Genomic DNA, 144179 nt, shown 5'->3' with positions numbered 1-144179 from the left:
ATGATTAAATAATTATAATAACTAATTTATTAGTGCAATGTATTAATAAATTTATGAAGGTTAATTGATTCATTGAAAACAGACTTTGACTTGGTAAAAGTCTGAAATAGACACGTTTATGAGTGTTTTTCGGGGTTTTACCAATTCGCCTTGGTAAACTTAGAGCCGGGGCGGGGGAGGGGGCTTAAATAAGGCCTGTATCATGACGCACCGGAGTTGGTACCAGCTGACGTCATCGCCCTGACAGATCCGATTAGTTGCCATTGGCTACTCTAATAAGTCAAGGTTACGGTTTAGTTAAAAAGTATCAGAGCAGTGACGTCATGACGTCATGCTTCTGATCTGAGACCACGCCCACTGAGTCATGGTGGCAAGAGCAACTTGAAAGGGATGAGACATCCCTTACTGTAAAGCCCTGGATAAAACCTAGACCGGGCTCTTACCGTAACATACACACCCAAGAACCACAGAGTTAGAAGATAGACAACGTTATGCAAACCTCGCAGTCCTACTAAGATTCATTTGCGCATGTCTTTCCGGCTAAAGAATGATTGTAGCGAAAAAATAGCCAAAAAATATCCACGAAAAATGAAATTTATAATAATTTTTATTTTCATTATTATTATTATCATCATCATTACAATACATACAAATACAAAAGACACCAATTTCAATCAATCACCGATGAAGTAGTGAAAAAAAATTATACACTGAAATGAAATCCGCGATAGAAGTATGTACACATGTACATGAATAATGTAAGTATACATAATGCATAAGCGATTGACACATAATAATGAAGAAAACTAATGACTTCGATGAGTTCTAGAAATCCTAAAACAACAAAAAAAATGTATCACAGAGATTTTTTGAAGCCATTTCTTAACGGTAAGTATCACATTTCGTTAATCTTCAGGCGGAAGAATAGTGGAAGTATTCTGCAATTACTCAAGATGGTATAAGATAGGATATTGAGTTTATAATTAAAACTTGCAATGTTGTGGTTCTGTTTCCGTATTCTGAAGACGAAGAGTAAGAGTCCAAGATTTTAAGCCTCTTTGAGTTGCAATTAAGACGGCTTAATTTCACTGGTTATCTGGTGATGTGCTGTAAACGTCAGCGTTTAGGACATACTGTTCCTTCTTCATCAGTGTTATAAGAAACCGACATACTTCCTTCTTGTCTGGTGCCAACTGAGCGTCATTTTCCTGGGTGGAGATTACGGCTCTTGGAGCTTCTTTCTTGAGAAGACATCCTTTCCTCCCAATGGAAAAAGTGCCACGAGGAAGACCACGAGATCTTTGAGTTGCCAGTCTACTTCCGCCATGTTTGGGATCAATGGTTTTCCGTGAGGTTTAGAAGTGGAATCCTCCTCCGAGTCCGTGATGGTGTCCGAAAGAAATGTGGTGCTCGTGCTTGTGTCCGTGCTCGTGACCATGTTTGTGTCCGTGCTCGTGACCGTGCTTGTGACCGTGTTGATGTCCGTGTTTGTGCCCGTGGCTGTGTCCGTGTTGATGTCCGTGCTTATGGCCGTGGCTGTGTCCGTGCTTGTGGCCGTGGCTGTGTCCGTGCTTGTGTCCGTGGCTATGGTGGTGTCCGTGCTCGTGCTTATGTCCGTGGTGGTGTCCGTGTTGGTGTCCGTGATGGTGGCCGTGTTGGTGTCCGTGCTTGTGGGCGTGGTGGTGTCCGTGCTTGTGTCCGTGCTCGTGTTTGTGACCGTGTTCGTGTCCATGCTTGTGGGCGTGGTGGTGTCCGTGCTTGTGTCCGTGCTCGTGTTTGTGACCGTGTTCGTGTCCGTGCTTGTGGGCGTGGTGGTGGCCGTGCTTGTGTCCGTGCTCGTGTTTGTGACCGTGTTCATGTCCGTGCTTATGGGCGTGGTGATGGCCGTGGTGGTGTCCGTGTTTGTGTCCATGCTCGTGTTTGTGACCGTGTTCGTGTCCGTGCTTGTGGGCGTGGTGGTGGCCATGCTTGTGTCCGTGTTTGTGCTCATGTCCGTGCTTGTGGTGGTGTCCGTGCTTATGCTCGTGGCCGTGGTGGTGTTGGTGGCCGTGCTTGTGATCGTGTCCGTGCTTGTGCTCGTGACCATGGTGATGGTTATGGCCGTGCTTGTGCACGTGTCCGTGCTTGTGTCCATGCTTGTGTTCGTGATCGTGCTTATGTTCGTGGCCATGCTTGTGGCCGTGCTTATGCTCGTGACCGTGCTTGTGTTCGTGACCATGTTTATGATTATGGTGATGGTGATGGTGGTGGTGGTGATGGTGCTCCGACTTGTCCTTAATCACAATCACCTGCTTCTTGTCATGTCTAAAAACGAAAAACAAAACAAGAGTAAAATGTGCACCCCAGACACATATCGACATTTAGACATATAAACATACACAGAGCTGAGAAATCCTTAGATCCGATTGATTCCAAACGCCTCATATTCATTCCTGTCGATGGAGAGATTACAAATAAATGCTTTGGCAGAAATCAAACAGCAGTCCCGGGATCCCGATAATGTATTCACAAGAAGTCCTCAGGGATTCTCACAACTGATGCGTGAAATCCATGCGCGTACGGACATGGATCGCTCTTATGAGGAGAAAAACTGTTTATTACCCTTAATCTGATTAAGTCATTAATGATTTCCCTAAAACATTTTGATTATGCTTCAACAGTTTATGCGCTTCCGTTTCCTCGTATAGTTTAAAATGTTTAGAAAAAGTAATCAATTTTGAGTGTGTAATACTATTATAATCGGAGAAATTGAGTCGATTTTTTTTCAGGTATTTATATCTTTTCCACGGGAAGTTCATTGGCCATGAGCTCATCTAATTGGAAAATTTTAATGTTCAATATCCATACCCACTATTTGGGTTTTTATTTAACAAAATTAGTTACTCATGATCAGTTTTACTTATAAACATTTTACTCACATTATATTTAAAAATTTAATTGATTAATAAAAACATTCGCATATTCATCGAATCGTCTACTTTTTTTTCAATGTAATTCTAATCGATTATTTTTGGATCAAAATTTTATATATATAATAGGTTTTTTTTCTCTTATGTAACTATTATTATTTTATTTTATCCGATTGCTTTGAATTTGATCTAAAATCAATTAATTTTGCTCCTTGATCTGAAATCGATTGATTTTGCGCTTTGCTCCAAAATCGATTGGTTTTGTTTTTGATCCGAATTGCTTATTTTAATGGGTTATTTTCATTTTACATTCTAACCGATTATTTATAAATTACAAAATTTTATTCTTTTTTCTTTTTTCATTTGCAAATTTAAATCATTTTTGATTTGCAAATACCAACCATTCTTTAATTGCGCACAATTAATCGATTTCTTAATCACGTATTAATCGATCATTTTTAAATACTCAAAAAAAATTCCAAAAAATTGAATTTTCAAAACAGTTATTTGAAAACTGCAAATTCATTCAAATAAGTTAATCTTAATCTGCATGCTTTTATTAATATTTTAAATAAGATATTTTTATATGAAATTTAATTGCATACATTAATTGATTCTTTTAAAATTTCATTTCAAGTTTTGCAAAAATCAATCTATTATTTTTGATTCAATATTTTAATCGATTATTTCAATTATTTTAATCGATTATTTCTATTATTTTAATCGATTATTTCTATTATTTTAATTGATCATTTTAAATTAAATACTTTGAACAATTTTTCTTCAAGTTTCAAATAACAATAGATATTTTAATTGCGTATTTCAATCGGTTAATTTTGAACTTAAATCCGCTTTTACATTGCATATTTTAATCGATTATTTTCATTCAATAGATTTCTTTTTTCTTCGAAATTATGTAAACAATTTTTTATTTTAATTTTGGATCATTTCTGATCCTTTGAATTTACTACTAACAATTTTCATTAAATTGATTTTTTAATTACATTTAACTGACATTATAATTACAACAAATAATTTTCTCTGATTACTTTATTACTTTCTGATTAAAGATGATAACTTCCATTTCGTTGACTATTTGGTTATATACAACTCATTATTCATGGCTGATAATTTTTATATTTGATTATTCGAATACATCTGAATGATTATGTATAACTGTAAGTTTTTAATTCGAATGGTGTCAATTATTTTCATATACACCATTGATCATTTCTTGGTGATTCGATCACAATTAACTGACTGTTTACAGCTGATTATACTAATTTGAAAATGACTGATTACCTATCATTGTTTTTCGTAATTTATTTATTATTATATTAAATTATATACTATAATTTAAACTAAAAATTTAGCTCTCACATTGAATTCTTAATAAAATAAAAATGGGGATTTACCCTGGAGTGCAATATTAAATACATATGCATATATATTATAAATCATTTAAATGTTTAATTTAATTTCAAAAATTCCAATTAAATTTAAAATTTAAATCTATTTCCTTTCTATTATCTATTCCTTTCTATATAATAAATCTATTCCTTTTTAGAAAGTAGAAAAGCATCGTAATTTGTCTACGTACGTAAATTATTTTCTTAATTTATATAAAATATTTTTACACTGATTCATACTGAAAAGTATAATCAGTATTAATCATTCATATAAAAAAGTATAAAAATATCCTGATTTGCGTAAATATACAAATTACAACGAATATACCTAGATTTATATGAATATATTTTTACGCTGAAATAACTGCAGCATAAAATATATAAATTATTTAAGGTTTCAAGTTTCAATTTAGTTTAAAAAATTCCAAATAAATGTATATTAATTTATGAAAATAATATAATAGAAATAATATAAAAATATCAAATAAATTTAATCCAAATAAAGCATCTGTTTGATACATCTGTGTGTCTGTTCATTTCAAACAGATAATTTGAATTACTCTGTTTAATATAAAAACATGGTGTAATTTGCATAAATATAAATATATATATATCACTTCCCCAAATTCATTTGAATATATTTTTTCTTGTTTTTTTTTGTATCGATATAAGGTACCGATTTACTCTCATTGCAAGCAATCAGAATCCTGAACAACTTCCTGATAAATTATATCAATCATGCCGTGAAAAATTCCAAAACATCCAAGTAAATTATGGATCAATACGAGAATAAATAAGTATAATTGCGTCTTATAAGATATTTTGATTTCCTGTTGAATCAATCAATCAATCGATACTTATACGGTAAGTCATTGTCCTTATTTTGTATTATTTCTTCTGGACACTATTTTAGGATCATCTAGAGCGTATCGGATCAATATGTATGAATTAACATCCGCGATGATTTCGGAAAATACGTGCTGATTATCGAAAAAGAAAACTCGAAAATTACGAAATTTATCGATAAAGTATTTCAGCTCGGTTTATTGAACATGAGGAAGTGTCAACATGGATCGTATGCGGAGGGTTATGAATAAATTCCTAATAATTGACAGTAGATGACAATTTTGGAGGATGTTGTTTTGATGGTAGTTTGTTTTTGTTTTTTTCCGGTGATGTAATTTTAACGTAAATATAATCAGGAATCAACTTTGACTTACGGGAAAAGAAGGCATTAACCCTCTCGAGTGCACGGTTTTGGGTCTGTGGGAACCATGCACATGTATTTCTCTCATTTACCAACAAGTGGTAGGAACTATTTCCTTGAATTTCTCGCTAACAATGGTTAATTACATTCATTTTATGTTCATAATGCAGTCAAAATGTTCACGGAACATTTTCTCACCCATGCACTGGAAGATAAAAGAGTATTCATAGCAATAATCAGAAATTTTCCGGATGCATGTTGCTTTAAATTTGGAGTGAACCTGAACGAATGCTCGATTTGCGCATGCGGAAATGAGATCCGAGATATATCACCAACAGCAAGCCCATGATGCAAATTTTTGTGTGTGTGTGTAACCTTATCTTATCTTGATAAAACCCCAACCACATTGAATTACATTCATGATAATTTACCTATCAATTTCGACCGCAGACTTTCTAGTTATATTCATTGATAGCAGAAACAATTTATTTTCTCAAAATACAACCTTCAGGGGGGGAGGGGGTTTGTTCACGATTTTGGCTTTTCATAAGTGTCCTATGGGAAAATTTTTCTGTGTTTATAAGGAACATTTAAAAACTTTCTATTCATTTTAGGCCTGCATTCTCCCCCCCTAAACTTCTGTGGATATTTTTACACAATTTAATGAAATATTTTAAGATTTTAGTCGCTGGGGTTTAATAAAATGCCTAATTTCTGTAGGACTGCCTCTTAGCGGTAAAGCACTGAACTAAATTGCCAATCACTCATAAAGAGTATGTTGAAGCAAGAAATATGCGAAATTAATAAGAATTTTTGAATAAATAAATGAAGTTATTAATGATTTTCAGGCTATTTTTCTAACTCAGGGGTCCCCGTATCAATACACAATTGATAATACAAAGGTTTTTTCAGAAAACCGGTTCTTCGGAGAGGTGGTCTCTTGACGGAGGTGAACTTTCATGCGAGAATCAATTTCCTCACCTAAAAAAATTAGTCCTAATAATAGTTTGGCTTTTCACAGAGTTGACCCTTTATGAGAGGTTCTAGGATAGGTATGAGAGAAATAATACAGTTTTAATCTACTTACGGTTCAGGTTCGGGTTCTGGCTCAGCCGAAACATAGTAGGCCGAGACCATCAAGACCACGAGGAAAGCCTTGATACTGAACTTCATCTGGAATTTATAATCAATAAATCAAACTGATCAAAAACAATAATATTCATAATAAATATTTTATCCTTTCCTTAAATAGTCTTTTTCTATACTTTTAAGTCAATTTTTCATTGAAACGCATTCTTGAATAAATATTTGAAAACAATCTGCAATTTATCGAATCCATCTTTGAATAAATTCATGAAACTGTAGTTATTTGCCTTTTTATGAATAAGTAATGAATATTTCAATTAAATACAACTGGTCCGTGTGTTTTCTCTAGAATCGTTAGCACATTCACTTCCATCGTATATTTCACAAGTAACACTTTCGAGTGTTAGAAATGGTTATTCTTTGAACGATCCTAATCAAAAATGAATTCGAAATTGAAAAAGGCTTCGAAATTGAAAAGAGTAGAATACGCAATTAAGTGGAAAATGCATTTTTTTAAATTTAACCCAGGGTTAGATAAATCTATTGCCCAACATGCAAAGGCATGTATTTTTTTACATGCCCGACGTGGGCATATATATATATATATATATATAAGAAAAATTTAAATCCCTTGATTTTTTTTTTAATTTTTTCTCAATAATGATACAATTGTTACGCACATGCGTGAAATTCCACAGAAATGGTTTGTTTTGCAGCCATGATGCAAATGTGTAGTCAACCTTATTTTGATCTATTTTGACGGTTCTAATATTTAGCAGCCCGGTGCGGTCAAGGGCCCTCATTTACTGCAACTGAGCTGATAGGCTGGAATTTTGGTGGGTCCCCTAGGCCATTATTTTCCATGGGCCTTTCTCTAAAATGTCTTGGTTAATTTTAACTCTATAGTAAATTTAAATCTTCTTTTTAGTTTCGAATCGAGAGTACTGTTATCAACATGGCTCTAAATTCGGACAGAATATGTAATTTGGACATCACAGTACCGAAACGAATAACCCACATTTTGCTAAAGATTCGTCTTAAGCATTTGTGTGTGTCAGAAAGATAAAATATTGTGTTGCCTTGAACATTCATGAAAGAGTTCGAATTCTATCAGCTTTACCATAGCAATAACTTTTGTGTAGAAGATAAAATGCGTATGAATATTACTTGAAATCAAAAAAGTTTTGCGTTAGGCCTTCTCCTGCCATCTATCGAATAAAAGAAAAACTAACTGCTATAATTCTTAAAATAAAATGGTTGTTAGTTGGTTGTTATATATCACATCGTTCATTTTTATGCTACATTTGGTTCAAAAACCGACAACAATTTTATTTCAAGGATGACAACAGATAATTTCGATTTTATTAAATAGGTGACGGCAGGATCCCTAGTTCCCCGTTTATGCCGGTTCTCGAAAATTTTGACTTAATTCCTGCGGTCTACAATAAGAAAAAGGGTGAAGAGTGCACTGAATTAAACCGTACAAAGCCCAGGCTTTTAGTGCCAATAGGCATATCCATTGCTTTACAATATTCGACAATATAATGCTGTCTGAAAGTTTTTGTACAAGATGGCACGGTTTTTATCACGATTTGTCCAGGTTTCTCAGTCGCATTATCTAGCCATCCTATCCTAGACCAGTTTTTGCCAAGTCTATTCCAGTACCACAAATCGGCTTATATAAGGTTAATTATAACTTGGTGACTTTTATTTTCTGACGCGAACTGCGGGAAATTATAATCAGCGGTTTTTGACTAATTTTATATTTTTAAATGGTGACCATTCCTTTTGAATTTTCATATTTCTTTCAAAATTTTGATTAAAATAAAAATTCGTACCACTTTCAATATTTTTATGCAGATAAATGGACTCGTTTTTTTAGATGTTTTAATGTAAGTAAATCCAGTGGAAATATTCTCCGTGTATGTAAAGTATTGATTCGGGAATCTGTTATTTTAAGTTGTATCTGTGAAATCGGTGTATGGGTGTTTTCTGTGCAAATTGTTATGCGTATGCTAATTCTTTGCAAATCATAAGACTAAAATATTTTAGCTTAATATCAAGGATATCTGAACATATGCCTAGCATAATCATTTCGCTTCTCATTTCTTCACCGAAGAGTTGAGTTTAGAAGAACATGCTTTGCTGGTGAAACTCTCTTACGAACACGATGATTCCGCACCAAAAGCTATGGGCAGATTTTTTTTGTCTTCTATAAGGGTGCTTCGAAAATTCTATTCAAAATTAATTTTTCAAAATTATCAAGTCCATGAGGACTACCTATACATCTATACATCGTTGATATTTCCAACCCTATGCTGACTTATACACTGGGTTGAAAAACTTGTAACAAGAGTTGTAGTGCAATGATAAACACCTTTTAAGAGCCATGAATATAATTCCATCATTGGAAATCCTCAGCACTGTGAGATATGAGGCGTGCTTTTCCGGAAATACATAAGAAATTTACAAAATTTTGAATTTTCTCAGCAGTAATTTCTTTAGGACTATCTCTATAAGGCATGTGGAAGGAGTCTACAGGTTTTTCAAAGCTTGGTTAGAGCTATCGAAACGAAAATTTTCAAAACTAATATTCTTAGGGTATGAATATGGTGCACTCTGGTTTCTGATTCTACAAGAGTCGTCGCCATTGCGGATTGATTAAAAACCCGAATTTCAGGTTTTTTAACCAATCCGTAATAATGCCGACACACAGAATCGGAAACTAGCGTGAACTATGTTCGTACCCTTGGTATGAATCTCTGCGACGCTTTAAAAACATATACGTTTATGAGTACTGCTATTACTATACATCACTGATTGCTGATTCATTACGAGTTAAGCAACTTACAGTATAAGAAAACCTACAGCGTGGGTGAAAAACACTTTTAAGAGCCATGAACATGATTCTATCAGTGAAAAACTTCCCACATCATATTCATATTATGATTCTTAACAAGATATTTCTTTAGAAGTATGGAAAACTAGCAGTTACTGCGCATTTCTTATCTGCGCTATTCCAGCGATGACGTAGAAACTTTAAACATTGTTCCATGTCACCGGCGTTGACGAGATATCTCGCCTTCTTTATATACAAATACAAGGCTACAACAGGCAAAATGCCCAACGAGGTGGCTGAAGAAAACGAGGTATCTTAACAGTAAAAAGCTCAAATATTTTTTAGAGTTGATTTCTCTTTGGAATATATTTTCCTATTGCTTCTTACTTTGCAGTTGCATTGTTACAGAAGAGAGCCATCTTCATTAAGAGAAAATGTGGCGTTTTACATGGGATTTAATGATTTCTGCTATGCCGGTTGAAGGACTGAATCAACTCTGCAATCTCTTATTTTCAAGTACATACTATTCATTTGGAAAAGACTGTAGATAATGGAAGTTCGGGAGAGCCATTACACAAAAAATCTTAAAGATAGAGACTTAATGTGAATTTGAGACATTGTGTATTACAGAATGCCAAAATATCTCATGAAATTCAATATCACGAAATCTTTGATCAGGAAAATCACGAATTCACTTATAAATTTCAATTCATTTTCCCAATGTCTCGTGAAGCCTATGGGTGTCGAGATAAAATTATGCTTTTTGTCAGCAATCATATTTAAGCGTATGCATAATTACCATTAATGAGACAAAAAAATACATATGTTCCATCAATGTCCTATTAAGACACTTGATAAATGTCTCGCATTAGTTTTTTGATATTAGAGTTATATGAGATATTGAAATATACTCACTGTACCTTTGGTTATCCAAGTCTTACTATTTCTCCGAAAAAACTTAATATGTTTTTTAAAACTCTTGTATGAGGTTTGGAGGTGTATGTTACTTTGTGTTTGTTCGACGATCACCACACTGACGATTTCCAGAGAACGGTATAGCAATTTATATAACTTGGAACTGATTTTTTTTCACGCTGAGTTAACTTTTGGTGCACACACAGACGCCTTACGTACGTGCATAACTTCCTCAAGATTACGATTTAGTTAGTATCTTGACACCGGTAGTGCAGTCTTTCCTCCAGCCATGCGTGTCCCGGTTATTCGGAAAGAACTGTTTTAGTGGACTAAATAAATCAACGAGACGAGCCAAATTCTTCAAGGAATGGTACCGAGTCCCTCTGGCCCCCCTTTTCACCAAACAAGACGTATGGGTGTTAAGTTAAATTCGAAACGCGAAAGTGTTCGCTTTGGAATCGGGGGCGAGCCCCAAATACACATTCATTTTCTATGAAAGTGCTGCTATTTAGAAGAGAATTATTTTTTAGTTGTTCTTTTTTCGAATCGAAATTTTGTTTATAATAATTTTTTTTTCTATTCTATTATGTACGAACGCCCTGATTGTCGATGTTGTGTGAAGTTTAAGGACTTGGAGGAAGTGAAGTCGAGCGTTAACTGGTGTCGGTCACTTGAAGGACGCTTCATTGCATTGTTTTTTTCTGTTATTGTTTTTTTTACATTACTTACATATATAATACATGTTCAAACAGCATTGTGTTTCAGAAAGTAATTCGAAGGGAATCTGGACTAATTCTTTCTAATTCCCTGAGCGGTTTTTTTGGTCAATCCTTGTTTGAAGGTGAAAGTCATTTTATCCTAAGAATGGACTGGGATATATTTTTTAGCCTATTCGCTGGAATACTTAGCCACGGGGACCTGAATTAACCTATGGATCGCTGGTGCTTCTAAGATGGTTCGTGTAAATCCATATACGATCCATTTATAAATCTATTTGATGCGCCGCTGGTTTCAGTAGCATTTCAACGATTCCGGCGGCCTGGGCTTGGACAAAGACATTTTCTAGGATTCTCTTGAGCCATTTTATAAATTTATGTTGCGGGAATTGGCATAAAAATGACATACCAGTATTACAGAATGTACAGCATAGTTTACCAACGTTTTTGTTCCATCGCTCCCCTTTCTTCGGAAATTTTTTCTCCCATCGCCATCCCCCAACGCAATCTAACCCATAGAGTTATATGTTATACTCGTAGCTTCTACCGCCCCCCTGGCACATTTCATTGATCCTCAGAGAGCGTTAACATCCACGTTAGGAATCACTGATGTAGAGGAATGCTGAAAAATTATCTACACAAAAACATGAACACGCAAATAAAAATTGATGAATATTTCATAACCGACGAGAATTTGAAATTAATGAAGTACAGAATTCCAATATGAATGGAGAAAAACATTTCCAGAATTGATGAAAGAAATAATTGAAAATGAACGAGAAATATAATTTCGGAATTAAAGAAAATTTAAAATTTATGAAAGAACAAATCAGTGAAAGCTTTTTATATTTTGAAGAACTTGTTGGATTCTTAATTTTACATATTTTTTTCTATATTTCTATACTTCTATTTTTTTCCTAGAAATTTCTTGAATTTTTTTCTAAAAAATTCTTAATATTTTATATACAGTCTAATCCCGTTATAACAAACTCCAGGAGACCGGAAAAATCATTTCTTTATAACGAAATTTCGTTGTAAAGGAATTCCAGGTCTTTGCATTTTTCCTATGTGAACTCATCTGGAGGATTAGAAAAGTGTTCTTTAAAACAAGATTTTCGCTACAACGGTATTCGTTAAAAAGGGATTTGACTATAATATATTTATATATTTTATAGAAAATTACTGGTTTTGCGTTTTTCCCATATTGCTTAAATTCTGTTTCTTCCCAGAAAATTTTTGAAATTTTTTTCATAGAAATTCCTAATTTTACATTCTTATTTTTTCCAGAAAATTCTTTATTTTTGATTTTTCTATACTTCTGTAATTCTATTTTTCTTCAAAATGTCTTGTTTTTTGGTACAAAGTTTTTAATTTCCTATTTTTTATCTACATTTCCATTTTTTTTTAGAAAATTTTCCAAAGAAAAATTCTTAACTTTCGATTTCTTTCCCACACACATATTTCTATAATTCTATTTTTACCTAGAAAATTTCTAATTTTCTATTTTTTCTTTTCATACTTTAATTTTCTCCTAGAAAATTCGTGGGGGTTTATTCCACCAAGCAAATGAATGAAAAATTCTTTCGAAAGAAATATTATTCAATCAAATTATACGGGAAAAAATTAATGAGATCGATAAGAAAAGAAATTATCGAAATTTCTTTCTTCTCAGGAAAACCATTCTTTCGAATTTTCGTGCAAAATCATTAATGTAAGATTATAGAGTAAAACCTGTCTTCAACGGAATCGCTAGGGACCGAGATTATTTTCCGTTGAACATAGGTTTCCGCTTAATACAGGTTCAATTCGCATAATGTATAAAATTACGTAACGATCTCGAGTGTGATTGAATGAAATAAAATGAAAATGAATTAACTCAAATTAAAGTTAATTATTTAAAAATAAAGTAAATGAATAAGTAATTAATCTATAATTACTAAATTCTGTATTCAGGTTTTGGCAACATCTGTATAAAAAATTTCGACCTATACTGTTTTTCTTCTAAAATAACGACACTCTTTTTTACTTCTTCAAGCATTTCCAATTAGGGTGTCAGTATCTATCGTGTCAGATTCAGTTTGTATATCATCGTCCATGTTTATGTGATCCTGATCATCAGGGCCGTTACCAGGAATTTTGTGAGGGAAAGAGGGAAGCGGCAACATGATTTTGCCGCCAGTACCACTGTAAAATTTGATAATTTTTGAGCAGTGTTTTTGTCCCCACCTAAAATTTGCCGCCAGGGCAGTTGCCCCTTTTACCTCCCTCTCTAATTAATTCCTGCCCTGATCAGCCTTGCGATCACGGAATGCAAACAGCTTGCATACAATTTTGTAAATCTTGCATATATACCATTTGGAAATTATACAAATACAAATACAACGCCACAACAGGCAAATTGCCCAACGAGGTGGCTGACTTAAGAACATCATGGATCCCCGAGCCCCTACCTACTACCGCTACACCACACATGCAACCCCCCCCCCGCGGAACCCCCCAACGAATCGGTAAATGCGGGAATGTGCGTGTACGTGTAGTGCAACCTGACGTATAGTTTGTTTCTGTGTAATGCTTGTTATGTGTAGTGCTGTCATCTGCCCCCAGTTTTACTAACTATGAGTGAAGTGTTATGGTTGAATGATTTACTGTTGTAGGACTGTTGCTCTCTGTGGCGAGACTTTTTAACGGGGAGATCGGCTCGCATTTGCGCCTTGAAGTTGGGAACCACAGAAAACCAACTTCAGCCGACCACCACTGTGGGGTTCGAACCCGGATCCTCGCATCACGAGTCCGGCACTATAACCACTCGACCACCACAGCGGCAATAAATAACACTTCTCATTTATGGAAACTAAAAAAAATCTCATCAATTTAGAATAGTATAGAACAGCGATTCTCAACCTTTTTTGAGAAACCTTACGCTGATTTTTCCTGTAGAAAAGCCTACTTTTCCGAAAAAATTTTGCTACAATTTCAGAAAACAGCTACTTTTACTACATAATGGCTTATCAAAACCCACATCATCAAGAACAGAATCAGATTTTCATAATCTGAAGCCGGGTCTTCCTAGGAGTAGAATTTCCTACGCTTCGCGCGCTGTAGAAACCTGCTTCTAGGAAAACCTGGCTTTAAGCCAGGTTTTCCTAGGGGGTTGAGGGCGCGGTAGCCCAGGTCGATAAGATATTCGCCTCAAGTACAAAAGCATGTTTAGAGGTGTCGCGAGCTTCATACCCTGTTCATCCTTATCAGAAAACCTTCCGGACGCAGGGGTACAACAGAAACGGTGACATATCACCACAGAAAAGATTACTACCGCAGGGAGTGCTACATTGAGGGGTTAGCACACCAACCTCTGGATGAGTATAAAAGCAAGCCTGCCGTTCGGAATCGGCAATAAATTGTAGGTCCCGGTCAAATTAGCCCTCGTGTGCAGAAAATACGCTTCAAACTCAAGTAAAATGCCAAAAATAGCATTCTTCGTAAAGAACACGGTTAAAGATTACTTGTATGTAAAAACGCAACATCAAAGTGGACGTAACTTCGGTTCTGAGCGTCATATAAGCAAAATAAGGCTCTTGTTTTGGTATCACAAAGAATAGGGCTTTCATAAAAAATACAGAAATCGATATTTTGAAATTTAAATCGGTATGCGGCACAAAAGTAAAATATATATATATATATATATCGATCTACACATGTTATTTACTTTCATTCCGCGCATCGATTCAAAATCAACAACCATCTTATTTTGAGAATCATGACAGATCATTTTAATTTTGTTCAATAGGTAGCAGTAGAAGTCCTGTGCATCGTATATGCATGCATATATATTTGTGCATGTGTATTTTTTTTTTCCTTTAAATTCTACGTGCGTTTTATGTACACAACACACGTGAGTACTCATATTGTCGTATAATGCTCACCGAATTAAGGTGATAAGTGAAATGGCACGGGTGGTCCCTAATTGTATGTATCTTCCACCCCCCTTTAACACACACAATATTTATATTTTCTATATTTTCATCTGATCCACCAGAGCGAGTAAACTCAACCCGAGGAAACAGTTGCTGACTTCTAGTCCAGAAATTACAACACCAACCAATCTCATTCGCTCACCTACAAGGTGTTAAGCGAGACGACTCGCTCCGGTGAATATTTTATATTAGACAATGAGAATTCCTATGTATTTCATGTATATACAGCGTGTAGACAACAGATGACATGGGGGCGCCTCTAATTACTTGTAATAAAATATTATACTCTCATTCTTTTAACGAAACCCTGGAACATTCTCCAACAACTTCCGACTCCATCTCATAGAGCTCGTTATATCGACCATTCCATTACAACGACCGGTTGGATAGGTCCCAAATGTTTTCGTAGAACGACTATCATATATGTTTTACTTTCGATATAACGACCGTCCTAATGTAACGTCCTGTTTCTATGGAACGAGGGGGGGGGAGTGTCGTTATATCGAGCGTTGACTTGTACACAGTTATAATTTTGTATGTTTGTATGTTTTTGTATATAAATGTGTTCCTATTTTTTTAAATTAATTAATTATTTCTTTTCAAACGTAATCGTTATTCATTATTATTATTCTTTTGGCTTAAAAATAAACTATTCCAGACTCTTCCACACGAAGCTGGACTGAAACTGAAAGAGACCTCGGCAACAGGATAAGTCCGATGGCGGAGTTCTGTCGTCCATTCATTCATTTATTCAGGGGTCCTAGATTACAACGGAGTCTCGTATTTGTAAGTGTGTGTTGTTAGAGCCGCATTTACATTTCACCAATTGGACGTTTTAGCATACAAGGCCTTCATAAATAGCCAATTTTCTATTTTTTTTATGCATAACCCCTTGAGATATTTAAGCCATTTTGAGTAACCTCACATCATTTCAAAACTTTTTGTAACAGTGTTTCTTAGGAGGGTCTCATACCGTCTAACATGATGAAAAGCTATTCTCTAATAATATTGCAAATACTATTTAACCATCGATTTATTCAAAATAGTTTATACATGTTCTTGATTGTATGTGCTATTTTATGCCAATATAAAGTTTTAATCTCTGATACTTAATTTTTTGCAAATTTAAAAAAAATAATGCATTAATAATAGCCTGCGTACGTACACGATGAAATACCATGACATCAACGTAGTTGAATAGAAATTACAAATACAAATACAAATACAACGACACAACAGGCAAAATGCCCAACGAGGTGGCTGATAAAAAGATGCCCATAAAAATATGGTTGTCATATGTTTCAAAAATACAGCAACCCCATTAAAAATGCAATTAACACAAATTATAAACAATATATACACATGATAAAATATTATACAATGCCCATAAAGAATACTTATGGTTGTCTTATTCTAAGAATGGATAGCTTCTCGATTTACCCCAACATGTTTATCGTATTTCTTTTTAAACGTGTCAATTGTGTTACAATTTACTACCTCCGGGGGTAAGCTATTCCATTTATTAACAACCCTATTAGAGAAAAATTCCCTGCGACACCATAACCTTGCATTGTCCCTCACCAATCGATACTGGTGTCCCCTTGTAAAAGCAGTCGATTGGCGGTATACTAAAAGTTCATGGTCCATCCTATCCATCCCATTGAAAATTTTGAACACTTCGATCATATCTCCTCGACACCTGCGTTCCTCCAATGTAAACATATTCAAAAAATGAAGTCTCTCTTCATAACTCAAGCCCTGTGTGCCAATAAGGACACGCGTAGCTCTTCTCTGCACCCCTTCAATCAAGTCTATGTCCCTCTGTAGGTATGGTCTCCAAAACCTTACAGCATACTCCAGTCCAGGACGAACTAAGCCTCGAAAAAGCGGAAGAATGACTTTAGGAGAACGCGAAGAGACCTTTTTGAAAATGAGACCAAGCATTCTATTCGCTTTTTTGACAACCGCTGAACAATGTTCAGAAAACCTAAGTCGCTCGTCAATGCGAATTCCCAAATCGGTGACTCTAGTTGCATCCGGGATAGTGACACCATTCAACTCGTAAGAGAACCGTGGGTTGTTCGAACCAAAATGAGCGACCATGCACTTATCTACGCTAAACGTCATGCTCCATTCATTTGCCCATGCTGCAATCTTGTTTAAGTTGGTCTGGAGCAACTCCCTATCGCTTTCATTCCCGATTACCCCCATTAGCTTCACATCATCTGCGAATTTGCTAGTAATTCCATCGATACCCTGATCGAGTTTGTCGATAAAAAGTGAAAAAAGTATGGGGCCAAGGACACTTCCCTGAGGAACTCCACTTGTGACGTCTGTCCAACCAGAGAATTCCCCGTTCACCATAACTCGTTGCGACCTATCTCTTAACCACGATTCTATCCAATTCAGCAAGTTGCCCCCTATTCCAATCTCGTGTAAACGCTTCAAGAGTTTGCCATGTTGGACCCGATCGAATGCCTTCTGGAAATCAAGGTAAACAACGTCGACATTTTTGCTCTTACCCAAAGCCTTAGTCACGTAATCATAGAAGCAAAGGAGGTTAGTTACACATGACTTCCCCTTCCTGAACCCATGCTGATTATCCGACAATACATTATTCTCGTCTATCCACTTCACAAACTGCCTTTTGATGATAATTTCCAAAATTTTCGAGAGGGAGCTCGTCAAGCTCACTGGACGATAATTAGACACTACCTCTCTACTACCCTTCTTAAATATCGGAACAACGTTAGCCAGTTTCCAATCCGTCGGGACGATACCCTCAGCAACACTACTCCTGAATATCTGTGTGACTGGCCCCAACAATTCATTAGCACCTTCCCTCAGAACCCTGGGATAGATATCATCTGGTCCTGGTCCTTTGCTTGCACATTTCTTAGAAGATTTAGGACCTCCACGTCTTCTACTTGAATATCGTTGAGGGTTTTATTACCCCATGCAACACCCGTATATCGAATATCATTATCTCCATTAAAAACCGACGCGAAAAAGTCATTGAAAGCACTACACATGCCTACATTGCTCTCTACCTTAGAGCCTCCTATCGAGAGGGGGCCAACTGTCCCCTTACATCCATTATTGACGTATCGAAAAAATGATTTTGGGTCAGAGCCAATGTTATCTGCCAACCTAGATTCAACTTGCTTTTTACTATCCCTTATCGCTTTCTTCAACAGTCTTCTTTTATCAGTAAACAATGATAGGTCACCTCGTCCACTTTTATACTCTCTGAATGCTCTTTTCTTTTCAAGATAAAGGTTCCGCACGCTATCCGTGAACCATAGAGGGTGTGATGTACAAACACGCTTTTTTCGAACAAAGGGTATGACGTCGTGCAAAACAGAGGACAGCTTCGTACTAAATTCTTCCCATTGACTTACCACCCCTACTGATTCCAACCGGTCTTTGAAAACTTCCGCTAACCTTCTTCGCAAAACATCAAAGTTAGTTCTCCGAAAACAAGGAACCAGTCTTTTGTTATCAACCTTACCCGAGGAAAAGTTACAGTGAAATCTGACGATACGATGATCACTGGAAGAAAACTCTTCCCCCACCGAAACATGTTCAACTAGATCCTCAGAACTAGTAAGAACTAAATCCAAAATAGCAGTACCCCTAGTGGCTTCTGATACATGCTGATACAAAAAATTTTCGAGCACCAACTTAAGAAAGTCTCTTTCATACTGATTTCCAGATGAAAGGTTCTCCCAATCAATACCCGGGTAATTGAAATCCCCTAGTATGAGAACCCTCTTTCGCTTACACATGTAGGAAATTTCATCATGCATTTTGGCGATATAGTTTTGATCCCTATTCGGTGGATTGTAACAAACCCCAACAATAAGCTTATGACGTCTTTTGTTCTCAAGTTCAACCCATATGGTTTCAATATCACTTCTCTGCACGTTACACTCTCTAGCCTTCAAACATGATTTCACGTATATCAACACTCCACCCCCTTTCCTATCAGATCTATTTCTCAAAAAAGTATCGTATCCGGAGATGTGTAAGAAAGATTCATCCCCATCGTTTGCCCAAGATTCTGTAATGGCTATAAGATCCAAGTCCTCCACAACTATCATAGCTTCTAAAAAATCTTTCTTATTACCCAAGCTCCTGGCATTTATTAACACACATTTTAATTTGCCCGGTGGTTTGTTGTCAATCGAGAAGCCATCCAAGTCAGAGGTGGGTAATTCCCCGTCAGTACTGTTGTGATTATCCTTAACTAACCCGCATTCCCGACTACGTGGTCTGGGAGCAAAAAACCTGACCTAAGACTATCGTAAACCTCCCAGACCCCTCTCTTATTTAGATGGATCCCATCCGAACGAAGCCACTTATCGGTAAATGCGGGAAGCTCCAAGAACGTGACCCCAAGTGAGGAGCAAATGTCCTTCAGGCCTATATTGAATTGGTGGATCCTACTCCTATATCCCCTACTACCCCTTGGCAGCACTGGAATCACTGCCACATCTGAACCCCCCTCCCTAGCGGATAATAGTAAATCCCGGTATTCTGACAGAGACTCACTAATATTCGCTCCTACCTGATTTGTTCCCACCCACAGAATCACCCGCAAGGGTAACTTTCGGCGATGAAAAACGTCTCGAACGTTGCCAATCTTCCCCCCAGGAAGACAACAGCGCTCGAAACCCCGAAAATCCCTACACACTCGGTTCCCAAGTTCCCTAACCATAGAATCGCCGATGATCAAACCCCTATCACTATCCCCCTCTACCTCATCTACGACCACCCATTCGCCCTCTAAAATGTCGTTGTTCGTGGAGATTGCTTCTTCATCAACAGGTGGCTCGACGACCAGAGGCTCCGTTATAACCGGGCCCTCTAGCACCCTAACTTTTTCCCGTAAAGCTTCGACCTCGAGTTCCAGCCTTTTCCTAACCAAGCACCCTTTACAATTGAAACTATCAGCTACTATACCCCTAGACCAGGGAAACCTCCCGTCGCAAGCTCTACACAACACTAGTCGAGGTCGAGGCATACTAACACTATTGCTAAAGCTAGATAATAATAATAATACTTAAAAATAGGAAAATGAGAAACGTTAACTGGAAATTAAAATAATGTAAAATACATTACTATGCAAATTATACGTAAGAGATTATACGAAAAAATTACGTAAAGTAGAATGCTCAGCACTAAATCACGAAGAATAAAATAAATATGTATATAAAGAATACAACACCCTCTAGAAAAAGTATTAAGCTACTAAGTACAATATATACTTATTGGAATTAGCTAACTGTCTCAAATCACTAACACTACAACAATAGGCCCAAATGGAAGGAAAACAAAGTTATTGAGAGTACCCGGGAAAAAGTATACACTGTTTGCTAACACTAACGTCCAAAAACCTACGAACTTATATCAAAGAAGCGAGCGAACCTGGCGAAAAAACAACGAAAATGAAATGCGAACGAGAAAAATAAATTTAAGTCGATCGAATATACACAACGAAAATTAAAAAAAATGAGAGCAATATAATAAAAAAAAAACACTTATCTCACAATCCAACGTGCGCTGAAAAAAAGAAAATCACCGCAGAAAATGACCCAAAAATAAACAACACTCTAAGTAAAACTCACGAGAACGAAGAAAAACACAAAGAAAGACACAAAAACACAAAGAAAGACACAAAAACACAAAGAAAGACACAAAATGGCGCACTGGCGTGACGGTAATCCTTCGGTAATCCCCCGGCAACGGTTTCGGATAAAACTTCTTCTATTCGTCGGTGAGCGGAGCGCGATAATAGCACGTCCGTTCCCAACGACGGCGAAGACCATAATGAAATTGATTCAAAATAAATGAAACTGTTCAGTTCTCATGAAATGAAGCAAAAGTTTGAAATTTCATTAAATTTCAAAAATTTGTAAATTTTGAATGAGATATAATCAATTTATACTTCATTTCATGAACTAAACAGTTTTTTTTTAAAGAATTTTATTCAAAAAATTAACATTGATACCATGATATTTCATCATGTTCGCAAGCCGTTTTTATGTATTTTTTGGAAAATTCATAAAAAATAATTAGGTATCAGAGATATGTGAAATTTTATACTGACATATATAGGGTTGCACATACAATCAAGAACATGCATAAAGTATTTCAAATAAGTCATTGATTAAAGAATATTTTTAATGATATTCGTATCAGAGCATAGTTTCTCACCATGTTAAAAGGTATGAGACACCTTAAGTGTACGGTCGTAGAGATATCCACTGAACAAACAATTTGGGACAGCCTGTATCGACATACTGCAGAAATTTTCATTTCCGCGATTCTCTACGACCAAGCCAACGATGACCAAGTGCAAGTTCTTCGAGACACTGACTGAATTTGCTTTTGTGACAGATGTTCCCAAAAGCATGAAGTGAATACAAGCGACGGAATAAATTAATCACACACTCCTAAACATCACGCAATTGCAGATTCATATTCTTCACGCAGAATATAAAGGTGAACTCTTCATCTACCGAATATACGCGTGAGCTTCCGATGCTTCGTAAGTTTTCCCTTGTATAACTAACTGACTGTCCGTTGCTTGATGCTGCTGCATACATGAATTTCATAATACCTTTCAGAGAACCAAATACACAGCTTTACAACTGAATAAAAGCTGACTTTTGCGGCAACGGAATGGAATGGCAATTCGAGTGATACAAGGTTGTATACATGTATCAGAAGGGAGATCGTATATTTGCATATTGCATATCATATGAATCAGAAACAATTGATAATAGCAATTCATGTATCTCTTCGGGTAAAGATTGGTATTCTTTTCTAGTCAAAGGATATCAATCTTTAGTGTCTATCAAATAGTCGGATCTTAGAGTCTATCAAATTTTATAAAATAAACTAGCTGAAATTGCCGGTCCTGCCCGGGTTTTCTTCATATACTGGGAGCAATGAAGAAGTTATAAATCATTGTAAAGGAATAAACATGTTTGAAACGCGCGCGCGTTGTATGGGAAACCAAGATAACACGAAAGTAAATATTCCAAAATTCATTTGTTGAGGGTTATGAATAGGGATACGTAAATTTCGTGTTCACGAAATAACCGCGATAAATGCGAAATTCACGAAATAAATGCGATAAAAGCAAAATTTGCCAATTTTAAGGAATAAATGCAAAAATTTGAATTTTCACTACTTTTTTGCGAAATCTCGATAATTTAAATTTTATCGTTAATTCTTCCGTGTGTTTCCAAGCTATAATTGACACCTTAAAAGAATACGAAACTAAATACGAAAATAAAGGATCTAGTATCAGACCATTGTAATTCGACAGCTTTTTGCCTATTTCTAGTATTTGCCTAGCTATGACGAAGAAAAGCCTATCGTTCATGTTGGATCCCGTTTGGTATACAGTCGGCCTTTAACAATTAGTGTAAAACTCGGCCTCTTTTCCAGAAATTAAGAATTCCAGTCGCGGGGTTGAGTGGGTGCTTGCTCCCTGAAGGAATTCTCACTTTTGATTCAGTTTTGATGCAAGTAACATTAAATTTTAGGTTTTGCCACGAATTGTGCCCAAGCACCATTCATTAAATTATGCCGTATATCCTTCGTGATAGGTCTGCAACTTTAAAGCATCGATTTAGGTGGAGGGGGGGGGGGATGTCGCCGCTTAATCGGATAACGTATAAACGGGCACATCGCTTATTCGAATAAAATTTTTCAGAACCGAAATTTATCCCATAGAGACAATATTACCTTTTCCAGCTTAATCGAATAAATTCAGAAACTCTTTCCCCCACTCGATGCGGCCAGCAGTGCCTATATACCACTAAACCACACATGCACCTCGTCCATATTCCTCTGTGAAATTTCTAAGCACATGTTGGAATTGCATGTGTGTGTTGTGAGCCTGACGGGAAGTTTTGTTTCTGTGTAACGCTTGTTATGTGTAGTGCTGCCATCTGCCGTCTACCTTCTCACTATGACTGAAGTGTAATGACTGAATAATTTTATCGTTGTCGGGCTGTTGCTCTGTGGTGAGACTTTTTAACGGAGAGATCGGCTCGGATTCGCACCTTGAAGTTGGGAACCACAGAAAACCAACTACAGCTAATCACCATTGTGGCGACGGTATGGTTCGAAACCGGATCCTCACGATGTGAGTCCGCGGCCTCAGTGCCTATATAAAGAAAAACAGGTAGCTAGGGAAGCTGTTAGATCGGTTTCTCCTGTTAAAATGGCGAGTTACCACAATTTAGACAATTTCGAAAGTAGCTTAGTGATCGGCACTCATGAGGTTTCCGGAATAGGAGCGACATTCGGATTTTTGCCCACAACCACCGCAAAAGCGCACCGTGATTATAAAGAATCCAGGAAAACATCAAATCTCCGACAGAGGCGCTAACGGAAAAATGGCCTGAAGAGGAACAAGACCACCGACGGCTGACAAGAATCATTTCACCAGATAGACGTGCATCACTGCCTCAAACCCATACAGATTTCGATGTTAGGGCATCCTCAAGTGTCAGCATGTGAACTGCACACACACACACACACTCGGAGCCGAAATCCCACTCGAGCCTCACCTGTTCCGGTCAGCACCGTAATTGGACTGTTGACGACTGGAAATGCGTTGTCTGGTCTAACGTGTTTTGTTTTGAGTGGAATCGGGTTGATGGACGTGTTCGGGCATGAAGAAAACCCCCTTAAAGTCATGTACCCCGGATATCAACAGGAAACTATTCAAGCTGGTAGAGGCTCTGTCATGGGTATGGGACGTGTGTTGCTGTCATAATATGAGACCTCTTATAGGGCTTCGGACGACTATGAATGTCGACTAGTACGTAAACACCCTTCCTGATCACTTACACTCATTCATGTCCCGTGTGTGCATTCCGACGGGATTGGACAATTCCAACAGGACAATGCGACAGCACACACGTCGTAAGTTGCTACCGAGTGGCTCCAGGAACACCTGTGATTTCAGCATCCCCTGTGGGCCACCTAAATCCCCAAACATGATCATTATTGAGCACATATGGGATATCTTGCAACGTGCAATACAAAATCACCTCGCACCGTTTTTGAACTTTGGACTGCCCTGAGAGAATCATGGTGTGAATTGCCTTCAGGATACCTTCACACATTAGTGGTGTCCATGCCGCGTCGTGTTGCCGCAGTTCTGAGTGCTTGAGAGGGACCTACACGATATTCGATGGGTGTACCAGTTTTTCTAGCACTTCAGGGTATTTTTATTGGATAAAATATTTGGAGTTGATGACAAATATGTTGCCAAGTTAATACTTGGGAAATCCTAGACTTAAGATTGGGTACTGGGTTTGAAATATCTAAGTTGCCTTCAGTTTGTATATTTGATAACTTTATTTTCGTTCTCTGTTGAGCCCATAGAGAGCGCTAACTTTCGTAATGAAAAGTAAACATTTTAGTTATCACGATATCGTTGTGATTCATTATAATTTTCATTCCATTTCAATGCCTGATTTATTTCAGAAGATTCATCTATATCACTTTCCAATATATACAAACTATACTGACGGTGTTAAACAGCAAGTGAATTGTTCTCCGCATAATCGAATACCGCGCTTAATCGCATATTGTGGGCTAGAACCATTCACATCTTTTTTAAGCGGGTAAGGCCGGGATTACACTATAAAAGTTTTGTAAAAATGCTTGTATAAAACTTGAAAAATACAACGAATAAGCTGATCGGTTACATTCGAGCAAATGCAACCGATCAGTTTATTGGTTGTTTTTTTCAAGTTTTATAAAAACACTTTTACAAAACTTTTACAGTGTAATCCTGGCCTAAGACTGCATATTAAAAATTTAACTAAGATCGGTCAAAAATTGTAGATTTTATAGGTAACACACACACATACAGAAGATGTATGTATGTTTCATAACAAGGTTGGTTCAATTTATATATAAGTTCATGCAAAAATTCATAACGAAACCCAAAACCGTACTTATGGCTGACAACAATGTAGAAATTTTCATCGTAGTTTTGAAACCAGGATAGTGCTGTACTTCAAGTCCCATACTTTGATTGCAAAGTATAGACTCAAAAATGTCTTTTAAAAGCTAACAAAAATAACCCTTGATAATATTTCAAAACTCTCCTTTTGTCTATTTTCAAAAAGCAAAACCCATACAAAGTCTATCTATTCTGGAAAAAAAAAAGTAAACTTTTTGGAAATACTTCTTGTGTTGTCTTTCGTAACTTTATATTCTCCGACAGGCATTTTACGAAAACTTTTGAGTTTCCGAAGAATAAAACCCCCCTCTAAAAAAACCATATATGTTTTTCTCGAAAAGAGACAGAAAAGAATACACATGTTATGAAAGATATATTTATTTTATATTTGAAGTTTTCTGAATGGGAAGCCATCTTGAAACACAGTTTATAAGCTTCATCACAAAAATCTTTTTTTTGTTGTTCGCTCTGTTGCAAAATATGTAATTTTAAAAATGACAAAATAACTTTTCTTTCATGTCTGTAAAATGTTTGATACAGGGTGAATCAAAATTTTTGATACGAACTGTCAGGGATGATACAAGATACCTAAGCAAACATTTTTTTGTCTTAAAATGTGTTTGAATCACGATGTTGATAGAATGTATTATACGTAGAATATTAGAAATAAATTTCACTGGGAAACTATAGTCTCTCAGGATTTAAAAACAAAAAAAAAATTTAAATATTTTTTGCGCAGGATGGTTATAATTAAACTGACACTACTCAGACGTATGCAGCATTCATTCTGATGAAGGTAGTTTGATTAAACTTGATATATAGACCGTGGGGGTAAAGAAAGGTTCGATTAAAAAAGTGCAAGTTTCGACCGCCAGGTGAAAAAGTGGCGCTTTTTACCGCAGTTATATTTTTCCCATAGTCCAAATAATGTATATACCAAGTTTCAATGAAATACGTCCACATTAAAGGGCATTACATGGGTCGGAGTAACTGACACTACTCAACTTAATCATATTGACACTACTCCGACGTCCGACCTACGTGGTGGACGTATTTCATTGAAACTTTCTATACAGGGTGCCCTGTAAGTGCTAATACGGCCAATATCTCATCAACCACCCGTCGCAGAGGTATGATCCCAATTTAAAAAATGTTCAAAATTCGTTCAAAAATCACCCTGCACCAGTTTTGAGAGTGAAAATTCAGTGAGTAACAAAATAAATAAAAAAATCTAAATTTCCATACGTCCACCCTATTCTCAAAAACCCGATTATTAAAGTTGCTGCCCGATCTCTCTTGGGTCAAAAAAATCTATATATATATATATATATATATTCCAAGTTTCCAATTGCAATATTCGCTGAGATATTCGAATTAAAATATGCGAGGAAAGTTAGGAAAGGACAGCATAAATGAAAAAAAGAAGCGTTGTCCTTTAGTTTTTGCTGTTCTTTCATAACTTTTCTCCGATTTTTGAAGTCAAATACGTATCTTGTCGAATATTGCACTTAGAAACATGGAATTTTTTCTGTAGGCTTCAGGAGATACAGAACCACAACTTTCTAACTGGAAGTTAGAGGGGAAAAGGGGGACCTTATAAAAATTAGGTTTTTTATTTTGTGACTACTGTATATTTTCACTCTCAAAACTAGTACAGATTAATTTTTGAATGCCTTTTTGAGCATTTTTTAAATTGGAATTGCATATCTACGACGGACGGTTGATGAGATAAAGGCTGGACTAGCATTTACAGGACACTCTTTATCCGTTATTTGGACCGTGAGAAAAATATAATTGAGATAAAAAGCTCCACTTTTACACCTGGTGGTCAAAAGTTAAACTATTTTTTATTAAATCTTTCTTTCCCCCCCCCCCGGTCCATATATCCTATGTACCAAGTTTCATCAAAATACCTCCATCAGAATGGGCGCTACATGTCTGAGTAACGTCAGTCTATCTATAACCACCCTGTATATTTTAACTAATTTTTAATACATGTTGAGAAAAAAGACCATGAGTTTTAAAATTTTTCTTATGAGCACCAGTTTATCTGAAATTATTTCTTTAAAATAAATGAGGAAACAAAAATTAGTTGAAATTTCTGAGAATCTTCATCAGTAACTCCTTATAATTTGCTTCTTCCTTTTGAAACGTTCAGAAAATCCATCACCAAAGTTAACGCTTGTATTGATAAATAAAAGTGACGTCCTCACAAAAAAAAAAAAATTTATGCTTTAGACTTCATTCTACGCTGCAATATTAGTGGAAAAAAAATTTTAATGGGGCTAATCAACCTCCCCGAATCAATATTTTGCATTTCCCATAAAAATATTATCGCTGGATTTACTTGAGTGCCGTAAACGTGGGCAACTTTGGTCCCTTTTTTTAAACTTTCAAATTCATTTTCCAATAAACCGAATATTATTACGGTTATTTAAGTTATGTTAACCTTTTTTTATATTGATAGGATATCTAAAATTATGTATATGTAAACGAAAAAAGGACTTATTTAACTTGAGCCAATTAAATAAAAAAATTTTGGGCCAATGTTAGTTACCCTTGCATGTTCCTAACTTTAGCCCACTTGACTTTTTTTCGTATCTTAACGCATTAAATGGAGAACTAGGGCATTTCTTGAACCTGGCCTCATAATGAAACTTTAAAATTCGAATTGTATTGATCACATATAAAAATAGCAATATTTACATTTTTCTTTTAACTTTCACTTAACAATCTTATGTCTTACAAATTGTTGATTAAAAAACCTCTTTTAACAGGCTTTGGGGTGGGGGCTTAATTACTTCTTTTATGCATTCCAGTTATGAAACAAAATGTCTTTGTCGTGGGGGCCATTCCCAAAACTTTTGGGTATGTGCTCCACATACAGTCCACCATAGCTCCTTTCTCTTCCACAGCAAACGCCAATCCTGGAAACTATTGTTATCTGTTTTCTCGTTTCGAGATTGTACTTCTTCTTTTGGCTTTGTATATATATATATTAGCAAGAATTACAAAAGAGCAACTGACAGAAACCAGATTTATTTCAAAAATTTCAAAAGTCAGAGTACAGTGCCAAAAAGATAGCTTTATACACATAACTCGAAATTATAAGATTAGAGCTAAAATGAGGAGACGTAAAATAAAAATAAATTAGAAGAGATTGAAAAATTGGAAAAAATTATGGATCAATGAGGAGGTCGTTCTCAAGGGGGAACCTCCCACATTGCTCCAAACTGCAAAAAGTTTTCTAATGATGGTAGGCCTAATAGGCAAAAATTTACCATCAGTTTCCCCGACATTTTTGCGATAAACAAGCTTTAGAAGTCAATAAGCAAATATGAGAAAATACAAAATTTACAAAAAAGATATGAAAAGTCACATGAGTATATATATATATATATAGTATTTGCTTCTTCTACTTTTTCTAAAACTTCGGTACTGAAAACCTTGGGATGACCCGGTGTGCCAGAAAACGCATTCTTAAGTCTGTCTTTGATGGTGCTTCGGAGTATTTCAAAATGCTCTGCAGCTTGCAGTTTGCCATCTCACCAGATCTAACAGCATCTAAGCAGTTTCGACGATGGTCATTGCTGTAGTCTTCATATATCTTCGTTTTACAGGCTGCCGCTTCAATTTATACACCATCTTTCCAGTCTGAAACGATAACTTCAAATAGGAAAGACATGAAAAAAAACATAATTATAACATGGCAGGACCGTTGCCAGAAATGTATTTCGGAGGAAGACAACTAGCATTTCGGGGGGGGGGGGGACCAAACTGGTAGAACACTAGACTTAAGCATTGTTATTATCTACATATCAGCCATTTTACAACAGTTCGGGTGTTAAGTAACAGACTACCCTGGTCCGCCCTCTCGCTACGGCCTTGACACAATGTAAAATTATGTAACAAACAAATTACCAAGGGTTGCAAAAATACGACCTACTTTGGCCCAACATTTTGATGAGCCAAAGTAAGGTGCACATTTTCCAGGTTTCCAGAGCTTAAATTTCCAATTAATGTTTTCGAAAAACAGGAAAGATTGAACGGAATTTAAATCATACTGCAGTTGGAAGTATTAAATTGTGTTTCTAATTATAAGCGCTTACCTTATCTTGAAAAAAGGGGGATTATAATCTTCACAGTTGAAAATTTGAGTCGCTGTGGAAGTCGAGTGGTCATAGTGACGGACTCGCATCACGAGGATCCGGGTTCGAACCCCACTGGCACCACAGTGGTGGTCGGCTGAAGTTGGTTTTCTGTGGTTTCCAACTTCAAGGCGCGAATGCGAGCCGATCTCCCCGTTAAAAAGTCTCTCCACAGACAGCAACAGGCCTACAACGTTACAAATATTCAATCACTTCACTCACCATTTGAAGTACAGATGGCAGCACTGAAATACCCGACACAACACTAGCTACACACTCAGACCGTTAGGTGCACTCTCTTTGTTCCAGACTCTGTCACGAAGCCGGGCTGGAAGAGATCTCGGCCACGGGATAAGTCCGGGTTGCAGAGCTCCTGGCGTTCATTCATTCAGTTGAAAATTTGAGAAGGCGGGGGGGGGGTTGAAACCACGTGTAATCAAAGTATAAATATATATACACCCCTACTGCTGCCTAAGGGGTCATTAAAGTATTACGTCAGCATCGATTAGGGGTTGGGTTTGCTGACTTTTGATGACAGGGGGGGGGGTGATGTTACGTCATCAACTACCCTTCATGAAAATATGAAATATTCTTAATGGTATCTTACTCGGGGTGCCAAAAAACTAGGAAAACTTTTCCCTAATTTTCGGGCACATAAACTAACATTCTCTCTTTTGATAAGTCCTCTACAGCTACACAACACAGCCACTTAAGTGATCTCTAAATGTTCCGCGGATCCTTGAACTGATCTGGAAATGTGTCAGAACAGCTGAAGTGTTTAGAAATGTGTTGCGGGCCACTCAAGTGCTCTAGAAATGTGTCGCAGGCCGTTCAAGTGCTGTGGAACTGAGCCGCGCGTCACTCAGTTGATCCGTAGTTATGCCGCGCATCAGTTAAGTAATCTGTGAACGGGCCGCGGATCACTTAAATAATCAAGGAATGTGCTGCGGGGTAACTTGAGAGTAGTGTAGAACTGCACTACCGACACTTGAGTGCTCTGAAACTGTGTCGCATGCGACTTAAGGGTTTTCTAAGTGTGCCACGGACCACTTAAGTGTTCTGGAACTGTGCCGCGGGTCACTCAAGTGATACGTGAATATGCCACGTGCCTACACGAGTGATCCGAAAATGTGCCACGGGTCGCTTAAATGATATGTAAGCGTCCCGCTTAGTTCATTTTTACAAAATTAGGTTTTATCGGCTGTGAGACTACATTTCGTACGCAGGCCATGGGTTTAGCATATATGACTTAAAGCATGGGTCTTCAACCTTTCTCGATGGGCGATCGCTGCGTATGCCCATCATCAAACGAAGAGCACTACCAGGCAATTTTGACATGGGTATGCGTGAAATCTGCAAAATTGTAATCTTTGAATGAAATTTTTGCAGGCTGTTTAATCGAAGTGTTGATCAAGTGCCCGCGAACGCGCGAAATCTGACACGAGCGCTGAACATTCTTGGTGCTTCGAGGAGCACCATCGAGGAATAGGTTGAAGATGGCTGGCTTAGAGGGTGGGACGTAATGAATTTCTTAAAAAGAAATTTTGAGTTCTTAGCCCTCAAATAGCATTGAGATTAACAGAAATTAATTAGAACAGCATATGAAGGTATTTTCTTCTGAAATTTTAATTTTTAAAAAATAATTTTTGCATTTAAAAATATTTATTATATTATTATTATATTCCGCATTTATTTATTTACAATAACCCCAGAAGGCATGAAATGCACATACTGGAAGAAAAGAAAAAAAAATAATAATAATAGTCAGTACGGGAAGCACTTCGCTTACGGAGCCAGGTCGAAATCCCCAATATTGGAAGCAAATTTTGCGTAGGAGGCACATACAAGTTCTGATGGAAGACTGTTCCATATTCTTGCCACACGGCATCTATATCCGTGGAAAAAACAATCCCTTCTAGCCATTGGTACTCTTATTTGGAAGCGATGCCTACGTAGGTTAACTCGCCTGTCTATGATCTCAAAGAAAGGCTCTCTCGATGGTAGATAAACAATTTGGTGGACTAGTTTGTAGCACATCTTCAGATCTGCAGCGATTCTACGCCATTCCAGTGAGTGTAAACCCAGAAATTGAAGTCTCTGGCAATAATATAGACCGCTCGTGCCTGCTATTCGTTTAGTAAACGACCTCTGTGGCTTTTCGAGGAGCTGTATGTCCTTGATTTTGTAAGGGCTCCATACTTGCGAACAGAACTCCAGGGTCGGGCGAACGTACACACAGAAAGCATATGACAACGTATGCGCATCACACTTACGGTATGCCGTACGTAACATATATGAAATTCTATTAGCTTTGCAGACTATGCCATGATAATGATCAGTGAAATCCAGAATGCGGCTCATTGCAATACCTAAATCCACGCATGTATCCAATTGCTGTAACGTTTCATTACCTAGTTGGTAATATTCAGGATCGGTGCGTCTACCTAAATGCATTGATCCACTTTTTGATGATGAAATAGGTAGCTTATACTGACAACTCCACTGGAAAAGTTGTTGGCATGCAATTCTTAAGCCCCTAGTGTTTTCCACTGGAGAGAATAACTTCACGTCATCAGCGAATTGCAATAGAGAGATGGGTGACACAGCCTGAGTAATATCGTAAGTGTACAAAGTAAATAAGATCGGGCCTAACACCGATCCCTGGACAACTCCGCTTGGCACCTGACATTCTCTAGACATGACGCTGGCTACGCGAACCTGATGAACTCTGTCTGACAGCAGTTCCTGAATTATCCTCACAACTTTATCCGGAACCCCCATGCAAGCTAGCTTCCTCAGTAGTAGCAATCTGTCTACTTTATCAAATGCCTTTTGGAAATCGACGTAAATTACATCAATCTCTTGTCCAGAGTCTATAGCACTCTCCCATATATCATGACAAATCAACTGCTGCACTGGTAAGGAGCGGCCAGGAATGAAGCCAAACTGAACTGAGGGGATTAAGCCCATATCGTCGGCAAACGGAAGTAACTGATTGACGATGCATCTCTCGAAAATTTTGCAGGATATATCGGTTAACGATATCGGGCGATAATTATTCGGATCTGCCCTGGAGCCTTTATTCTTATAAATTGGACTAATAACTGCAGATTTCCAAGAGCATGGGATAGACCCGTAGTCATAGAAGGATGTGAAGATGGAGCTAAGCAGAGAAGATATCGGGTCTGAAAGACGTTTGTAGAAACAACTGGGTATTCCGTCAGGACCCGGAGATGATCGACCAGGAAGGGAAGCAATAATGGCTTTTATCGTCTGAGTGCTGAACATGTCACGAAAGAAGGGATGATCATTCATAAGGCCTTGATAACGATAGTCGTAACCGGAACAACTGAAATTATATGAACCAGAAAATATGTCCGCAAAAACGTTTGCTTTCTCATAATCTTCCGTTATCGTGGTGCCATTCACAGTTAGCGTTGGTATGTCCCGGGATACACGAAGTCTACTGCGGACATCTCGGTGGAAAAAGTTCCGATCACGATTTTTACAGAGGTTGAGGAGATGTAAACTCTCTTTCTCTTGGACGTAATTTGCATAGTTCCTAGCCATGACCTTGTATTGTTCTTTAGTGGTTTGACTAGGTATTGATCTATATTGACGCCAAGCATGCAATTTCCTATTGTTTAGCATTCGTAAAACCTTATCTTTTTTTCTAAATCTCATTTGACGGGGAACATGTTCACGAGACCGCAGAAATAGAGCTGGCAAAGCATCCGCAGCTGAGATAGTTCCAGCCAGTACTTGGTTCTGCAGATCTTTTACAATAGCTGATAATCTTGGATAATCTGCATTGTGATAGTTTAGTGTTGATCGGCAATCTAATCCTGTTGTAATATGCAATGAGAAGTGTATCGGCAAGTGCGGTGGATTATCGCTGTTGCAGAAGGGTGGAAGTGCATATACGTCGTAGACCACCGAAGGATGGGTAGCAAACAGAAGATCTAAGAAGTTTTCCCCTTTCGTGGGAAAATCGACCAACTGAACAAGGCCTAGTTCTGCTGATATTGACATGAACTGTGACTCCAGTTCAGACGAGAATCTCCCGTTTATCCAATCGATTCCCCGCATGTTGAAGTCCCCGACCAAAATCACCGGAAAGCGCGCAGAGCAGTAATGCCTTAGTTCTCTACAAAACTCACACCAATGATCTAAATTACATGCTTTATTTGGTGGAACGTACGCCGTAATAAGCCTGCACTTCCTATTTCCGCTTTTTATATCCACCGATATTATCTCAACATCTTGATTTCCATTATGCACGTTCACCAGCTTAGGTTTCAGGCTGCTTCGAATAATAATGCATACACCTCCTCCCGCAGTAGTTTCTCTGTCGTATCGAAAAATATCGTATCCTGGTAGACATATCAAGGAAGACGAAACTGATTGATGTAACCAAGTCTCTGCTATACACAGAATGTCGACCTCATTTGACTGAATGCAGCAACGCAAATCGTCAATTTTATTCACAATACTTCTGGGGTTCATGAATATACCTGTAACTCTTGATTCAGAATCGGATGCGTGTTCATTTGTTGAAGTAATTGACGATGACTCTTCTCCGTACAGTCATTGTTGATTAGAGGTGTCCCTCTGACCGGGCAATGCTTCCGTCATAGTACAATCTCCAGCCGGATCCTCCAGAAGATATCTGGGAATACCAAAAAACTCTCTGATGTGTATACCAGATGGCCAGTGGAATGGATCACTCAATGAATCCCAATTACTATCGACAGTGGTAAGTACAAAAGATGCATACTTGTTTGAGTTCCTTGTATTCAGCTTAACGCAGTCGTACTCGAGTTGCGTGTCTTGCAGTATGCGACGTACGTCCGAGATAGATGTCTCTGGAGCAAATCTGGGATAGGGCACGAGTCTCCCCCTCCCTCCCCCGCGTACATCTCTGATCCTAATATGTGTTAGGGGTAGAGAACAGAGCTGACAAAATTTTGCTCACAAGGGAGGGATGGGGTCAGCGTTTTGCTGACTTTTGCTGAAAAGGAGGGGGTGGGGGGGGGGGGTCAAAAATGCCTAAAAATCTGCTGACGTAATACTTGAACGGTCTCTAGTTGGCATTTGTTGAACTAACCAATGTACTCAGTTACCTAGCTTAGAGCAGCTACCTAACAGAAACTAGTTCCAAAGATGATTATATTTGCAGTAATTACAATACGTTTTATTATTTTATCGTTTTGGGCCAACGATAGGTAACAGAGCCAAAGTAGCCCGCGTTTACGGTAGATATTTCATATATATACTTTGCTATTCTAAATACTAAAAACTGCGTTAAGCTGAGACTCCTGCTGTCACCTATTGAATAAAATCAAAACTATCTGTCATATGTCTGAAAATAAAATGTTTGTTGATTTCAAACCTGTGTAAAATGAAAATGAACTGTATGTAGCATAAAACTAGAATTTTTTTTTCACTGCTATTCAGCATACCAATGTAAATCTTGTACTTCAAAACTAAAAAGCTTATTAACCAGTATTTTAGCGCTTGAAATTTACACCTGTAAGAAGCATAAAGAAGATATATAGCATCATAACATATTTTGTTCGTTTTCATGCTGCATACCGGTTTAAAACTAACCACTAACTTTACTTTAAAAAATATATAACAGATAGTTTACTTTTTATTTGATAGGTGGTAGCAGGTGCCCCCACATTTTCTTGATGGATATTTTTTTGTAAGCATATAATAAAACTTTTAACGGCTTTAGAGTCAATCGTAGAATTTTTATCCCTTTCAGGCACTTTATATGCAGTATAATAGGCCCACATAATATGTACTTTTTTTGAAAATACGTATATATATTTTTACTTGTTTTTATACAAACTACGAAGTGTTTTTCCCATTTTTACGTGAATACCATCAGGATATACAAATCCACTAGAAGTGAGGTTTTCGAGAAAAGCCCAGTTGCAGTATGTGATTCCATTTTGAGCCTGATTGTAGTTGACTGCTAATTGTTGGGACCGTGAAAATATATCGAAATGCGCTGAATACACACATTTGCATCATGGCTTCCAAAGGAATTTCTGAAGAAGACGATTTCTGGAGAATTTCACGTATGTGTGTGTAAGAACACTTGCGTCATCGTCAATGAGAAGAAAATTAAAAAAAAACGAAAATGTTTGAATTTTTTTGTTATCTTTTTTGTATGCCCGCGTCGGGAATGTGGTCTGTATGCGCGGTCGAAATTTCTACATGCCCCCAGGCATGTCGGCCAATAGATTTGTTGAACCCTGATTCATCATGGTGAACATTGAAATGTGTTGCGTGAAATTCGAATAGGAGGCAACTAATTAATTAGGCAATGTTAAATCCGAAGTTTAAAGTTGTGATACGTTGCAGCATATTATGGAGAGTTCTTGAGAGTTCTTGGACGGATGTCTGAGGTGGAGTCTTATTTAGGAAATGTTTTTTGGCCACAATCTGCGAATTCCGATTCACCCATGTCGATAGGTGTGATCAATGTGTGGAGGAAAGGGTGTACAAGTAAAGTTTTTGGAACCTCAGCGTTATATAAAACACGTTTAACTTTTATCTCAGTACGGGAAACATCGATCCTCATTAAAGGATATTTACAGGGTGATTAGATGATTTTTCCCCTTGACGCATTTCACTGGTGAACCGTTGATCATAAAGGTGTACTTCCAGTTAGAAAAATCATCCAAATTACGTGTAGAACTCAGTTACGTTATTCATGTTGCAAGGGGTCGCATAGTTATTAAAATATAAAACTAACTTTTTATACGGACACCCTGTCCTCGAAACCCCTCTCCATTATTTCCTATGGGGAAGTTTGATTCGAATAACGAGCACGTTGGCGGAACGAATTAAGCTCGTTAACCGAAGTTCCACTGTATAACAACGTAGGTTTTTTTGTTCGCTTTCAATTATCTCTCCTCTGGAGAAGAAAATTTAGAAATAATTAGTAGGCAACACAAAAAACCATCCCCGCAACAGATGCAGACAAATTCCAACATGTTGAAAGAGGGGAAAAACAGTTAAGATCACATAATAACATAAGTAACCAACACTTTTAATCAATCTTCACTTTCTGTTCCATTGAACCAAATTGATTTGTCTCAAAGCATAAATTAAACCGAAAAGAAAGAAAAAACAAAAATCCCTATTTTTTTAAGCCTCCTTCTTAGTTGTATTCGCGTGACGACAAACCAGGAAGGACATTGTAGAATAACTAACAACAGCAACAAAAAAAACCAATCGACGAAACATAATCAATGAGTCTTGATGTGGAAAAGTCTTAAAAAGACACGTTATTAAGTGAAAACTAGCCAACCGAAGAAGTCTCAGTCCTTGTAATGTTCTTGAAGGGCTTTTCGGACTCACGTGCACGGGGGCCCCCGGGGGCGGCTGTAGTTGGAGAAGCAAGCTATTCCCCTCCTCATCAATGTTTTCTAGAACTTTCTTTTGCCGAATTTCGCGATGCCCGAATGATTCTGTTCTAAATACACGGGCGCAAACGTAATAAGAGAGAGAGAGAGACTCTCACCATCGCCGTGTCTAAAATTCAATCAGATAATATTCTTGTTTTCTTCTCTGGCACAGAGTTTTTCCGGTGAATACTGGTATGTCTGATAGTTTGGAGATATATAATGTCCCTCCCATCGGACAATATCAACAATGACTTCCTTCATCGATACATGATCGATACGTAACACTATCTCTTTGGAATTCGAGTGGGGACGCGTAAAGAAAATTGGAATCGTGTTGGTTCGATTATACGGAAATTCGCCGTGGAAATTACACTTGATTTTTCACAATTGGGGAATTTTGTTGTTTTGACGTTTATCTTAAAATGTAATTTCGATATATATATATATATATAGGTTTGTCATGCATAAATATGATGGATATGTCCAGATGGAAATATCCTTATAAGGCTTCAGAAGCCATATTTAGATAGAAAATTACGCATAAAATAAGACGTATTTTTAGAAAGACGTAATAGTTTAGAAATATTGTGAGGAATTCATTTTTTTTTATTTGTAGGTAATTACAATTGATACGCACGTACAGAATTTTTTTTAAAGGAATTTTTTTTTATTAAATATTTAAAAATTTAATGCAGTGATAATTATTGCTTTATAGGTTAATATAATAAAATATTTACAATATTTAATTGAATAAATAGTAATTTTTGTTAATAAACGTTGCTATAAATATTGGTATTTAACTCTTTAATGAATAGCTTAGCACACGCGCAGAACATTTGTTAAAAAGTCGTATTATGCTGCTATTACCCAAGTATATTCATAATTATACTGTACTACTTATATTAATTTATAATTTTACGTATATTTTTGGAGAAATAAATAGTAAAAAGGAATTATAGCTCACCATTTACACACATTTATGTATTTTAATATTACAGAAACGTTATTATAAGTTCCTCTTTTTTACCCTTAAAATTTAAAAATCTACATAAAATGAATATTTGAACATGTGCAAGGGTTAACAATGTCAATAATAGTTTTGATATTTATAATTTGATATTTGAGGACGTGTTTATTAGCTTAAAATAAGAGTTTCCTGTATAGTATTATGTGATAATAAATTCACGTATGTCTCAAAAATTTCATTGAGTTTTTAGATAATATTATCAGTTCAGGTATAGTAGATATTTAAAAAAAAATAGAGAAATAATTGTATATCAGAGAGAATGATAAATTGTTTTAAAAATATTTATAGTAACATTAGAGGAGGGTCTCTATAGCATGACCCAACCCAACAGGGTAAAGGGATTACGTCCCTTAAGGGACAGAGTCCGGGTCTTGTCTGGTTTTTCAGAAGAGGGTAAAGGACTTTTACTGTTCCTCATATTGTCACCATTAAACGCATCCTACAGCATCGACCATTAAATAATGCATTAATTAATTTTCAAAATCAATAACCATCTTAATGTATTAAAATCTACTTTAAAAAATTTTCCAAATCATTTTCGTTTCGAATCACCATAATGACCGATCACTTGAGTTATTTATGATACACATATTCTGCTCATTTTTACCCCCGATGTCTACTATTTGGCATTTTTAAAAAAAACACCTGACATGACTTCGAGCTAATTACGATGAAATCATCGAAACATAATTTCAATAATTAAAGGAAATTAAAACTCTGCAAAACTTTTGTAAGTACAAAAAAAAACACCCTTAATTGAAAAGACGGAGTTTCGAGTAACTTAATATTAGCTCTCATTTAATTCTTCGCAAATTCTAAATTACGTCCTCGAAGTAATTATATACACGTATATATGGACGTTTCAAACTTCAATTCAATTAACTGAAAAGTTTGATGAGAGAAAAAAAAAATGTCTTCAAGTGACGAAACACACACGTTTGTTCGAAATGCTTAAATTATAAATTTCAAAAAGAAAGTAAAATCTCTTCTAAATTGGAAACATATATATTTCAAATATCTCCCCTTTGAGAATGAAAGCAAAAATATATATTTCGTGGAAGCAAAGCTTCTCTCCTTACAAATTAATTACGCGCAGCAATTTCAACAAGAGGGGGGAAATGCCTTTGATCTTAAGGGTGGAAGTTTTCTCCGGCATGTGGATTAAAAGATGAGAAGCAGTCAAGTCTCTCACTTGTATACGAATTTCAATCTTTTTAAAGCCCCGGTATTCAATTTTAAATTCATTATGATACTAAAAGTGGGAGTTTAAAAGAAAAAAAAAATAGTTTTCACATTTCTCCAACAGAATTAAGTTTTTCCTCCAGTAGCCATGGTGCGTATTGAAACATGTGGAATTCATGGCAAAGAAGAAGAGATTGCGTGTGTGTGGATTTCTACATTGAAGAAAAGAATTCTGGAATCCTTTCTAAAGTTTCTCCTCCTCCTCCTAATCTCGCGCTAATGAGTTCGTAGGAAATTTCCAGGAAAGAGTTTATGGAAATGGGAGTATATATCCACTATCGTCCTTTATCTCCGACGGGAAAAAAAACCTGATCGAGGTGGGATTTTGAACCTAGTTTCCACGGAAACATCTCTAATACTGTTCTGTTTATTTTTTCAACATCTTTACTCCTCTAAACAAACTTATTTTATGTAAATAAGATATTTATTTTTTAATATCATAGCTAATCAATTACGTATGTAGGTACGTATAAGTAAGGGGAACGCTACTACATCATAGTTTTTCTATATTAATGAATAGTAACGATAACTTTGAATTTATTAACACCGATGAAAAATCATAGTTTGGAAGCGATTGTAATTAAATTGTAATGCTGCTGGAATGATCTGATTGGCAATCATGTGCAAAAAAAAATTATTGCATTCTTTTCGAATTCATTCAGCTGGACTCCGTGATCTAAAAAAATAGATACGTAGCTCTCACATGCACTACCAGGGTGGGTTGAGTAAAGTCTCGTATAAGAAATTATCCAACAAAAATGTCTATACGTCGTGTATAGATTAATTCCGGTCGAAAGTTACTCCCTATTGGGAATCAGCATATATAAAAATCAATTTTTGAGAGTATAAAAATTCTACAAGAGTTTTACTATCACCCCCCTTCGTTCCACATAGCGTTGGTACACAACTTCTGGCCCGTGGGCCAAAAATAGTCTGAAAAGTGGGTTTCATCCAGGTCTGGACAAAGTTATTTTCCAACATGCCCGAGTAATGTGAAAATTTTGACCACGCATGTATTTTTTTTTTCGGCCACACACACACACATACCGTAAAAAAATTGGAAAAGTTTTGTTTATTTTTTTTCATTGACAATGTTCCTACACACATGCGTGAAATTTCATGGAAATGCTTTCTTTAGCAGGCATGATGCAAATGTGTAGGCAACGTATTTGGATGCGTTTTCACGGTTCTAATATTTAGCAGCCTTACGAGATCAGGGCTCTCATATACTACAACTTGGCTGTTCTGGAAACCTCCTTTCCAACGGAATAGTATATTCTGATGGTATTCATTGGGAAATGGGAAAAATACTTCTTAGTTTGCATAAAAACGTAGAAATTTATTTTCCAAAAAAAAAAAATTGCATTTTATATGGCTCTATTATACAGTATAGTGTCCGAAAGGGATAAAAATTCTGTCACTGATTCTCTAAAATTGTAGGAAATATTTTTTGCCGCCTTTCCCTTGTACACAATATTTTCGGGAAAAATATCCATCCCAAAAATTATAGTACTTTTGTTGCCACCTGTTAAAAAAAACAAACTAAACTATATGCTATAATTTTTTCCACTCCTGGTTTCATCCATCTACGAAAATTTTAACTGCTATTCAAGGTCATCTGAGGCTCCCTCATGTAACCTGAAGGCCCCTTATGTACCAGTAAGTGCCTTAAAGGCATGCTGAGGGGACATAAAAATATAAAAAAATTTATTTAAATTTATATTTTTAAAAATATAAAAAAATTTAAATATTAAAAAACCCCTTTATATGCTGTTGTAATCAATTTCCGTAAATTTAAAATTAGTTTTGAAGGTTAGTCCCCCTCGAAACTTCTATGGAAGATACTCTCTGTGCTTCTCTCCAAAACCTCAAACCCACAAATGTACCTCCCCCTAAAAAAGGTAGATCGGCCTACATGTGCCCCTGAATGAAACACGATGATCGGCCTCATGTGGATAAAATGCCTATTATGCAATCTTCTCAAACCAATCTCCAATTTCGATCTAAATCTCAAAGATCCACATCGAAGTCGAAATAACCGTCACGATTAAAAATTATATGCAGTATTACGAATGAAAAAGAAGCAGAAAGAGGCTTCATGATCCTTTATTATGCTTGATCGATTTTTCGACTGATAATCATGCGAAATCCATGTTCAATTTAAAAAAAAAAAACTGATGGATAATTTCGCGGAAACTTAACACGTTAGTAAAATAATAGTAATACATAAAATTCTCCAGACGTATTATAACAAGGTGTTGCTCTAGTTACATTATAGATCAATCTCTTGTTATTTAGAAAAATAAATAAATAAATGGGGAAAAAAGAACAGGCGATATCGTGTAATTTAAAGATTTCTTTTCTCTCTGATAGAACAAGAAAAAGCCACAGGTAATTGTAAGAAATTGCTAAGTGATACATGAGAGAGAAAATCAATTACCGTTCGCCTCTTTTACGGATCGATGGCCAACCATCTCATCAATCGCGCGATCCGAAAAGACCTAGACCAGAAAGCTCAAAAATTGTACATACACAACATAATAGTTCTTATCATTCATTTCCGTTAAGGAGCTGGTTAGTTGTGGTGATATTAAAGATAATGACATCTTTTTTGGTTGATTGACTGCATCCCGAACGAAAGAGACGATTTTTTTCCATTAATTATTGCAGTCACGTGGCTGAAAGTTTCTGCACGAATGTTAGGTAAAGCGTGTTAATGTGTCATCCATTATGTGACCCGTGACTGGAGAAAGTTCATCGTCAGTAATAATTCCTAACAGAAATTATAAATGACTCTGCATTGGAAAGTAAAATTGAAATCTGTTGGTGTTTGGTCAGAACATGATATCTCCAAAAAATGGCTTTTTGATCTGAAAGTAAGTCTCGCTAATTATAACTAATTAGAAGTGAGGTAAATTCAAAAATACGTGCGTACGGCTAAACAACATGCTGATGTATGATATTTTCATTTGTATTTGTGTGTACGCTTCATTTTTGATTTTTGAATGACAATGAGAAAATGCTTATATCTCAAAAAATGTGATTTTGGAGTTGTCATGTTCTGACCAAACACGACAGAAATTTGAAACAACAGAGAACTAATGCGAATAACACAGGCCACAATAGACAAAATGTCCAACGAGGTGGCTGAAAAAAAAAGATGTCCATAAAATATGGATGTCAAATATATGTAAAATACAGCAACCTGAAATAAAAGCAATTATTACTGTACCACGAGAAAGAAACTGATAATTATGATCAAATATAAATACACTGCCCATAAAAAATTATGGTTGCATTATCTAAGTATGGAGAGCTTTTCAATTTATCCCAATGTTAATATACTATCTTTTTTTGAACGAGTACACTGGAGAAACTGGAGAAATCTCGAGACTCTGTCGCAAGAAGCAACGGAAGCACTTCGGCCCCCATGGTGGCCCGAGCATCTCCGGCAAAACCAGAATTTATTGATGTACCAAAGACTACATATAGTGCATCGTAATGAAAATTATGTAAATCGAAGAATCAAATCAATCAATTGAAAGTCAAAATGCAACGGGCACCAATAATAATTAATTATAGAGAGAGTTGTGGGAAATCATATCGCAAAAGGCGCAATCGTAGAATGTGTTCACTGTTCTTCAACCTTTTTCTACTTGCGACCCATTAAATTCAAGTGAACAGTTTCGTGGACAGACACAAATGAGAGAAGTAGTTTGCGAACCGGCGAAAAAAAATAAATAATAGGAAAGCAATTAGCATCTGTAAATTCATATTTTGCAAATTTGTCTTTTTACGCTCTATTACAAGGGTGGCCAACAGCTCGCGCATGGGCCGCATATGGCCCACGAGGTGATTTTGCGCGCCCCTCGTTCAGTTAAAAAATACTATGTTAAATAGGTCATCATTTGTGCTATTGTTTTCAACAGCAGACTTCCTGATCGCTCATTTTTAAGTTTGCAGACGTACAAGAGACTGTTTGCATTCATTATTTCTAGTGATTTAATTCTAGTGAAGTAATTTACTATGTTCTTATCATACTGCCTTTTAATGCAAATTGTTCTTAAAGTTTATTGCCATTTTTCCTCCATATCTTTCTGCCATCTCGTTGAACGAATTACTTTTATGGTGACCTCTCTATTTTTGTAGCTGAATGCATATTTAGTGTTCAGCTCACTGTGGCGAAGCTTTTTTCAAAGTAGATTCCAATTCACTTGAAAGGTCAACCAACTATATAAGTTACGCATTCCCTAATAGTTCCAAAGAGCAAAAATGTGTCATAATTGATGGTCGGGTTCATATTATGCAGGTGAACAAGGGAGTTCCACTCCCGGACACGATGATTATTTGTGTCGAAAACAAAGAAGCATCCAACTCTAGATTTCGACATGGCAGGTTGGTGGCATTCCAAGCAGACTAACACTTTCCCAAACAAAAACACCGATATTCTGTTTGAAGACGGCAACTCACGTAGTACGAATATGTATATCGCAAATCTGGTTCCGTGTAATCTTATGGATGAACAGGAACATCAGGACCAGGTAATGGTGCGTATCCCTTCACATTTACAGGTAGCCTGTCGGATCCATGCGACGTTAGTCCATCTTATTTTGGTACCATCACGTATTCACCCACACTGGATGACCAATACCACCCACGTGACCTGTTTTTGGCATGCTTTTCACCCTAATAATAAAACTCCTCCTTAAGTCTACTGGTGCGTGAATCGATTCCTTGAGCGTCTATTCGACCCGTGATCAGGAGTAAGAGATAAAAAATAATTGCAGAAAGATGTAGAAAAAACGGTTTTGCTGTAAAATTCAAACTATGGATGTAAATGAATGAATAATTTGCAGAAGAAAATGGAATTTTCGATCCATTTCATCCATCTGGTAACACAGAGAAACAATGCATACGTATCAGTTTAATGAAGAAGTATGTTCCAGGATAAAATTTTAACGATTAAATTGCCCGTATCACCATATTTTCTATGGCGGAAATAAATCGGTGAGTTTTTTGGGTTATTTTACTAGTGCGGCTTATAATCGGAGTGCCCCCCCCCCCCACAATGCTGCAACTGACCATTATATTGACCTTCGAAGAGTGAGAAGTTGGCGTTGAGCTGGGAATGGAATGCCTCCAAATCGTTTATTGCAGCAGTATGACCACCACCACCACAGGGGATAATACACTGCAGGCGAGTCAGAAATCCAGCAACGGCAGAGTGCAGCAGGTCCACATACACGGTTTACAACGGTGAACTGATTGTGGATTAGGAGCGCTAGTTCTTATAACTGTCTCATTTGCGTATTTCCATCAAAGTTGGTTGTACTTGCGCCACCTATCGGCTGTTTTTTTAGTCCCCCTTCCCGTCAAAAAAGTTTCCGTGACCTAGCGATGCTAATCCTGCAAATCTTTTTTTTATTTCGGTTATTTTTCCGGTTTTTATTCATTTTTAAAGTTTCTACCGACTTTTTGCCCACCCTGTATTGCTCCATAATACCGGTTACTATGTTTTTATGTTTGCCGCGGAATTTCATTACGAATCACTTTTTGGTGTGCCGAACGTGAATATGCTTTAACGTGTAACTTATGACAATCGGATATTTTGCGGCAGACAACCAACCCACCGTGATATGCATTTTTATTTTTGGTTGGTAGCAGCAGGAGTTTCAGTAAATTCATAAAATGCTCTGTTATTGTACACGGGATGCGCTGGATACCTGTCACCTACGAAATAAAAACAGAACTGTTGGTCATGACTCTTCCATTAAACCGGTCTGCAGCATGAAAATGAACAATATATGGTATGAAACCACATATTGTTCATTTTCATTGTGCTTATGTTCGACACAGAATTTCAGCGATTTCTCTTTTAGTGTGTAGAACCGCAATGCGATTGAAACTAACGAGCAACAGGACACTTGGTGATGTGAGTTTCCCTTCAATTTCTTAGTAATTGTAGATGGCAGCAGTGGTTCCAGTGTATTATATAAAAAACTGCATATGTTACGATAAAAATGTGGTAAATCCTATGCATAATCACCTACCATTTTCATAAATTTTGTTCTTACCCTACATTGAAAACTCACCATGCTGCTTGTATTGGCAAATATAACAAATCACAATGAATTATTTTAAATCTACCTAGGGTGACCATACGTCCCGTATTTCCCGGGACAGTCCCGGTATTTTCTGTTTTTTTGGCCGTCCCGACTTTTCGGCAAAAGTGTAGCGGTTTTTCCCGTATTTTACACGAAGCCTAGTTGAATTATTATTCTTTATTGAAGTCAAAGATTGACATTATTTTTCAACTCATAAATTATTTTATGATAATTACATCTATATATGAGAATACTAATCTCCGACATTTGCCTTGGTGAACGTTTTTTTTTTTTCGTGGAATACATTTTAATCCACTGCAATTTGCAGTAATGCATCATTTCCCGCCATTGTGATGTATTCGTAATTTGAACAATATTTGGCAACTTTGTCTGGTTTTGGCGTCGTTTTTAGCGATAATTGGCGATGTCCCGTATTTTCCCGTATTTGGAATCCCAATGTCCCGTATTTCTCTCGAGGAAATATGGTCAGCCTAAATCTACCAGACATTTTACTCAAACCTTAGGCTGAGAGGATGAATTATCGATGGGTAATTTTCGTTGTGTATGTTTGTACATGATTATAAATATATTATAATGAAAAATTCAACCTTAAAAAGGCTGATTAATTTTTTTTATGTTTCTATTTGCTTCACACTTATTGTAATTTAACTTTTAATGGCAAAATAAGTGTAGTGCCCTCATCACGTACGTGTGAAGGCGATGTTCAATATCTACTACTTTACCGCACACCAACTCCGGTCATATATCGCCACACGGCAATTTCCAACCAATGAAACTGTGTGGGAAATGAAAGCACCATCTATCGGTGATCGCCCCAGGCTCGGTAGGTAAAGAATTTATTTCTGATGCTCTTTTTGGCTGGGATTTCATCCCATGGACCTTGACGGCAACCTTCATCGCGGAAGATGAGCATCTTGCCACTGTGCCACTCGGGCCAGAAAAAGTGATGCCAACAGCGCGCGGTGTTCCCAAGTGGTCACCCTCCCAAGTACTAACCACGACCGATGCTGCTTAACTTCTGGTTAAACATGAGAGAAAAATCGATGATATGGAACCCCTGCTCCTACCTATGAAATATATGTATATAAACTTTTTTTTTTTTCTTTTGGAGTAAAATTGGCTGTGTTGGTTTCAATCCGCTGTGCGGGATGAAAATGGGGAAAAAAATATTACAGCACTATCAATACGTTAACCAGCGGTTGAAAAACACTAAATTGGTAGATTTAATAAACGCTATTTCTTGAAGCAGCTTACCCCTTTTTTCGGGGATGAAAGAGTAATGTATCATCTCTCATAGCTTCTTTTACTCTTACCGAATGAAAAACACAGAAAACCAATTCGGTCTAGAGAAAAAAAAAATCTTAACTTAGGAAAAAAAATTTTCCTATGTGGTTGAGAATTATAACAACAACTACTCTCTCTCTCTCTCTCTTTCTCTCTCTCTCTCTCTCTCTCTCTCTTTCTCTCTCTCTCACAGCACAGTAAGAAATTCACAGAAATATAACTTTTTCGTAGCAAGTATATCTAGAGATCCCGAATCCCATAAACAAACCGAAAAATTTCGAAAATCTCTCAACATTAAACTTTACGACATTCTTCGCCTTTCCGTATATGTTAAAAGAAACTTTTCCTAAAAATCCAGGTATAGAGATATTTTTTACCTCTTTGAGAAGGTCTTAAAACCATCGGACAACGGATACTTCCCTGTAGATCTAAGGAATACCCATCCTTCTTTTGTTTTTACACAGTTATATCATTGGGTATGGCGAGAACGTCTCGAGTTAAAGCCCCGGAATTGATTCCCTGGACATCCAGGAGGTATGTGAGAAGAATCGCATATGTTTTTCCTGTAACAGAAACTCTCCTCGTTCGAACTTTTTGTTGTAGATATGATGTGGTTTATATTGTGAAGCGGGAGGATTTTTCGATACTTTTTTTTTTCCTTTTTATTGTTCCGTTTCTTAACGGTATAAGGAAGGAAGTGGACAATTGAACGAAAAACCGGACTTTGATCATGTATCAGCTGCAAAGTTTGATTTCGTTAGAACATTTGGAGTATCAACACCTTTCCCCTACCAGACTTACTCAATAATCGTGCAAGAAATGTCATAATCGTAGTCATAGGAAGTGATATAGGATGACCTCTGATTATCGATTTAATAATATTCAACATTTTTATAGATTTTTCTCAATTGCCTTATAATTGGAAAATTGAAGGAATCATACACATTTATAAATTGGATCAGAAAGAACTAACTTGAACCGAATATTCTTTTATGAGCCACTCATTGTCACTCATTCCTCTTTTATTATAGTACAAGATTGAGAACAAATAGTATTCGCAACGCGTAATACACTGAACACCTGCAAACAAAATTCTTTCCTTTATCTAATCTTTACTGGACTACTAGAGCCGTCTATTAGAAACACTAAAAACTAAAAAAGTGAAAAAGCCGAGCAAAGCAGTGGATTGTCGTAGAAAAATATGCTGCCCGAGAAGTGTACGGGCAAAATCAGGGAAGTCCCCCTTTCGCCGCACAAAAAACGGTGTTCGGATACAGCTTTTGAGTGGTTAATAGAGAAGTGTCATTCGATAACAAAATAACAATCAAATTGATATATTAATCCCTTTCGCCCCCCCCCCCACCTTCTTTTAAATGTAAATAAAAATTCCATTTTTATAGACTTCTCATTTGGACCTAAACTATACACGTCCAATTGCAAAAATCAGTAGGGGGGGGGGGGGGTTAAATTGCATTATCAAATTAAACCATGGTTCTCAAGAGTTTCCCGAAAAGTTGACAGAGAATCTTCTCGAAGAAGCGGCATATTCTTCGAGAAACACTGGAAAAAACTACCATATTTAATATAATAACACGAGATATTTAGTGTCTTTTTGACTTGAGCAGGCGTTGACCTCAGGCAAATTTGCCGAGCAAACACGAGCAAAAACAACAATGAACTCCCATCATATTTTCCGAATCGCTCCGGAACATTGCTCATGGCCACTCGTAGCATCCCTCGTGTCCCGTATACATTCGTTTCTAATATTTTCCCCTGATATATCCTCCATCCGTCCTCCATCAGGACAAAGTGGAAACGCAAAACAAAACATTGTCCATCACGAGGAATAATTCAGTGTTAGGCCATAACAGCGTCATCATCCCTCCCCCCCCCCCCTGAATAATGGAATTCATTTGATGCACATAATTCCCATGACCAACGACCAGGCTATCCGTTAAATAATGGAATGAATGCAATGCAACTGGAAAGAAAAAAAAACGTTATGGAGACGTTTTTATTAGTTCGGTCGGTAAGAGAATGCATATGTTTTAATGTAATAGAAGTTGCCTTTGGTCATGCAGAGCCTGTAAGAGCGTGAAATACGTATCTTATGCATTTATATACGCCAGGGCTGGACAAATCGCAAGTCTAGGCGATAAAAAAAATGGATTACCTGAAGGAAAAAGTTCCAAAATAATGCTTCTTTTGAATTTTTCAGGGCATAAGTGACCCTCTTTCATGTTAGCAGATATTGTCAAACACAGTGCCGTAACTAGCCATTCCTGTGCCCTGTGCAAGAATTTGCATTTCGGCCCTTCTGTCCCATTCTTGGGCCCAAAATGACTTATTTAGGGGAATTTTCGTCCCCCCCCCAAGTGGGCCCTGTGCGGGTACACCTGTTGCACCTGCCTAGTTACGGCGCTGGTCAAACATATACTTTTTTTGGGGAATTTTTTACGCATTGCGACTTACAGTAGCCTTCTATTCCCCGCCATTGGAGATTTCTCAACTATATCAGCGTTAGGCTGTGCGCACACCGGTTAGGAACGACTAGAGAAGACAGCGTTTAGACAAAGTTGGCCACTTTTGTTCACACTGATTTTTGTGACGCAACATTTCAATTTGTCTGACTAACCGGTGTGCGTTGCGACATACAAATCAACGCGAACAACAATGACTAAGCTTGTCTAATCCTATGTTGTCTAGTCGTGTCTGATCGGTGTGCGTCCAGCCTTGAGTGGCAACTTGCCTTTGATCTTTATCTTTGGCTGTAATTGGCAATTTTTCACGCCTTTGACAATAATTTTGGCTGTAATTGGTAACTTCGCTTGTGTTTGACAATTTTTTTGTTTTAATTAGGAACTTTACTTGTACATGTTTGCGATAATTGGTTATATCTCATATTTTTATGAAGGAAATGTAGTCAGCCTAGATATTTGTCATGTTGTATGTATTGATAGTTTTCTACCGGAAAACCTTTCGCTGGCCGAATGAAACCCCCTCGACCGGGCCGGAGGTTGAGCACCCCCCCGGTACATGTCGTCACACGAATGATAATAAGGAATTGAAATGGCGTTTCAATCGGAAATCCTTGGGGATAATAAAACATTTTTTTAGCGATCTCAAGTTCCACATCAATAATTTTTTCCCCATAATTCCATAAATGGGATAAATGGAAAAAGTTCCATCTCAGTTATAAGTCCAATCTGGTATGAATCTCCTACTCTATTGCCTGTTACGTCTTGACAATGCTTCTGGAATTGATCTCGATGCGATGATTGGATCGGAGAGATTCGCTTCATAATATCTTTTCTTAATAAGTACGTAGAATGGGATTATCGCTCTCTTAAAAGGGGTAAGGGAGAAAGACTTGGAAAGAAGACTATTAAACTTATATTTGCTACATGCATAGGTGCTTCTTGTGTGGTAATGTAGAGAGAACGAGATGTTGAGATTTGTGTGGCTCTTATTATTAACACAATTTATTACCACTATCAATTTCGTTACCAATCAAAAAACTAAGTTCGACGCTAACCCGATATGTTTAAACGGTGTAAAATGCCTTAACTTAATCACATAACACACGCACAGGCGCATTTATGGTGTTGTCGACTGTGGGTTACGCGAATTTTGCCCCCTTCTCTCGTTCTAGTTTATCTTTCTTGACCCCACTCATTCTTCGAATTGGTCGCCCTGTGCCCCCACGTCGCCCTGTAAATATGCGTTTGCCCTCAGTTTTTCTTTTTTGGTCACTCACGTGCTTGCGTACTCTTTCGGTTACTTACGTGCTTGCGTACTCTTTTGGTCACTCACGTGCTTGCGTACTCTTTTTGGTCACTCATATGCGTGCTTACTCTTTTGGTCACTCTTGTGCTCACACTCTCTCTAGGTCACCCTTTTGGCCATTCACTTGCTTTCACTGTTTTAGTCACCCACATGCTTGCACACTGTTTCAGTCACCCACATGCTTGCAAACTGTTTTAGTCATTCACATGCTTGCTCACTGTTTTGGTCATTCACATGCTTGCACACTGTTTTGGTCATTCACATGCTTGCGCACGCTCTAGGTCACTCTTTAGCTCACTCACCCGCTTGCACACTCTTGTTTACTCACATGCTTGCAAACTCTCCGGGTCACTCACTCGCTCTCTGGGCAGAGGCGATTCGTTGTTACAAAATTTTTGCCACCTTTCTCCCATTATGTACTAATTTTCTTGGCCACTCGTTCCTAAAATTTGCCGTCCTGGGCCCGCTAAGCCCTCCCCGTAAATACGCCATTGTCCTCTTCTCCCATTCTCTAGTCTAATTTTCTTGACTACTCTTTCCTCGAATTCACCAAACGGTGCAATAACCCTCATTTGGTCTCGGTATAATCGGTAAAAATCAACGTGAGCATAAAAAACAATGAAACATGGCAGCAACAAATATTTTTTTAAGCAATAATATACACTGCTCAAAACAAGTAGGGGAGCAAGCAAAAAAGTTAAGAAAACCGTGCGAGAAAGCCACGTATTGGCATACAATGGATAGTACACGCGTATCAATGCGCAATACAGAAAAAAAAGACGTAAAAAAATTTGGAATTAAGCTTTAATTCTTTGAAAATATGGAAAAAACATGAAAAGATGATTTAGGGCAACAATTTGGTTACATGTAAACGATAAAAAAAAGTACTGTTTAGACATGATGCATGAGTTTTAATAGGGCGTGTGGTCTCCTCGAACAGCTAAGACTGCTGCACACCTGTTTGCCATGTATGCGATGAGGTTATCGATCAGACTTTGGGGAATACTGTTCCACTCCTCAAGAAGTGCAATCTGCAAACCTCGGACAGTAACAGGCGGCCTTGGTCGCGCAGCAATGCGTCGTCCGAGCATGTCCCAAACATGCTCGATTGGATTCAGGTCAGGAGAGCACGCTGGCCATTCCATACGCTGTATTGTTTCAGCTTCAAGCATGTTCTCCACCAGACGAGCTCTATGCGGTCGGGCATTATCATCCTGGAAAACAAAGGAATCTCCAATGGCTCCAGCGTAAGGGATGGCATGAGGTCGCAGTATCTCGTCTGCATAACTTCGGGCCGTCAAAGTGCCATTCCGAATGATATGCAGGTCCGTACGTCCGCCTATGCTGATTCCACCCCATACCATCCAACCAGCTCGTCTGTATTGTGACCTTTCACGAACGAATGCGGGGTTATTTCGAGTGCCCCTGCCGTCTTTGCAGCTGCGTAGCATTCTCTGTTCTGTTTCGACGGGCTGTTAACCGTATATACCGGTCATCAGTTGCTGTAGTGGCGCGTGGTTGACGTCTAACATTTCCTGTTTCTTGGAATCGATTCCACAGCCTTGCAACAACAGTTCTGGCGACTCCAGCAGCGTCCGCGACACTACGTTGTGTTTGCCCGGATTCCAGTCTGCCTATAACACGCCATGCCATGGATTCCGGTAAATCACGTTGTTGAGACATCCTCAAGTCACCTTGTCTCAAAGAAAAAAAAAACTGCGCAATCGAATTTCACAGTTACGGCAGTAAAACAGACGTTTCTGCAACATCCCGATTTCTGCCCTTATCTCCTTTTTCTGGTTTTTGACGTCATGAACTTTGATTTGCATGTGAAGTTTTCTTCTTCCGTTTCCTGCTAGGCTTTAAATTATGGATGATTCATTTTATGTTACTTATCGGTATACATCTTTGCGTAATTTTGTTAAAACCATGTGCTCCCCTAATTGTTTTGAGCAGTGTATATTAAATTAACAAGTTTGCTGCAAAATTTTAACAGTTGATGTTTAAAAAAAGTAAAATAACGTTAGTAATACACAAAAATTATCTTAGCTTCCTGTGATTGTAATAGAAAATCACACAAACTGAAAAATAGTACGATTCTTGTATTACATGCTCTTCGCAAAGTCAATAAGAGCCATATTTAGCGAGTGTGTTATTGATGTTATTCTGCTGAACACAAATATAAACTGTTAAAATTATGAAGCAAATTTAACAATTTAAATAATATTATTGCTTATTAAATATTTACTAATATCACACTATGCTGCTTTTTTTCATGCAGTACGTTAATCAAAAACCGGTCACCGATTAAAGAATCATTTAACAGTTGTGTGTTTTATTTGATAGGTGGCAGAAGTGGTTCCAGTTTAATGATTTTTCTCAATGTAATTATTACATCCTGTACTGTATACATTTATTTTCTAAAAGACATATTTTGGCTGATGATTTTTTTTTATTCCTTTTGTTGGTTATGAACAAAAGTAACCAAGAAAGGCACTATGAGAAAATGGTGCCTTTCTTAAGGTTTAATAAGGGTTTATGGTTAATGAGTTCATGGTTAATAAGTTTATAAAATATTGACGTTTAAAGTCTGAGAATGACTAAGGATGAGTGTACTTCCGTGTACACGGGGTTCCTTTGCGCAGAAAAAAAAAATCCCTGTATTCTATTAGGTAACATGATGTTTTTTCATTCCGCACGGGTATCGAAATTCTGTGGGCAGAGAAAGAACCAGTCTGTGTAGGTGAGTAGGGTTACCAGAAGTTCCAAAATTTGGACATGAGGACGCATGAGCGCGCATCTTTGGCTATGTTCCTTACATAAATGTTTACAAGACATAAACAACAATTGCTTTACAACCAAAACAGAACCCACATCTCTGGGGTGCTTTCGGATGAAGGGTACGGCATTTATTAATTTAGCAAGCATTGAGTGCTATTTCACTCATTTTGTTTGCGTCTGAATTCAAGAAGGAATAAGACATTGCAACTACTCCAATTGATAACTACTACCCCCCTATAAATTACTAGTCCAGGGATGTTTTAACGCATAGGTCCACCAAGCGCGGCCCAGAGGGCCTTCTCTGGTGCATAGGGGCACCCCACGATAACGGGATCAGGTGCTATGATAAATAGCAGGTGCCGCTTGTTTTCCCCATGGAAATTCGAGCAGTTCGCAAGGACCACATAATTTTAGTGCTCTCCGATGAGGACTTCACATGAGGCCAACCTCTTGAGGGGGATATATAGTTTTTTGGTCTGTGGGCTATGCGAATTTTGACAAATTTTGCCGAAATTCACCCATTCTACTCTAGTTTTCTTGACAACTCATTCTTCCAAATGAATAACCCCTAATATGCCTGCTTAGACCACCACCCCTCCCTCACACCGTAAATATGTTTCTGTGTTACACTATCTTCCGGTCGTAGAAATGCTTTCATTCACACCCTCTAGGTCACTGGGTTCGTCTCTTGCTAACCAGGTCATTCTTTTGGTTACTCAGATGCTTGCACAATCTCTAGGTTAGGCCTCAAAGTGGTGTGAATTTTTTTTTAAAAGACCCTACCTCGTTAAAATTCAAAACATAGAACAGCTTTGCGAATATCAGTAACAAGAAAGTTTTCTTCTTTGATAGCTCTCCGGGACTTTTAAGGGTTCCATGGTGTTTGATCATGCGGAATCTCAAAAGAACTGTCTCGGAACCCCGGTTGGGAACTCTTTTGCTCACTCACGTGCTTGCAAAATCTCCAGGTCACTCACTAACCTAGTCCTTCTGTCTGGGCAGAGGTGGATTTATTCAGGGTTATACAAATTTTGCCACCCTTCTCCCATTCTACTAATTTTCTGCCCCTCTCAACTTCCCTCCCACTAAGAATCCCGTAAATACGCCACTGAACATACGGGGACGCTAACAACCTGCCAAGTTGTTGTTTTTTGTTTTTTTCATATTCGTGACGTTGCCTGCTCACTCATTTCTTAACAATGGTTCATACATAAAAGAAAGAAACTTTCTGGATATGATATTAATGCTGAGACGAACTTCGGAGGGAAAAAAAAATCTTCCGCTGGGAATCGAACTCTGGTCCGCTCTCAATCCGAACAAGTGCCGTAATCAGTATCCCTGCTATTTAGCCGTACATGCACTTCGTACACATCTCTCTGCGGAATTTCTAATAAATCGGTACACGCTGGAATGTGTTTTCTGAGTGTATGTGTAGCCTCCAACGTATTTATGTTGTCAGGGTCTTGTGCTTGTTTCATATTCTGCTGGTGCTGCTACCTGTCTTCTATATTTGTAAAGTAAAGATGGTAAACGCTTGAATATTTCCTGTATCATCTCGAAATTGGAAAACCTCCAATTATTACTAAGTTATCTCTTAATCAATTTCCTGCAGAGACACAACTAGTCCTTTACTTATTATAACACGCACAGTTGTTTGATGCACTGAGTAGAGAGAGAAAGAGTAACATCTCTCTCTACTGTAGCCACCTGGGTGCTCATCGCTGAGTTGAGGCAGGTTACTGGGTCTCTGCTCAGTCAACACCTTCTATAGCAAAAAGCCTCCGCTCGAATCTTTGACGTCACTGAAGTCATCAATTTCCCCTGTAGTCATTGGATATAGCAGGCTAACGTATATGCGAAATCTTCTTTTTATGCAATATATGCAATGACTATAGGTGAAATGGACGACTTCAGTGTCGTCATAAGTTTCGCGCGGAAGCTTTCTGCTATAGACGGTGTTGGCTCAGTTCATCACTGCGCGTGTATGTGTGTAAGGAGAGAAATTGTTGTGTATGTAATTTTGGTTGCCTGCATTTGAACGAATTGCAAGAGACACCGGGGGGATGGATTCCCAGCTTAGACTCAAACTTTACTTTCCAAAGTTCGTCTCAACAATAATAGCTAGAAAGTCTCTTTCCTTGACGTGTCATGGGCTGAGAAAAATGACATCTCTATTGTTTAATTTTATTTCGAGAGCAGAATTTTGTCTTTTCTTTCAAATGCTATTAGATTATACTATTTTTCGTTTAGGAGCTGCAACGATAAAATGGGTTTGAATTTTTTGTTGCGACATTTGAATTTTCAAGTTCATTTCCCATAATACCTGGCGGGAACAGAACATTTCGTATCAGGAATGAAAAAGGCCATTTCAGTCTAGTAAGATTCACGAAATGCGATGAATTTTCTGACGCAATCTCAGCAGCGCTGGACAAATGTCCGACATGCCCGAGACAAGTAAAAATTTTGACCGGGCATGCATTTTTTTTTCGAGCACAAGCCCGACGCGGGCGTATAAAAATAACAAAAAAAATTAGTTTTTAAGAGAGAGAAGAGAAAGTTTCCAATTTTTCCAACGACGATGATGCAAGTGTTCCTACACGAATGCGTGAAATTTCAAAGAACTGTTTTCTTTGGCAGCCGTGATGCAAATGTGTTGTCATCGTTATTTTGAGCTGTTTTCACGGTCTTTTTAGCAGCCCAGTGTGCTCTCATATACTGAAACTGGGCTATTCTGCAAAACGGGGGTGGGGGAACCCTCATTTCCAGCGAAATAGTACCTCGTAATGGTATTCAAGGAAGAAGAGTTTATGATCTTAGTTTGCATAAAAACGTAAAAATATAATTTTCTAAAAACATTATATGGCCATATAATATATATAAAGTGTAGCAACAGGCCTACAACGGTGCAATTGTTCAATCATTGCACTTCACTCATAGATAGTTAGAAAAATTAATGGCAAATGGCAGAACTGCACATAACAAGCATTAAACAGAAACAAACTTCACGTTAGGTTTACAACACAGTGCCGTAACTAGCCATTACTGTGGCGTGTGCAAGAATTTGCATTTAGGCCCCCTTCTGGTCCTTCTTAGGCCCAGAATGGGCGTAAATGTGCCATTCTGGGGGCTCTCCTTTCAAGTGGGCCCTCTGTGGTTGTACCTTTTGCACCAGCACTGGCAGCACATACACGCACATTACCAATTCGTTAGAAATTCCGCACAGGAATATGTACGAGGTGCATGTACGGTTGAGTAGTAGTAATATATAAAGGGTCCGAAAAGTTTAAGAATTCTGAGATTGATTCTAAAGTTGTAGAAAATATTTATGCAGCTTTTGTCTTCTATATATATATATATACACCAAAATATCGGAAAAAATATCCAAACATCACAAAAATATGGGACTTTTGCTGCCACCTATCAAATAAAATCTAAACTCTCTATACTAATTTCTGGATTAGAATAAGTTGGTTTTGAACTGGTACGCAAGCGAAACGCTCGAGTGGCGTGGTGGTAAGATGCTCGTCTACCGCTGTGAAGGCTGCCGTTACGGTCCCGGGTTCGAACCCAAGGGAGGGTATAGATAAGATATTTTCCCTAACGAACTTGAGGTGAGATCACAGCGCCTTCATTTCCAACCCATCTCATTAATGGCAGTAAATAGCGATATGCCGGAGTTGAAGTAGTAGCATGAAAACGAAGAAACAAATGCGTGAACTATTATGATTGCATTTTTTTAACTGCATACCGATGTAAATTTTATGCTCCAAAATTTCGGTTTATATGTCTTAATGTTTGCTATATTAAATTATTTTTTTTCAAACACCAAAAAACATAGCAACTGGTATTTTGGCGCATAAAGTTTACGCCAATATGCAGTATGAAAATTTAAAAAATTCATTTTTGTACCACATTTTTGTTGTTCATTTTCATTCTGCACATAGGTTCAAAACCAATAACCATTTTATTTCAAGAATTTAAACATATAGTCATAATTTTATTCAATAAGTGACAGGGTGGGTCCTAGCATAAAGCGGTTTCCCGTATTTACAGTAGCATAGTACATTATAAATGTCACAAGGTTAAGCAATTTTCTTCCAATTTTTTTTTTTTCGTCGTTTGGCAAATTATTTCTCCCATTTCAACGGTCTACTATGAGGGAAAAAAGTTTGAAGAACGAGGAACACTGAACCCCAAGCCATACAAGGCTTTTTTAGTGCCAATAAGTAATTTTATTCATTGCCTTACAATTCGACACTATAATGTATTCTGAATTTTTTTTTCCTGATGTCCCGGTTTTTATCACGATTTCTCCCGTCGCATAATCTACTCACCCTATCTGACGTCAGTGCCTTTCAAAGTCCGGTCCCGTGCTGTAAATCAATTACGAATCGATAAGCGAGGCGAATTGGTGACTTCTTTTCAGTGCCAATAGCGCTGAAAATTATAATTAGTGTATTACAATTATAATGGCTAATTTTAAATTTTTAAATAGTGTGACCACATTCCTTTTAAATTTTTATATTTCTTTAAAAATTTCGATTTAAAAAAAAAATTGCATATCACTGTCGGTATTTTTTAGAAAAACAAATCAGTTTGCTTTCAAAATTTTGCAAGTCCAGTGATACTATTTAACGGGCACGTGAAATATTGATTGAGGTATCTATTATTGTAGTAGTGACATGCCTGACCGGGCATATAAATTTTTTGGAGATTTGTCTAGCCCTGATTCCGAATGTGTTTTGCGTTCGCTACTGATATGTGATAAGCAATAGAAATTATTGGAAGGAAGAAAAATAAATGGAAATTCTTGGTGTGTACCTTGTCTCGTAAAGAAAATTAATCAGTTTTTCCTCCGTGATGAGACAGGAATGAGGGGAAAAAAATGGCGAATTCTTTCCACTCTTGCACGCATACTCCTAAGAAAAAGAAGGTTGAAGGTGTAGACGTACATCCAATACTGTGTACGGTACTGTACCTACGTGTAACAACAAAAACATGCAAGAAGAGGAACATAACCAATTAACGACATAATAGCCATCAATCAACCTGAAAAGCGCAAATACACTGACAGATTCCTCCGGGAAATAAATAAATAAGGAATTTTTCCCTCTTTGAAAAAATAATAATCATAATATATTAGCCCGTGTGAGGGAAGAGAGAGAAAAAAATTGACGCTTATTATTTGTATTCATGTGCAACGTAACGTTTCTCGAATGCATTCATGTGGACGAACATGAAAACGAATCGGAGAAGAAATGCCCTTGAACAAAAGAGAAGTTATTCGAATAACAGAGACGAATATCTCTAAGGGAAGAGAGCTTTATTCACGCTGTTACAACACATTCAAAGAAAATTCGCAAAATAAATCATTTCAAATGATGATGCGAACCTATGGGATTATTTACAGTAGTTGTAGCTGCTACTGCCCCCCCCCCCTCCCTTTTCCACCTGATGGAATGTAACCAAACTTTGAGAAATACTAGTGAATGTGGTACAGGAAACACACACTATGTTGTGGGATAGAAGATCAGATGACTCTGATTCCGTTCGGCATGATGAACGGGGCAAGCTCACAATCCAATTTTTTATAACCTTATCATCTTTGAGCACTCTCCTGTCCCGGTAAAGACTGCACAGGTAGTTTCCGATTAATGGAATTTGAATTGTCATCGGAGCCGTGAATGCTTTGGGTGCTCACTTACCAACACCCGTTTTTTTTTGTCAACCTAACGTGAAGTTTGTTTCGTTGCAGGAAAAAAAGCCAAAGGTGTCATCCAGAAAAAATTACGAAAAAATTAAAGTACATTCATCTCACCCAGAAACACATAAAAACAAAAAATTAGCAGTGGAATGTAATTATTAAAGCCGCAAGAAATTAATAAAAAATGACAACGGTTGGCTACTCATCACCTTTTGCACTTCTTGTCGATATCTATCAAAAAAAGTCTTTCCTCCAGCTTTTGCCCTCCTAGAAAGAAACGCTCTCTATAGTTATTTCTTTTTTTTTCTTTCATTGTATGTGCTGTACCAACACGTTCTATCGCCACAATCCCCGGAGGTGGATTTAGGGGTTTTCTACCTATAGGCTGTAATTTGCGTCCTTCACCCATTCTACTTTACCGTGCACCAACTTCGGTCATATCACCATTCGGCAACTTCCAACAGTGGAGTTTGGTGGGAAATGAAGGTGCCATCTATCGGTGGCTCCCAACGCTCTGAAGAACTTTCTTTCGGTGTTCTTCCCTCGGATTCAAACCCGTGGACCTTGACGGCAACTTTCATGGTGGAAGACGAGTATCTTACCATTGCAGCACTCTGGCGCAATTTATTTCTCCCCTTACGGCATTATTTCCGGCATTTCATTATTTATGGCATTATTTCTCCTCTACTGGAAATCGAACCCCAGTCATCCGCGTGAGAGGTGGGTATACTTCCCACAACACTGCCGAAAAGATAGGTATCTTCAGCCATTCTAATCTACTTTCTTTGAACACTCATTCCACCCTCACAAAACCTGCTTAGCCCTCCTCCTCACCATAAACATGCTTCTTTGTCCAAGTCACGCTTTTGGTGTGTTCACGTGCTTTCACACCCTCCAGGTCAGTGTTTCTCAACCCCCGGGTCACAGCCCGTTATCGGGCCCAGACATCAGTCAAACCGGGCCATGACTGGTTTACTGTTTCATTTTTACCCATTCATTTTTCATTAGTCGTGTATGTAATCTGGCCTTCCACAGGAGTGCTTATATCCCGCAAGGGACAGAGCGGGGGCCATGCTTGGTGTTGGTGGCCTTCCACTCGCAGAAAAGAAATCAACCGGTTTGAGAACCGCTGTTCTAGGTGACTGTCTTCGTCCTACTGTCACCATGTGGGTCACCTTTTCGTTACTCACATACTTGCACACTCTCTAGGTCAGGGGTTTCCTTCATGAAATTTCTCGCGAAAACCTTGATGATGGCTGTTCCACGGAACTCAAACAAATTTTTAATATTTATCAAAAAAAAAAAGTGTCTCCTACCACGACCGGCTCAATACAAGGTCAAGGAAATTAGAGATCACGTGCCTTTACTCGCCAATCCTTGGGCATGGCTGACTCGATATGTTTGGTCACGTGACACATTCCCTTTGACGTGCTATGGATGAGCGTAGGAAATATATTTATATTCACAGAGAATATATTCCCTAGATTGGATGGATGAAGTCACGTGATCTCTAGCTTCGCTGGCCTTACGTTGAGTCGGCCGTGATTTTACTGCCGTCTCAACAGCATCGTGTAAGAAAGAAGTAAACTTATGACCTTCGCATTCATCTACGACATTGAAATTTTTAGGTAATAGTAATATATTAGAGTAAATAGTTACTCTTTTTTTCCGACTAACGTCAGTTGGACAAAATCACCAAATGTTTCACGTCAAATATCACGTCAGGCTACTATTTGGGTGCGTCCCCTCAAAATCAAAGATCAAATTTTATATGATGGGGTGGGGGGGGGGGGGAGGTCGTACACAAAGCAGGAATTCAGGGGTTCGTTCACCAGCGTTCAATGTTGCCGCTGTGGTGGTCGAGTGGTCATAATGACGGACTCGCATCGCGGGGATCCGGGTTCGAACCCCACCGTCACCGCAGTGGTGGTCGGCTGAAGTTGGTTTCCTGTGGTTCCCAACTTCGAGGCGCAAATGCGAGCCGATCTCCCCATTAAAAAGTCTCGCCACAGCGAGCAACACGCCTACAACGATAAATTATTCAATCATTACACTTCACTCACAGTTAGAAAAACTGGTGGCAGATGACAGCACGACACATAACAAGCATTACACAGAAACAAACTTCACGTCAGGTTTCACTACACATACACACACATTCCCGCATGTACCAATTCGTTAGAGGTTCCGCAGAGGAATATGGACGAGGTGCATGCGTGGTTTAGTAGTAGTAGTAGCGTTCAATGTTTGATTAATCTTTCTCTCGGACCGAGCACAACTCAGGTCTATCGCCATGGGCAATTTACCACCCAGTGAGGTGTGCCGGAAGTGTGTGTACCTAACAGCCTGGATGCTTATCTAGTGTTGTGTCTGATTTTTCAGTGCTGCCATCAATATTTAAGAAGTGAAGTGTAATGATTGAATGTTTGTACTGTTTGTAGGCCTGTTGCTCTCTGCGGCAATACTTTTTAACGGGGACATCGGCTCCCATTCGCGCATCGAAGTTGGGAACCACAGAAAACTAACTTCTGCCGACCACCACTGTGTCGCCAGTGGGGTTCGAACCCGGTACACTTCGCGATGCGAGTCCGTCACTATGACCATTCTACGACCACAGCGGCTGTTTGGTTAGTCAGGGAATATATGTTGTTGTTTCCTTTAATTTTCCTCAAAATCATTGAGTCCTGGGCGAACACTTCCATTCGCCCATGTAAAAGCCGGGCCCTGTATAAAATCTATTATTACATTCGCTTTAAAAATTTAAGCACACGACAGTTTATATAACATTACGACACCACTTTAATCTTGCTCCTCTAGATTACACGGTTAGTGGAATACAAATGCGTGTACTCGGGCGCATAGTCCCTTCATGTGGAGCTTTAGGCACACAGTACTGGCAAATATTGTCTTACCAAGTGATGCTGCAACAATAGATGTAACAGTGGTGAAAGTCACTCGTGGATCGTGGATTCCGCTTGATTACTAAAGCAATATACCCATAGGCTGAGATAGACTTGGAAGTCCGGGGGTGAGGCACGATGATGATGATGTCAATTCATATATACATATATACATTAGATCAGTCGACTCCACCTTTGACGCTGGGGGGGGGGGCAATGCCCCTCCTCCCCCGTATCTCCGTCCATGAATATACCGATCATCAGATGGGGTGGTAACCTTAGAGGAGAAATACCTTATTTCTCCTCTTATATTTCTTCTCAATGGTGGTAACCCTGGTTGACTGGACCCATGTCTCCGATCAGCTGTTTCACTTGCTTGGGAATTGTTTTCGTTATCGGTATATTGCCATAGTACCTAAGCGGACGTGCGACCTCCACAACTGTTACTTCCAAGGTTGTGATATTACTAGTTAAGGTACTATCTGCTGGTGCTGAATGCCGACGGTTCCACGTGAAAGGACTCAGAAAGCCGGGTTTTCCTAGGAATGAGTTTGTTGCGCTGCGTGAACCGAATTAGACTATTTCGCGCCGACAAAAACGAGTTATATAATCACGCTACGTCTACGTGTTTGTGTTTTCCTAGCGAGGCGCATCAGATCAGGGCGGCTATATAAAGTATATTACTTTGGCATCAGCTACTCTGTCGTCTGCATGCTCCGGTTTGAAGGGAAGGAAAAGAAAACACACAAGAGTGAAGAGCATATCGGCAAAACCGCGGCGCACGACGCATTTGACTCCTCCAGAAGGAGCACGACCACCTAGATAACTAATCTGATAACCTATAGATAAACCTGTGTAATTTAGGTGGTCGTGGAAGGAGTCAGCCAATAACGCCCAACGTAAAGCGCTGTCGTGAGCCGTATTGCGCTCTGTAGGAAAAGTCATGTTGCTTTTCTTACTGGTGAGTGGACGGCGTGTCGCGCTGGACGAATCACGTTGCACGCGACACAGGAAACCCGGCTTAAGCGCGAGTACCACGTGTTTGTGTTCCACTAACTAGAGGGGCAAGAATAAAGTGGTGTCGTAATGTTATATAAACCGTCACGCGCTTAACTTTTGGAAGGGAAACTTGTGAATCAATAACCGTGTACAACAGCACAAAATCAGGTACTTGTACATCACGTTTAAACACGCCATGTTTCTATTATAGAGTCTGAAGTCGAATGTTACTAGCGACTTCTATAGTGGCTTTAACATAAGCTTTTTCAATTTCAGGATATTTTAATGTGAAGTCAAGGTCGTTTAGTACTATTCGTTCGAAGTTCGGGTCGTCCCATACAGGCTCTAGTAAACAAAACAAAACCGCGGCGTGATGAATCAAGATTTTCATTATCGGGTACATTTGTTAGCTTATATTCCAACAAATAATAGTGAGGTAATGATTTGATACTTTAAATAATTCATTTCATATTTAATGATGAATCTATTTATTTTTTTCGGTAGACGTTTTGTTTCGGGTCGAGCGATGAAAAACATTTTGCCTCCTTTAGGGTATAGAAGCAATCATCGCCAAGCAGTTGTCGCCAACAACAACATTGGCGGGAGATACTTCATAGAGCAAGAGAATTCAAATTCTCACCGAATACTCGAAACCTCCGCTGGATATGAGAAAACCGTTGTCAAGGATCCATCAGCGTGTATCGTTCACTTGAACGAGCTGACCACTCAGAATAGCGTTTTCAAATATTTTTCCCTCGTCACATCGAAAAACCAAGAGCGTTTACTGCTAGATGATCGCCAATTCGATGTCTTGGCGGATGAATTGGCTTCTTTTATCTCCAAAGCAAGCTACCATGACATAACGTGCACGTTGTGCAATCTCGCTTTGTGGCCGCCAAGTCCAAAAACATACGCCAGAAACTTCAAGACCATCTGGAACGCTACAGATAAAGAGTGCACAGAGAGACTCCAAGTCTGGTCTGCGGACCAGAAGCTCCTCGTGGCCGATTACTGGTATCACCTGGGTCTAAGCCGCATCACGAACTACAATATCCACATGATAAAGAACCTAATCTCCCAACATGATTTGTTGACATCCAACCAGATCGTGCATTTGATGTTTTTCGTTAACTTGCAGAGGAGTATTCCGCAGAACCTGTTGAATCCAGTCGAGAAGCATATAGGAGCCATAATCAAGGACATTAGCCTTCCCGAAATAAGCGTGATATGTTTGGGTTTCTTTAAGACAGAGACTCAGTTGAATAATTTGAACACAATAAAGATCATCATCAGTCGCTTGGTCGAGGATGCAGATAACATTTCAAACTCTGCAGTGATCGGTATTTTGAAGTGCTTGAGGAAGAGTTTTCATTACCACATCACAGAGTTCTATGTCCCTCTCTTGCGGAAGCTTGCCGTTAACATCCATAGGTGGGATGTTCCTGCTGCCATACATTCTGCATTGCTGTGCTCGAAGGCTAACATTTATGAACCGCTTCTTCTAGATACCGTCAGTGACAAAGTAAGGATGTGTCTACCTGACACACGCATAAAAGACATTTATAAAGTGTTGCAGTGCCTGTCAGCATTTAATCATGTCCCTTCAGAAGACTTCAACGAAACCATGTGCAAGGAATTGTTGAAGAAGAGTAGGGAGATGGAATTCTGGAATTACCCTCGCGACTTGGTGTTCATAACATTGTTCTTCGCTTATCTCGGTTACTATGATGCCGATCTTCTTCGGACCGTCTTCGATCCAGCATTCGTGACTCATTGTCAAAAGAATTATCACGATGTGATGAACGTGTTTGCCGTCATTGACTACTGCGTGCAGATCGAGTTCAGCTCCTACACTGGTCCGCGGTTAAATGTGAATATTCTCAGACAGTTGGAAATGCAGAGAGGTAATCTCGGCAGTGTTACCTCCTCTGCATCCCAACAGAAGAGTATACAATCCAACTTGACCGTCAAAGTGCTTGAGACATTCAAAGAGTTGTGCGGGGAAGAAAACGTTTGTATGAGGCACATTCTACCGCACATATTCAGCCCGGACATTTTAGTCAGATTGCAAGGTAGCAAGCAGTCAAAGAATCCGAAAGCAAAGCATTTGTCCGACATCCTCAAATCTTACCCATTGGATATGGTGGTTAAACCTCCCCCTGATGAATCCTGGACTTGCATCGTAATATGTGGTGCTTTTTCATACGCATTCAAGTCAAATAATTTATCTGCGATAATGAATATGAAACACAGGCAATTAAAACTCTTAGGTTATAAAGTTCATATGATGTCCTATAAGGACATTCCCTCGAACAGCAATCAACGCAGAAATCTACTGGCAAAGAAATTGAAAACTTTGAATCAGGAAGTTTTGCCGAAGGCCAAATGATTATTTTTTAATAAATTTGCTGTATCATCTCCGGCATTTGTTATGATTGGCTCGCTATTTTATACCAATTAACCAATCTGGAAACAGTAGAAAACTGCATAGGGTACTTTTCCGTTATAACCATCCCCTTGGCACCTTCTTTGTCTTGGCGAATTTGCACTGCCATTTTTTCTCAGGGTCAGTTTTGGTATCAAAAATGCATGGATTTTCGACGCCAAACATCCATGGATTTGAATGATGAAAACGCATGGATTTTTGGGTGCTTTTACATTACATGTAAAAGCACCCAAGATATATTTTGACTCTGTAGTGTTCAAACAAACAACTTTGTATAAAATTTAACTCTATACTGCCGAAGATGGTCGTACATGCAAACGGCCATAGACGGCCCAAATAGGGGGGTATGGGTATGTTTTTGAGACTTTTGTCGACAACGGGAGAAGAAGAAAGCTCTTGTCTGAGACAGGAACCGAAGAGACAATTAGAACGCCCTATCAATGGGATTTTAAATGCTGGAGTATTACAGAAAGATTAGGGCACTTGATGTGCATTTTGCAAGGAGATAATACTCTGGAGAGGGAGGGGGTGATTTCAGTAGACAAATTAGTTCTCAAAAATCTATTGGAATGAAATGATAAACGTCAATGCAAAGGATAGCATGAATAGAAACTCATGGAGAAAGGTGAGGAAAGGGAAAGTGATCAACATTTGGACGAGTGCACTTCGAACACAAAAAATCTCAGGATTTCTTGGAACCTCCCAGGTGTTCTCTCTGGGCATTAAAGAGTTAAACAAAACTGGGAGCGATTTCAGTATCATAGTGTGCAATCTGTTTGTCTCGAACAAAATTACTTTTATACTTCTAATTAATTTTATCACCATTTTATAAATGGGTATTAATATGGCGATGTGTAACAGGTTGAAATGATCTCCATTGTTTTGAATGTAAATTCTTTGTGAGAGATATGAGTAACTGACAGCGAAAAACTTTAGCTTATAACCTAAGATATAATGAGGCGATAAAAAAAACTTAATGAACAGGATTTATTCATACACTAATGGGCAACAGTATTTTTATCAATCAAACCAACTAATTACTTCTCAAATGCCTGTTCATGAGCAAAAATTCACACATTTTTTCCAGAGAAATCAAAATTTTCTTAATTTAATTTTCATGCAAATCGTGCAGCAAAATATAATTAAAATGTAATCTCAGAATGAAGTGTCTTGCATGCAATGGAAGGATTGCAAAATCCCATAAAGTCGCAAAGTGTGCGCTTATTTTTATTTTATTTTCATTCCTTTTCGTCTGCATTGTATTTTTTTCTGACATTCACTGTGTTTTTTGTACTTTTGTCTGATTGTGTGTGTGTGATTGAAGGCGAAGGTTACTAGATGTCCAGGCTGATTTTCGAGTTTTCTCTAGACAGTGGCGTCTGAAGTTTTTTTCTACATCGTTCGAAAAGTTTCAGAACTTATTTTATTGTGGGAAGAATCAGTACAGATAGAACCTGTTTATTTGGTATATATATTTCTCCTTCAACACAACTACCCTGTGCAATTATGCACTTTTGCCATTTTTCATACAAAGATGTAAATACGGATTACCAGCCTTTTTTTTTGCCACATCCTCCAGTACCTTCTTCAGGATGTGACGAAAAGTGGAGAAGTGCAGTGAGCAGTCCCTTCGTTGCTGCACTTCTTCTGAACATGAAAATCGTTGCTCCCTTAAGCAAATTCTTTACCCGAGGAAAAAAACAAATCAAAGGAATAAGATGGTTGTGGAAGTATCGGAATGTGATGTTTTGACAGATAAATCTGACACCAGGGGGGAACCTGTGAGTCCTTGATGGTTCAGTGAGACACAAGTGACCAGATCTTTGGAAGGCCAAGTTATGGGTGCTCCATCATGATAATGCACCAGCTCAGAGGTCTCTCTTGGTGTCAGATAACCTGTCAAGCCGCTGTGGTGGTTGAATGGTCATAGTGATGGACTCACATCGGGAAGTTTCTGGTTCGAACCCCACTGTTGCCACAGTGGTGGTCGGCTGAAGTTGGTTTTCTGAGGTTCTCAACTTTGAGGCGTGAATGCAAGCTGATCTCCTCTTTAAAAAGTCTCGCCACAGAGAGCGATAGACCTACAAATAGTAGGAATGTAATTACACTTCACTCACTTCCCTTAAATATAGATGGCAGCACTGAAAAATCAGACAGATAAGCACTCAGACTGTTAGGTACACACACTTGCGGCACAACTCATGCCCATAGAGGGTGATAGACCTGAGTTGCGCTCAGTTCGAAAGAAAGAAAAGATAACCTGTCAAAGCATCACATTCCGATGCTTTGACATACCTTCATACATACTTCCTACAACCAGCTTTTTCCCCCCAATCTTGCTCCATGCCATTTTTTTTTCTTTTTCCTCGTATAAATAATTTGCTTAAGGGGGCGGCAACGATACTCAGGTTCTGAAGAAGTGTGGCAATGAAGGCATTGGAGGGTGTGACAAAACAAAAGCTTGCAATCAGTTCGGAAGAAAAACCCAGCCCACTGGGTTGTTTTTTTCAGATTTATGATGCTAAAGCGTGAGAAATAGAAGTTATACATGCTGTAGCCTATATAAATATAGTAGACCTATCAATATATAGCAATTATTTACGCAGTGCTGTAACCAGGATTTTTTCCGCCTGGAGCAAACATTATTTTGCCGCTCCGACAAGTTTAAAATTCAATAATTTTTAACTGTTTTCTTTGTTCCCACCTAAAATTACTGCCCTTAAATTTTTCCGTCTGGGGCAATTTCCCCTCACCCTGCCGCCCACTCTGGTTCCGGCCCTGATTTTTATGTAATTATTATATCGGTGCCGGCACATTACAGAAAATTCTGGGGGGGGGGGTAAAAATCGTCATGGGTTTTTCCCCACCAAACACCTATAATATGAATAGCATTGAACAGATATTTCTCTTTAGTTATGCAATTGACGCTTGTTATAACAACCTCATGTTATAGTGACCATTACATTACAATGACTGGAAGGATAAGTCCCAAATTTTTTATAGAATGACTATCACATATGTCATACTTTCGATATAACGACCCTCTCAATATAAGGTCTGTTTTTGACCGGATGAAGGATGTCATTATATCCAGCATCGACTGTAGTATGGCAATGAAATAACCCATTAGAATGTGTACTGTTTGTGAGTAAGTGAAGTTTTTAGATGTAATTTTTAATGGGTTTTTTTTGCCACTGTGGTTATCGAGTAGTCATAGTTACGGACTCAAATCATGAGAACCCAGGTTTGAACCAACGTATGTGGTGGTTGGCTAAGCTTGGTTTTCTGTGGTTCCCAACTTCAACGTGCGAATGCAAGCCGATCGTCCCTGTTGAAAAGTCTCACCACAGAGAGCAACAAGCCTACAACAATACAATTATTCAATCATTACACTTCACTCATAGTTAGAAAAATTGATGGCATATGGCAGCACTACCCATAAAAAGCATTACACAGAAACAGACTTTGCATTAGGTTCGCAACACGTGCAGGCACAACTTCCAGCGTGGCAGAGGTCGTCTTCGACCACCTGCTAAAATCTCTTCATTGAGAGAGAGCGACAGGCCATAATCTGGTGAGGAGAAGGAGGAAGAAGTAGGTTTTTCACCTAAGTTTTTTTATACAAAATCAGACCAACCCTGCTTGCAATATGCATTTACATCTTCGTATGAAAAACGGCGAAAATGCATAACTGCACAGGGTAGTTACTTCGAAGAAAACACCAAATAAATGGTTTCTATCTTCACTCCCTCTTCCTTAATAAAATAAGTTTCTGAACTTTTTGACTCGAATAGTATAACAATGGGAGCTTGGCTTGAAGCTCCCATTAGGGGGTTCTAATCCCTGAATTAATTCTAGAGGAAAGGGGGTATGCTCGACCATGAGCTGAAAAATCCTTTGGGTGCTCAAGCGCCCTCTGCTTCTGTGCCACTAATCCAGACAAGCCATAGTGTTTCATGATTTGGGTTCGTTTACATGCAATAGTTGGTCATATGTCGTGATGTATATTGCATGGAAATCTCATCACTTTACTTACACACATTCTCCCTTGAATAGGCAAATATAACAATCGGTGAATATTACTGTATAGAAGTTGGGAAACCACAGATTATTCTGCCCATTTAATCAATAGTTCTCTCATATTTTAATTCGCTGCAGTTACTAGCATCTCCAGGTGCAATCTGTAACTGGTTAGTCACTTCAGTGGTGATCAGAATCTCAGGGGCAAGGTGATTTTCATTACTCAAGCACCAGTTCAGACATAAAGAAAGGCAACTATCATGTTACACACAAGCAATAGAAATATATTTTTACAGTGTTGTTACAAATAACGTCCACAAAAGCATTACATTTCAGAAGCAGAAGTATTTACAAATGCATCATTCATTGCAACCAGTCTTCATTTTTCAACTGGTAAAGCATATAACAAGTTATTTTGGCACCAATATAATTACTTAAAACTATATCTCTCTATACAGTGTGTTCTGTTGAAGCAATGGCTAACTCAGGGGTGATATTAGGCATGGAGAAGAATAAACACCATGATGGGAACAGACAGTGACGTCACAGCCAGGAGTACTTGAATGCCCATCATAATTTAGCATGGGTCCAAGGACCCTTCATAATCAATTCAAAAATCGAAACCTTCTCTGTAAAGCTCAAGATGGGCACCCAATCCACAAGTTCAGAACAATTCTGATGCCCCTGGCAACGTACTATGGTAAACCATGTTTCAGTACGTGAAAGTAGGAAAAAAATATTTATTTGGGTAGGGGGATTCTCAGCCTTCAATACATCAAAGAAATAGAATTTCTGGATAATCACTGCAAAGATAAACTTAAGAAGTCTACTGGTCTCTTTCAGGAATCTAACACCAAACTCCATGCAATCTGGGCAAGTTGTGCTAACCAATACACCATGGGAGACCAAACTTTTCTTCTAGCAAGTACAGTAATGTGGCGCACAGCCTCCCTCAACTTTAGCACATGGTTTCCAGTGGACAAGGAAAATTAGTTGGGTGTATTGTGTCTCCCATGGTGGTTGGTGCTTTCATCTGTACTGAAAGAGGGCTGGGGTTCGATTATATACGGCCTAGATTAGTAGCCTTTTTTTTTTAACTTCATCTCGGTATATAAAAGCAAAAATTATCCAGAAAGTCCTTGATACATTTATCCAGGTTGTGCCGTGCACAGTAAAGCTAGACTGTAATTCAGTGACTCATACTTGATGCCCTAGTACATTTTTCCAGTATAGTTGGCAGGGCCGGCATAAGGCGACGAGGCAGCCACCTAGAGTATTTTTTTCTGGTGAAGATTTGTTGTGACTGTTTTCACTCACAGAATTTCACACATCAAAATTATTTTGACAGAAAATTCGAGTGTAAATAAGCGCAAGCAGTAGTTTCACATTGGAGTATAGACATTTTCAAACAATACTTGAAAAATCATCATTGTGAATAGAGGGATTTGTATATATATCATTATATCATGTATCTTTCTACTGAGGTGTCAGTGTAAAATGGTTTTAAAATACTATTTAATTCTTCGCTATTCAGTGCAGTGGCACCAAAATGAAGAAAACATTGAGAGAGCTGGACGTTGCCAGTTATCCAGTACAAATGGTACTCAAGCCTTCATGCAGGGGGGAGTGGTGCTTTGTGAAATATATATTCCTTACTTATTGGGGGAGCTCCCTCCCGCACCCACCGTAAAATTTATTAGGGGGCTCAAACAACCCCAGACGCCTAATCTGTTGCTTGGCTTCTATGCTTGTCCAACCTTAATTTGCTTGGAATTCATCTAGGAACGCTTTAAATCCTTCATTTGCGAGAAAGCATTGGACAGACTCGTAGTAAAGATCATGATTGCTGTAACAGACATCAGTTGCACTGGAACTAGAGGGGGCAACTGTCGGTGGAAAAATTCATGGGACAGCAAATTTTAGGTGGACATATAGAATACTGTTATCAAATTATAAAATTTTCAGTTAGTGGGGGAGGGGGAAGGCAAAATAATACAAAAAACCCTAGTTACACACATGGTGTTTTCATGAGCATCAGACAGTAATTTCTCCATTGCAGTCTTCCTCATGTGGGTGAACCCAAATCAATCTCAAATAACTCAGAGACTGGTCTAATGAATGACTCACGTTGCTTGTTCTCCTTCACACTGCACTATTAAAAACACTTTGAAACATGGGAGACTAGAGACACTATTGCCCAAGGCAGCAAGTTGGTTGGTCAAGAAAATTCTACTATTCTCTGGGAGGAGTTGGTGACCGTGTGTATTTATAACAGGTGATCACCTAAACAAGCTATTGTGAGCATGAGGTGTGTGAGCACCATCTATATGTGAAAGGGCACATTATATACAAATACAAATAAATATTTCATTAAAAGTGATACCAGAGTAGCGAGGGCACTAGCAAAATCATCAGTCAACCAGTTGCATAGGTATTCTAGTCCTTAATACTCTAATTCAGGGGTTTTCAAACTGTGTGCCACCAACCTTTGTCTCAATAAAGATTTTTGGAAAAAATCCTTTGTTAAACTGCTCTGGAGAGCTGTGGATAAGTATTGATTAGGGTAAGGGACGCTGCGAGTAGAAAAAATTTGAGAACTCCCTGCTCTAACTTAATCTTCATTGGAGTGGCATCATGCTGTGTTACCTGGATACAGAATTTTCCAATATTTAGGCAGCATAAGTATCTCTGTGTGAGGAGGGTAATGTAAGCTGTGCAATGACATTGGAGGTAACACTTTATTTCCCCCTCCCAAAATGTACAAATATAGTCAAGAAAACATTTTTTGCACGTCTTCACATTCCCTAATTGATGCCAGACCCTGCATGTGTTTTTGGGATTTTCACAGGTTTGTGGTTTTCTGATAGCATGTTGCCACAATGATTTTGTTTCCTTTGATAAGTATCATGACCCACTATCAGCTTGTCGCCACTCCAACAGAACACCATGTAAAGCCATCACTAAAAATAAAATTTACAAATAATTAACAAAATCTACAAATAATTAACAAAATCTATATAAAATCTATGTTGACAGTCTATGTCTACAGTCTGAATATAAACATATGTAACATCATTAAAACCGCTTCAATAGCTCTCGCTTTTTTTCTTCTTCTGTAGATAAAATCTTTCAGGTTCAAGCTTTGGCGCAACCAAAGCAGTCGAATAACCATCAGCTCCCAAACAGCTCCCTGTCATATTCCTCCAAAGCCCTGATGAACCCGTCATTAGGCCGTATGCAAGGGCGAACATTTTTCACGAGGCCATAAGCGTCTTTGAATCTCATATTATTACGAGTCATCAAGTAAGCTATGACGATAGTGGGAGCTCGAGACACACCAGCATTACAATGGACGAGAACGCAGCCTTCTTGCCTGCCATCGTCTATGAACTCGAAACAGCCATCAAAAAACAGCCTTATATTGGTGGATGGCAAATCCAAAATATTCACATTCTTATAAACAAACGTTGACTCAAAATAATTTGGTATGTTGTAGCCGACGTTCAAAACGTGAGTGATGTTGCAGTCACGAAGAATATCTAGTTCCATCGCTACATCTTGGGATCCTGAAACATGATGATAAAATTCTCATTTTATACCAGGGAATTTCAGCATTTTATGTAACAATTTGGTAATTATATCTTATCGTTTTATGGATTTTGACAAATCAGACAACAATTTGGTACAACACAATTCACCAATAAAGAAAATAAACATACAACAGCTCATCACCACATGTATTTTTAAGCTGGTGACCAAGTAAGTTCTGGTGACCTGTGAGTGATTCAGCAAGTGCATAAGTGTCCGGAAATCCCCCCCCCCGGAAAAAGTTGATATGAAGGCCCTGTGTGTGAGTGAGTGAACTATCAAATGAGTGATTGAGCAAATTCATAAATGAGCAAGTGAGTGATTTATAAAGTGCATTAATGAAAAAGTAAGTGACAAAGCAAGTGCATAAATGAACAAGTGATTCAGCAACTGCATAAATGAACAAGTGAGTGATTCAGCACAGGGCCGCAACTAGGGGGGAAACAAGTGGGTCTCGTGCCACGGGCGCTATACACGAGGGGGTGCAAATTTCATTCTGAAACCTCTCCTTCAACATTACAAGGGGTGTCAAAATGTGTGCTTGCTCCGGGTGACCAAGCATCTAGTTGCGGCCCTGATTCAGCAAATGAATAAGTGAGTGATTTTAAAGTGCATTAATAAATAAGTGAGTGATTTTAAAGTGCATTAATGAACAAGTGAGTGAGTGAGCAAGTCTATAAATGAACAAGTGAGTGAGTGAGCAAGTCTATAAATGAACAAGTGAGTGAGTGAGCAAGTCTATAAACGAACAAGTGAGTGAGTGAGCAAGTCTATAAATGAACAAGTGAGTGAGTGAGCAAGTCTACAAATGAACATGTGAGTGATTGACCCACTCAGTAGCTCACTTACTTGCATCACACACTTGATTAATCACTCACTTACTTACTGACTCAATCTATCCCTTTCTTATCTGCTCGCTCACTCGATTATGCACTTGCTCACTCACATCACTTAGTTACCCACTTACTCAATAGCTCACTTATGCACTCTCTCAATCACTCACTTTCACACTTAATTGTAACACATTGGTTCAATCAATTCCCTTACTTATGCACTTGCTCAACCATTCCCTTGTCTATTTATTCACTTGCTCAATTACTAACATGTTCATTTTTGCACTACATTCAATCACTCATCCACTAATTTACTCACTTATGAACTTTCTGAATCACTGACTTGATCATTTATGTATTTGCTCACTCACACACTTATGCACTAGCTGAATCACTTTCTCGATTTGAAAACTTTCCTGTAACTGAAAGTCAACGGTTGCAAAGACATCAGCTGTACAGACAATTTTCGACAGCCAGAATAGATCACTTTCAACAATAACTAAAGACAATTTACCTAACATCAAACCCCTCGCAACCAGGGCAACAGTTACATCAGTACTCATGTCTACAACATATCCTATGCTGCGGCTTCCATCAGGAAGTGCAGATATACTGTTGGAGTGCAGGTCTTCGATGTATCTACTGCCATCTGGTTGAGTCAGTTCGATTGTAGTTTTCTTCAAGCTACTGCTGCGAAAACGCCTCAGTTCTTCGAATAGGTTCCCACAGTTCATCGTGCTATAATTAGGGAATGAAAAATATATATATCCTGTATCAAAACATCATGTATACCAATTACACTTCATAGAATTGAAAGTTATAGTATAATCCCTAATTGGTGGTTTTTGGTGACTATTTCCTTTTTAGCCTGTTGGCACTTTTCTTCCTTGTTGGCCTACATAGGTCTGAGTAGTTTCCGTACACACTACTCAGACCTATGAAGTGCTCATTGTGGTTCCGTAGAAACTTAAGATATATACTATATGGACCATGGAAAAAAGAAATTCAGTAAAAAGAACCACCACTTATTCACCTAGTGGTCAAAAAATTAAACTTTTTAAATTATTATTGCATAAATCTCTCTCCCATGGTCTCATTTGGGATAACCTGAAAATTTTTCTGTATTTAGATGAGTTTAGTCTTTAAAAAACTACTACAGGAACTATAATTATAATCACTCTGTATATACTTCTACGCAAAGACATGTAGTGGCATGTTTTCCTCTTCTATAGGCTTGAAAAAAGCCCACGTAAAAATGCCAAATTACTGAGAGTCTACTGCATTTTCAATCCTTTAACTGGTCTATAATGGTTATATTTTTAATCTTGATCAAGTCTGAGAATGTTACTGTTTTTCTTGCTCATTTTTAATTGTAACTTTTTCATTTTAACAGGGGGAAGCTCGTGAAGGAGGCGCGTATGCACGCGCTCCCCTGGAAATGTACTCAGGTCCAGAACTAGAGGAGAGTAGAGAGGGCGATTGCCCCGGGCAGAAAAATGTAGGGGAGGGGACATCAAGTTTTAGGGGGAAACAAAGAACAACATTATGTAAAATTATCGGATTTTAAATTGGTGGGTGCCAGCAAAAATCTTACTTACGGCCCTGCATGTACTTGGGGGTCATTCAAGTATTACGTCAGCATCAAGGTGGGGAGGGTGTTTTGGATTTGTTGGCTTTTGATGACAAGGGGGAGGGGGTGTGAAGGTTGCTTATGTCATCAACCACCCCTTTTTGAAGATATGAAATATTCTGAGCTACTGACAAAATTTTGCTGACATGGGGGAGGAGGGGGTCAAAAATGACTACTACTACTACTAAACCACACATGCACCTTATCCATATTCCTCTGCGGAACTTCTAACGAACTGGTACATGCGGGAATGTGCGTGTACGTCTAGTGAAACCTGATGGTCAAAAATGGCTGGAAATCTACTTACGTAATACTTGAATGCCCCCTTGACCACATATCACTAATAGATGGCGGTATATTTTTTGAAATATGCGGCCGCCCCAGAATATCCTACCACTAGTCGCCACTGCATTTTAACATAGTTATCTTTTTGGCGATGCGTTGATTTCTTTTTCGGCAGGAAAGGTGTTCAGAAGCATGACTCCGTTTCACTGTTGGAGACTTTTCGGCATGATTTCGGACGTTTTTCTCACCAAAAAAAAAATCGCCAACTAGGGATAATACTATAGCTGTTTCATAGAAATATTCATGATACGATGCAACGCACCCACAATAAACTATTTTACCAGTTCCTGCTCTCATTGATTTAATATGAAACGCTATTGAACACAATGAAGCAAGAGGCTATTAACAAAATTCACATCGCGAAATTAATATTTAATGGCTACCCTAGAACTTTGAAATTAGTTTTAAAGTGATTTTGCAAAGCAAATAAAAAATTTAATTCATTTACACTAAATACAGTTCGATTATAACTCCATAAATATACACACAAACACTCAATATCAGTCACCAGATTTGTTTGTAAACAAACAATCAAGACGGTCCGGACTTAGAACTTTGATCAATGCACCTCACTTCATCTGATGGGAAATGTGTTCGAAAACCAGAAGACATGTTTCGTTAATTCTGGAGGAAATAAAAATGTCTGATTCCCAATTTAAACAAACAATTTCTACTTAATCAAATATTATATATTGAATGATTCCTTGAAACTATCATAAATCATACACAAGTCACTTTTGCTGTCATCTGTTAAAAAAATATCCGAACCTCTTCTTTCCAGATGCAACAATTTTTCCATGTATATAGAACTTATGCTGCCATCTAGTGGCAAGTTAGAGAAGCATAAGAGTTTCTAGTCTTCTTACAAATGAATAGATGACAGCACTTGTTCCAATTTGATCAATAAATTAACGCGCTAAGTTTAAAATTGGTTTATTTTACATCAGTGTTAATCAATTGATATTTATCGACACATAAATCTTTTAAAACGGCGCAAGTTCATTGTTCAGGTGTAAAAATGAGTGTGCAGTGCAAAGCTGTATTAAAAATATAAAATCTCGAGTCGCTTTGGTGCAGTGAAAATCATCGCGTCGGAAGTCTCACAAAAGAAATGATGTTCGAAAAATAAAAATTTTCTCTTCATATGTAACAGCGCTGTCTTAACACATGGGCCAGCCAGTCTTAACACAGCCAACTACCCCCCCCCCCACACCACCTATAGATCTTATCTATAGGGGGTGTCACAATAAAGTGAGAACTAGTTGAATTCGAACTTCGAGAATTTGCCATTTAGAGCCTCATAAAAATCCCTTGGCCTGGGTGCCTATCCTATGAAGAGCATCATTGGCCTACCGTCTTTATAAAGACGGCTCTGCCTAATACACAGGGCCGCAATTAGACGTTTGATAATCCGGAGGCAAGCACGCATTTTGGCACCCCCTTAATACTGAAGGAAAGGTTAGAGAGTGAAATCTGCACCCCCCCCCCCTCGTCGGAGTACCAGATCCGCGTGCTCCCCAGGATGGGTCTCCGTGCAGTGCCGTCTTAACGGATGGGCCCACCCGGGCATGGCCCGGGGGCCTCAAGAGAATAGGGGCCTCAGAAAAATGAGAAGTAATTGAATTTTTCGAGAATTTGCCAGGTAGGATCTCAGAAAAATCACTTGGCCCGGAGGCCCTTGATGCTCTCTTAAGACGGCCCTGTCTGATCCGTGCTGCGCCTAGTAAGATGGCGCCACAGTCATGCTCAACCTCGTCTTAGCGAACTTTTCAGTGCTCACTGAAGTATCAGGGCTGCTCGATACTTCTAATTTCGTAGTCACGTTTAAATGCAATCATGTACCGTTGCAGGATCTTCCCCGTTAAGAAGTTTATCGCCAAAGAGAGCAACAGGCCTACAACGGTACAAATATTTAATCATTACACTTCACTCATAGATGACACAGCACTGAAAATTCAAAATACGACGCCAGATTAGGGTTTCCAGATTCAAATACTAAGAAGGGCGGAAGCCTACGCGTGCACCCTTAATGACGTCACTTACCATAATTTCTACAATAGATGGTGCCACTATTCTGATCAATAAAAAACCAGCCATATATATAATTTTTTCCAACACTGAACCAGAACCATTAAAAGAGGCAGAAACAGAAGAAATTCTGGGACTATCGACGAGTGTTGGCCAATGCGCATGGGGAGGGGGGGGGACCACAACAGCACTCAAATCAATGAAAAAATCTATGTTTCAAAGTGAAGAAACAAAAACCAATTCCCGTGAAGAGAAAAAGAAAAGGATTCTGAAAACCTCAAAAGGAGGACAAAAGGACAAATTTTCCGAAACGTAGGAGACCGCTTCAAATGACATCAAAAAGCAGGAGGGTTGGTAACCCTACACCAGATAGACTCTCAGACTGTTAGATACTTATACACACATACTTCCGACACAACTCAATCGGTATAGTAGATTTCCCATTGAGAAGAAATATAAGAGATTGCCCACGGCCTTAGACCATAGGCGGAGATTGACTTGGAAGTCTGGGGGGGGCAAGGTCATTATTGCTGGGGGGGCACGATGATGATTATTTCATCTCATATATACATGTGTATATTAGACATGTATATATTAGATCAGTCGACTCCACCTTTGATGCTGGGCCCCCCCCCCCCTTCCGTATCTCCGCCCATGCCTTAGACCATAATTGTGCCCGGTTTGAATGAATGTACCTTTATAGAATCTAAATATTTGAACTTTTATAAGCTGTAATATATGTGACTGAAAATTTCATTTCGTTAACGCTTACTTTCAAAATAAAAAATAAGGAACAAATAAACATTTCGAAAAAAGAGGAAGAAATAGGCAAAGATTTTTCAACCCCACTAGCACACCGATAAAGACCGACGTAGAGATTTCGATACCGTTCGACGTAGAAATGGCATACATTTGTCGACATAGTGCGACATAGGGAAATTTTGACTATTTCAAAAGAGACTAATTATCATACGAGATATTATTTATCGAAACGAAATGCTGTAAAAATGAGAGTAAAACTATTTTAGAGGAAAAAAAGATATTTTTGGCGTTTATTGAGTGAATACATTTTTACTTTATCCTTTGATATCGGACACGTAGAAATTTTCGACCTCTTTCCAACGTTCGGAATTATTTTGACGCTCTGACGTCGGACCGGTATCGGTGCGATATCCTAACGATATCGTTGTGCTACTGGGGAAATTATTCTTGGGAAGGGGGCAGAATTTCCGAATTTCTGAATATAAACCGAATAATAGTTTTTTTCACTATCTTGAAAGGTATGCTTATATTTTGCATACTTGGGAGACGACAAGCACTCAAACTGCATTCCTCAACCACACATTAATTTCATATTATCAAATCCGAGACTCACTCGCGGTTATGTTCAATTAAATTCCAAACACCTCGTTCTCCAATTTACATTAATACGTATATATGTCACTGCAAAAGCCCGAACTACGGCCAATTCGCGAAGTGACCGAATATACTTTGTCAAAGTCTGGTGTAAGAAGTCCGTAGCTAGCGTGGACATAATTAACACGGAATAACGTTTTTCCATGTGGAATTCCGTCAAATGAATTCCGCCAACTTGGCCCCACATCATGCCTTTTGTTATCGGACTGCGGCCAGGGATCTCCGGCCACTTCGCGAATCGGCTGGCTGCTACTAAACCACACATGCACCTCGCCCATATTCCTCTGCGGATCTTCTAACGAAATAGTACATATTGGAATGTGCTTGTCCGCGTTGTGAACCTAACGTGAAGCTTGTTTCTGTGTAATGCTTGTTATAGTTAGGGCCGTCTTAAGAGCATCATGGGCCCCCGGGCAAGTGATTTTTCTGAGGCCCCACCTTAGAAATTCTCGAAAAATTTAACTTCCCATCTTTCTGAGGCCCCCAGGGCGTGCTCGGGTGGACCCATGCGTTAAGACGACACTGGTTATAGCGCTGTCATCTGCCACCTATTTTTCGAACTATGAGTGAAGTGTAATGATTGAAGATGTAACCGTTGTAGGTCTGTTGCGAGACTTTAATGGGGATATCGGATCGCATTCGTGACTCGAAGTTGGGAACCATAGAAAATCAACCTCACCCGACTACCATTCGCGAACTGGCTGGCCAAAGCCCGGAATTCAAACATCGGCCGGGTCAATTTGCAACGAAATTGGCCAATTCCTGAACTGGTCAGTTTCGGGCTTTAACAGTAACCATATATACACATTTATTTTTTTTAAATATAAATAAATTAACTGATATTGATCGAATTTTTCAAAACAACATGTAGCTTCATGTAAAAAAATCTACCGTTTGATTTTAAGTATAAAACGCTCAGATTTAAGAAATATTTCAAAAGTTATGGCATAAAATTATTATTAATTTTTTTTTTTAAATATCATACACACATACTGTATAACACGTGTGTAACTTACCTTTCATGTTATTTCCGATCTACTCTCTCCTATAGACTATAACGATTTTGGTTCCCCTCAAATTACTCTTGAAGACATATTTCTGAGTGGATATGAGGTTGAACTCGTGTTTTCTCATGAGTAACTTATCCTATACCTAATGATTCTATTGTATACCATATTTATCTAAGGTATATATATAATATATCATACAATCTTTCGTAATCCACCTCTCGAGAAATACAAAATAAGACCATAATGCATTGAATGATTACTTTGTGCTTATTCTCATGGCAGATTAATCCTTCCAAGGAAATTCCTATAAACAAATCTTCTAATTCAGTATTACATAAAAATATGTACGATGACCGACCAAAACATTTTTGTAAGAAGACCTTCTATGTTGCCTCTTTTCCATTAAAAATAAACTCTCCGATCCATTTTTTTGCTATTCGTATGCCACAATGAATTTTCATGCAATTCCGCTGCTTGAAAATACTGTTTTTTTTTCGGAATACGTGTATTTCGTTTTCAATTTTACCTAAAACTTATCCGTAACTCTATAGTGTTAAATTTTTTAAAATATATAATTGATAAATATTCACGTGCAATTCTCCTTTGTTTTCTTTCCTCTCCCTACACCATCGCAAAGCTTTATTGTAACCTATGAACAGAAGTTTTTTTGTATACAGTAAATATCTCTTCTCACCCTCATCCTTCGTGTTCTCTTCCGCTCTTGCACGTATATAGTAGAAAGGAGTCATTCAAGTATTACGTCAACATCGAGGGGGGGGGTTTCCGGATTTGCTGACTTTTGATGACAAAGGGGGGGGGGTTTGAAGGTTGCTTACGTCATCAACCACCCCTTTTTGAAGATATGAAATATTCTAAGCTGCTGACGAAATTTTGCTGACGGGGTGGGGGTGGGGGGGGGTCAGTGTTTTGCTGACAAGGGGGAGAGGGGTCTCAAAAATGGCTGAAAATCTGCTTACGTAATACTTGAATGGGCCTAAAGAGAACACGAAGGATGAGGGTGAGAAGAGATATCTACTGTATACTCTTGCATACTCTCTTATCTACTCAGGGCCGCAAAGGGGGGGGGGGTCTGGTGCCCCGGGCGCTGAACCAGAAGGGGGCGCCGAATTCACCCTTTAACTACTTCTACATTACAAGGGGCACTAAAATGCCGGCTTTGCCCCGGGTGAGAAAATATCTAGTTGCGGCCCTGTGTATCTACTCATGTATTATATACTGTTTTCTTTTTTCTTTCTTTCCTATTATTTTTTTTCCCCTTCCTTTCCATCTATTTTTTCTTTTCCTTTCTTCTTCTTCCTTTTCTAAAGTGTGGTTAGGTTAGCCAATACCTTCTAGAGCAGAGTTAGCCAATACCTTCTAGAGCAGAGTTAGCCAATACCTTCTGCTCTAGAAGGTATTGTGTTAGCACAGTGGTTCTTAACTGGGGGTGATGGAAAGAATTTCTGGGGTTGCGAGATGGAAATGAAATAACATGTTGGCTGATTATTCAGGAAAATTGAAATGACGATAAAAATTGAATTTTTTTATTCGTAAAAAACATACCAATATTTTGATATTTCATCTCTTGAGTTTTGCTTGCAGAAATGTGTCATACGAATTTTGCATTCTAAAAGTTTTTTTTTCGATATCGAGTATAAGCAAGTATGATCGCTAATGTTAGCGATCATACTTGCTTTCTCATTCGGTTGGGAAAAAATATCATTATTTACCTAAACTATTGTGTGGTTTGGTTATATTGCTACTTCGTGTAATTAGCATGTTGTGCTTAGATTTGATACTGTCGTGTACACACACGACTTAGGAAAAACGTCAAAAAATTCAGTCAAGTGTCAAAGAAACATTAATTTATAACTGTTGCGGCTGGAATCAATAAGTGAAGAACTATTCAATGTATCTTTTTATCCAAATCCCAAAGAATAACAAAAAATAGTAACTTTTTTATTTAGTTTCGTTTCTGAATTAATTTTCAAAAAGATTTACGTTTTCGCCGCTGACAAAAAGGGCATTAAATAATAATTATAATAAAATAATAATTATATAAAAATAGTTCATAGAAATTAGTTAGTGTAATTAATTGCAGAAAAACTGCATTTAAGATAAAATTACGCATTATCCAAGGGGGTGCGGGAAGGTAAGTCGCATTGCACTGGGGAAAAAAGGTGAAGAATCACTGGGTTAGGACAAGGTTACCAGACTATTTGTCAAATAGAGATTAAATTTGTTGCCAAAGGCTTGTAAGTGAAAGGGCCAATATTTACTCGCAACTTCCTCTTTATTTAAATTGTTATTTAAAATTCATGTGCGGTTCTCTACAGTTTAATTTTTTTATGTGTTTATCCATAACTCTCTACAGTTTAAAAATATTATTTTAAATTTGCACGTTACTTTCTACTTTTAAAAATTTAATTTAAAATTTACTTGTAACTCTCTCTCTCTCTCTCTCTATTATTGAAAAATTTAAATCGTAATTCTCTACTGTTCCAAGTTTTTGTTCAAAACTCGGTACTCAAAGCTTTGATACTTTGCAGTTCCTAAATTTAATATTAGACCGAAATTACACTATAAAAGTTTGATTAAATGTAACCAATGGTCTCATTGGTTGTTTTTTCCAGTTTCGTAAAAGAACTTTTATAGTGTAATCTCGAACTTATTGACTTTTATCGTATCTTATCTTGAATATATTCGCGACTTCATTGCACGAAAATTTTATCGATTTTTGAAATATATCATTCTAAATTTACGTCGAAGATCAGAAGAGTGCGCAATTTTTTTTTTTTAGTTTCAGTAAAAAAACTCCTCTGTTTAAAAATTTTATCGATTTCTACTTCATACATTTTTTTCCCCTTAAAATTTCAGTGCAGCTCCATTTCTGGAAAATATTAGTTGATTCTTACTGTATTTTATTTTCAATTTTACACGCGAAAAACTCTGATGTTTCAATTTTTTTTCCTTCAAGTATGTGCAGAGTTGTCATTAACTGTCATTTCTTTTGAACATCAATAGCAGCTTTCGTTATCTCACAAGGCATAATACGCCTTCAGTATATCGAACCTAATCCATAATTATGATCAAAACGCGAGAAATACTCACTTCATTTCCGCCAGCCATTATGTTATCGACTCTCGACAGCTGAATGGATTATTAATGGTTCCAAAAATCACTGTGACAGTTACTAGATCGACACAGGTCCGTAATAACAAGGAAATATTTATTTTCCCTAGACGATATTGTCTAGATTTTTTTTATCACTACATATATATATATATATATATTCGTCGCCTTGCAGCGAATCGTAAGTCGAGTTTGAACTGCAGACTGATATGCGCGTAGATAAGTCTATATAGAGGAGAGATAGATAGGCCTATACACTATATGTGCTTCATTTATGAGACATTGCAATTGACCCTCGTCTGTGTCAGATTCATCCGCCAAGGTTCAAGGATGATCTGACAAAATAAAACAAGTCGGAAAATATATCTGGCTTTCCTTTCTATGAATAAAAAAAAAGTATGTACGAGATTTGGGAATCTTGCCAAAAGCCGATCTAGATGAAAACAATTATAGAGCTTTGTATCATGACTAGACGGTCGTGATGTACGTTGTATAATTGTCCTGGCGTTATTGGATGGTCTTAGACAACGACTTCTGGTATATCATTGAGACTAATTGCTTAATTATAGTATAAGCTGTATGATTGGGTGATAATTAAAAACTGCCACCACACACGGGTGTGCGTAAGATCGACCTTTGGAGGGGGGCATACCAGATTTGCGGGGGGGGGGGGACAATGAATTTCTTCCAGGGAATTCTCGGTTCGATTCTAACCTACAAAAAGTATTTTGAATTAACAGAAATTCATCAAGATAACATATATAAATGCATTTTCTCTCGATATTTTAATCACTTTACAAAGATATTTAAGAAATATTTTTAATTTTGATCATCTTGGGGGGGGGGGGGGAGGTCTTTGTGTCCCTTCTTGCGCATGCAATTTAACAGATCACGCATTTTTAACAGTCTGCTAGTCTCTTATACATTACTTCCCCCCCCCCCTCGTTCTTGGTGATTTTCTTACCCCAGTGATTATTTATCCCAGGCTTCTTTGCTTTAGTGATCATCTACTCGAAGTTCCATTACCTTATTAATAATTAACTAGATTTCTGATGATCCTTTACATAGGCGTACGCAGAATTTTCTCAAGGGGTTTTTACGTTTTTTCCCGCAAAATAACACTATAATCTCAGCTTGTGGGGGGGCCCCTTGCGTACGCCAATCATCCTTTATCCGAAGTATCCTTACCCCAGTGATATTTCCCCGAAACCGCTTGGCCGTTATGGTATCCACGGCAATCTCACGGCAGTAAAAATTGTGCAAATATTTTGCAGCTGCAGTTAAATTCTCACAAATCACTATGGTAGACGCTCATCAATATTCTCTGCTCAAGACACTCTGTAAATATGCTCGGGTGCATGTATTTCATGTCAGTGCAGATTCACACACTCACAGTGGAACACTTCAACTTCATATTTCCCGGGAATCGCCAAATAAAAAATGTTACATCCGGATATTTCAGTACCTAATGGCCGAAATTCCGAAGAGGAATGTGTACGAGGTGCATGTACGGTTAAGTAGTATAAGTAGTAGTAACTAATGGTAATTTCGCAAAAGTTTGCATCATTTTTTGGCGGAAATTGGCCATTTCCTTTGGATGAGATCGATTTAACTATACACGCACTATTAGCCGATGGTTTCGTACATCTCAAACGGTACGCAATACACATATTCATTGTCAAGGCTGTTTATTTCCTCAACCTTTCAAGTTGATAGTACGGTTCAATGGATGTTTTCTTTACTTATCTTGATAAACACTTAAAAGATATCTCATTCAAGATATATTGTTTAGGTTGGAATCCTCAAACTAATCACCGATAACAGAAAACAACCCAAAAGCTTCACATTCATTGATAAAGGACAGTTGGTACTGTATCAATGAATGTGAAAGTGATTTCGCTGATCAGACCGACAATTATGCCAATTATACAGTACAAGAAGTGCCAAATGTAAAGTTTTTTTTAGACACTTTTATGCCCAATGATTCAAAAAATTACTCAGTTTCGGGATGCTTGTTGGTCCCGTGAATGATATAAATGCCTTATATTTCTTTTTTCTTAACTCTTGTTCATCGCATTTTTTTTTAGAGAAACGTCCTAGTTTCGCGGCGATTGTTTATTTGTCCCGTGAACAGAGCCGCCCTTACGGGTGAGTGACAGGTGCTTTTTCGCAACGGGCCCCGCTATTACGGTAAATTATTGGAGGCTTTTTCACCAAGTCTTGAATTATTTCTTTCATAAATTCTGGAATTATTTCTCTTTCATAAATTCTGGAATTATTTCTTTTTCACCAAGTCTTGAATTATTTCTTTCATAAATTCTGGAATTATTTCTTTCATAAATTCTGGAATTATTTCTCTTTCATAAATTCTGGAATTATTTCTCTTTCATAAATTCTGGAATTATTTCTCTTTCATAAATTCTGGAATTATTTCTCTTTCATAAATTCTGGAATTATTTCTCTTTCATAAATTCTGGAATTATTATTCAGTTTTACACTTGAGAAGATATAAATAAAAAGTTGAAATCAATGTTGCATAGATATCCGACTCAAAAGTAGGTCCGGCTAACAACAGTCGGCGCCGCTTATTAGAATCGTGGATAATGTTATCATTTGGGTATTGTTATCAGTTTTACAAGGAACGGAACGACCAATATCATAACATGGCAAAAAATTCGTTGGAAGTTAACGAGACTTCGGATAATGTTATCTTTTTTCCAGTTTAAATTTCAGTTCGTTTTTTTTTTTGCGCATTCTGATGCTAAGATTTAACTTAATTTTTTTCCTGTAAGTTATCGTTATCAGGCTGCAAGACTATGCAGAAGGCTAAAAGGTGTTCTATTCACCTTCCTTTGTTAACAAATATTCCGCAATAGGTCAGTAGTATTTGCTGTGAACCGAGCTCGCGTGGATCTGTTTTTGCAATGACATTCCTATAGTGAAGAAAAATTATTTATCACGGTAAAAAAGAGCCCTTTTCATCAGTTCCTAATCAATTTCTTTCAATTGACCGTATTCAAAAATATGGTAATTCGTGATATACATTAGACAATTCCATTCTACCGGCTCACAATAGATTAACATTTGGCAACTAATTACGTGGGAAAAGAAAAGAGTTGTCTCGTTCGATCAAACGGGGTGTATGGTCAACGCAATTGCAGACGCGGCTTTTTTTTTTTTTTGAGCATAGTTATCATTCGGTTATTTCTCGGTTATAAGAAACCATTAGTTCCGATGTGATGACATAAACAGGATTGGACTACTAAACCACACATGCACCTCGTCCCAGGGCCATCTTAAGAGCATCATGGGCCCCCGGGCCAAGTGGTTTTTCTGAGGCTCTACCTGGTAAAGTCTTGAAAATTTCAACTGGATCTCATTTTTGTGAGGCACCTCTTCTCTTGAGCCCCCCCCCCCCCGGGTGGACCCATGCGTTAAGACGGCACTGCCTCGTCCACATTTCTCTGTGGAAGTTCTAACAAATTGGTACGTGTTGGAAAGTGCGTGTACGCGTTGTCAATCTAACGGGAAGTTTGTTACAGTGTAATACTTGTTATGTTTAGTGCTGCCATCTGCCATCAATTTTTCTAACTATGAGTGGAGTGCAATGATTGATTAATCGTACTAAGCGGCTTGGACTGTATGTACTTAATTTTCAATATTTCGAGAATCAATTGTTCAATTCAATTTTTAAAATAATTGATGTTGTGGATAATCTCACCAAATTTTTCGCATTTCTACAGTAAAATCGGCAATTTTAACATTGATTTCTATGAGGGATCATCCTGTGCCTTAAAGCGATGCTAATAATGAGTATGACGTCTATGCCTCATTAATTTTTGTATGATGTGATATCATCTTGAAAAACACACACAGACAGGCAAGAGAAACAGACGGACAGAATATGAAGTCATTTTACAAAATACAAAAACACGTAACGAAATACAGTATTTGAAATAAAATACGTAATTTTTTTTTGTGGTATTCGTTAAGAGTAATTTGGAGGATAATAACTGCTGTTATCTTGGGAACTTCCACGAATACTGTAAGTGCTAGTAGCGATGGTGGTAGTTGGTTCCCGAGGCTGGACCTCGAATGTTCTGTCGAACATTTGGATCATGCGCAACCTCTCTTCGTTAGACAGTCTGGACGTCACGTTCGGTTGTCTGCTAAATCCGAGTTTCTGCAGTATGTCCCGTTGTATCAGGCGGATCCTTTGCTGCCTCTTCCTACGTTTTCAAAATTGGGGGGAAAAAAATTGGGAAATTTTTGAAATATATATCTGCATATTTTGAAAAGCTTATTTATTATATGATTAAATATTACAAAATAATGAGAAAAAATAAATTCATTAAGAGATCATGTGAATCTGTACTGATGAACACAAAGTATTAATGAATAACTAGGAAACAGACATTTTCTGGATATTATGCTGAGGTGAACTCGGAAGGAAAAGTCATCCTGTCTCCGCCGGGAATTGAATCCAGGCCCTCTTGCATACCGGACAAGCATGCTACCATCTAAACCACTGGTGACGCGACCCTGCTAAACGATGGTAGTATGCTTGCCCGTGCCCGAGTGGCATGGTGGTAAGATGCTCGTCTACCATCGTGAAGGTTGTCAGGGTCCCGGGTTTGAACCCAAGGGAGGATATAGATAAGATATTTTCCCCTAACGAACTCGAGGCGACCACCGATAGACAGCGCTGTCACTTCCAACCCATCTCACTAATGGCAGTAAATTGTAATATAGCGATATGGCCAGAGTTGGTGTTTTGGTGAAGTAGTAGTATGTTTGCCCGGTATGCAAGAGGACCTGGATTCAATTCCCGGCGGAGACAGGATGAATTTTCTTTCCGAGTTCACGTCAGCATAATATCCATAAAATATCTGTTTCCTTGATATCCTGGGCTGAGAAAAAGCCGTCCATCTCTCTATTAATGAATAATTTCAAGGACAAAACAAGCAAACAAAAAAAGAGATAAATACATCAAAATGATTTCTGCATCTATGCACGTGTATTCTATCAGGATACGGTACAGCATTTCAGACGTATACTCGCATATGCATTATGAATGAAGAATATAAAATGAAAATTCTAGAATGATGCGAGAATTGTTTAGTGACCTCGATAATGGAAGCAAACATATACGAAGCAAATACAAAACAAATACAAGGTTACAACAGGCAAAATGCCCAACGAGGTGGCTGAGAAAAAGATGCCCATAACAAATATGGATGTCATATATTTAAAAAATACAGTAACCCAATTAAAAACACAATCACAAAAATTACAAACAATATATATACATGATAAAATATTATACAAGGAAACCAAAGCCGCTTGTAAGTTACTCTTAATGTAGCTTTGAAGGAAACTGAGCATTCTGTTCGCTTTTTTTTTTATCACCGCTGAACAACATTCAGAAAACCTAAGCCGCTCTTCCGAGTGGCATAAAATTGGCTGACTGTGGCAGGAACCCTCCCCCACCCCAACTCTAGTTCCGACCCTGATGCCAATTACTTAAATGGTACATATAAACTTACATAATGTTTGAGGTAATTTTTGATTGTATTTGTTTTACATGCGACTTCCATTTGAAATTTCTATCTGTAACAATATCTAGATATTTAATGGAGCTCACTTGTTCTAATGGAGCGTAGGCACATCACAGATCATGAAGACCGGCTTTTTTTTAATGTGAAAAATGATATTATAATTAGTATTAAAACTAGTGAGGTTGGAGAAATTAATGTATTTTGTTTTTAGAATATTTATTTCGAGATCATTTGAACGAAACCAATTTGGGACTTTGATTAGACCGTTGTTAATAATATGATTCAATGATTAATGATCGCTCCCAGAGTAAAGAAATACAGTGTCATCCGCAAATGTGATTATTTTGGCATTGAGTTCAAGGTTACAGAAATCATTAATATAAATCAGTGTTTCCCAAAGTGGGAAATATCGCCCTCTGGTGGGCGATGGAATAGTCCAGGGGGGTGATAGAAGCTACGAGTGTAACCATAGGATCCTATGGATTCGCTGTAGTTGGGTGGGGAGGAAATTCTGATGTTACAAAAAGTTTGGGAAAACTATGATATAAATAAATATATACAGTCCATTCCTATTACAGCGAACTCAAAGAGACCGGAGAAATCACTTCGTTACAACGTAATTTCGTTATGAAGGAGTTCCAGGTTTTTGCATTGTTCCCATGTAAACTTATCTAGGGGATTAGAAAAGTATTGGTTAAAACGAGATTTTCACTATAACGGTATTCGTTAAAACGGGATTGAACTGTAACTATGATATGATATCGGTCCCAAGTAGTTCCTTGTGGAATTTCTCTGTGCGTGTTCATTGGATTACTAATATATTTACCACACTTAACCGATTGAGATCTATTATTATTGTTTTAAGATAGGATGCAAATAATTTATGAGATTTTCCCATAAATTTTTTGAACAAATTTATTTAAAAAAAAGTTTTTTCACTGATTTTTTAAACTAAAGAAAAAAAACAGTACTTGAAAGAAAAAAAAAATTTTTTTCGGTTATGAAACAAAATATATTTTTTTAAAGAAATTTAAAAGTTGTTATTTCAATTTCTTCTAATTATGTAGTGTTTTAATTCTTATAATGCTATATGTTTATATGATTATTTTTATAGTTTTTCTCTCAAATTTTATTTTGTTATCTCTCATCACATGGAGCTAATCCAATACAGCTGCTATTTACAGGGTGATTCAGAAAAGATGGGAAAAACTTTAAGATGTGATAGCACACACCAATACAAACAATTTTCATCAAAGAATGAATGGTCGCAACATGAAACGCAAACGCACTCTGGCGCGTTTCGAAACGGCCGCTCCGCAAACGTTAAAATGGCTTCACTGTTGAAATTTATCGGGAGGAAAAGAACACCATGCGTGCAAATGTAACCTGGGGAAGAGAAGGAGAAACCGTATGCGGCTACGTAAATGAAATGCATGTCTGCTTTTTTAGTATTACTAAAGTGCGCCATTATCCCGTATGTTACAACTGTTAGAAAGGTTGCACGCTGGAATGACTTCACAAGGATGGCGTCCACGCCTTTTATTCACTACGACCCAGATTTGTGCATACGGTTTCTTCTTCCTCCCTAGGTTGCATTTGCATGCATGATGTTCTTTTTCTCCCGATAAATTTCAACAGGAATGCCGTTTTAACGTTTGCGGAGCAGCCGTTTTGAAACGCGAAAGCGCGTTTGCGTTTCATGTTAGACGACGCATTCTTTGATGACAATTGTTTGTATTGGTGTGTACTATCATCTCTTAAAGTTTTTCCCATCTTTTCTAAATCACCCTGTTTCGTTGGCGATTAAAAAAATGGATTTGGCTCCTACCGGACCGTCTTACATCAGCACATCGAGCTTTGGCCATCAGGGATCTCCGGCCACTTCGCGAAATCATCGGATAAAGTCCGAATCATTTCTGCAATTCGGACTTTGGCCAAAACTCTGAAATGACCGCACTTCGGGTTTTAGCAGTGCATATAAAACACGACACAACTGGAATCACAGAAACAACAACAATTGCAGCTCTAGAGCAGGGTTTACCAACGTGAAAGCTCGCGCGGAACCCTTGATTGATAATAGTTCTCCTTTATCAGAAAAGACACTGGCAAGGACAAAAAAGGGTATCGAACACACGACATCTCTGAGCATCTTGCGGCACAGTTACGCGAATATCTTACTGACCTGGCTACCATATTCCACTGACATGTAAGTAGTATTCCACAAATACCCACGGTCTTTTAATCATGACAACACTAATGGACAGTGTATCACTGATTTCTCGTTTAAATATATTTCTATTATAATTCACGAAATTCAAAAGAACAAGAAAATAGTAGAAAAATGTTTGAAATAGTCTTAAATGATAAATGAATAATATTAATCGCTTCGCACACAGGTGATTGGCGAGAAATTCGGATGCTCTCTGTTTGTCGAATCGGCGATAAATACAAGTTTTGATAACCTTTGTCTTAAAAATGTCATGTTAGAAAAAGGAAGGAAAAAAAAGTAGAAAAGTAAGGGCAAAAAACAGATGACAGGAAAACAGTATATTACCCTATACTGCCTCTTATCTGTAATACAGTCGAATCCCATTTAAACGAATACCGTTATAGCGAAAAATCTCGTTTTAATGAACACTTTTCTACGGGGCCATTCAAGTATTACGTATGCAGATTTTTAGCCATTTTTGACCCCCTCCCCCTCCTTGTCAACAAAAGTCAGCAAAACACTGACACCCCCCCCCCTCAGCAAAATTTCGTCAGCAGCTTAGAATATTTCATATCTTCAAAAAGGGTGGTTGTTGACGTAAGCAACCTTTAAAATCCCCCCCCCCCGTCACCAAAAGTCAGCAAATCCAAAACCCCTCCCTCGATGCTGACGTAATACTTGAATGACCCCTAATCTACCAGATAAGTTTACATAAGAATAATGCAAAAAAACCTGGAATTCCTTTATAATGAAATTTCGTTATAACGAAGTGATTTCTCCGGTCTCTTGGAGTTCGTTATAACGGGAGTTCACTCTACTTAGAGATAGTAGATATGAAATATATTTCAACCTTCACCTATCTGTTTTCTTACCCCTCTTATATACATGTATATAGTACGACCTATTTCACCTTATAATAGATTTTTTTTCCCTCCTCATGATGGAGATGAAAAGAACTTTTTTTTTCTTTCAAACCAAGCACAACTCAGGTCTATCACCATCTATGGGCAATTTAAGGTGAAAAAGAACTACTTTTTATAGGGTTTCAACAGTTTTGTGGTGATGAGGAGAGAGGAAAGATAAAACAGATAGATTTGTTTGAATTTATTCTACTGGCGTTTTGGACGCAATATTACGTCCTTGATCGTAAAGTGGTTAATAACAAAATACAGAACAAAGGAAAAAATCTGCTGCTCACTGTACTTGGTCAACCGGGTTGAGTGTGAATTTCGGAATACACCATTCTCATCCGAAATATAGAACGAGTCGTGAAAGGAAGAGAAAGAGTGAATTCACCCCCCCCCCCCCTCCCATTCCGGTCCAGTGCGCCAAACCAACACCAGCTATAGTAAATATGAAGATTAAATTATTCAAATTTCAGCAGAAACTGAAATCGTGGTCTGAGAGGAGCGAAAAATTCCAACTTGAGCAAAAACATAAGACGAAGTGGAAGGACGGTAAGTTTTTAGTAATTGATCCCTTGTAGGTTTTTTTTCCTACTCCTTCAAAGAACTAAATCAGCAATGTTGACAGCTAGCCGCGACACCCTTGACAAAAGTTGGCGATGCCACTTGGAGCTGCGACGCATAGTATGAGATACACTAATGCCCAGCATTTCGGTTCTTTTCTTTTAGACAACTTTTAAAGAGCTAGATTCGATTAATTTTATCTGCTTTGCTCAGATATGGAAAACAAAAAACATTTACTTATAGTTTTTCACCTTTCAAATCTTCAGAAGAACAATATAGGAATACTCAAGATTCAAGCAACGGTGAGATGTAATGCGAATTACAGTTATTCAAGTAATTTATAATATGTTTTTGAAAAATTTAATGTTGTGGTACCCATTTTTTTTCCTCGAATGATTATTAAATAACAAACAGAATTCAATTAAAACCGTTGAATTTTTATGATACTTTCTCTGAGGTCTATGGGGTGGGTGAGGAGGATCATTTTTAGCGAAGTTTCAGTTCCACGAATTTCACCCATATACAACGTTTTGACGCGGCCTCTTGATCGTCGTATAAACGAGGTCCCATTTGTGGTGAAGAATCTATAGAATGAAGGAAAAATAGCCTCAGGCAACTTAGAAAGTGAAACTTTTCCTTTTCTCTGTCTTAAGATTGCTACTTAGGATTTGCTATTCTCCCGGAAAGCGATAAGAAATCGACATCGTGAAGCTGAATTGGCCATTGGAAGGAAGAGAGGCGGAGTGGGGGGGGGGGGGGAACGCTGCGCGCGCGGAATGCTAAGGGACAATTTAAAAGTTCCGCATCTTTGGAGGAAGACCCTCACAAAATCCGCATGTAGTTGAGTTTTGGGAATATGAGACATTTCCTGAATTCCCAGGAACATCTTATAAAAAATTGCTACAGGTGAAACAGTGACAAGAAACATTTTGAAACAATTGGGATTCCGGGATTGGGAACCACGGGCGGAGATACGATCCCCCAGCGTCGAAGGTAAAGCCGACTGATATAATGTATTTGCATATATATATATGAATGGATAATATCATCATCATGCGCCCCCAACAATCACCGTGCCCCTCCCCCAGACTTTCAAGTCTATCTCCACCTATGTTGGGAACCCCAAAAAAAGCTCTTGTGGAGCACCAGTTGGAAAATCCTGCTTCAGAGAAGGAGGGATAAAGAAAATATTTTCATTTATAACGACGTTATCAGCAACCTCAATGTCTTACATAACGCCCATCTTGATAAAAGAGATGAATGAATCGTTAGCTTGATAAACGTTCTGAAAGTGAGGGAAAAAGTCAACATCAAACTTAATATCAGTTGTGTTTTTTCTCCCCTCTTCCAATAACAAGTATTTTGATATAATGTTGAAAGATCTATAAAAGTTCGAGGGCTTGTCTTTTCTTTGAACAGATCAAAACTATCGATTCATAAATATCTTTAAAATGATGCCATTAGGTAAAGACACCCAGCGCTTATACTGCTTCTGAAACCCATCCTTAAATGTCACCGCCAGTAAATGCCTCCTGCCGCTGTGGTAGTAGAGCGGTCATAGTGACGGACTCGTGCGCGTGGCCCTAATGTATTTATAATGTCAGAATTATGCTTGTTTATTCGTTATACTGGTGCTGCCATCTGCCTTCCATGTTTCTAAGTGAAAACGGAAAAATGTCCGACTTTTTATGTTCTGTAAGTTTCTACGGATCTGCTTAGCATGGGCATGAGACCTGTAGTGCCTCATAAATATTTGTCGTGCACATACGCAACTTGAAGAAAACACCGCTCTGGTTGAGCCACAATAAACCAACTATAAAGGAACCTCCCGGCTAACGGACACTCTCCGTTAACGGACACTTTTCAGACACCCGGTCCCGTATACATTTTTCCGTATCCAACTTCATCCTTCCTGTATCCTTCCGTGATCCAACTTTATTTAAGAATTATGCATAATCGCCGGTAAAAGTGATAAATGTAGTGAAATTTGATCACACTTCTTTATCGAGACGCCTGGTGATTATGCTTAACCACCGGTGCGTCACTTTTACACACAAACGGTAGCATATAAATTTTAACATTAAAATGCACCGGAACCAATTGCGACAGAAGTCAAACGTCGCGTCGTACAGATGTGAAAGTCATATAGACGAGGTTCCACTGTATATCGTACCTCCCCATTAGAGGACAAAACTTTTTGTCCCATGGGTGTCGAGAGGTTGTACTGTATACAGCACCAGGTGCGCTTTTGTGTCACTGTGCATAGTCATCCTGGATTGAAGAGAATTGTGAAGCGCTGCGGCGGGAGTCATGGAACGGAATAGGGGCAAGCGTTGATCCATGGCGATGTATCGGAAGAGGTGAATGATTGTGTAATTTCGTAGGATCGGCCCTAGCGGGGGCATACCAATTTTTCCCATATCATTTGCCGTGAGTCGGAGGCGATGGGGGGCCTCGGCGGGGGTGGGTCTTGAGGCTTACAGACCAGGGATGCCTGCCGCGCCCGAACGTCAAGAGAGTTTTTCGAGTATGGCCCAGCCACTAGGTAATTTGCTTCAGAGCGAGGGCCATGTTTGGTGTTAGTGTTTGTTGTCCTTTCGTGGGTCGAAGGTCCGATTGCGCAATGCCGGCCGGCGTTCGGCCCGTGGTCTTGGTGGCTGGCGGGGCATTTTTTTTTTCCTAGCATGGCCCAGCCACAAGGTAGCCTGCTTATATCCCACAGCGGACAGAGCGCTGGCCACGTTTGGTGTTTGCATATCATTCTGCTCTTAGGGGGGATCACCCCCACCCCGCAAACCCTCCTCTTTGGATCCTCTCTTGACAAAGGGGGTGGTAAAAGATACAGATGCAACATGGAATCCTATGGGTCTGCTTAGCATAAGAATGCAACATGTGAACAAATAGTTTCTGAGAAGCGGGGAAATGAGACAAATAAGTTTGGAAGACTGGTCCAGAATGATAATAGGGACAACAAGAAGTCGTCCGAGACCTTACCAGCAGAAAACTTCCCAGACCTACAAAAACTATGATCATGGTCCCCACAAAGGGGGGCTGACAGGGCTCTAGCCCTGGGGCCCTTAACAGTTCTCACATTTTTTGCTTTTTCACGCTATAAATTAACTACAGAAGGGGCCCGCAAAAGATTCCAGCCTGGGGGAGGCCCTCTCCAGAATGTAGGGGCCATGACTATGATGAGATAACAAGAATAGAGATTCTCCTCACCTTTCTCGATACCTTATCTGCATCTGCTGAGTGTTGTTGTCATTGTACAAGTCGTTGAGGCTCGTATTGGACACGGAGTTCGAGACGTTCTCGGTCTGCAAACGCAGCGAAGCGGCCACCGTGTCGTTCATCATCAACCTCATCAGCGGCGTCGGGAACACGACGTCCTGCCCCAGATCCGACTGGACGTTCTCGTCCGAAGATTGTCCGACGATAACGCAGGATAAGCAAGCTATCAGTGTTATTATCCATGATAACCGAACGATTTTCACTTCGGGAGAAACAAATCCAAACACTCGGCGCATAATTACTTCAATGCATCCTAGATAGAAACTTCTTGTTTGCTTTCGTCCTCGATTCTTAGATCGTGTAACCTTCGTATCTTGACCAAAAAGGTGGCTCAATAGTTATAATAAATTAATAATAATAATAACCCGGTTAAAAAAAAGGGGACTCATTTACTCTCGCTAATGAAGTGAGTTATAACGCGTGATATATTATTTACTTTTTTTTCGCCTCTTATTTCACAGCCCACCATCACCGTAATCAGAAAGAAAGACTTGAAATGCGTAATGAACTTGGCGCCATCCCGAGAAAGAAAGAGAAGGAGGAGGAGGTGTCTCATTAGAGTTTATGATTTCATCTACGTGTGGCTAATGCGTATGCATCATTGACAGGGCTCTCGTAAACTTATACGCTGTCCGATGGGGCTGTACGCATATTAAAAATGCTAACTATTAGGTGAGGCCAAATGGTAAAGATTGCAATGAGGGCTGCGGTTAAAAAAGAAATACATGCCAAGTAAATACATGCGACGGAGATGTTGAGAGTAGTTTATGGACCTGAAAGTTCCTGGGACAATGATACCAAAAGGTAACATATCCACCTTTTTCATACAATTCGATACTTTTCGTTTCCTAATCACAGACCTCTGGATAACGGACACTCATGGGACCGATAATTTTGTCCGCTAACGAAGAGTGTCCATTAATGGGTAATAAGATACTCTGAGTCCCGTCGATGTAATTCAAAAGTCGTGTCCGTCAGTGGAGGGGTACGCTAACGGGAGAGTCCGTTATGGGAGGCTTCACTGACCGGAACGTCAGTGAAGCCTAAGAAACATGATCATGTTTCTTAGCTTAATGACGAGAAAGCAGTAAGGGGGCCCTGGGCTGGTTAAAACCTTCTGGAATCAACATGCGACTTAGAAATTTCCAATTTTTCAGACTTGACCAGCTCGAATTTTAATCAAAAGGTAACATTCCCACTATTTTTTTTTCAAACCGAAACATTTCCAAAACTCAAACGTATATAACTCCCTTGAATGTTGATCAAGAAACGTAGTATTTAAATATTCTTTATTCTTCTACCAGGATTGCATTTACGGGGGGCGGGGGTTAGCGGGATATAGCCCAAGGCGCTAAATTTAAGGAAGGAGTGGTCAAGAAAATTAATAGAATGGATGAAAGGTGGTAGCATAAATTCGTCCCTGCTTTTAGAACGAGGGACTAGGTAAAAAAAAATAACCAAACAACTGATCTAGAGCAGCGGTTCTCAACCTTTATTGACTCACGGAGCCTTTTTAGTATATAATTTCTATGGCGGAACCCCGGAAACATATTGTTTTTCCTCGAGCGGCAGTGGAGCCCCTGCAGAGCACCGGTTGAGAACCACTGACCTAGAGAGTTTGTAAGCATGTGAGTTACTTAGGGGGAGTAACCAGGTTCGTGAATGACCAAAAGAGTGGTCTAGAGTGTTTGGAAGCGAAAATTCGCCGTCGACGATTGACCGCAGGAAAATACGTCCGCAACAGCTTACCACAGGAAAATTCGCCGACAACGGTTGACTTTCGGAAATTTCACCGATAACACACACACAATTGACCGTCAGGAAATTCAACCCGACCATGACCTCTCTCTGTCCCCTTAGGGAGAATATAAGCTAGTTACCAAGAGGGTTTGAGCCTAGAAAATTAACCGATACTAATTCGCCTTCGTAAATTTACCGATACTAATTCGCCTTCGTAAATTCACCGACAACAGTTCATCGTCAAAGTGACATAGTGAGTGGGTGGATGAGCAGATGAGTGAGCAAGTGAGTGATTGATCAAGTGATAATCACTCACGAAAATTAGATTAGAATGGGTGAAGCACCTTTTAAGATCTATTTTTGGGAGGTGATGGTGAAGGGCGGCAAAACCATAACTTCGCCTTTGTCACTCACCACTCATACTGTCGCCTTACCACTCACATATTCCACCTGTTGAGCTATTTTCTACTTTTATAAAATGAAACTACTCTAAATTCAGCAAAAGTGGACACGTTCCCTTTTTGAAAATAAGCTCCTCAATTGTTTTGGAGCCCTCCCCCACACAAATTTTTCCGGAATAGCCAAATAAAGGGAGAAAAGGAAGAATTATACTTCTCCTGCTTCCCCCCCCCCCCAGACTTTCAAGGCTATTTTTGCCTATGTCTGCTTCAAATGTCCAAAATACAAAACGTCTGACAGTTTCCAGCTATTGAAGATCCTAATATCATGGGCTTTTATGGAAAAATTTCGATGTCTTATTTGGCAAGTTTCCAGTGGTCTTAGAATATGTGGTTTTTATCCGACGAATTACTGTACATTTCCCAAGGCTTTTTCAAAGATCTGATACTATTAGGAGCATTTGCGTCTTTCATACTGCGAAGCATAGGCGGAGATGGACTTGGAGTCTGGGGGGGGGGGGCACGTTCATTATTGCTGGGGATGATCACCATCATGATGATGATGTCAATTCATATATACATTAGATCAGCCGACTCCACCTTTGACGCTGGGGGGCAATGCTTCCCACGCCCCCCCCCCCTCCCAGTATCTCCGCCCATGCTGCGAAGAGATCTTAACCATATAATATCTAAATAAATTAGAACAAGAAAATTTGCTGTGCATCCATATTCACGAAATCATTGCACGAGACAAATATCACGTTTGGACAATTGCCAGAAATCGGCTCGACATAGATTCTGAAAGCCGTTGAAAGCAGGTGGAGATGGCACGAGCTTATTATTGGCTAACTCATAAACACCTGCTCCAGCCGCCATTTTTGCTCATTTGCCGTATAAGCAGACAAAAGCGAGATAAGTTCGCGAGAGTTTAGTATGTTGTTGTATAACCCCTTCGTGAATGTTGTATCATCGTTGTATTCATTGAGGTTAGATAACAACGGCGTTATTATGTGGATTAACACCCTTTTCGTCCTTCTATTATCATCATCATGGAACAACCATTGACGTACAAGAGTCGAAATTAGCGTGTGTAGATAGATTATGATACTCTCTGCTTTTACTTTATACGTCATCATTTCTGCCACTGAGTCCACAAAAATAAACCGCTTTACACATAAATATTGACAGAGGAACATTTATGGTTTTTTACGCCTTTGGGCACCACAAATTTTGCCGTCCTTTTTCCATGTTGCTATAATCAGGACTCCACTCCTGCAAATACTCCTCTGTCTCTTGGTTACTCTTTTTTTTGCCATTCACATGCTTGCGTACTCTCTTGGTCACTCCCATACTCACACACACTATACGTCACTCTTTGGATCATTCACGTGCTTCCACACGGTTTTGGTCACTTGTTTCCACCCTCCCTAGGCAGTGCCGTCTTAACGCATGGGCCCACCCGGGCACGGCCCGGGGGCCTCAAGAGAAGAGAGGCCTCACAAAAATGAAATCCAGTTCAAATTTTCTAGGATTTACCAGATAGGGCCTCCGAAAAACCACTTGGCCCGGGGGCCCATGATACTCTTAAGACGGCCCTGTCCCTAGGCCACTCACCCTTTCAGTCACACACTGACATTATTCCTTGCTCTCTACTTCACTTCCATGCTCACACACACACTAGTTTTTTGGTCATTCACATGCTTGCACCCCACTCTAGCTGTAGAACCTTACCCCCTTTACACTTAAATACTTCGTACCATAAATATGTTTCCTTGCGGTGAGCACCTGATCCCATGGGCTCCGGACACATCCCCGGGGGGGGGGGGGCTTCTTGATGCATAAGGGGCCTCTGATGACATTTCATAACCGTAAGTTGTCAATTGCGTCAGACTTCTTGGAGTGGGGGATCTCAGTGCATTGATTGGCAGGGTGGCCCATGGTGCTGCTATTAAGATGGCCCTGGTCTTAGCGCAGCGTTTCCTAACCTCTCTGCAAGAAGGACCAGTAAAGTTTCCGAAACAATTCGACGGACCATTGTGAAAAACTGATATCTGTGTAGCACCTTGAAAAAGTGGGCACGGGAGGAAGAGGGGGGTAAATGAACCCCCTCCCGCTCGAAGAGCCTGTATGTGTGTGTCTGCTTAATAGATATAAGCAGAATGTCCAGGTGGGCGTGGGCCATAGTAGACAAACTGGACGGCCCTCATAGCCTGTATACACTGTTGTAACTACCATCGTATTAGAATTTAATTTTCAAGCTTGTCTGCGGACCATAGGTCGAGAAACGCTGTCTCGGCGAAACCTGGGTCAAGAAACACCGCTTTAAATTATTTTATGTTGGTAAGCATATAGCACAAGTGAAAATCAAAGGTAAATATCCGAGACGTGGCCCGGAGACTCTTTGTTCATGAGGGCACTCTGATGACACGAGTACCAGGGCATCAAACTCGATCGCATATACGGTTACAAAAATGAAAGTACGGAGGAAGGAATGGAGGATAAATAAAGAGCAAAAAAGCACGGATATATTTGTCGTCCAGTGGCGTATCTGATATCCAGGAGTTAAATGAACTGAAATTACACGATCACTGCTTTATTTGGAGACTCACTCAGTAAGTGATGAAAGGAAGCAGCTGCTTCAAAATAAGAAGAAAGAAAAACAACCTCGCAAGTCATTGTATTCAGTTCTATGAACTCGTGTTTGTGTGGGCACGTGCTTGCGCGCGCGCGCAAAAAAAAAAATATTTAGGAAATAAATAATATAACGAATGTTATTGAATGCTTTAAGGCACTCGTACGTAAAACCTTACGATGATTAAAAAAGATAAGATAAAATTACGACTTTTTGTTATGGGGCATCTTTTTCTCAGCCACCTCGCTGGGCATTTTGCCTGTTGTGGCCTGCATTTGTATACCACGTGAAAAGTACTGTAGACTAGCTTTACAAGTAAACAACATACAAATGACCGAATCGATTGATTGAGCTGGATTTGAAGAGTTTAAACTTAGCTAAGCCCTGACTGAAAGAATGTGATTAATCACAAAAGGACGGGGACATATTGAAATGATTCTTGGTAGGACCGTCTTGAGAGCATCATGGGCCACCGGACAAAGTGATTTGTCTGAGGCTCTTATCTGACTAATTCACATGCTCACTCTCGAAAATTTTAACTGGATCTCATTTTTGTGAGGCCCCTCTTTTCTCTTGAGGCTCCAGGGCCGTGCTCGGGTGGGCCCATGCGTTAGGACGACACTGCTTTCGTCCACTCCACATAGCATGCATAACAATTAATCAATGTCCTCCACTTTACCCAAGTACATCAAATCCTGAGGGAAACCAAGGACCCCTCTCCCCCAAATCAGCGCAACACCATTAGTTTTTCGCTATATGTCTTCACTCTTTTCTGCTTTTTTTTAAAACAGACTACTACTAGAACTAAATCACACATGCATCTCATCCATATTCCTCTGCAGAATTTCTAAAGAATTGGCACGTTGGGATGTGCGTGTTGTAAACCTAATGTAAAGTTTGTTTCTGTGTAGTGCTGCCATTGTCAATTTTTCTTACTATGAGTGAAGTGTAATAATCGAAGATTTTACCATTGTAGGCCTGTTGCTCCCTGTGATGAGACTTAAAACAGGCACTACAGGAGTCTCGAGAAGTTCCTATTGAACATTAGCATGTTAAATGTTGTGGAACCACAATGCGCCACAGCGCTCACCAGTTGTAAATGACCAATATCGATCTCTTACTGAAATGACTTTTTATGTAAATTTCAGCTGTGATACAGATTTTCATTCCTTTTTTGCTGAGACTACCTTGTGCATGAAGAGGGTTCTACAGGCCATACCAAGATGAGCCCATGTGTAAGGTTAGCCCCAATGCTGAATCACAAAATTTGTAACTTTCATATTCGAAATAGTCAATCAAAAAATGTATTAAGACAAATTTTGAATATTACTTTCATTTGCCTTCAACTAATGAAGAATACTGCATATTCGAACATGAACACACATATACATTATTTCTTTTAAAGAGCACCAACATGAACATCATTCAATGAGACTAACCAATGATTCAAACACAAATTTTCAATATATTAAAATGCAAAATTTATTTAAAAAATTACAAGAAAAATTTGTCAGCAAAATATTTTCTAAAGAAGCACAATTTTCTGCTATACAAAAAAATAAATCCTTATTGGAATGAAAAATCACAAATTTGCCACATTCAAAAAAATTCTAATAAACGTGCAACTCTAGAGCATATTTATCAACAACCCAGTGTCTATATTGATGCTGTTCATGGGATCTAACACTCTAATGTCTTTTGTTACATTCCGGTGCATCTAAAAGAGTTTTTCCTGAAATAGGAAACATCGTTACGATGGATCAGAGGAGCTTCAGTAGTTATAGGTAAAATATAGTTGGATCCCAATTTAACGAATTCCTTGATTTAACTAATTGTTTTCTGAAATTCTGGAGAAAATAGAGATCAAACCCCTATTTATCAAATAAAAAAAACCTCGATCTAAAGAATTTTTTCTTTCGAACTATCCAGAAAAAATTTCTTATCCATTGTCACCCAAAACCATGATTGATTCAAAGATTTGGACTTCCCAGGAGTTAATCTTCAGCCCTTTAAGGACAAATTAAAAAAAGGGGGGGGGGGTGCTGTCCGCATGTTATATTTCAGTAAAATAATAGTTACTTTTCAAGATAGTGCTCTGTCTTGACAAGTAAAGAATAACGTGCCATCTAAAGAAAGAACGTTTCTCGATTATCGAAAAAAAATGACAATTTCAGCAGAATAAAATGTTAGATGTACCGAACAAACTTCTATCAAGCAATTTTGTCACGCATCCTGAGACACTATTTTTAAGCTAATGTATTTGCTTTTCAATTGTTGTCAGAAATAAGTTGTAACAGCAACCCCTCCCAAAGTGAGTAGCTTTTAAAATTTACCATTTTGAGTGTTTTTATGCTTCTGATCAAATTTGACCCAGATTTAATGATTTTCCTCGATTTAACGAATAAAACTGTTAATTTTTTCCAATTTGTTAAATTGAGGTTCGACTGTATAGCATTTTATGAGTTTGCTTCAGCAGTAGGATCTTAATGGGTGGGACAATGGGACCTAAAGCTGAGAGTCAAACAGGGGCAACCAAATTATTTGAGACCTTCACTAATTCTGAAAATATTTTTTTTAGTTCAGAAATGTTTTCCTCCCATTAATTCTGAAATTTTTTTCCCCTTTAACCATAGGCGGAGATTGACTTCAAGGTCTGAGGGGGGGGGGCAAGGTCATTATTGCTGGGGGGGGGGGCATGATGATGCCATTTCATACATACATTAGATCAGTCGACTCCACCTTTGACGCTGGGGGGCATTGACTCCCATGCACCCCGTATCTCCGCCCATGCCTTTAACCCTTTATTTAACAATGTTACTCTCAAAAAAGTAGCATGTGGTTTTCTTATATTTTTCAAGTAAACACATTTTATATTTTGAGCTCGTTCCAGCATTTATGCTTCTAAGCAACTCCTAAACATTTGATTTTTATTTGTGAGATGTTCATGAAGTTTCTATAATAACCTGGCATAAAGGCACAGGTCTCCTATTTCTTGACAAGCTACGCAAGAACAACTTCCAACCTTTGCATTTTGGAGGAGAAATACCATGTGTGTAGACTTTTTTTTTGCACTCTTCAACAACGACAGAAAATTAAGTCAGCAAACAATAAATGACATTTTTAAACTATTCAAATCTAAGTAAATTATAAATACAGTGTGCTCCTGAAGTGCAACATCCTAAAATTTTTTTGAATATTGACAATTTTTTTTTGTCATGTAATAACATTCAGGGTACCTCATTTGCCTAATACAGCCATTCAAAAATTTTCACCTCTGGATACTTAAGTGCTTGCCAATTATAACGATAAGTAATTCTGAATTTTTTTTCTCATTAATTCTTAAAGTTATATTAAATCAGAAATTTTCCTTCAATTTTCAATTTAAATGTGGAATTAATTTCTTTGATTTATATAAAAAAGTATTTTTTTATTGGATGTGCACATATTTAAATGCAGGTATTATTCAGCATTTTGGTATATTTATGCTTTAGGATGGGGCACTAAAAAGTGCTTGGGCCCCAGGCCCCACCCCCAAACTTATCATAATGGCTCCACTAAAGAGAGGAAAGGAGGTGGTGAATTTTTTCCTTTTATGAACTGGGGGGGGGGGAAGACTCTGATCTAAATGAATGCATCAATATACTTGCACTTTATTTTAACACACCTTAACAACATTCAGCCATATAACAAAGAGTGTAAAATCAGATATTAAGGATCACAATAGAATGAAACAAAGTTATTTTACCCATTGAACATCTTGATTTTGTTTGAAAATTATGATTCGTACAAAAGCATGTAATACAATGCATGCAAACTTTATAGAAGCAATCGCTATGCAGGCCTTTTTGCTTTACCTAGGCCAGTAAAAATTTATTTCGTGTGACTTGAATGTACTGATTTACCATATCCTGCCAAAACACTTGGACAGCAGAAATCATACGGTTATAAAATATCTATTGAATATGAAATCACATAATAAAATTGCAAATTCATAAACCTTTTGTGGCCAAGGAGGGTTAATGTTCTGGCTTGCTCGATACTGGACAGACATCTGACAGTTAAGAAAAAACACCTGTCTGTGAGCTTGGAAAAATGAACATATATCAAAATAAATTTCTCAGAACTGTATGAAAGTTGGTGCACACATGTTAAATACTCAAAACTGATCTCCAAACATTCGAGGTATACAAGATTAAGTAAATTTTACCACTTGGAGGACTGACGTGAGTCATGGAAAGCAGACAAAAGTACCATGTAATCGGTAATTATATTCAAAGCTCAGAACGGCTCAAGTATTTGACAAGGCATAATTGTGGTAGCACTGCATGGTTTGGTAATTGTAGTGAAAGCACAGGATGTAGTCAGTCAGAGACAATTCAGCTGAGTGCAAAAGTGGGTTTAAATGACAGTGGTGCACAGGATACTTCAAAGTGGACCAAAGGAGAATAGTCCAAAAAATGTGATGTATGTCGCAGGACAATCTGGGAAGAATTTTAAGAAAAGTGTAAAAAACACTATTGTAGGGATTTTTACCACAGAACATTTCCAGTCATCTGAGGGCTCATTGCAGAACAATGCAAAACATTCTGTTTTGGGGGGGGGGCGAGTATAATACAACATGTGATTGAATTGCTAAACAAAGATGGCGGTTCAACAAATGAACTCTTTTACATAATGTAAGAGGTGCACAGGAACATATCCATGACTAGTGATGAAGTTTAGTGCCTCCATTTTGAATGAGCAAATTAAGAGTTATTTATTTTATGAATAAATTTGACTTTCAAAAAAGTAATTGCATTCGTAATTCAAAGCAATTCAAGTTGTTAAAAAAACTGATTCATCTGTAGATTATAGTCTGTACTCGGTCTGTTATATCTTTATTCTACAGGTTATAGCCTATATCTTTGATTGAGAAAAATAGTTCACAACAATTTGTTTTTCTATTTTTCCACAGAACATAGAATTCTCTACATTTTCTCAAGCGAGTTGAATGGATGGGATTGATTGTATGATTGATTAATTGACTATAGTAGTGGATGAAACATCTGCTTCAAAGATCATTTGATAATTTTTGTGGCACTATGGTTCATTTTCTGTGCATGAGGGCTAATTAGGCCATAATCACAATTTATTGCTGATTCCGAATGGCAGCCTTTTTTATACTTACTGAGAGGTTGATGCGCTAAGACCTCGGTGTTGGACTTCCTGCGGTAGTAATCTTTTTAGTATCTCTATACATCCTTTGGTACTTTAGGCAAGTATCTTATCAATCTGGGCTACTGCACTCTGCTTCAAAGAAGTCTGGAACACAGCATAACAGCACAAAAGGTATGGAATTCATTGTTATTCCAGTTATACTCAGTTTCATATCAGCTACTACGTTGTGGTGAATGAAAGTATAAAAACAAACAGAACAAGCTACTGTGAGTCATGTGAGATTCTGGGGGCAAACTCTCAGAGGAAAAAATAGTTTGCACTTCACCTCACTGATTATATCTGAGTGATGGAGGGTTTAAATGCTCAGCCTACAGGTGTTTCAGACTGACCATGTCCTGTGACAAATACCAAACTATGCAATGATGCACCTTTTGATCAATTCATAAAAAATTTGGGGTTTTTTTTCTTTCTCAGTTCTAACTTTGTTTTATCTGAGCAATCTATTTGTAATGGGTATTCAACAACTGAAGGGGCACATGATGAAAAAATATAAATAAAAATAAAACTTGAAAAAATGAGAAGTTCATCCTTCTTTCACAAAACTATATGATTGAAAGTTCAAATTTCAGATGGCTTGCAACACATTAAACATCCATCAGCTAATGTCTACGGACATATAAAATAGCAAATTATACAAAGATGAAGACCGAGACAGCCTTATAGCTAATCTATATATGTGATTTTTTGTGTGTATGTAGAGATACAAATCTACAATTTCAGACTGATCATTGCCAAATTTTGCATATTGACACTCATTGCCATAAAAATTTGCACCAAAAATTTGCAATTGTCGGATCGTAACAAAACTTAGCATGATGATAAGTGTCTGGCAAATATGGAAATAATTAGATGCAACGTGTGATTGCACAATGTGTAACGCCACCAGATAGCATTGAACTTCATTCTCCTTGGCATACAAAAAAGGTATGCAGAGGAATTTCACCTGTACTTAATCTGTTGCAGAGGGGGTGCTTTTTCATTAGGGATGCCATTACGCCACCATCAAAGACAATATGATCAGCTGTCAGACTTTCGAGAGGGGAAGAATCATCGGGATGATGGAAGCTGGGTGGTCAGCTCAGCAAGTAGCCCGCCACTTCGGCTGATCTGTGAGGAGGTGCTGGGACCAGTGAAAGAAAGAGGTCACATGCATGGTGGCCAGGCTCACAACGTCCTCGGCACAACAATATACGAGAAGACTGTTACATCACTCGACAAGCATGCATGGTGCCAACTGCATCATTGTCCGCTATTCGGATGCAGACACCAGCTTCACTACAGGCACCCGTGTCTGTCCGTACCATCGTGAGGTGCCTTGCTGAAGAACATTTTGTATCGCATCGAACATTACATGTGCTACCAATGACACCTACTCACAGTCGCTTTAGTTTCGAGTGGTGTTGAGCTCGACGGGATTGGACAGCAATCGAATGGAACCAGGTCATCTTCATAGTAACCACTATGATCCATGTATATATGGCACTGCTTCCGCAAAGAACTTACTATTATAGAGGCAAATGTAAGGTACAGGTAAAAAGGCTTTTTCTCAGTTATAAAAAGATAAACCAAATTCACAATTCCTTAACAGAAAGATTTCTTCAAGGGATCTAGAAACGTACCCATACATTGAAAAACTACTATAATCTAAACTACTACTCCTCACAATAGCTGAATCAAAGAAATTAGTCAGGATATAGCTTCAAGGGAAAAAAGTTTTAAATGGTTCGATAAAAAAAATTAGTCTGTGGAATGCAGCAGCGAGAGATTGAGTACATCACAAATACAAATTCAGAAGCCACAACAGGCAAATTGTTGACAACTAATTTTGTGTAACAGAAAGCAGAGCTGTGTCACTTATCATACAAAACAGTATGCATGGTCATTGTATTTGTTTCTGGGTTTGTTTCGGATATAGTTTTCAATCGGGTATTGTTACCAATACTCCACTCCCCAGTTCTAATACAATCACATTAAGCAGCATGCACTGTATCATAATTTCAAAGCGTTTCAAGCTGCACTGCATTGAATTCTTAAAGCAATGAAATAAATCATGAAATAAGTTTCATACAGATATAAAAAATACAATACATTTTTTACGGAACACAGGGCTCCCACTCAAAAAATTAGAAAAAGTACAAGGGGAAGGTACCCTCCTTAAGAGAAAAAGAAGGGCAAGGGGAGGGCACATCCCCCAAGATAACATAATCATAGCTTTATTTAAAAACAAAAAAAAATATTTAAAAACAATTTAAGTAATAATTATTTTTTTCATAGCACTCTATTTGAGTATCCTATAAGATTGACTCACACCAAAGCAAAATGACAGAAATGACTTGGTAACAAAAGCACTTTTGGGCCAACAGTGTATATATACTAGCAACCACAGATAATTCTCTCTCTCCTCATAGTACATTTTTTTTTTGAGGAGTCTTCCAACATCCAGTCCATCAATTCTTGATGCACAGAAAATTATGAAGACCTAATTGTTTTAAGAATGACATTCCTTTGAGACGACTTTCAAAATCACAGTGCAAATTTGTAAATTATAAGGTCCAGTGTTAATAAGACAAGGTGAACCGAATGATTTTACTGTACTGTTCACCTTTTTTAAAGGGATTTGTTTACATTTTACTGTTCAATGCCAACAAGGTCGTTTTTGACAAGTTAAGCACTTTAATTTCTAGTTTTTATCAGAGCCTCGTAAACATTGCATATCCTCAAAATACAGAAGAAAATTGAGTAGCATTAGAGTCACAAAACCTAGAATAGGTCTATGTATCCAACACTTTGTTATGTAAACTGTTGTTTCACCTATACACAAAATGTGCGACATATTTTTAAATGATGAATGTTAGTTGCTATGTAATGAATAGTCCAAGCCCATGAAGTAGTAAATACATTTGTTTTTTCTATCCAGATAGAAGTTTTTAATGACTCCCAAAACATAATATATAATGCAAAATGAGTTTTTGAACACTCAAACAAAGCAAAAGAAAAATTAATAAACCACATGGCCCACATAAGTGCTGTTGTGGTGGGTTGGCTAGACATGAAGTCAGAGATGGGAAGAGTTCAGGGTGCATGGGTTCAAACCCACCCACAGGAAAACTACAGTATTTTATCATGTATATATATTGTTTGTAATTGCATTTTTAATTGGGTTGCTGACATCCATATTTGTTATAGGCATCTTTTATCAGCCACCTCGTTGGGCATTTTGTCTGTCGTGGCATTGTTTTTTGCATAAACTCCCCAAATAACCTGAGAAAATGATACAACTTTTGCTTTAGCAGAATCACTAATTGCAATCTATTACATTATCAATTACTGTATTCGTATTATTTGGGAATATTTTGATTCCTTTTCTATTTAAAAAATGTTACACAAAGTTTGTTGACAAGATTTGGTAAAAAAGTAGGACACAAGTATGACAAATGGGAGCCCTGAGAATAGTAGCAATTATGCGTCACACACATGGTAAAAAAATGGTAATAATTACAACATAGAATATGCATACTCATCAAACATTCATGAACTGGTTTTTTAAAAGAAAACTAGCAAGATCTAATCATTGCATCACTGACATATCGATACTCGAGTAAATAAATATGATGTTCTAATGTAATGGGCATAAATACTGTTAGAGAATAGTATATATTTTACAAAAATCACAGGGAAGCTTTCAAGCTTGATGAGAACAGATCAGGATCTTTGAGTAACATCGTGCAATTGTGATGATCGTGCATGTCCACTTCCAGAGGGCAAGTTGTTTTCCTCGTCCTGCGATAACCTACCATAGTTACACGAATGTCTCTTATCATATGAACCACTGGTCCAATAACCAGATGGCGGCCCAGAAGATGTCAGCAGTCGAGTCCTCTCATCATCATCGTCAGCTGTTGGATACAAAGGTGTCGATCTGGTAGGCACTGTAACAGACTTGATGACTCTTCTTGTGCCATAGTTTGCCAAAAAGCAGAAGATTGGGATGAATATCACAACTGAGGTGATGGCAATGATTATGACGATGATGGCATTCATCTTTGAATAGAAACCTGTGAAAATATATGCAGAATATTTTGAAACATATGTTGCCTTATTTTTTACTCTTCATGTAGTACTATTTTGTATAGACATTACTGTAAGTCCCTGCGTATAATCTGCAGACTCAAATTTCATTACATTGGGAAGAGGGGATGTCAAGGTATAATCTGCTGCAGCGTATTCCATTCACGTACATTCATTTGATCAAAGTGGCATTCAATAATGAAATCTTGAGAAATGGAAAATGTTGTCAACATTTTTGAACAAAAAATGTTTTTCTACTAGGATTTATAAATAAACCTTTGAGAAATAACTTTTGTCAAATTAATTTCAAAAGATTTCTATTCAAACCTTTAAAAATAAAAGCAGTATGTAGACCACACTAAGAAATTTTACTGTTCCCCCCAAAATTCACTGATTACGCACAGGAAAATGCAGTATTAATTATATAATTAGCCCCAACCCCATACACACACATAAAAAATGCAACGAAAATTATCATAGGTTATTATGATCGCTTGTCAACACATAACAAGCATAAAATCAATTATCACTCTATCAAAGAATTTTTTTCATGGCGGGGGGACTCAAAAATGTGGAAAAGTAAAGCAATCTCCTAAAATTATGTTGTTTTCCCCCCCTCAAGAACATGGGCAAAACAGCTGATATCCCAAGAAAATTTGTAGCAATGGGTGTTTTATTGACAACAGTGGCATCAAATGTGTACTTCAATATGTTTTTCATATCTTCGCAAAAATGGATACATATTAATCAGGGTTGGACAAATAAAGAAAATATTCAAAAATTAGGCAGCAGCTAAATTTTTATCAAAATTTTTCTCAGAGGTCCAGATAATTGCTAATTACATATAAACATTTTCGGCACACATAGCAATTTTTTAATCACCATGGCACCTTGGCACTCAAATTTGCCAAACCCTGGTGTAAATAAATATATTCTATAATCTGGCATCTAGTAATCCAGGGATTTTTGGACTGGCTACATCCATGGTGAAGAGGAAAACATGACAATAGATGTCCAGGCGCCTCACTTTGGCATTAGGGGGGGGGGGCCTTGAGAAAAGTAGAAGTTATGGGGGGGGGGGCCCTTACAACTAAGGACAAAGATGTTTGGTTAGTCAATGAATATATATTCAGCATTTCATAGAAAAATGATAGCCACTTGTCCAACAGATCAGTGATGATGTGGAACTATTGGTCTGCCAACATTATGACTGGTCCGCTAAACGAAATCCATTCTGAATAATAACTCTTTTCCTAAATATATTATCATTTAGAAAAGTGGTATGCCATTAAGGAGTGCAAAAAACCATACAAAAAAAATTGTAACTACAGTGAACTCTCATTAAACCACCACTAGATTAGGATGGCATGCAAGTGTTGGAAAAATACTGATTCATCCAGTGGATCTTAAAGGATTTTTTTTTTTTTTGAAACCGAACACAACTCAGGTCTATCGCCATAGGCAGTTTACTACCTAGTGAGTTGTGCCGGAAGTGTAAGTGTACCTAATAGTCTCAGTGCGTATCTAGTGTTGTGTATGGTTTTTCAGTGCTGCCATCTATATCTCAGAAGTGAAGTGAGTGATGTGTAGTGACTGAATATTTGTACTGTTTGTAGGACTGTTGCTCTCTGTGGCGAGACTTTTTAACGGGGAGATCTTAAAGGATTGAAGCAACACTGCATATCAAAATGCTGCATATCAAAATCAGTTTCGCTCATAAGTGTTTGAATTGTGGTAGACAAAGGCTCTCTTAAATATTTTTTACAATGAACATTTCTCAGCATTTGACATTTCAATGGCTGAGACATTATAACTACTTCACCACAAACCAACTATGGCCATATCGCTATACCATAATTTACTGCCATTAATGAGTTGGGTTACAAATGAAGGCACCATCTATCGGTGGTTACCTCAAGCTCGATAGGGTAAATAGCTATATTTTTCCCCCAAGTCGAACCTGGGACCTGAAGGCAACCTTCATGGTGGTAGACGAGCATCTTACGAGCCCCCCACTTGGGCGTGAACGGCTGAGACACCTACTAGTTCACCAAAAACCAACTCTAGCAATATCACCATTAACAAATGGGGTTGGAGATGAAGGGGCCATCTAGTTTTGTTTTTGTGTAATGCTTGTTATGTGTAGTGCTGCCATCTATCATCAAATTTTCAAACTATGAGAATAATTATTGACAATGGTCAATATAGCCTGGGCGGTGCATGGTATGAAATAATTGAATAATTGTATTGTTGCCTAGTATGTAAAATGTTTCAGAGTGTACTGCACATATATTTCATTTAAATTTGAATGTAACTCAGAAAGTTTGAAAATATTCACACTTCACTCACATGGTATTTCATCAGATCTGTCACCGCAGTTGTTGTGAGAATTACAAACTAAATGTTTTTCGACACAATGACCATTCAAACATAGGAATCTATCTTTTCCTCGCCTACAGCTCTTAGTCTTGCTGTCAACTGTCAAAGTGCAAAAAAAAGTGAGAATAGATATAATTTGCGCAAACACATTTGACAACAATTTGAAAAATCGATAACTTGATTAAAAAAAATCAGCATCCACAAATTTGTTATAAAAAACATAGTGTATTCTTTACTTGTTGTTTATATTTTCTATCTACCAGTAATTGTCAAGAAATGTGCTAAAGAAATGTAATGAGATTTTTAACATTCTGCCGAAGGGTAGATCCACCTTTTGGAATGCAACAAATTGAAACTTTAAAATGAAACCTTTTCTTTTGCAGATAGCGGCACGACACCAAAATTTGTCTATAAAAAAGAGGGTTTCTATTGAAATCTTCAAAATAATTATGCATTTTCAAATACTATATATACTCGTGTATAAGCTTAAGGGTTTTTTTTTGTTGAAAATTTTGTTCCTTAACCTTTTGGGGGATGGAGGCTAATACACAAATCAGTTTCTCAGGAGAAAATACCTACCCCTTCCCCCCACTTCACCAAATCATATAGCTACATGTTCTCTGCATGGCTAGCTTGAAGATCCGTGATGTCAATGGACTGCTTCAGATGGCATCACTAATCAGCGGAGGGATTTCTGTAGCTATGTTCAAACCCACAGAACTGATGATGTTAAAGCCAAAGCAAAAAATAAAATAAAAAACACTGTTGGCTTTGATACCCGGTGGACTAACCTTGATTTCGTAGCCTTTAGACGTGAGCATCATCAAGCCTTTTAAAGATTATTTAAGGAATTTATGGATCTAATGGATGAGTTGGAGATAAAGAAATAATAAAAATAGGTGCATTAAAGAAACCAGACATTGGCCTAATGTGCCAATGGGTCATGGGCGGAGATGCTGGAGGAGGAACCCTACTGATCTAATGTATATCTGTATATATGAATTGACATATCATCATCATGCCCCCCCCCCCCAGACTTCATGTCTGGCTTATAACCAGGTATATATAGTATACATAATTTTAACGAAGTCAGTCAATTTTAAGTTACAGATTGTGGGTGAAATTAGTAGATACTTTTGTACAAGTATGCAATTTAATTTACAATGGATCATGTGAAAAAAAAAATTACAGCAGTTTCTGGTAAGTAAGCAGCATACAGAAAATGGGTAGAGAGAAAAAAATTTACCATAAAACTCAGCGAATTTTTATTCCACAGCTTTGTATGAGTCACAGCCATGCCATTTTTTTTCAAATAATGATAAAAAAAAATAATAACAAACGTTAATTTAGTATGTTTAATTTACCGTTAAACCTAAGTTAACACTAGTTTAAACTAGAGATGTAGAATTCTTGAGAATAATCTTTATTGGAAGGACTATTATTACAAATAACTTGAGAATATTCTCCAATTATTTATAATAGTTCTAGAGAAGATTCTTAAGAATATTTATAGTAATGTATATTATAATAAATATTCTTTATAAATAACTTGAGAATATGCTCATGGAGGATATAATACTGGAGAATATTCCCTGGAAGGCGACTATTATTTAAATAACTTGAGAGAATTCTTATTATTCTTGATGAGAATAACCTCGTTATTTTTATAGATGTGAAATTCTTATTAATAATCTTTTGAAAGATTCTCGAGAATATTTTTGAAGTTACAATAAATAACTTCACCTTATTTTTATTTGACAATAAATGTCTCCAAAATTAAAAAATAATACACATTTTTATAATATGTAACATGTTTAAAAAAATCTCAGTCGGGCCCGAAAAGGGACATATGAACAAAGCAGATTGTGACAATTTTGGATTTCAAAAGGATGGATCAGGATGGCTGATTGGCAAATCGTGTTTTCTCTCCCCAAAAATGCGATTTTTTTGTGATTTGACGAAATGGCAATAATTTACACAATGCTTATGAAGCAGCAGCATTTTTTTTTGGGTAAATTCTTGAAGGAATAATGTTTTCCCCAAGAGGGATTTTTAAAGTAGGGATTTTTTACAATCACAGGCAAAATTTGGGAGATAAAAGAATTTTCTAGAATCCGCGAGATAGAGCAGAAATTCAGGAGACTCCCATGAAATTTGAAAGACTTGGCAACTGCGTTATATTTACATATGTGAATGAAGGAGGCTGTATTTTGTTATTTTCCTGCAAAAAAAAGTAACTATACAAAAAATATCCCCATTCTCAGAGGATACAGAACTGATCAAAATAGGTATCCAGACTAATTATTCATTAATTTAGCTTGAAACTAAATAGTGTAAAAAAAAAGAGCAATGATAAAGATAAAAGATGAGAAAAGCCTTGGATCTTTGGCATGTTCACACGTAACAAATTAGCTAACCCTTCATTTCAAAGCCCCCATTAGTTGATAAAGGTTTGAGCAAAGATTAGCATGGATCAGAATTTATTCAACATTTGGCAACTGCAGAAAATATGTCATGAGAGGGAATTCTTTTAAAACTACCACAAAATACCCCAAAAAATAAGACTTTCTGAAAAGACAAATGTTATAGGAACTCAGCACAAAACATTGGTGCTGTTATGTGGTGGAAAGGAATGAGTTTGACAGAAGCTGCTTTCTAAAATTGCTGCAAGAGCTTTCAGAACCTCATACATACAGCATAAAGGAATTGTCAATAGAAAGAAGAGGAAAATTAAAGTTTATAGTCCGCAGTATCAAACTTTTAAAGCAAGAAAATTAAAACAACACAGATGAATTGTATAATATTTTGTCTTATATTGTTTCTAGTTTTTGTAATTGCATTTTTGCTGTATGTTAGAAACATATGGCATCCATATTTGTTATGGGCATCCTTTTCTCAGCCACCTCATTTTGCCTGTTGTGGCCTTGTATTTGAATTGCACAACTTGTAAAAAAAAATGTGAGTGATAAACAGTTTGATTGTAACATGTTCATTGAGTCTATTGAAGAAAATGACAGTTCTCTATCTTCTTTAGAATGAGGGTGATCATAAGAATGGCTTTCTTTTGTCAATCAACTTTGGTTTTATTTATTTTTGTTTTGCTCTGAACTTATTTCTAAAAATTTATGTTATTTTAAAAGAAATTTTTTCATCTTTAAAGGTTTCCAAAATCTTCATAACAAAGACTTTTGAAACTTCTCACCAACTTGTAATTACGAGGTGCTTATGCCAAAAAAAAGTTGTTTTAAATGTTTCAGGCAATGAAAACTGAATTGTATTTCATAATATACACATAATTAGTAATTTGTTTTCCATTATTTAAAAGAAAAAATATTCTTCATTATTCTCCAATTATTACATTCAGGAGAGAATATTTTCACTTCAAATCTCTAGTTTAAACAGTAAAATATATAAAATTTTCTTTGACAGTTTTACAATAATAAGATTGGGCATAACCCTGGATAAAAATTTTTTAATCGTGATAAAATTAAACACAAAATTTCTTATAAAAGTTCATTGCAATTTTAAGTAGTCAGATATTTTTTTTTTATTGAATAGCCATTGAATCAGTTAAAAAGGGGCCATTCAAGGATTAGGTAAGCAGATTTTCAACCATTTTTGACCCCCCCCCCCCCCAAGATATTTTGCCCAGATCTCAACCCCAGCCCAGATATCAAGCCCAGATATTTTGCAAAAATGATGCCTCAATGGAATACTTTTCCTATAGCTCTAAGTTTGCACCTGCTGAAAATCGGGCAAAAGTCTACTTTATTAAAAAAAGATGGTATTTTGAATGGAGTTTAGTGATTTGTAATTGCTGCTTAAAGGGTTAAAAGAAAATATATTGATTTCTCCGTCATACTTTTGGCTTTTTGAAATCCATGTGTCATGCTCAAAAACAGTTTTGGACAATTAAAACCCCAGTCTTTGCCAAATTCAAGTGTTGTCACCCCCAGCTGTGAAATTTTTCCTCTCAACCTCTGCTAAAGATATTCTATGGAGCTCTTACATAAATCTACAACCCAAGTGGTTTCATACTCACTGGTATTAAAAACTGTATAAACGCCAGAGAAACCAGTAAAGTCACTGGGCACAGTAACATTTGCTGACAGAAATGCAAATGTTATATTGTGGGAGTTCCTGCCAGACTCGAAGATAAGATCACTGCAGTTCTCTCTAGGGCATTTAAATCGTCCCGATAGCACACGCTCTCTCCTTTCATCTCCGTAGGTCACAGTCAATTTGTCCATACTACTGTTTCTGAGGCTAATTTCCTTGAATACAACGAGAAGCTGATATCCTCTTTCAACATTCAAGGTGATTGTGCAGTTCAGCGCTGGGGGATATGATGATGACAGCGGACCATTATCGAGAGCATCATTAAGAACAAATATATCTGACGAGTCATCACCACTTCCGGGAATTACATCTGGATTGCTGTTGTTTTGACAAAAGCTCTGAAACGAAACTGAATTGAAAGCCGAAACTTAATAGAAGTAGGTGAAAATAGAGATTAGTCAAAAATGCTAAATAAAATATAACAAATGTTTGATTAAATAAAAATTAATACAATCTGCCATGTATTAAATGGATAAAAAATTTGAATTTTTGAACTCTCCCAAAACACACTTAAAAGTGAATAAAAATCATGAAGAAAAATGTTTCCCGAATCGCAAAATGGAAATATGAATTAATTTATATGTTGCAAAATTCTGAAATCATAAAATTCAGACATGGTCCCAAGTCACTCCTGTTCACGACAAATCGTATACTGGTGAAGACATGACAGTTCTGTTTTGAAAGAACTCATTCTAGCAGCATTTCTTAATATTTCTGAATCCAAGGACCAGTAAAATGTCTGAAACAATTCGATGGACCAATTACATCCTATATTATGAGACATTCCTGTATTTTTGTTGCTCGGAGATCTTTACTTCATTTGTCTTGTTTTTTAAACGATGCTTATTTGAATTCATAATATTTACTAAAATTGTGAAAAAAAATAATCGTTATAACTTATAAATTATATTATGAAAATTATTGACATAAATATCCATCTCACATATTTGTCATGCAATGAAAGTTCATTATTTTTTCCTTGCACTACATTTCAATTTACCACAATTTCTAAGTAGTCCTTAATTCCCCCTTCAATTTCAAGCAATTTTAACAGCAATTGGTGATTTTGCCAACTTAAAAAAAATTTAGGTGGGAGTTTTTTTTGTAAAGTGAAGTTTAGTGTCTTCCCAGACAACGCAAGGACAGAAAAGATTAAACGAAAGTTGGTTGTTATTCCATCCAATCAAACAAAAATGCCTGTAGAATGCTTTCTCAAGACCACGGAGGCAGAATTTTCCTTGCCCCTTGAAAGGGTGATGCTCAGAAAAAAGGAAGGGTTCGGTGTTGCCTTATTTTTCGTGTGTTTGTTGTATCGTATATGAGTGGCACACACACATGGTGGTAAGATGCACATCTACCACCGTAAAGGTTGCTGTCAGATCCCAGGTTTGAACCAAGGGAAGAATATAGAAAATAAAATATTTTCCCTAATGAGCTTGAGGCACTTTCCAATAGATGGCGCCTTCATTTTCAACCCCACTTGTTAACAGCAGTAAATTTATATATAGCGATATGGCCAGAGGAGTTGGTGTGTGGTGAAGTAGAAGTATCTCTTGTTGCTAGGATTTATTTCTCTCAGTTTGTACATTCTTATTTCCATTTTTAATATTTTGCATACTAGCTGTTATAGTTTTAATTCTGCAATCACGATTTCATTGAATCCACAGACCATTTTTGATCAAACCCAAACAGCTTTTTCCCTCCTGATTATTGTATTATTTAAAAGAGAGTCCAGGATTTTATTTATATTTCAGAGTTATTTGTACATCAAGAGTGATTGTTGTATTATTCAATATAGAGTACTGGTTTTTATTATTTTCAATCCCGTATCTGGTCATATATCATCATTCGGCAATTTCCAGCCAGTGGAATTGGGTGGGAAATGAAGGTGCCATCTATCAGTGGTATGGAATTGAGATATTGTCGCACCAGGGTCAGTAGGTGAAGAATTTGTTCCTGATGTTCTATGCCCGGATTCTAACCCATAAACCTTTACTGTAACCTTCATAGCGGAAGACGATCATTTGATAATTTTTGTCGCACCACAGTCATTTTCTACACACGAGGGCTAATTAGACCGGGACTTACAATTTATTACTAATTCCGAATGGCAGGCTTGTTTTTTATACTCCTCAAGGGGTTTGTGCGCTAACCCCTTGATGGGGGACTCCCTGAGGTAGCAATTTTTTCTGTGGTCATGTCACCGTTTCTGTTGTACCCATGTCAGGAAAGTTTTCTGACAAGGACGAACCGGGTATCAAACTTGCGACACCTCTAAACATCCTTTGGTACTTTCGGCTAGTATCTTATCGACCTGGGCTACTGCGCCTGCGGAAGATGAGCATCTTATTATTGCGCCACTTGAATGCTTTGTATCTGGTCCAGGATGTTACATTTTAAATCTTGATCCCTTATTTATTCTAGAATGTTTTATTTTTAATCGCTCTCCCTAATTTAATCTAAATGATGCCGTTTTGTTTTAGCGTTCATTTTTTCATTTTAATAGCCATAGTGTTATAAGTTTTTGGTGATTTTTTTTCTTTAGCAAGAAAGACGTCTTACATCATGACTCCATTTCACTCTTAGCGACTTCTCGTCATGCTTTTGGGCATTTTTCTCCCCAAAGAAAAAAAAATTACCAAAAGAGACTATACTATATAGCTGTTGTAAATCACATTCATATTTTACATCAATGAGTGACTTCAATCATTAATATTCACTTACTTTTTGCAGCTTTACAAGCAGCAAGCTGATAGATGAATATGACAGTGTACAATTTATACAGCATTGTTCTTCATGAAACTGAAATGACAATTAATCGGCAAATTAGGTGAACTCTAAAACATTGAAGCTGCGGAAATACAAGAAAAGTTAGAAAATAATGATACAACACTCATTATAAAATAGCAATGAAAGGTAAATGAACTAAGCAATTAAAAGACCCTTAAGCAACATCAACAGGGAGGAGAGAAATTACTACAAGCAACAACAATTGTTGTTATTCGTGACTCTTGACATGAGAATGTAAACCTTTGAAATCTTGAATAAACAAAGCCAATTATTTTACTTGAAGCTGACGCAGCCACAGATGTAAACACAACCTTCACGTGATGGATGAGTAATGAGATCTGAACGTCCGGTACTTAATAATCATGATCCAACCAGAAACAAAAACAATTGTTCTAACTTGTGTGACCATATTTAGAAAACGGGACAATCATTGATACAAAACTCAAATAACAAATTCAAGAATAAAAATACTGCAAAATAAGTTTTTTTAGAATATTTGATAGAATAAATACCTTATGAAACGATGAATCAGTGAATACTATGAAAAAAATTAATAATTCAGTCCTGATCTCGCTAAGAAATATCAGTCAACACCGTCCTGATCAAGGAAAAAAACAAACAAACCCCAGCTCGAGACAGGTATAGCGGGCATTTATCATTCGAGTCAAGTAAAGCCAGCTCGAGATTCTTCACGCGGCTTAAGAAAAAGTGAAATAGAGAAACAGAGATGAATGAAAAATATTGTAGTCTAGCCGCCGCTCATTATTTTAGGCGTAGAAATCCGACGTGGGAGAACATTTCCATTCTCTTGAATTCATTTTACCGTTCGGGCAAAACACAGGAATTCGAAAGGTTTTTATTATACAGTTTTATGATCTAATTTCCACTTGGTTTCATTGGTATTTATATGTATGTGTGTGATTTAATTCTACATTCATTTGTTTATAGCGAGACTTTCAGTTTTGTATTATTTGGATGTTTGTTTGGCTATGATTTCGGAAGTGATATTGGCGGGTTTTCCCCGTCGCCAATAGCTTACAGCAAAGGTGTATTGACGGAGGGGGAGGGGGCTTAGCTGGCACATTCGGCCCAGGGCGGCAAGTTCGAAGTTGGTGTTAAATTTGAGGAAGGAATGGTCGAGAAAATTAGAGTAAGATAAGAGATACATGGCAATATTCCTATAACAACCCATAGTCTGTAAAGCCATAGCCCCGACAAAGGTGGGGCTGACAATTCTCATTGTTTTTTTGCTTTTTTTTTCATTTATAAATTAAGTGCCCATGAAAAGATCCCAGTCTAGGGGTCCTGATGCAGAATGTGGGAGCCATGGGTAAAATCGTATAAAATTAATACACGTCTGCTGAGAGCCCTACAGAGTTTGCATGTGAGTGACCTTAGCAAGTTTCAGTTTGAGTGACCAGAAGCCTTAGGGAGTTTGTGAGCATGTGAGTGATATAGAGTGAAGGAGCAGGTTGGCGAGCAATATAGAGTGAAGGAGCAGGTTGGCGAGCAATATAGAGTGAAGGAGCAGGTTGGCGAGCAATATGAATGAATTGTGCAGGCATGTGAGTAACTAAAGGAGAAACCTAGAGAGTGTTTAAGCATGGGAATGACCTAGAAAGTGTCGGAACTGGTCAGTGAGTATTAAAAGAGTTACCTGGAGGGTAACAGGTCAGTGAGTGACCAAGAGAGTAGAGAACAATATTGGTGAGCAAAAAAATTGATTCAGAGCAGTGGTTTTCAACCTTTAGAGTCCTGTGGCCTGATTAAATTTTTCCCTCCCTTCTGTAGTGGAAGGTCTGAATATAAACATTGCTGATGGGAAATCAAAGGGAAAAAATAAATTACTCACTGTAATGTATCACTGATACCGGGTCGTGGCCTAGTGGGGGAGGAACATTTGATTTAGAGTGTACAAGTGCAAGTGACCAAAACAGTGTGCAAACATGTGAATAATCAAAAGAGTAACCTAGAGAGCAAAGGGTCCAAGTCAGCGAGCAACAAAGAAAGTGTGAAATCATGTGAGTGACCATAAAAGTGACTTAGGTACAGAGGCATATTTACTAGGAGCAAGGGGGTGACAGTGGGTTGTAGCCTAGGGCTGCAAATTTGAAGAATGAGTGGTATAGAAAACTAGACAAGAATGAAAAAAGGGTGGCAAAACCATAAATCTATCGATGGGCGGATATACGGGGGGGGGGGAAGCGTGAGAGGTGGAGCCGTCTGATCTTCCTATATATGTATATATATGAATTGCCATCATCATCGTGTTCCCCAACAATAATGACCATGTCCACCCCCAGACTTTCAAGTCTATCTCCACTTATGAATCTATCTCAAGGGAAACAGAACTTTGTATAATCATGTTTTTGCGATTAAAACAAAACACAATCACACCATTTATGGACTACATATGGAATCGATAATTAAATATATATAACAACATTTTTGACTTGATACGTTTTCAAAATTTTTCATTCGCGATCATACAATATGTTTTTCCAAGTCAACATGCTATCCAGTTCTTATTAGTGTCATTTCTAATTCTTGTTGTCATCTAAGATTTTCATCGCCTATCTCTCTCATGTTCCGACTCCGTTACTCAATTGTGTTTCCTTGGCTCATAAATTTTTTCATGAAAACCAGTCTTGCCAGAAATGATGTCCAACGGTGATTGTCCAGTCTTGAATTTACTCAAAAAAACCAATTCAACGAGTAGAGAGAATATTTCTGTTTGATCATTTGATCATAGTGGAAGACCCTAATGAGTCAGAAGGGGGTGGGTCGATAAAAAAATATGGTTCAAAGGGGATATTTCATGAGCTTAAAAATGGATAAGAAACACTGGTGCAGCCTATATTACTTTCAAACTCACTTTCAGCAGTATATTGATCATTAAAAATTCGTAAGAGGAATGTTTATGAGGTGCATGTATGGTTAAGTAGTAGTAGTACATTGTGATAACAGCACAGTGTGTGTGTACTATTATTCTTTGTATCTGAGATATTCCTCTATCGATGCATTTCTGCAATTCAATACTTGCCCTCAATTTTCATGTTTTCAGATATGGTTGGGAGAAGTATATCAACAGTTGACAGAGTGAAAGAAGATTATCGGGATTTCATGAAGAATTGTCCGCCGAACGTCACTGTATGCCCGTTGCCTAACAACTTCCTTGTGTGGTAAGTGGGATGTTTTCTGCAGTTACCTTCCACGATCAATATTCGAATGCTTTTTCATAAGATTGTTGTGATCAAATTTCATGGTCTCGAGAAAAATAGATTTCTTTTGGGTACTTAGTGAAACTATTTCTTTTGTGTGTTTGCGCTCTAAATGAATTCTTTAGCAAAAAATTTTTTATGCCCCCATCCCTATTTACCGTTTTTAATGTGTGTAAATAGCTTGGCTTGACCAATCTCAAGTCCCCACAAATTTTGCATGTGTAGTTTATTAATGCGGGGTGTGAAGTTTTTTTCTGATTTCATGACACTGCTTATTTTTAACATAGAAAAGAGAGGATATTAAGTCCTTTGGAAAAGTTGAAAAAGTGTTATTCACGACCGTTCTGCTTTAGTGGTAAACCATGCTCAACTCCTATGAGGTTTTTGGTGGCCTTTGATTTCTTTTTTCCCCCGATTGGTCAAATCCTGGTAAATATCTATTAAAGTTTTAGTTATTACTAGATTCTCATTATTCTGGCACATATCAGACATGGAAGAGATACCAGGGGAGGGGCCATTGCCCTCTCCAGCAAGAATGGTGGAGTCAACCAATCGTATGTATATGCATTGTGAATTGACATCAACACTCCCCACTCCAACTTTCAAGTCTATCTCCGCCTATGGTTTCAGACCCAGGTTATATCGTATTATCAAAATCGCTGGATTTCCAGAAGGCAGCTGAAAAAAAATCCATTTGAATAATGTAAATTTCTGTACATAAACGCTCACAGATCTCAGTTTTCCCGTGAGCAATCGAGACATTCGTCCAGAGTCCCATGATTCCACAGGGTCCAAAAATTTGAAAAAAATATTTATTTATTTACTAACGAATCATCTTTGACCTTAGTCAATAGGACCCTGGACCCTGGGCACAGGGTATAACAGTAACATGTTTTCCTCTTCCACACATGAAATAGTGGGCCTGAAAACAGCAGCCTAGGGTACAGCCGGGGTAAAGGGAATCCACTGTATTTCGACGTAGGTAGAGTTTTTGCATAAGAAAGGGGAAAAAATATGGAGAAAATTTCAATTGACAAAAACTAAAATACTAAATTTTACAACATACTAATTTAATTTTCTGTAGAACTACAATTACTGTTCAATTACACTGCATGCAAATACACCAAAATATATTAAAAAATTTATTTTTTTTGTTCAATGCAATTTTTGTTCACATACCTTATTTAAAATAATCAGTAAGTTTATATATGTTACTGGCAAAGCCCAAAGTGTGGCCAAATTTGTAGAGAGTTTTGGCCAAATTCCAAATTTCAGAATTTATTTTACCTTTGGCTGGCTAATTCCCAAAGTGGCCAGAGATACTTGGCCAAATTTTGATGTGCTGGTGTAAGATGGTCCAGTAGGCAGCAAAATCCTTTTTTTTTCATCACCAACGTGTGATACATTGCTATATATAGTAGCTGTACCAATGCCTATAGTAGCCATAACCAGACACTAGCTAATGAATGGTGCCATAATGACCACACAACTGCTAGTCAGTCAGATGTTGTGAAGTTGCTGATAGTTGGACGATGTTCCAACATTTTCTTTCAAAGCATAGAATAATACTAGATTTTTGTACGTTTTTGCAGCTGAAGAACCGCTGTGTTCCGTGCAATATCACTTCCAAACTTTTTGTCTGATTTTTCTCCTTCACTGTGCGTTTATGTTAGCCCCACAATTAGATGAATGACTTGGTAATCAACTGTACATAGATTTATATTGAATTTCTTCTATTCGTGTTTTTCTATCTTAGTGAAACACCATCTACTTCTGAGCATGATCTAATATTCTCGTATACATACATCTATTATTTTTCCCAGAATCGCTCTTTTGTTTCTTTTTAGGCACTTTGTTCTCCTTGGCACACCGAGGACAGTATACGCCGGTGAGTTTAATGATCTCAGCTTACTATCTCGCATTCAAACTTGGCTTTAACAAAATTTCTTAAAGTCTCTGTGTGTAAGCTATATTTGAGATTTAATGAATGAAACTGTCGACTTTGAATTAACCCCTTGATTGTGGCATGTATTTCAGGAAAATGCATAAAAATGGAAATTTTCCCTCATTTCATTTTGTACATTATATCAATAGAAAGGTTAAACAAACTCTATTCAGCTTTAAGAGGAAAGAAATGCTAATTTTTCTTGTCACAAAAAATTGCCTTTTCACAAATATAGGTTTCAGTTGCTCAAACTGGGTTAGGGCAACACTAGTAATAGGTAAAATCTAGGTTTGACTGTATTCATGTTGTCCAATTTTTTTTATTTGTGGACATTTTCCTCCCCCCTCCCTTTCTATTCATTTTGGGGATTTTTTTAACGTATTTTTACCTGTGTCCATCCATACGGCTGTCTTAAGAAGAACATCCTGGGCCCCTGTGCAAAGTGACTTTTTAGGCCCCTACTTGGTGAGGCATAATTAATTTCAAAAATTTCAACCAGATTTAATGAGGGCCGCGTCAGCATTCAAGGCTGCCCGGGTCAGCCCATACCATTAAGACTGCACTTTCCATCGTGCTCTACCTAGTATTCACTAGCTATTTTTGACATTTTGCAGCACCTTGGTGTGTAAGGCTTTTTTTTTTCGATCAATGTACTACTACATATAATACTCACAATAGAGCTTTTTCAATTCATTTTGATGTTTCTTTTCTTTACAGGAGGAATCTACCATGGAGTGATTCGTTTCACTAAAGAGTATCCATTCCAGGCACCAGATGTCCGCTTCATCACGCCTTCTGGGCGCTTCATGCGGAACAAGAGGATATGTCTGGGGGCCAAGTGGACCCCTCAGTGGTCGATCAACTCCATCTTCACAGCTCTGTACAGTCTGCTGGTGAGCGTTGTTAACCTTAAGTTTTCTATTGGCATAATACAGCATTTTTCAAGTGAATTCACTTGGGATGTAAAATCTTAAATGCGTGTTATTCTCTGCATGCACATAGATGCAGTTTCTCAATTTAGTGATCTAATTTTGGTGAGAAATGATCACAGCGATTGAATAAGTGTGATCAGCTCTCTCTGTATTAGTAATTCTAAAATAGCATGTAGTATTGGCCAAGGGTGCTGTAAGATATTTTAGAAACTAAATTATATATGGATAGTAGTAAATGGGATATGGTAATTCTCAACAGGTGTGGGAGAATTTTAAGGTACTGCTTTACTACTGGTACTAATACTGCTAATTTAAGATATCTTGCAATTGGACAGAATTCTGAGGTGAAATTTAAAATTACTGTATTATTTTAAAGGTATCCTATAGCACCTAAGGCTAAATCTTTCTTTGTTTTAGAAAATGTAATTCCATCCCTTAATGTCAAGCAAAAATGTCATACTTGACTAAAACATTGCTGTGCCACCTCTCCCAGATTTTCCTCCTTGAGGCTCTTGAATTTCTACTCCATCTTGAGAAAAATTCATATATCTTCGAATTTCGACTGTGATTATTAAAAGTCCATACGTTTTTGAGGGTGTAGGAATCATTCCCAAAGAATTTATCCTAAAAAAAACATTGTTTTTGTTTTTAATCGATCCCTAAAATAATGTCATAGGTGTATTGTAAAATGTGAACATTGCATCAAATCACAAAAAAAAAAAAAAAAAAAAAAAAATTCGCGAAGCAAGACAAAATTCACCAAATAGCCAGCATCAATTCCGCTTTTCAACATTTGAAATTGATGAGATGAGTTGTGTCTGCTTTGATGATATGTCCCGTTTCAAGCCTGATGACAATATTTTGTTCGTGTGATCTTGATTTGAGAGAGTAGTTATTGCAAGTGATTTAATCCGCTAGTTAGCAAGGATTGGCGATGGCTTGCACAATGTCACATTTTTAAAAAGGGGAAAAATGCCTACAATTTTTACTTTCATTAATGAAAAATTCCCTACGTTGTTTTCAAAAATCCCCTTCATATTTATTTTTGTGCGGAATTTGGATCTTCATGAAAACTTCCCTAGTTCTCATTCTCCAAAGTTGGCAGCTATGCTAGAAGATGAGTTTGCTATATAAGAGTGAATAGTCTTCAAACATTCACCTCAACACAATGCATGTGATTTGCATCATGATATAGGATTACAGCTTAATAATTTCAGGGACAAAAATTCTAGAAAATTGTCTTGTAGTCTGGTAAATACAGTACATACGCAAATATGTATGGACGAAAGTTATTAATTATTCAGTGTAACAGAAACTTAACTAAATTGCTTTGTCTAAGATGTGTTACTCAAACAAAATGGGAGTTAGAATTTTTAGCTTTGTTTCTCTGATGTTTATTAGTATGTGGGGGAATCAATAGATGGAGATATCCAAAAATTTTGTTGGAGCTGTCTTTGGAACAGGAAATAATTACTCCATTCTGTTTGATGTTATTTTAAAAGTTCTACACAGTCGACACTCCATTTTACAAACCTCCAATTTACAAACTGCACATTTTTGTGAACTAATCTTCTTCATCCCAAACAATACATTACTGGTGTACTCAAAAGTGTCTACTAAGTAGGCTCTTTATGTCATTCGTCTTCCTGAAAATGAAAGACCCCACACAAAGAATTATTGTGAGAACAAAGTTCATCTGGATTCAGGAGTTGAGTGCATGCACAACTTGTTGTGTGCACACATCTTCTTTCTCCAAAGAAAGGGATTAAAAAAAATCGCCCATTTGTTCAGAAAAGATTATTTTAAAATCTGGTTATTGCGGGCTGTTCAAGTATTACATAAGAACCAATGGTGAAGGAGGGTTAGCATTTGGTTATTTTTGGTAAGATTAGGGGAAGGGGTTTGATTACACTATTGTGTAAGGAATTGGCTGCAAAAATATGAAAATGTAATTTTATTTGAAGCAGTATTAAAGAAAATTGAATTCAACATCAATTTGCTCGTGTGTATGTGCAGAGAGGCTCACCTCAGCAGTGCATTTAGCCAGATTTTCCAGGTCTGTCTTCCTAGAGTGCTTCCAATCCGGGAGACTAAAAGAGAACCCAGGGGCTTGCGCAGTACTTTACCTATGGGAACACAAGGTAAATCTTCCAGGGAAATCTTGAATTACTAGCTTTCTTCAATGCTGCTTCGAAAAAAAGTTAAACTAACAGAAATTATTTAGAAGACACCAACGAATAAGGCAAATACACAAAAATAATAATAAAAGTCCTAATGCATTTCAACACCAATGGGTGCCGTCTTCAGAGGAAAGTGCCGTCTTCCTCTGAAGACGGCACCCATTGGTGTTGAAATGCATTAGGACTTTTATTATTATTTTTGTGTATTTGCCTTATTCGTTGGTGTCTTCTAAATATTCGTGGGCAAAGTGGATCAACTCTTCTATAACAGAAATTAATTAAAACAGTATGTGAATGTTTCAATATTTTTTACAAAAATATTTTTCATTCAAAAATTTTAGCATAATTTAGTTTTTATCTCTTGATGAACATGAGGCCCCTATTTCCTTTACTCCTATGTACTCTTCTGAGGGGAAGGGGCAGCTGAAGTCTCCTTGGTTGAGACCAGTACCAAATCTTAGGCCAGCTTACCAAATTTTGTTGACAGGGGGGGGGGGGGTCAAAAATGGTCAAAATTCTGAAGTCGTTGAAAAGGTGTGATCTTTACAGTTTTTTTAATCATGATCTCTTCCACCATTTGAAGTTTTTTTTTTTTATCATCTGTCAAACATGCAAAATATCTTTGGTTCTTATATTTTAGTTATCAACTTTGTTACAGGAAGAAAATATGCAAGCCCATGGGAATGTCTTGACTTCAAACACACAAGTATGTTGGAAATTTATCTTTGACTCAATTTTAGAAATGCAGATGCTTCAAATTTTATGAAATCTTTTTTACAAAACATAGTGTTTCCAAAATTTTTTAAAAACACACCTTTTTGGTGTGAAAATGTTTTTATAGGAGAAGGGGGGGGGGTGCAAATTGTGGGCATATTTTAGAATAGTTGTCTTCACTGAGCTTGAAAAACACAGCTTTTTAACCAACTTTGAGCATTAGTATTTTTTCAGACTTTTGTGTAGAGGCACTGTGTGCTACCCATAACCAACACCATCTACAGCGGAAGGCCTTCACCCAAAGCTCATGAGGTCACTGAAGAAGGTCATCTCACCTATAGCCATTGGATATAGCAAGCTGACGCATGCATCATGTTCACCCTTTTTTTGTAGTATATCTAATGACTATAGGTGAGATGACCTTCTTCAGTGATGTCACAAGCTTTGCACGGAGGCCTTCTGCTACAGATGGTGTTGTCATAACCAACGAGGACATGACGTTAGCAGCACTCTGAAAGTAAAAGCAGTGCTGCTTGCAAGAGCAGCCATGGTTGAAGGAATTACAGGCTTAACGAAGGATCTAAGTGCATTTGATTGTGGCCATATAGTCAGGCTTGACTTATGAGTCACTCCATCTCAAAACACATGCAGGCACTGAGATTTTCATATTCCATGGCGTCAAGGGTCGTGAGTACATTGATTTCAGTGAAAGACTTTCTGCCTGTGCCAACTGGTGATGACAGTAGTGTGTGGATGAGCCGGGTCGACTAACTCACATTTTAACAGCTGATAAATGTTCCACAGTGCAACAAATCATTCAGCTATTTAATGTTGGTGCACCAAAACTTGTAAGCAGCCACACCATCCAGAAACATTTCCTTTCTATAGGATACAAAAGCCATTGTCTTATGAGACTGCACTCCATTGTCTCTGCTGACTGCACACAAGGTGCAACGATTGACATGGGCACCAGAACATTGCCACTTGACACTAGGAGCTTTGAAAAAAAGTTGTGTAGATAGATGAGTTAAGATGGTACATGCTAATGACCGGGTGTGAATGCAGTGCAAACCTCATGAAGCAATGGAATACTCATGCCAGCATGGTACTTTTCAAGTCAGTGAAGTTTGCATTCTCTGGGGATTGTTTAGGTGGATCAAAACAAGACCTCTGGTGGGTCTTTTAAGATTTGATGACCATATGGTTCCATTGATGTGGCTGCATTATCCCATTGGCTTCATGCTTCAATAGACCTCAATCCAATGAAGCACATTTAGGACACCTTCAACAAAGATGTTCATGTCAAAGACCCTATTTCCCTCTATAAAATATTTGTGAACTCTGTGGAGACTACAGGAGTGATAGATTCACATGATGCCCAAATACTTCTGTTATATGTTGAGTCCATGCCCAGAACAATCACGTCTGTCATCAGGACAAAAGGTCATGCTGCAGGATAGTAGACAGGTTTCTTTAATTTAATTGCTCTTCACTGTACACTAGACTTATTACGTACATCAAAACACATGTCAGGAGGCTGTACTTGCGACATTTTTGTGAGAACATATATATATAGAAGGTTCCCACTTTTCCTACTTTTTGATAAAATGTCCTACTTTTCCACCAAACCCCAACCGTGTCAACAAAATTCATGTAATTGATTTTAATTGAGCAGAGAATCATCAATATATAACATATTATATATTATATATATATATCCAAATATTGAAAATTTTGTGAATTGCAATTAATGGTTCTGCCAAAGCAGAAATTGTATTGTTTGTTAGGTTATTTAGGGGGTGTATGTTGACCATTTAATTTAATAATTTTTCATTTGTTTAGTTTGAGGGTTCAACAAGTAGTTTATTGTGTACAATTTGTGTATAGGTGAAATATCAGTTTGCATTACAAAGCAGTTGGATACATAGGCCTATTCTAAGTTTGGTGATTCTGGTGCTACCCAATAGCATTCAATTGTCTTTGTTACAAAAATTTACATAGTCTTTGTCTATTAATGAGGTGCCATAAACTGCCTTATACCTGCCTAAACTGACCTTGTAGAAAATGAAGGGGAATCAAGCTATTGAGACATTCTACTAGGGAGAGAGTCACACGACTTTGATTGTGAGTTTCACAGATAAATTTTATAGGGAGATCCATTAAAATGAAAATTGACAGATACTTTTTTCTTGCTTTTGGAACAAACAAATGTACTCCCCCATGCTGCCTAAAGATTTAGAAATTTTCTATAATTTGTCTGCTGTTTAAGATTCCATAATTTTTTTCTAACGTAATCAAAGTATGATCTGTGCGGGGCAATAACTTTTGGGCCTCATAGTAATGAGAATTGGCACTATAATTTTCTGGACTCTAATAAAATAATAAATATAAGAGAAAATATAAATATATGAATTAGTAGATAGGTACTTCTGGTCAGGTACAGGCTCTAGAATATCACTTTACCCGATGGAGGCCGTGATGTTAAAACAGCTCTGGGTTACTACCATTCATTTGAACAAGATGAGGGAAGATCATGATACCTAATATTTATGTTGTTTTTGTTCTTTAGAAGAGGTTTCTGGCAGCAAATAGTTTGTCTTTCAATCTCCAAGATCCAGAGTTCTGTGCCATGTTCCCGAGTATGGTGAAGGTAATTAATATTTCAACCAAGCTCTTATTACATTTCTTACACATTTTTTACACAGAAGTCACAATTTTATGTTTAAAGAATGTATTAGTTCATGCAAAATTAAAATGTGTGACAAAGAAAAACAGTGCTGTGTCCGGAATTCAACTTGATTATGTTTGTTCTGATGAATTTATGTGACTCACATTCATTTGTCCCTATATAATAGAAATTGAGAAAATCCAAACACACTCAGTAACCATTTCAACAATGTCTGAGGCTTGATCGGCCACAGAAGAGCCACATTGACTGGCTTGACTGGAGGTGTCATGGTGTGATTGGTTGTCCCCACATGCAACCAATCAGAGTATGACGCATCCACTCGAATGGGCCAGTGAGTCTCTTCTGCGGATGAGCAAGCCTTATTACATTTATGTAGTGAACAACTCAAGGATGCTAGATGTACAAAACCTTTCTTGTTTGTTGTAGAAACCTACATACATTTAACCTCAGAAGATGCCTGCCCAGAGGCATATGCAGGGTAGGTTGCAGGGAACTTCCCCCCCCCCTCAAGGCCAACCGAAACCAAGAAAAAATTTAATATTGCAGTAAAGAAATTAATCTTTCAAGAGAAAACACCTTTTATATGCAATTTTAACCAATTTCTGTTAATTAAAAGGCTTTTTGAAGGGTGGTAACTCAAAATTTCTTGGGAGGAAAATTTTTGTGCCTCCCTCCTGAGGTCAATCCTGCATACATCCCTGTTCTTACCACAGATGTGGGTGGAATGTTAGAAAGAAAATGCCTTAGACTATAGCCTAATAGTTCAGAAATTGCTTTTAACTCATTGAACACTGGCCATGAAAGCCTCAGACAAAAATAGGACATTTTCTAACATTACTTAATTAGTTGAATAGAATTGTCATTACAATACAGAACAGTATACAAAAAAGGAAATGAAAACTAATATGAAAGAAAAAGTTCACATCTATTTTTCATAGCAGACAACTTTTTTTCGCTAGTACGAGCCTGAATATAAAACTAAACTCATCTGATTTAGTTCAGACTTGACATATCAGGGCTTGATTGCCACATACGGCATTGCATTCAAATCAGGACAATACCAAAACATTAATCTAACAAATCAGGGTGACTAGTCAATCAGTTGGAAGTTTTTTTTTTCTTATCTGAAGGACACCCCCTGTGAACCAGGATGATGCAAAACAGGATGAAACTTCTGAGTCAGGATAACTCATACCAAGATGAAATTTCAGAGCCAGAATGACCCATGCCAAGACGAAACTTTAAGTCAAGATGACTGGCAACAACAACTGCAATTGCAAGTAAAATCCATGCCAGACCTCCATTTTCTCTGTGGGTTTGTCTAAGGGCTCTCTTGGTAGATGATCAGCTTCCCACAGAGACACAAAATAATTTTTAATTGATTTTATTTCGAACACATAAAAAACCACAATATACCAAAATGCACCCACAAGAGTATGAAAACCATGTGGCTGAAGCCATCTTTCCCCCATTCTACAACTACACACATTCACACATGATGTGTGTGTCCTTTTCTTCCCAGTTTGGTGCTGATGTTGTAGCATCATCTCTCCGTTATTATACAAGTCTTAACCCAAATCCTACATAAATGTTTTTGAATACATCCATAGTTTTGAATTGAGCTTTCTGTTTATAACCCATACTCTCTTGGATTATTGTTGTTCAACCAATGTTTCAAAAATCCACAACTCATTTATATAAAATGTGGATTTGTCAATCATGATTTCTCTATTTTTTCCATTAAGGAATGCAAGCAGCGTAAAACCATGATGGCTGTGAAAGTCAGGCCCAGGAGAGAACAGATTCTCAAGCAATTTGGAGGAATTATCTTTGTTTGCACCTTCATGATGTCCTTGTATTGGTTCACAAATTAGAAACATTTAGAGGTTCGAAAAGGGAAGAAAATCACAGTTAAGTTCACATTGCATCCAAAAAAATTTGTAATTTCGATCAAGACGTAGGGATGGCATGTTTTGTGATGCACAATGAAATGACTCAATAAAGTTTCTTGCAAATTCTCCATTCGGCTTCTCATTCATGTATGAAAAGTGAAACTCTCTTCATAGAAGATAATATTGTAACACTGTTGGTCTAGGACATAGTCTCCCAAACTTTTTGTTCCATCGCCCCATTCATCAGAAATTTTTTAAGCTCATCGCCTCCCAACTCACGTAAACCCATAAGATCCTATGTTAAATCAGTAGGTTATACCGCCCCCTTGGACCATTCCATCGCCCACTTTGTGAAACACTGGTCTAGGAAAAGAGTATTAAAATTTTAATGGGGGGGGGGGATGTGGAGGTGGTTTGTAATCAGGTGAATCGAGACCAGGTTGCTTTTACAAAATTGGGCATAATTATTAGGAAATTGTGTATGCTTCGGTGAACACTAGTATGAAGATGCTCTAGGGTGGTGTTTCTGATGTCGCAGACCCCCAGTAGTAAAAGTCAATGCTCCTCAGGCCTGTTGTAGTTTCTGAAGGCTATCCTGTCATAAAATCCAAAATATATATATTTTTTAATATAATTTGCTTATACAGTCGAATCCCGTTATAGCGGAAATCTCGTTTTAACGAGCACTTTTTTAATCCCCCAAATAAGTTTACATAGGAACAATGCTAAGGTAACCTGGAATTCCTTTATAATGAAATTTTGTTTTAACGAAGTGATTCTTCCGGTCTCTTGGCGTTCGTTCTAACGGGATTCGACTGTAATAAGATTGAAGTAATGAATTACAATGTCATAGCTGCTATGAATTAAGCACATTGTGTCATTCATGGTATGGTAGTAAATGGAAATGATCCTGTGGACGGATCCCTTACAACAGGAGTGTACATCATCTGGCGTGTAAAAGGTGTTCCAGTAGAGAAGTACCAATGCACACAATGCTATATACCTTGGCAGGCTAGATTGCCTTGAAAAAAATACTATCAATCGGAATCCTATGAGAAAAATATGAGGCATCACTAACTATTGCAAAAAATTATGTCCACTATATGGGAAATAAAAATTTTGTATAAGCAAGATTACAGGAATGTGCCATAGCTCAGCATTCCTAAACTTTTTTGTTCCCCAGGGTCTCTTTTGGACCATATGTTCTTATGTCCCCCCCCCCCCCATTAAGTGCTTCCACCAGTCTTATATATAGTATAGCAGAGATGGCATTATAACAAGCATTACACAGAAACACACATCACGTTAGGTCCACGACACATACACGCACATTCCAACATGTGCCAATTTGTTAGGAATTCTGCAGAGGAATATGGACAAGGTGCATATGTGGTTTAGTAGTAGCAGTGCTCCCATCATCCTAGATGATTGATGATTGATGCAAGAGCTGCCCCAATCGCACCCAACTGCGCCGAAACGGTTCTCTTACTACATGGTGCGCCAAAGCGCCGACTCCCTGCGCATTTGTGTGGATTCCGGTTTGTGGTACGTGGAGGTAGCGCTGAGACGCACAATAGCGCGTCAAATACCCGGAATTTATCGAAAGGGGGCATGAAAATTTTGTTCACGGGATGCGTTCTTCCCGAGACAAGAAAAAGGGTACAGAGGGGTAAAACACCTCCATACAAATGTTTTCCTTTTCCCTTCCCACCAACTATCATAATCGCGCTATCTCGTGACCTTGGAAAGTAGTTCTCTTTATTACAAAGCCCTGTACTATTATTGGTATCACCCGCGTGTGTGTTATCAGAATCCCTGAATGGAGGGCTATATATATCGAATTTTCCGATTTCGGAGAGTTTTTTTTCTTCTTGCGGATTACATACCGAAAATAACGGTAAAAAAAATTTCGGAGCTACCTACCTGCACTCAAAGACAGCGTATCCACGGCGTAAATTCGATTTGCTTCTCACAAGATTGCACATATGTTTTTGTGAAAAATCGCATAGGATTGGTTCACTTTTTTAAGTTATCAAAATTTTTTGGTGATCGTAGGGAAAAAACTGACCTAAAAAACTACAGCTAAAATATCCACAGTTTTGCCATCTAGCTGCTATGCAGTCGCGTGGTTATCATTGGTGGTTGCCGATCGTGACAATTCCACATCGCGAAAAGCCGACTTTGACACCCGCGAACAAGTGTTGGCTCGAGGAAAAAAATCTCTACCCATGCGGGACCTATTTCTGGCGCTATAGTTTCTGGCGCATAGTTTTTGGTCGATAAAGCTTTTTTCCGCCCTTTCAACTCAGATTAGGTGGGCCCAATGGTCTGGATTTTTATGGGCAGACCCGCTAGATTTTGAAAATTTTTCACTTTTCCCACTATATTTCACTGGAATGCATTTTATTTCTCGGGGTTTGTGCGGCAACTTCGACCCCCCCCCCCCCATCCCGACATGGTTATTTTTTTACTTTACACCAATCCACTTGGAATATTCAAGGGCCGGAATGGGAAGGTGCTAAAGCTCCCAGTTGAAAACCACTTCTCTAGATCAAGGGTATTTATTTGTTACCATTAGCTTTATTTCTTCGCATCTGAATTATTTTCACAGCTCTCTGTGGCTCCCTCAACCACCTGTCACAGCTCCCTTTCTGCTTGGTTTTCACTCGCGGCCCCCCATAGAATTCTCTCAAGATACAAGGTCATACAGTCCCAAGATTGAGAACCACTGCACTAATGTACTGAATTCTCCAATATCATGGGCCAAGCACAATTTTGGAAAATGAGAAACATGGGTTTTGTATATTTCTTTACCAAAAGGGTAGAGCTGAATGCGGACATTGTATGGGAGTAAATGGTCTTTTGATGTCGCTTATACTGGATGGAAAATAATATGGGATCAGGGCTCCCACTTGTCTTACTCTTCCTTTTGGTAAAACTTCCTGCTCTTTCTAGGTTTTGTCCTACTTTTCCACCACAAATCCTCTCAACAAAATTTGTGTAATTGATTTTAATTGAGTAGGGAATAATTGATATATTGCCAAATAACACAAATGTAGTGTACTGCAATTAATGATTCTGTCAAAGTAAAAATTGTATCATTTTTCAGGTTATTTGGGGTGTATGTGGACCATTTGGTTTATTAATTTTTCTATTGCTTAGTTTGAGAATTCAGCAATTGGAGTATTGATTAAAACTTCTGTCTGGATGGAGAAAAATAATTTTGAATTTACTACTTCATGGCCTTGGACAGTAGCTAACATTAATCATTCAAAATCATTTCACGCATAGGTGAAACAACAGTTTGCATTACAAAGCAGTTGGATACATAGGTCTATTATAGGTTTGGTGATTCTGATGCTACCCACACAATAGCCCTCAATTGTATTCTGTATTTTTAAGGCAATGTCATATGATCGCATCCAACACTTCTCTCCCCCCCCCCCATAGGGAAACCACACACTAATACATTGGAAGCAGCACGTGTGTTCTCTTTTCCCTCGCCAGGAATTCTACGACGCACTTACTGGTATATACTGAGTACGTACAAGTTGCGCAACACAATCATAACTTTCTCTCGTCACCTGAGACAGACAGAATGTGCCTCTGAGCCAATGAAACCCTGATAAATATCGGGTGATTGCTTTCAACCAATTTGCAGGAGTCTTCACCGACTTGGTGTGATGTTGTATGCTTATTGGGAAAACATAAAATAAACTCCTCGAAATGTGTAATGGAATCTGTATATCATGTCTGGCACTAACATTTAATTTGAATATTCGCTGAAAATAGCTTCCTTCGAAAAAAAGCACTCGCGATAGCATGAAGACGCATAAACTATATTTACAATGTGCTCAGCAAAGAGCTAGAAATGAAAGTGCTTAATTTGTCAAAAACAATTACACTAGCATTGAACAGTAAAATGTAAACACATCCCTTTAAAAAAGGAGATGGCAAAGCAGTAAAACCATCCGGTTCACCTTGACATTGAACCTTGTAATTTACACATTTTGGAAGTGGTCGTGAAAGAGGTTCATTCTTAAAAAAAAAACTAACATGTCTTCGTAATTTGCTGTGCATTGTCGAAGAGAGTTGACAGACTTGACTGTGTAAGAGTCCAAAAAAGAATGTAATTTACATTGTGAGAAAGACATAAGAATTATCTGTGGTGTACACTGTTTTGGCCCAAAATTGTTTTTTGCTACCAAGGCATTTGTCATTTTGCTTTGGCTCGAGTCAGTCTTATAGGATACTCAGATAGTGCTATGATATATTTTTTTTAATTAAAAAAATGAATTTTTTGAGGATATTTTTTAATTATGATATGATTATGTACTCCTCCCCCCACCTCCTATCACATATTTATGGGATCAGAGACTATACGCGGGAGGGGGGACATGGGGGGGGGGGCGTCCTATAATCAAAAAATATATTTTTTAAATGCAAAAATATTTTAAAAAATTAAAATTTCGAAAAAACATACCTTTACATTTTATTATTATAATCAATTTCTTTAATTTCAGTGCTATTCTAAGGCTAAGAACTTAAAATTTCCTTTTAAGAAATTCATTGTGACCCACCCTCTAAGTTGCATAATGATAAATTCGTGGACCAAATGTGGCCCGGGGAGGGTTATCTGATGTGGCCTGCCCCCTCAAACCTAATTTTGGAAAAATGAATTAAGCGGCGCATTTACAGATCGCTTAGGTGACCCATGGCACAATTCCATAGCATTTAGGCGTCCCATGGCACATTTTTCAGATCACTCAAGTAGGCCCGTGGCACATTTACGGATCACTTAAGATACCCACGACACAGCTCCAGAACACTTAAGCGATCCGTGGCATATTTGGAAATCCTTGAGCGACAGTTAGCACAGTTTTGGGGCACTTGAGTGACCCCCCCCCCCCCCCCCCCAGTGTGGCTCTACATCACTCAAGTCACCCCCGGCACATTCTCAGATTACTTAAGTGACCTGCGGCATAATTATGGATCACTTGAATGATGCGTGGCAGAGTTCTAGAGTACTTAAGAGTCCCAAACACATTTCTAGATCACTAAAATGGCTCTCTAGGAGACATCAATGGTGATTGTTAGTTCAGGTGCCCACAAACTACAGTTCAGGATGACATTAAGAATATTTCATATTTTTATGAAGGGTGGTTGATGATGTAAGCATCATCTAAACTCCCCTCTCCCCTTGTCATCAAAAGTCAGCAAATCGGAACCCCCCCCCCCATCGATGCTGACGTAATACTTGAATGACCCCTTAGGAAAAGTATCCAAGTAACGTGTAGAACTCAGATATACATCCTGTATGTTACAAAGTGTTGTATGCTTGTTAAAATTTAAAAAAACTTATACTGATACCCTTCTCTCAAAAACCCAATTAGAAATTTATTTCCCTGTCTCCGCTTGGCCCAACAAAAAAAAAAAAATTCCAAGTTTCTAAGTGCGTCGATTTTATCGATATATTTGACTTCAAAAACCAAAGAAAAGTTGGGAAAGAAAAAGAAGCTTTGTCCGTTAGTTTGTGCTGTTCTTTGCCAATTTTTCTCCGATTTTCGAATTCAAATATCTCAGTGAATTTCGCACTTGAAATTTTTTTTGCACCCTCATTCGAGACAAGGCAACAACTTTTCAATTTGATTTTTGAAAACAGGGTGTCCGTATAAAAATTCATTTTTTTAAAAATTTTAATAACTACGCAACCCCTTACAGTATGAATGGCGTATCTGAAGTCTACACGTTATTTGGATACTTTTTCTAATTGAAAGTATGTCTCTAGGATCAATGGTTCGCCAGTAAAATGATGTGCGTGCTTTCACCTATGAACCCTTTATAAAAGACTTTTTACTCGTTTCACATTTACTTCCCTAATGTAAATGTAGTAAATAGTTCGTATGTATGGCGAGATAATGTCAATAAATTCCCCCGTTAATGCATCACATTATTAACGATCGAATGGTACGTCACGGAGAGTCCCTATTGTCCTTTAACGCCAAACAAAAACGAGACATTCGTATAAGCGTGCGTTCATCGCGTGAAGTCCTAACCTGTTGAATGTTATTTGTCGCTGCTGCTAGGGCAACTAAAGAAATCGGATATCGACAAACTTGTCTCCTTTTTTCCTTCAGGAACCGAGTTTCGGAGACTTCCGTATCCGGGTTTAAACGAATAATAATAAGAAATAACAAAGACGAAGGGTTTTTTTTTAAAGTACAATAATTTCTCATTTTTCATATATTATTCCAGTTATGGCGTCTTTATACACTGGTACATTACAGAGGCTCTAATTCCAGTAGTTCCCAAATTTGTTACGTCATGGAGCACTTTTGAGGAGAAAATTTCATCATGGAGCACTATAAACGGGAGTGAGGTTGCGAGCAGATAGAAAAAAAAAAATAAAAACCATTGAAATTGCTTCAAAATCATTGAAAGATTCAGTTACCTCTCATAAGTAAGCAACGGAATACAGCGATACCTCGGCTAACGAAGATGATTCGTTCCGGAATTACGTTCGTTAGCCGAAACGTGATTTTGAAATGAACAGCTTCAAAATTGGATAAATGAGAATTCACAGGAATTTAGTGCAGATCTTTTTATTTTACTGTGCAACACAACCAACACCAGCTTTAGTCTACTAATGCTGATGTTGGCACGTTCGTAGGTATCCCCATTTACTCGTGTTTTGGTCAGCTCCTTTCTCTGTTTGTCGTACATGCAGATGGAAAAGATAAGCTCCCCTAGAACAGGCATCTTCAAACTGTTGCTCGTGAGCACCACGGTGCTCCCTGAAGAACCCAGAGTGCTCGATGCTCATGCCTGATTTCGTGCTCGTGAGCACTTGATCAGCGTCCCAATTGAATAGCTTATAAAAATTACATTCACGGTTTGAAATCATCCTGAGTTTATGCATACTTACGCCAAACTTGCAGTAATTGTGCTCTTCTTTTAATGATGGGTGCAGGCAGTGCTCGCGACTAGGAAAAAGATTGAAGACCTCTGTCCTAGAATGTCCAAACCGTTCAGTTCAATGCTAAGAGTCTTGCACTAAAAGAATGCGTGCTCTGAAAAAAACATGGGCTCCTTTTTTTTAACGCATTTTCTGTTGGATGAATCTTCCATTTTGCATGAAAGGGGCCATTCAAGTATTACGTAAGCAGATTTTCAGTCATTTTTGACCCCTCCCTTGTCAGCAAAAGCCAGCAAAATTTCGTCAGCAGCTTATAATATTTCATATCTTCAAAAAGGGGTGGTTGATGACGTAAGCAACCTTCAAACCCCCCTCCCTTGTCATCAAAAGTCAGCAAATCCGAACCCCCCCCCCTCGATGCTGACGTAATACTTGAATGACCCCAAATGATTCAAAAACTTTCAGAAAGAGAAGTGGAGGTACAGCTGGAAAAAGATTCCGCGGTGGAAAGGAGTTAATCCGATTCGAGTGACAGTAATGCTGATGAAGACTGGCACTAAAATTCAGCTCAAAACACGACTGGTTTATCTAAGTGCGTCCATCCATATCAACAAAAATACTCATCAGCTGAATCTGTATTTGTTAGCCGAGGCAGAAAAGTCACAGAAAAAAAGTCTTCTTTAGCTGAGAAAAATTCATAAGCCGAGGTGTTCGTTAGCCGGGGTATCACTGTATGTCAGTAGTTCTTAACCGGGGGTGCTAGATGGAAAAAAATTACATGTTGACGGATTAATTAAAACTCATCCTTGATAGGCTGGGACAGGGTGTCGGAATTATAATAACTATACAACCCCTTGCAACATGAATGACGTATCTGAGTTATCTACAATTTATTTGGATAATTTTTCTAATTGGAAGTAGCCTATGCTTTGCTAAGATAAACGGTTCGCCAGTAAAATGCGCCAAAGGGGGAACCGTTAAAAAGTGCATTTTGAAAGAAAAGTATTCCCCTTTTTTCAAAATTAGCTCCTCAAATAGAGGATACGTTTTTTTTAATATACTCGGTCAAATTTCAATCTCTTCGCCGAGCACCGAGAAGTCTCTGGTGGAACAGTACAGTTTGGAAATCCCGGTGTCATTCGATCGATGACATCTGAAGTAAATGGAAATATGCCGAACATACGAACGAAATTGATCTGGGAATCAATTCCCAATGCCTGAAATTGCTTTGGGAATTACGATTGGATTATTAGGGGAAAAAACTTGACGGAAATATATGCAAATTATCTGGACTAAGGGAAATTGATATTTCCCAATAACAAATAGATGTTACACAAGGTGATTGAACTATAGCGTGTAGATCATGTATAATAACTAGGGTAACCATACCATCAGTATTTTTTACTAGACATAAGCTTCCCGACTTTTCTTTTGAATGAAAATGTCCCTTTCTTGTAATTGTTGTTTTCACTGATATTGCTGATAATTCGCATGACTTCATGATTGCAAATAAATCCCCCCCCCCCCATGAGTTGCATTCTTATTCACTGCAAATTTATTTTGCTGTAGTGGAGATGAATGAGGTTTCACCCTCAATTTTCCACCCGATTGCCGATTTTTTTTGAACCCAGAGGCTGCAGGAATAGTCGCGAAAATGCTGCTCTGAAAACGGCTGACAAGGAAAGGGTCCAAAGGTGTCATCCTCAAAAAGTTTCGAAAAAATTACCGCTGATTCTACTCATTTAAATACTCGCAAAAATATGAAAATATCCGGCGGAATTATTATGGGTCACTCAAAATTTTTTTTTAATATTTATATTTTGAACTCCAATTGAGGCCAAGAATGAATTTAAAAATCCCGCAACCCCTAGAATCTTAGAGTGACGTCATTCAAACAACATATGATTAGGTACAGCCGACACCATCTATAGCAGGAGGGCCGCCCCCTCCCCCAAGGTCAAAGGTGGAGTCGACTGATCTAATGTATATATGAATTGACATCATCATCGTGTACCCCCAGCAATAATGACCGTGTCCCCAAACTTCCACGTCTATCTCCGCCTATACTGCCGACGCTCACCCGATCAAGCGGACACAAAGTCGGTCATCCGAGTTTTCAGTCGTGTGTATTTTGAAAAGAAAAAAATAGTTTATATCATAGCTGTGTCTTTGTAGACCAGAGGTCTTCAACCTTTTTCCAGATTCGAGCACTTCCTGTACCCATCATCTGAAGAAGAGCACCGTCACGGTAAGTTTAGCGTACGAATGCATGAAATGACGATGAATTCAATCCTTGGATGCGATTCCTCCAAGGTGTTTAGTTGGAATGTTGATCAAGTGCTCGCGAGCACGAAATCGGACGCGAGTATCGAGCACTCAGGGTACTTCAGGGAGCACCGTGGTGCTCGCGAGCAACGTGTTGAAGATGCCTGTTGTAGACATTTCGCGATTTTCTTGCTGTGATGGACCCCAAATTATTGGAACCTTTATTAATCCTGGGCTTTTCTTAATTTTAAAAATTATTTCTTTCATTCGTTTTGAATTTTCAATAATTCTGAATTTTATTTTCATTAAATGTAAATTTTCGTTCATTTTGAATTTTATTTTCATTAAATTTAAATTTTCATTCATTTTGAATTTTATTTTCATTAAATTTAAATTTTCGTTCATTTTGAATTTTATTTTCATTAAATTTAAATTTTCGTTCATTTTGAATTTTATTTTCATTAAATTTAAATTTTCATTCATTTTGAATTTTCATAAAAAAATAAATTTTCATTTATTCTGAATCTCCATTAGATGTAAATTTTCATTCATTCCGAATCTTCATTAAATTTTCATTCATTCTGAATCTTCATTAAATTTAAATTTTCATTCATTCTGAATCTTCATTAAATTTAAATTTTCATTCATTCCGAATTTAATTAATTCAGATATTATTTCTCTTTCATTCTAAATATATTTTTTTTAACTAAAATCTGAAATTTAATGAATTCACAGAGATTATTTTATCTGCTCTAGTTCACGTATTTTTTAATGAATTCTAAAATTACACTTTTTTCATTGATTTTACACTTTCATTAATTTTTGTTTATTGTTCTCATATTTTCGCGTAGGTGGTGTTTTTTTAAAGCATTTTTCTACAATCTGCAATTCATATTCCTCTCAAAGTACAGTGCATGAAATCAGCCCCCCCCCCCCTCCAGAAGAACACGTTAGAGACCTCGGGTCTCCGAACTCGTCAACACAGCTCTTAGGAGCATCATGGGCAAAGTGATTTTTCTGCCTTCTATCTGGTTAAAAATGCCTGCCTTCAAATTTATATGCTTAGTCTTGAAAATTTTAACTAGATTTCATTTTGATGAAGCCTCTGGGTCATGCCAAAGCCTCCTAGATACCACTAGATAGGAGGTTTTGGTCTGCCTGGGTGGGCCCATGCGTTAAGATGGCACTGCTCTGAACCAAGCACTTTTTTTTTCAACCTGTTAACTGGTAGGGGTCATTAAGGGGGGTTGCGATTTTTTTTTCTTTCTGTTGTTGAATACGTCACTCCCGCAGCACTTCGCATATTCTTCAAGTCGCTTCAATTCCTGAGAAACAGGGCTGTCTTGACGAGTTCGGAGACCTGAGGTCCCTAACGTGTTCTTTTGAAGGTCGGGGAGCGGAGGGGGGGGGCTGAATTAAAAGCCCCACCACTTAACAGGTTGAAGAAAAAGGGCTTGGTTCAGTGCGGTGCCGTCATAACGCATGGGCCCACCCAGGCAGACCAAAACCTCCTATCTAGTGGTATCTAGGAGGCTTTGGCATGCCCCAGAGGCCTCATCAAAATGATATCTAGTTAAAATTTTCAAGACTAAGCGTATAAGGGGCCGTTCAAGTATTACGTCATCATCGATGGGGGGGGGGGGGTTCCGATTTGCTGACTTTTGATGACGGGGGGGGGGGGGTTTGGATAATGCTTACGTCATCAACCACCCTTTATGAAAATATGAGTTAGGATTCAGAGGGGCAGAGCTGATGACGAAATTTTGCTGACAAGGGGGGGGGGGTCAAAAATGGATAAAAATTTGCTTACGTAATACTTGAACGGCCCCTAAATTGGAAAGCAGGCATTTTTAACCAGATAAGAAGGCCTCGGAAAAATCACTTTGCCCATGATGCTCTTTAGGGGTGTCTCATGCGTCTTAACATGGTGAAACTATGCTCTACGTAATTTCTACCCTAATCGTAGAAATATCAGAAAAGGCCTCAGAGAAAAATCCTTTGGCCTGGGAGGCCCATGACACTCTTAAGATTTTTTTACAAATATTCTTGTATGTATGTATAAAATTTTGCCAGTAAAAATATGCCAGTATAAAATTTTACATACCTCAAATACATAATTTTCGGCAAATTAAACAAAAAAACCCATTAAAAACACCTTGCGCACATGATGAAATAGCATGACATCAATGTAATTGAATGAAAATTGATTCAGAATAAAGGAAAATGTTCGGTTCATGAAGTAAAGCGAAAATTTGAGATTTCATTGACTCAATCTTTTTAAAATTGAAATGAAACTTTTTTAATTTTCAGAATTTAATATTTAATTTTGAATAGGATTGAGTCGAAGAAATCTCAACCTTTTTGCTTCATTTCATGAAATGAACATTTCCCTTTATTTCGAATCAATTTTTATCCAACTGCAGTGATGTCATGTTATTTTACCATTCGTGCGAGCTGTTTTTAATACATTTTCTTTTTTAAATTTGCAAAAAAAGAAATTAAATTAAAAATATATGTAAAACTTTCTGCTGTTCTCTGGGGGGGGGGGGGTTAGCGTTATACAATCACAAATAATTGTAAAAAAATTGGAATGAAATCAATGATTAAATAATATTTTTAATAATATTTCAAC

General features: G+C 37.9%; 7 protein-coding genes across 12 annotated transcripts; 2 read left to right on the top strand and 5 right to left on the bottom strand.

Annotated features, from left to right (window-relative positions):
* Positions 1 to 1267: 1267 nt before the first annotated feature.
* LOC149088906 (uncharacterized) lies at positions 1268 to 10482 on the bottom strand. Its single transcript, XM_089253175.1, has 3 exons — positions 10366 to 10482; positions 6613 to 6698; positions 1268 to 2304 (listed from the first exon to the last, which is right to left on the bottom strand). Exons 2-3 carry the CDS (start codon positions 6696 to 6698, stop codon positions 1356 to 1358), a joined length of 1035 nt encoding a protein of 344 aa, XP_089109301.1. The 5' UTR covers positions 10366 to 10482; the 3' UTR covers positions 1268 to 1355.
* Positions 10483 to 28619: 18137 nt separating this feature from the next.
* LOC149088905 (uncharacterized) lies at positions 28620 to 33709 on the bottom strand. The gene is made up of 2 exons (XM_089252402.1): positions 32309 to 33709; positions 28620 to 28721 (listed from the first exon to the last, which is right to left on the bottom strand). The coding sequence occupies exons 1-2, from the start codon at positions 33707 to 33709 to the stop codon at positions 28620 to 28622; spliced, it is 1503 nt and encodes a 500-aa protein (XP_089108528.1).
* A 29094-nt stretch (positions 33710 to 62803) lies between these two features.
* On the top strand, positions 62804 to 64893 carry LOC149088904 (non-canonical pre-mRNAs endonuclease FASTKD5, mitochondrial). The gene has a single exon (XM_089250546.1). It carries the CDS (start codon positions 62951 to 62953, stop codon positions 64862 to 64864), a length of 1914 nt encoding a protein of 637 aa, XP_089106672.1. The 5' UTR covers positions 62804 to 62950; the 3' UTR covers positions 64865 to 64893.
* A 4313-nt stretch (positions 64894 to 69206) lies between these two features.
* Mkp (MAP kinase-specific phosphatase) lies at positions 69207 to 83260 on the bottom strand. 4 transcript variants are annotated; one of them, XM_089250525.1, is made up of 3 exons: positions 82903 to 83260; positions 73877 to 74100; positions 69207 to 72507 (listed from the first exon to the last, which is right to left on the bottom strand). In XM_089250525.1, the coding sequence occupies exons 1-3, from the start codon at positions 82905 to 82907 to the stop codon at positions 72113 to 72115; spliced, it is 624 nt and encodes a 207-aa protein (XP_089106651.1). In that variant the 5' UTR covers positions 82908 to 83260; the 3' UTR covers positions 69207 to 72112. The 4 variants fall into 4 exon arrangements, with proteins under 4 accessions (XP_089106651.1, XP_089106642.1, XP_089106633.1 ...); XM_089250516.1 differs by lacking the exon at positions 82903 to 83260 and adding an exon at positions 75300 to 75907 and having other exon boundaries at positions 69208 to 72507; XM_089250507.1 differs by lacking the exon at positions 82903 to 83260 and adding an exon at positions 75600 to 75883 and having other exon boundaries at positions 69208 to 72507.
* Positions 83261 to 86819: 3559 nt separating this feature from the next.
* LOC149088902 (uncharacterized) lies at positions 86820 to 96028 on the bottom strand. The gene is made up of 2 exons (XM_089250495.1): positions 95382 to 96028; positions 86820 to 87152 (listed from the first exon to the last, which is right to left on the bottom strand). Exons 1-2 carry the CDS (start codon positions 95684 to 95686, stop codon positions 86912 to 86914), a joined length of 546 nt encoding a protein of 181 aa, XP_089106621.1. The 5' UTR covers positions 95687 to 96028; the 3' UTR covers positions 86820 to 86911.
* Positions 96029 to 102644: 6616 nt separating this feature from the next.
* On the bottom strand, positions 102645 to 119156 carry LOC149088901 (uncharacterized). 3 transcript variants are annotated; one of them, XM_089250468.1, is made up of 5 exons: positions 119071 to 119156; positions 118728 to 118805; positions 115927 to 116352; positions 111855 to 111983; positions 102645 to 109492 (listed from the first exon to the last, which is right to left on the bottom strand). In XM_089250468.1, exons 2-5 carry the CDS (start codon positions 118789 to 118791, stop codon positions 109140 to 109142), a joined length of 972 nt encoding a protein of 323 aa, XP_089106594.1. In that variant the 5' UTR covers positions 118792 to 118805; positions 119071 to 119156; the 3' UTR covers positions 102645 to 109139. The 3 variants fall into 3 exon arrangements, with proteins under 3 accessions (XP_089106594.1, XP_089106601.1, XP_089106609.1); XM_089250475.1 differs by having other exon boundaries at positions 119034 to 119113; XM_089250483.1 differs by lacking the exon at positions 119071 to 119156 and adding an exon at positions 118946 to 119024.
* Positions 119157 to 119505: 349 nt separating this feature from the next.
* On the top strand, positions 119506 to 132494 carry LOC149088900 (ubiquitin-conjugating enzyme E2 J2-like). The gene is made up of 7 exons (XM_089250455.1): positions 119506 to 119645; positions 121858 to 121975; positions 123862 to 123902; positions 124677 to 124852; positions 127730 to 127777; positions 130355 to 130435; positions 132220 to 132494. Exons 2-7 carry the CDS (start codon positions 121860 to 121862, stop codon positions 132346 to 132348), a joined length of 591 nt encoding a protein of 196 aa, XP_089106581.1. The 5' UTR covers positions 119506 to 119645; positions 121858 to 121859; the 3' UTR covers positions 132349 to 132494.
* Positions 132495 to 144179: the final 11685 nt, after the last annotated feature.

This window comes from Pholcus phalangioides, unplaced genomic scaffold (assembly GCF_987345545.1).
Source record: "Pholcus phalangioides strain wild (caught in Gottingen) unplaced genomic scaffold, Ppha-v1.0 ptg000003l_1, whole genome shotgun sequence".
Lineage (NCBI taxonomy): Eukaryota > Metazoa > Arthropoda > Arachnida > Araneae > Pholcidae > Pholcus > Pholcus phalangioides.
The sequence above is the reverse complement of the archived record's forward strand: the minus strand, read 5'-3'. Positions and strand labels throughout refer to the sequence as shown.

What these genes read in the sequence shown, in the direction of transcription:
- LOC149088906 (XM_089253175.1), bottom strand. Translation starts at nt 6,698, where the DNA reads ATGAAGTTCAGTATCAAGGCTTTCCTCGTGGTCTTGATGGTCTCGGCC. An exon ending in CCAGAACCCGAACCTGAACC is followed by an intron (nt 2,305 to 6,612) that starts GTAAGTAGATTA and finishes TTTCGTTTTTAG; the next exon opens with ACATGACAAGAAGCAGGTGA.
- LOC149088905 (XM_089252402.1), bottom strand. Translation starts at nt 33,709, where the DNA reads ATGAACCCCAGAAGTATTGTGAATAAAATTGACGATTTGCGTTGCTGC. An exon ending in CATGCTCTTGGAAATCTGCA is followed by an intron (nt 28,722 to 32,308) that starts GTTATTAGTCCA and finishes TCCTATTTGAAG; the next exon opens with TTATCGTTTCAGACTGGAAA.
- LOC149088904 (XM_089250546.1), top strand. Translation starts at nt 62,951, where the DNA reads ATGATGAATCTATTTATTTTTTTCGGTAGACGTTTTGTTTCGGGTCGA.
- Mkp (XM_089250507.1), bottom strand. Translation starts at nt 75,634, where the DNA reads ATGAGAGCAGGAACTGGTAAAATAGTTTATTGTGG. An exon ending in GGTAAAATAGTTTATTGTGG is followed by an intron (nt 74,101 to 75,599) that starts GTGCGTTGCATC and finishes CCCTAATTATAG; the next exon opens with CACGATGAACTGTGGGAACC. An exon ending in TGCGAGGGGTTTGATGTTAG is followed by an intron (nt 72,508 to 73,876) that starts GTAAATTGTCTT and finishes ATCATGTTTCAG; the next exon opens with GATCCCAAGATGTAGCGATG.
- LOC149088902 (XM_089250495.1), bottom strand. Translation starts at nt 95,686, where the DNA reads ATGCGCCGAGTGTTTGGATTTGTTTCTCCCGAAGTGAAAATCGTTCGG. An exon ending in CAGATAAGGTATCGAGAAAG is followed by an intron (nt 87,153 to 95,381) that starts GTGAGGAGAATC and finishes TTGAAAACGTAG; the next exon opens with GAAGAGGCAGCAAAGGATCC.
- LOC149088901 (XM_089250468.1), bottom strand. Translation starts at nt 118,791, where the DNA reads ATGCTGTATAAATTGTACACTGTCATATTCATCTATCAGCTTGCTGCT. An exon ending in TGCTTGTAAAGCTGCAAAAA is followed by an intron (nt 116,353 to 118,727) that starts GTAAGTGAATAT and finishes CTTTCAATTCAG; the next exon opens with TTTCGTTTCAGAGCTTTTGT. An exon ending in CAGATCTGATGAAATACCAT is followed by an intron (nt 109,493 to 111,854) that starts GTGAGTGAAGTG and finishes ATATTTTCACAG; the next exon opens with GTTTCTATTCAAAGATGAAT.
- LOC149088900 (XM_089250455.1), top strand. Translation starts at nt 121,860, where the DNA reads ATGGTTGGGAGAAGTATATCAACAGTTGACAGAGTGAAAGAAGATTAT. An exon ending in CCTAACAACTTCCTTGTGTG is followed by an intron (nt 121,976 to 123,861) that starts GTAAGTGGGATG and finishes GTTTCTTTTTAG; the next exon opens with GCACTTTGTTCTCCTTGGCA. An exon ending in CAGCTCTGTACAGTCTGCTG is followed by an intron (nt 124,853 to 127,729) that starts GTGAGCGTTGTT and finishes ACTTTGTTACAG; the next exon opens with GAAGAAAATATGCAAGCCCA.